General features: G+C 38.8%; 1 protein-coding gene across 6 annotated transcripts; it reads left to right on the top strand.

Annotated features, from left to right (window-relative positions):
* Window positions 1-17,897: 17,897 nt before the first annotated feature.
* On the top strand, window positions 17,898-81,642 carry LOC106828050 (uncharacterized). Of its 6 annotated transcripts, none has more exons than XM_070502613.1 (8): window positions 17,912-18,130; window positions 19,995-20,030; window positions 37,724-37,811; window positions 38,390-38,470; window positions 42,167-42,238; window positions 63,666-65,626; window positions 65,722-73,570; window positions 74,801-81,642. In XM_070502613.1, exons 7-8 carry the CDS (start codon window positions 72,512-72,514, stop codon window positions 74,843-74,845), a joined length of 1,104 nt encoding a protein of 367 aa, XP_070358714.1. In that variant the 5' UTR covers window positions 17,912-18,130; window positions 19,995-20,030; window positions 37,724-37,811; window positions 38,390-38,470; window positions 42,167-42,238; window positions 63,666-65,626; window positions 65,722-72,511; the 3' UTR covers window positions 74,846-81,642. The 6 variants fall into 6 exon arrangements, with proteins under 6 accessions (XP_070358718.1, XP_070358714.1, XP_044619988.2 ...); XM_070502614.1 differs by lacking the exon at window positions 42,167-42,238 and having other exon boundaries at window positions 17,919-18,130; window positions 65,722-67,253; window positions 72,343-73,570; XM_070502617.1 differs by having other exon boundaries at window positions 17,898-18,130; window positions 65,722-81,637.
* Window positions 81,643-127,199: the final 45,557 nt, after the last annotated feature.

Consider the following 127,199-nt stretch of genomic DNA (forward strand, 5'->3'; position numbering starts at 1 on the left):
GGGCTCATTTCCACGTTTCTTGTAAGGCAGGTCTAGTAGTGATGAACTCCCTCAGATTTTGTTTGTCTGGGAAAGCTTTTATTTCTCCTTCTTATCTGAAGGATAATTATGCTGGATAGAGTATTTTTGGCTGATAGCTTTTGTCTTTCAATATTTGAATGCATCATTCCATTGTCTCCTAGCCTGTAGAGTTTCTGCTAAGAAATCCCTTGATAGCCTGATGGCAGTTCCTTTCTAAGTTATTTTCTTCTTTCTGGCCACCCTTAATATTCTTTCTTTGTCATTGACTTTGACAGTTTTAATATAAGTGTGTTGGAGAAGGTCTTTTTGTATTGATATAATTAGGTGTTCTATTAGCTTCATGTACTCCAGTTCCTTCCTCACATTTGGGAAGTTCTCAGCTATTATTTTTTAAAATAAGCCCTCTACTCCTTTCTCTCACTCTTCTCCTTCTGGGATACCCATTATCTTTACATTGCTTTTCCTAATAGAGTTGGATATTTCTCATAGGATTTCTCCATTTTATAAAAAATCTTCCCTCTCCTCTTCTACCTGAATTGTTTTTAGATTTCCATTCTTGAACTCACTAATTCTCTCTTCCATATGGTCTGCTCTATTTCCAATGCTTTCTACTTTTTTTCATCTCATTGTGTTCTTCAGCTCCAGAATTTGTTTGGTTTTTTTTTTTTTTTTTAGAATTTCAATCTCTTTGGTGAAGTACTCCTTCTGTTTTAATTTTATTCCTGAGTTCATTGAACTGTCTTTCTGAGTTTTCTTGTAACTCCTTGAGTTTCTTCATGACAGCTATTTTGAATTCTCTGTCAGGTAGAGTGTAATCTTCCGTGACTTCAAGTTTGGTTTCTGGAGAGTTATAATTTTCTTTCTGTGCAACAGTGTTACTGTAGTTCTTAATGGTGCTTGATGAGTTGTTCCTCTGCCAGTGCATTTGTGGTAGTTAACACCTTTCTTATTTGGGTAAGGCTTTGGTTACTTTGATTCCAAGCTGTTTCTGGTTGTATCTGAGAGCCTGCACTTTTCACCCTCCACTGCCTCTCCCAGGGGCATTTCCAGTGCCCTCCTTGTGTTGCTTGTACCTCTGAGGTTGCTGGTGCATTGCTACTTATGATGTTGCTACAGTCACGGGTGTCACCACTTGGGTCACAGCAGGGTGCTGTGAGCACCTCTGCTGCTTCTGAGTTTGCCTGGGTCTCTTGTTCCCCCACTGGATCTCCATGGGCTCTCCATGGGCTCAGGTGCTGCTGCCAAGTGCATCATCTGTGCTGCTACTCCTGGGTTATCTCGAGGTGCTGGCAACACAGTTGCCAGGGTCTCTAGGTTCCAAGATGTCACTGCCACTGCCAGGGGCCCAGGGTCCTGTATGCAGCCCCACTGCTGGTAGGGCCAGTTCAGGAATGTTGCCACTGGGGGCTGAGTCATGGGTACTGCTGTGGCTCCTGAAGTGTCAAGTCACAGGCACCACCCACCACTGCCGGGGGACAGGTAGGGGCTAAGCTGAAAGTGCCACTGCATTTTCTGAAGCCTCAAGTTGTGGGCAGCATCTGCCACTGCAGGAGGTGGGGTAAGGGCTGAGCCGCAGGTGCTGTTGCTCATCCTGCAGCCTCTGGTGCACTTTCTGAAAACTCTGGTCATGGGCACCATTGCTACTGCCAGGGGTATTCATGTTTTGGATGCAGCCCCTGCTGTTGGAAGGGCTGATGTTGGAGGCTCTGCCACTGATGGGTCAAGGGGCTGGGTCCTAGGTATCTCATGGTTCCTGGAGTCTCCAGTTGCAGACCTGCTGTGATTCCTGGTGTCTCTGGGGGCATGAGCTGCCTGGATTCCTGGGGCCTCTGATCATGGGTATTAGCTCAGTTCCTGGAGCCTCTCTTCTCAGTCAGAGCCAGAGATCCTGGAAACTCCCCTCTCAGGAGCTGCTACCACTTCTCCCCTAGTTCTCTTGCCTCCAAGAGGTCCAGTCCACCCACCTTCATATGTACAGATTTATGGATTTCTTAGGTGTTCTGGTGTGGTGTGCAGAGAGCCCTTTGTTGGTCATTGGATGTCCTACTGTTTGTAACTTAGAGGGGAGAGACAAAGGGAAAACTCACTCTGCCATGATGCTGATATCATTCCTCACACTTATTCTTTTTTTTCTTTATAAAATAGCTTTTCCAAATTTTCACTTTTACTTAATCTCTTTTCAATACTCATCTTCCTTTGTATTTCATAATTAATATTTAGACAAAGTGTTATTGAGTTACTAATGGTTAATGAGTAAAACTAGAGACAAAAAGGGGTGAGAAAAATGTAAGGAAAGATAAAGGTGTAAACAGTAGAGTTTCAGGGGAAAAATATATGCTAATTATCAAAAACGGATGTTAAAAGTTCAATTTTAAAATTATTTTCTTGGGGCTGGCCCCGTGGCCGAGTGGTTAAGTTTGTGCACTCTGCTTGGTTGGCCCAGAGATTTGCCAGTTGGGATCCTGGGCGTGGACATGGCACTGCTCATCAAGCCATGCTGAGGCGGTGTCCCACATGGCACAGCCAGAGGGACGTGCAACTAGAATATACAACCATGTACTGGGGGGCTTTGGGGAGAAGAAGAAAAAAAAGATTGGCAGCAGATGTTAGCTCAAGGCCATTCTTTAAAAAAAAAAACCATAAAATAAGATTGCTTTCCTACTTTCCTCAAAATTTATAGAGAATGTAAAACAGTTTTTAATCTATGCTAGAAATTATATATTTTATATATATACACAAATATATTGAGGTAACATTGTTTCATAGCATTATATAGGTTTCAGGTGTACAACATTATAATTTGACATCTGTATGTACTACAGCATGCTCACCACCAAAAGTCTAGTTCCCATCTGTTACCATATAATTGAAATGGAATACTCCTCAGTCATAAAAAAGATAAAATCCTGCCATTTGTAACAACATGGACAGACTTTGAGGGTATTATACTAAGTGAGGTAAGTTAGACAGAGAAAGACAAATACTGTATGATTTCACTCATATATGGAATATAAAAAAAACAAATAGAAATAGTATTTAAAATATTTTTATAGGGCATGACAGGGGCCATCTACTTCAGTAAATATCCAGTATTTCTTTGTCTCTTGGGCCCTTTAGTCCTCCTTTTGAATGCCTTTCTGTGTATGCCCTGAATTGTGAGAAGTAACCTGTGCATGACTTGGTTAATGTGTCTTAACAGTGCACTTCAATTCCTAAATGTTTTGGCTTATATTGTCTTAAACAAGTAACCTGAAATCTTAGAACTTTTACAAAATCAGGTTTATGTGATAATATATGTTGTATTCTTACTGCTGTTATATGCAGAATAGTTTTATTGCAGGCATGCCTCTAAAATAGGGGTCTTTCATTGGAGTGAATGTTTTCCCTAACATTCCCTGATGTTAGCTCAAGGACGCAAGTGGGCTTGGATCACTTGTAATCCAAACGTGGGTGGGGAAGGTACCCAAAAGCAGGAATAATACCACATCAGTATGTATGTTTATGGGAAATATTTTGTCTAATAAAACAGTTTGTTCACAGAATTCTGTTTTAGATGCTGGAATTTTCCTGCAAAATGGAGCATGCAACCAAATAAGCTGTTTGTCCCTCAGTATAATTTGATGAAAACTGCTCCATTTCTATAGGTGGCTCTGGATGTTAATCTTTATTCGCTTTAACTGCATTCAATCCCATTTAGCATTGCTGTTGAAAATCAAATTATCATTGCTAACTTAGCTTCCATATAAACTTGACTCTGACAAATTAAACATTTAGATCTACCACTTGAAAGAACTTTTCTAATATCTTCTCATTTTCTGTGGACACATCTTTATCCTCTCAGCAATCTTCTTCCACTACTAATAAGGGTAACATTTTGATAAAACCGATTAAGTTGAAGTCTTTCCACAAGCTGTTTGTGACTAGTAGACATATTAATATATATGAATTTGGGAATAAAATTTAACTGGGAACCATCATGTCTTAATCATGTGACCTTTTTACTGTAAAGATGTACAACCATCTCTATAAGTCTCTGAGTCTCCTGTTGGTGTGCGTTAGTGAGAAATAAGGGTAGAAATGGATCTTTAAACCATTATAGTTAGTTCTCAAATTTATATGCCGTTAAGTAAGAAAGGAGTGACTGATAATCCCAAAGAGTGGATCGTCTAACAACTGTTTCTCTTTGATGTGGAAAGGGATAATGAAAAATTCTATTTTTTCCTAACATGCTGACTTTCTTCTATTTGACTTTTGTAATGAAAAGTAATTTTTGACTTAGCTAATTGCATTCCAAGAGCCAGGAGTGGGAGAAGAGGGCGTGCTCTGGAAGCATGCTGATTGGCGGGAAGAATTTGGCCTCTATTAAACATTGTTAAAGATACTCAAGAAACCGGGTAAGCCAAATATGGAAACTATGAGAGATTACTTTAGCTCAGCTCCTTAGTTGGGCACTGAATGATCGGGAGGATATTCTTTCCATTTCAATTTTAGAGAATTACTTTTAAAAACTTTGTTTTGATATTTGTGTACACTAATGAAATACACAAAATTTGCCCATTTGAGTAAATTGAATCCCAAAGTAGATTGAGATAATCCAGATATCTAGCTAACCAAACTAGATAACCCAGAAACAGACATTCCACTTACTTTTTCTCAGTAGCAAGGTTTCTTTTTGTTTTTCATCTCATTTTGTCCACATTTGCATATTTCAAAGTCATCCTAAAATGGCTGCATGAAAAAATAACTACACTTACATAGCAATATGCTCCTTTTTTTCTACTTAATTTTAGAAGAATAAGTTTGTACTTCTTGAAATTCTTCATGATGAGATATATTTGAATGCTGGAGTACGAATCAGAATATGTGGGTTCTGTTCTGAGTTCTACCTCTTCCTGCTAGTAATATGATGATACATCATGGCTCACTTTTTTTTTTTAAGATTTTATTTTCCTTTTTCTCCCCAAAGCCCCCGAGTACATAGTTGTATATTCTACTTGTAGGTCCTTCTGGCTCTGCTATGTGGGATGCTGCCTCAGCATGGCTTGATGAGCAGTGCTAGGTCTGCGCCCAGGATCTGCACTGGTGAAACCCTGGGCCGCCGAAGCGGAGCAGGTGAACTTAACCACTTGGCCACAGGGCTGGCCCCATGGCTCACTTTTTCTAATGGTAATTTCAACTTAATAATACTAGAAAGAGCTTGAGCTTGACCACAAGCTTGTTATGTGCAATCAGTGTGATCCATATTCCAAAAAACTCCTAATACTATCACAGGCTGGGCTGATAAGAATAGGTATCTATAGGAAAAAGAGGGTGATTGTCCTTTTCTGATCTGCACTGTTAAGACTGCAGCTGGAATAGTATGTTCATTTCATGACACTGCCTTTTGGGTAGGTTGCTGAGAAGATGGCCAGCATCTGGAACAGTGGCTTTCAAAACTTTTTTGACCGTGACCCACGATAGGAAATATATTGTACGTCACAACCCAGTATGTGTATTTGTGTGTGTGTTTGTGTGTGTAACAGAATAGTGTCATAAAACATTTAGTACATGTCACGCACTATGATATTTTCTGTTTTACTAAATTGTATGTTCTGATTCAATTTAAACAATTGATATCATGGAGCAACTAAGGAGCACATTCCCACATTTTGGAAAACACTAATCTGAAACATATTTGGCAATAATAATATAATGGTTATTATTATCATCATTAGTTGACTCTAAATAATAGCATCGTTATTATGCAATTGCTTATCTAATGGATAGTATATGCTGTTTGGTATACACTGATATAGTGAAAAAATAGTCATTTCAACTGTCAGAGAGACACAGCTGGCTGTATACATACACAATTAAAATTACTTTAGCAAGACCTGCTCTATGTAGACTAACTGCTTAAAATGAAAAGACATTCTTATGATAATTTTGTTTTAACTTTGTGCATCAGTGACATATTTGTTAATCATGTCGTTATTCCCATAGGGGAATAAAAGAGAAAATCAGATATACCTAGAGGAATCAGAAATAACATTTTAAAGAAATAAAAAAGAACTGAGACTAGATTGCACAGTCTGTGTAAACAAATACAAATTAAACTCCCACTGAATGCCTGGCTCCATTATTTCATCCGCCTCCTGTCCCAAGTCAAAGCACCTCTCTCCTGCATTACAGAGAATCTGAATTCCTGCCTCAGTATGACACTTGCAGTCTATTTGATTGAAAGAAGAGGGCCACACTTTTCTGATTAAATGATGCATTTATTGTCTCAAGTTGTGTAGTACTGTATGAAAGGGGATTACAGGTCAATTTTGGATTGAATTTTAAAAACCCCAATTCCCCATATTCCATGTGATGTATCCTTTAGGTATAGCATATGCTATATCATTATCTCTCTGGGTTCTCATCTCGTGGATAATACTGTCATATTTCATTATACCTGGAATGAAAAAACCCTGAAATTATTGTTGGTATAAATTGAATAAAAGAGCAACAGGTGATATAACTGTATCACTCATTCATTCCTTAAATCTGACATTTTGAGTTGACTGTCCCTAGCTCTACCCTTTACCTTCCCTCACTTTCTGTCCCTTAACTAGTCCGAGTTCATGCCACTAAGAGAGAAGGAGAGTGGCATGGGCTGCGAAAAGGAAGTATAGTAAAGTGTTTAATTTTAATATCTAGATGATTGTGTTCAGTGTACAATTCTTTCAATTTTTCTGTGCATTTGAAAAAATTCATAGTGAAATATTAGGAATAAAAGAAAAGTGGTTTAGGTAAGATAAGGCCCGAGAACTGACCGTGGAATGGCAATGTGTAGGTAATTGGAAACAGTGGTGGAGTGGTAAGGATGCACGCATGGTTGGAATGGATTCAAGAGAAAAAGGAAGGAAAGGAACTGGAGACAGTAAGTTTCAGCAGCTCTTTTGAGGAGCTTTACTGTAAAAAGACAAGTTTACTGTAAATGGGGCAGTAGCTGCAGGGGACTGATGGAAGGAGATCATGGGAGAAATGACAGCATGCTTGTATGCCAGTGGGAATGATCCAGTAGAGAGGTAAAACATAATGATGCAGGAAAGGGAAGGAATTACAGGAAGGATGTCCTTGAGTTGGCGGTGGGGATAGACTTTTGTGCACAGGTGGAGGGGTTGGCCTTAACATGGATAGTTCCTCTACAAGAACAGGAGGGAAGGCAGAGAGTATGCATACAGATGCGTGTAGGAGGGGGATGAGTGGTCGGAGCTTGTGGAAGTCCTCTTTTGACCACTTGTATTTTCTCAGTGAAGGAAGGAAACAAGACCATCACCTGAGTGTGAGGCTGTGGGAAAATATGTTAGGGATTTGAGAGGAGAGGAAAATACATGAGATAGTCTTCTAGGAGAATGGCTGAATAAATGGACCAGGGAAATGGGATAGTGTATTTTTTAGGAAACAAGTCCTAGAAGTTGAATTGCTCATCAAAAATAGTATGTACATTCTTTTCTTGTGATAGATACTGACAATTTTCCTCTATAAAAGTTGGACCCATTTATACTCCTACAAATAATATATGAACTAATCTGTTTGCCCGTTCCTTTGCCAACACGGTATGTTGTCAAACATTTTGATCTCTTTCAACATGATAGCTGAAAACCCATCTTTTGATATACTTTTAATTTGTATATCTCTTATTATATGTGAGGTAAGCATCTTTTCATATGATTAAGAGTTCAAGTTTACAGGAGAAAATTGGATTTTTCCAGGGAACTACTTCTCAATTGTATGAGGCAAACAATTCTACTTTCTGTCTCCATGACTAAACCTACCCTGGGACCTCGAGCCCTGGATCACAGAAGCTTAGGGGTAGAAAACATCTTAGAAGAGGTCTTTGGTTTTGTCTAAGCTCACAAGAAACAAGTTAGTGTTATAAGAAGGACCATAACCCAGGACTTCTGATGCACTGACCAGGACTCAAGTTCTGTGCTTGGTGCTTGGGGAAGACAGAGTTTTTGGAGCAGGCAAGTGATGAAACATTCATACGTGAGCTTGAGGAAGATGAATAAGCCCATGTGTTTGTGATGGACGAGGATGGATGAGAAGCAGCGGCTTGCTTACATAGCAAGCATTTAGTGATTATGCAAAAGAGAAAGAAAAAGGTCACCTTCCAGGATAGGAGAAAGCTGCAAGACACAACCGTGGCCTTTTGGCTCATAGAACTCTGAATCAAGTGGTCTTACATGGTTCCAGGAGAGAAACCCAAGACAGAAGAAAAAATTGCCAGAAGTGCTGCTCATAGGACTGCTGTGTATGATTGTGTAATTTGTGTGCTACACAAAGGTATGTGGTGGGTGAGAGTGGACAGTCAGTCCTGAAAATCAGCCTATGTTCTGTTTGCTACACCATAAACCCAGAGGGCTGTATAAGCCCAGAGAGGGTTCTCATGTTCAATATGTCCAAAATGAGGGGGCGCTTTACTTATTTGTTAACCCAGAGGGGCATCTTTTTCCAGTATATCTGTTCTGAGGGGGCACCTTTCCCTAATTTGCATAAAAGTGCTGTGTAGTCTAGTGGTGGCCACCTTGGCGCCCTCTGTAGTCATGCAGCACAATGTCCCCGGCAATGGCTGTGGGTCCTCAACCCCCTCCCCAGGTCCTCAGCTTCCCATGATGTCCCAAGAATTGTATGGAATGGCTGGAAGTAGAGCTCCCGGTTAGAAGGCTGTGGAAGGACATCAGAGGGAGGCGAGAGATTAGAGATAGGTTTAGGGAATAAGGAAATAACTTGGAATTATACAAGAAGCCTAAAATGCAGCTTTCCTATAGCTAAAATGTTAAACGTTAATAAAATTAATGTAATGTATTCCATGCTATATTTGTAAAATTATGAAGAACTATTCATTCACATCAAATGTTTGTTGTCATTACTATGGAACATTAAGAGTAGATTCATTTGGTTTCTGGTCTGCTTTGTCGTGGTACAGATTAGGAAGCCTCTTCATCAGAAGATAAGAAAGTCAGTGTCAGGGAGAGACCAAGACTAACACCAAGTGTTATTATATTATGTAGATATTATTTACTTTGTAAGAAATTGAATCATCTTTGCCTACCGCATATCTCAAACAAATATTCACTTTCTGACATTACAGATTGGCAGGTATTGATTCCTGTCTTTTGAGATAAACAGAATTCCTTCTAGCATTCAAACAAAAAAAGCGAAGTGAAACAAAAGACAAATAACTTTAAAGAAAGCTATATACTTGCAAATCATCTAAGTTTAGACCAATATTCTCTGCCACCAAAACATGTACATCAAATTACAATTAAGGTCATACAACCATGTTCATATGATCTGGCTAGGAATGAAGTTTTGTGTGTGCCAACCAAAAAAAATGAAAGAAAAAAAAGCAGCAACCCCTAGAGAGAATGTTCAGCTTAAAGACCTGGAAGATTATAGTATTAGATTAGAAGTATAGAGCTTCTGAGCAAATGCTCATCTAATTATTGTATTTTATGGACAGTGCTGATAACCAATACGCAGGCAAAGACGGAATCACATAGTGTACAAAAGAAGCCCTAGCCTATATTTTCTTTAGGAATAACTGTAATCTTACTGAATGGGAATATTGCCCTGATTTACCTGAGTATTTTGATGGATATTCACCATCTTGATGTGCTCCGTCTTTTTCATTTGGTCTGGTTGGTGATCCATTGATTTTTATGGGTGCTGAAAAATATTCGTGACTATTTACTGTCTTGAAAGTTTTTAACAGGGAAATATAATTACTCTAGGATACAATTTTACATCCCCAGGGGTTAATGTTACTTTTTAAGCCTATTAGTTATCCACTCGATTTTCACTCACCGGAATAAGACAAGTGAAAATGAAGTTGACATTCCACCAAAAACACGAAAATAAAAAGATAAAAGAACTTTGGAATTTTGTCCATTATTTAAATATTTTTAGTCCTTTTGTCTTATGGACAAAAGTAAAAGTTTAACTGTAGTCCAGTTATCTACCCTTTATCTTTGAACTAAGATGCTTTGCTCCCTTCAGGATTCTGAAGTGGAGCCACTAATATGAGGTCAGCACACATCATCATAATGGTATTACTTCATAGAATCAAGTCAGCCAATGGGATGACTAACAGAATGAAAGGGCAGGCCTTGAGGGCTGCTTGGGAATCCTGCTGGACCTCTGGATACAGGGGTGAATGAGACTATATCCCCGTCCTTGGGGAGATTGTAGTTCAGTAACAGAAGGCAGACAGATATCAGTGATAATTCAGGATGAGCTCTGTATTAATGACGTTGACAGAGGAGTATATTTTATAATCCCTCTGGAGTTAGAGATAAGGCTTTAGCAAACAATTAGGCTGAGATAAACTAATTAATGCTGTATTAGTGATATATTAAACAGCTCATTTCAGATAATAGTATGTTCAGAATCCTCTAGTCCAGTGATTTCTAAACCTGCCAATATATCCTAATCCCTTAGGGAGCTTTACAAATATAGATTCTCAGGTACCAACCCCCAAGACCTACTAATTCTGTATTAGGGAGATTCTGAATATAAAAAGTATTTTTCTCGGTGATTTTGATGCATAGGCATAGGCAGTTTGGAAAACTGCTGATATGTCCTGGCCCCCTTTTGTGACTGATAAAGAAATTCTTACAATAATCTTTCAACTGATTTGTGTTGCTTATCCATTCTGCCTTTCAGAATGCTTCTCATTTTTGAGAAAGGGTTTCCTTTAGGGTTGATTGTCTGCCATAAGATTAATTATGCAGTTTCCTTTCCTTCACTGTCTCTGGTTGGGCTACAACCTCCCACAAGCAGGCTCAGTCCCACTCCAGAATTGGACCAGGCTGGCCTTCAGAGAGAGTACTAGGAAAGCCTCTTGTACTCACACTCAACATTGCTAGCCTCGTTACACTCCTACTTTTGACAATAAACCCTAGCTATTTTAACTGAGCTCTTACCTTGGTCCTTGTGCTACTTACAAAATCCCTTGCCTTGGTTCACTACTTTCAGCACTAGAGTTCTGCTTTATTCATAAAAGTTATCTTTCTTCAACTAGAGTCCTGTCAATGAACCAAGGTTCATATGGCTGGACCTAGTCACTACATTTTTCTTCTTGGCATTGCTGCCTTCCTGTTTCCTTACCTTCCTGTTCTTTAAGTCTCTGGCTCCCATCCACTTTTTGCCACAGATACCCTTACATCTTCCCTCATCTTTGCCCCTTATGCCATATTGGAAGATAGTACTAATTAATACTTGGGCCTCACTGAATTGCTGTGAGAAAATTATGCATTATAGTTTAGAATTGTTTGGATATTTGCCCAGCTCTCTTAGGTGGTTGATGCTGTTTGACAAACTATGGCTGAACGTGCTGTAGTCCAGTTGCCTCTTTGAAGTCTGGTCAATTTTTCAGCCCGAGTAGGGAAATCATAGATAAGAAGCATGACGGTGCCCTCATGACAGCATGAAGCATGTAGGAAAGGGGAGACAGCATGATCTGGCTAAGATTGAGGCTGGAAATAGAAGACACATATTTTGGTGAAAGAAATCAGTGACGCTAGTACAAGATGAAGGAGCAGATCTGAACAGAAGAGTATCATGTGAAAGGATGTGGAAGTTTGAGTTAACATAGACCTGCTTACCTACCTACAGTAGCAGAGCTACTAAAAATAGTTTAAACAGTTCTAGGCTACATCAATTTTATTTAATCCGCACAACAACTCTGTATGGTACAGACATTAATGGGTATCAACTCCATCTTATAGATGAAGATTCTGCTGTTCAATGAGGTGCATTGACTTGCCCAAGGTTGTACACTCAATCACATGGTATCTTGGACTACTCCTGTGGTTTTAAATACCATTTGTAGGCTGATGACTCCCAGTTTATACCTCTATTCCACACCTCTCCTGTGAAGCTATATCTAGCTTCCTATACAACATCTCCAATAGAGTCTCAAATTCAGTATTTCCAAAACGGAACTCCTGATTCATGCCTTCCTCCCCCAAATCTGTTCCTACTCCCGTGTCTCCATCAATTGCCTAGCACCACCATCCACCCAATTACTCATGTCAATAGTCATTCTAGATTACCTTTTCCCCTTACCTAGATTTTATTTTTCCCTTATTGCAGCAATAATACCCTGTTGACTCTACCTCCAAAATATGTCCTGGATTTGAACCCTTTTCACCACCTACTCTACTTCCATCTGAATCAAGTCATCAACATCTTTTGCCTGAGCTCCTGAAAGATACTCTTCACAGATCTCCCTGCTTCCACAGCTTGCCAAGATTCAGCCTATTCGCAACACAGCAGCCACAATTATAATTTAAAAACATAAATCGTATCATGTAATTTCCCTGCTTACGTCCCTTCACTAGCTTCCCATTGCAATTAGATATCCAAGTTTGTTACCATTTCCAATAGGGCCCTCTGTGATCCGACGCTTGTCCACCTTTTTGCCCTTATCTCCTGCCCTTTTCCGTCTTTTTGTCTCTGGACATGTCAGACTCATTCAGTCTCAGGACGTTTTCAAGAGCTGTCCTGTCAACCCAGGGATCACTTCTACCTACAGTTTCTTGGTTTAATCCTTGTCATTCAGATCTCACCTCAGATGTCACTCTCTGGGTGAGCTTTCCTGATCACCCAAGATGCTCTGTTGTATTACTCTGTTTTACTTTCTTTGTAGTACTCATCACTATCTTACATTCTTATTATTTGTTTGAGTCCTCATATTGGTCTGTCTTCTCTCTTAAGCTTCTATGACCTTGCAAGGCACAGACCTTGTCTGTCTTATTCGCTGTTGTACCACAGCACCTAGTACAATGCTTGGCTTTCCCCTCGACCCCGTGCTTTGCTATATAGTGTCCTGGAGTATTTTTGATCATCAGAAGTAACAATCCTAATCTTCTCTGTGTTCTTCAGCCAAAATCTGGACTATTTTGATGAGTTTGTAGGATTATTCTCTGAAAGACACACTAGGGAATCTCCAGAGGAAGATATTTAGAACAGTGAAAAGTTTTAAAACTTCCATCGGCGAGGAACGGGTCATGAAATTTTGATGTTTAATCTGGAGAAGGGGAGACTAAAGAGCCATCGCAAGTTCATTACTAATTCTCATTACTCTCTGGTTGTGCTTTTTCCTCAGGTTTTAGTCATTAATGTTTCTAGTTGAGTTAAAGATAAGCTCTAATTCTGGGCCTTCTTTTCTCCTTATAATGAAAGCCTTTGAGTTCGGATGCAAATTACGCTTTTGTACAAACTCTCAGCAGAGAGATGAAGCTTCTTAGGTGACTTTCTGTGACTTTATTTATGCTGTACTGACCCTGGTACAATCCCGTGCTAGAGGCTATGTTCTGACAGATGCAAATGGCTGGAAAATTCAATTGACTTTCCTTTCATGCAAAGAAAAGTGGTTAAATGCATTATATTCTCAGATTTCCTAGGCAGCAGGTTGCAAACACCATCATCTTCTCTTTTATCTCCTGATTTAAAAGAAATTAAAGTTATTTATCATAGCAGCATCAGGCATGGGAACATGAACAGCTCAGGATACAATCTTAGTGGAATGTGGTTCCAGTTCTTCCAGTCCTTCTTCCAGAGCCTGGTTCCTATTTTCCCACTGAAATAGGTCCTGAGGATCTTACCTTGCTGTAGGAGTGGCAGGCATGGCTCTGTTGTTGAGTCTGTTAGTGTGCCTGCTGTGGCTCAGCAGTGCTGTTCTCCTCGTTTCAAATGGGGATCCAAGGTGCAGCTCCAAAGTCCCAAGGATCTCACCAAACAGTGCCATTGATGACTTGCCTTAACAGTCCACAGTCCCAGAATACTCTCTTTGAGGAGCCTTCCTAAACAGTTTATTTTATTTGAAATATTTTATTTAAATTGGATTGCATTTTAATCAGCGAAAAATTTAGGTCAGGCATAGAATAGAGTCATTCCTTTGGTATAAATATTATTTCCAGAATTCTCCAATGAAAATATTTATATCTTATTTGGAAACTGTAACACTCCAGAACACAAGTTAGAAGTCTAATTTTCCCTTCTCCTGCTATCCTTTCCCAGAGTTGATATCACAATTATCATAGCATTATAAAAGATATTGGGGAACTTGGGCCTGAATAGTTATTTTTGTTGTTTAAAAAGAAGTTCCTCAGGGCCGACCTGGTGACGTAGTGGTTAAGTTCTGCTTAACCTGCAAAACCCTCTTAAGCTCTGCTTCTGTGGCCCAGCATTCATGGGTTCAGAGCCAGGTCATAGACTTACACACCACTCATCAAGCCATGCTGTGGTGGCATCTCACATGCAAAATAGAGGAAGATTGGCACAGATGTTGGCTCAGGGACAATCTTCCTCGCAAAAAACAACAAAAAACAACTAAAAAGAAGTTCCTCATCAATCATTCACTAAATTGTTTTGGCAGCTATTAAAGATTGTTGTCTAGTTCTGTTCTTTTGTTGAGGGTTGCAAAATGGTGGTTTTTCCAATTCTCTCATTTCATCTGCATTTACTAGCTGGGAATTTCCTAGAAAAAATGAACATCCCCTTATTAGCTATGTTATTATGTTGAAACTCAGCTTGCACAAGAGAGTTAAGATAAATGCTTGAATATTTCCCTGTACTTATCAATTTTCAGATTAAGGGGCTGTTACCCTTGTAGCTACCAATGGTGACCAATGATTTGGTGGGGGAGTTAATTATGATTTTTATATATTTGATGCATTGCAGTCATTGCAGGCATTATTCTTTTTGATGCTCATTAGGGGCCCCTTTATGTTGACTCCTGGGTGGGACTGGAAGTTTCCATTAGGCGACCAAGCAGGCATGTCAAATCAACAGCCACTGCACTGGGATGCCTGAGAGGGAAGAGAGGTGGTTACTGAGGAGCAACTCTACTTAATTGGCCTGAAGCAATGTGTTGAATTCACAATGAAGCCATATATTTTTCTCTTCATGATTTGTTACTGCTTTATTTATGACTAAGTGATTACTTGGGTACCTGTTTAATTTCTTCATATCTATTCTTCATTCCTTTTACCTCTTTGTGTAATTTTACTACACTGGGCACCACCCTCTACCCAACCCTCACCCTGGGACAATGTTGAATAGTTGTTGTAAAAGCAGACATCACTCATCTTGTTTCCCATTTCAAAAAGAAAGCTTTCAATTAGCCAGAATGTATGAAGTTTATGTACTTTCTCTCTCTATGCACACACGCACACACATGCACATATTTGCAGATACTTTTTGCCCAGCAATGACAAAATCCCTAAGCCACAGGAGCTGCTAGGTTTGGCTTGCTACTCTGCCATATAATCAGCTGATCAAGAGTCAATGAGCCAAATAGATGCAGTCTGTTACTTACAAGGACGGAAAAAGCCAAGATCAGAAGACCAGTAAAGTGTCAGCTCCTTACATCCTTAGTCCCATGACAATGAACCAAAAGGACAAGATAACAGATGGGTATGAGCAGTGAGTCACTCTATCATGGAGGAGTTGTTTCCGTATTACATCTAGTTGATTTTGAAGCCTGAAGTTGTCTCCTAAGGAGGAAGCAAGATGCAAAGTCCTATGCCTCACCAGAATGAGGGAGGTGAATGAGAAACTGCCTCCTGGCAGCCCTCCACAAAATAGAGAGGTGGTGAGAAACAGTCCTCACAAGAAGGCTTGTCTTGCCATGTTCCAGGGAGGATTAGAGTGCATTGCACCAAGACTTAGGTCAGCTTGCAGCTGAGGCTTGCCTTTGGCGCCTTTGTCGACTGTGCCAGGTTGTTAGCGCAGCTGAGCAGAGGCATTCCCCTGTAATCAAGAACAATACTGAAAATTAAGGAAACCTTTTAACCATACTGATACACAGTAATAAAAATACTTTTATTTTAATTAATTTATTACAATAAAATTATAGTAATTTTTAATTGGTCAATTGTCTAATTGTGGTATTTAGAAATCCTTCAGTCATGGTAAATCAGGATTTGAGCACTAGATGGCGCATGACAAATGGGTAGTAGTCATCATCCAATTGGTCAGTATGGAAAGGTCTTTAACTGGGGGATTACAAACCTAATTGTCATTAATTCCAAAATGTAAAATTCCAAAATTTTAACTTTAAATATAATTATTGTGCAATAATTATTTTCATCACAGTATTTTATTTTCTGGATTTTAGATTAAAAATAACAGTAAACACAAGCATATACTTGACCCAGATTTACCAATTATTAACATATTGCTATATTTGCTTTACTTATCTCTCTCTGTGATTTTTTCTAAAGCATTTCAGAGTAATTTATAAACATTATGGCACGTCACCTCTCAATACCTCAACATATGTCTCATGAGAAGAAGTCCATCATCCTACATTATCATACCAAACCACTACTACATTGATCTAATATTACCTAATATCTGCTCTATATTCAAATGTCCCAGTTGTTCCCCAAATGTCTTTTATATCTGTTTTATTTTCCATCCAGGATCCAGTCAAATATTACAGATTGCATTTGGTTGTCATATCTCTGTTCTTTTTGGTCATATTTCTTTAACCTGGAGCAGTTTCCCTGTCCCTCCCTTTTAAAATGTGATAATTCTATACAGATATACAAATGCACATATATATATATTTACATATTAAAAAGTTTAATATGTATTTCTTTACTACCTCCACTCACGGGGAGTCTAATATTTTTAGGTAGACGATGTAACAACCCTAGTTATAAATGTTACACAAAATTAATGAAATAAAAAAGGAAGTTAGCAAAATACTTCTGTTTCTAAATGTAGCAAATCTACATGTCATGTATAATAAAAACCCACATAAAAGTTTTGGGGGTAGTTGTTTGTTAGATTATGAACTTTTAGAAGGGGAATGGACTGTGTTTTATTCATTTTTTTTTTCTTTTTGAGGAAGATTAGCCCTGACCCAACATCTGCTGCCAATACTCCTCTTTTTGCTGAGGAAGCCTGGCCCTGAGCTAACATCCGTGCCCATCTTCCTCTACTTTATATGTGGGACGCCTGCCACAGCATGGCGTGCCAAGCGGTGCCATGTCCGCACCCGGGATCCGAACAGCGAACCCTGAGCCGCCGAAGTGGAACGTGCGAACTTAACCGCTGTGCCACTGGGCCGGCGCCACACTCCTGACATTTTGGTGTATATCCTTCCAGATTTCTTTAGTCCATTTATTCCTATCCGCATAAGATAGAAAAGTGAACGTGCTATACATACTGTATAGTAACCTGCCCTTATTTACTTAACATGTAGTCAGTATTTTCCTTGTTAATAATTATAGATAAATGGGTGTTTTGGATCTGGTTCTATTTCGTCCATTGTTTTTATGGCTTATGCCTACAGTAGCCCTGCTAATGGGTGGGGGTTATGGTGACAAGGCTAAGGATTCAGATGAATTCTGTGCATTTTTCTTTTCTCTGAGCACAGGGGGTAACAGCACTGGTTTAGGGCCTGGATTTCTAGTTATGGAGCTATGTGTAATTTGGGGATTGCGGAAGGGGTTAGGCGTCTTTTACTGAGGTCTGTCATTAGGTCAGGGGTCTAGTGACAGTATTGTACCAGAGGAAGGGACAAGAACAATCTCTGTAGCTTGAATGGAACGTCATTTGAATCTGAAGTCTTCCTCTGGAGAGCTTGTTATTGAATGCCTGTCCCTCCTTATTACTTACCTGGGGACAACGCATATTGAACAACAGAATAATTTTGCTCACTCCCAGAGACTAGACCTTGTCAATGTTCTCTGATGCCTAGTAGGACCACTGCAGAAAAAAATATTAATGAGATTGTTGCTAGGAGACGGGAGAGCCAAAAGCCCAGGGTATTGTAGGGGTTCCACTGGAAATCAAGGCAATTTAAATGTGTTTTAGATCAGAAGTTTAGCTATTAAAATTTCTCCTTTGACGAGCATGTAGTTTTTAGCATGTGATGTTTAATGTGATTTTATATTTGGGGAGGAATTTTGAGGATAGTCCCAAGGCATTTCATTTCTTTCCATACAGCTAATCCCCTCTTCAGAGCACAGCTCATTTTCAAGTGGCTACTGCTGCTTTTCCCCCACCCCCTCAGTGCGACAGCCGCAGACCTGGCGAAGAGGCAGAGCGCATGCAGCTGGTAAGTAGCTGAGAAATCTTTTGTAAAATAGATATCCAAAATATGCTTTTTAAAGCAAGTGATATGGAATGAATTTTGATGGAATTGAATAAACAGAACTGTGGAGGAATTTCTGATTCTAATCAGTGGTGTTGGGAAAATGGATTAATTAAATTCTAAATATTCTATGGTCAATTTTCTAGTTTAAAGCTTGTTTCTTAAATGGTGAATGAGTTGCTAGAAGGAAATACAGAAACCTCCCCTTTGTGATTCTGGTAAGATCTTTTCCAAAATAAGACTTGATGAAGATGTTACTGAAATGAGAAATTGCATTCGGAACAGGAGCTCAGCTTTCGATGTTTACATCAGATGTGTTGAAATGAGTTACGATTCAAGGTGTTCTTAGATCTGATTTCCTTTCACAGTGTGGAGAGAACATGAGGAAAATGTTACTTTGCAATGGAGAAAAGGATACTATGCCTAATTTTTTTAATTAAAAAAATCATGTGACTGGATGTCTGTACAGGAGAGAACATGGGAAGGACGGCAGTCTATAATGCTCAGATTAAATGCTTCATGTGTGAGATGAACGTGTGTTGAATGGGAAATATTAAAATTTGGTTTTAGGATCAAAAATCTTGAAAAGAAATAATGAATATTGTGGCTATGCCTTTATTTTGAAAATATTCATTTGTATTTGTGGATATCAATTTGTATAGTAAAGACAGAATATTCTCAGTGCTTTCTTTCTTTGAAAAGGGATGTGACAAGGATAGCAGATTCCTATCCACAAAGCTTTTATGTTTGTTTCTGAAATGTGCCTGAAAAGGTGTAAGCTCTTGCATCCCCTTTTACCTGGAACTTGCTTTTGTAGATCTGTTTCTGCAAGAAAAAAGAAAAGCTGAAGTGGTGGTTTTTTATTTCTTTGAAATTCAGATTGTTCTGACACTTTCAAGAAGAAGAAAGGAGAAAAAAGTTAGAGAGGTAGATTTTTGAGTTAGACGACAAAACAACAATCAGCGAGGGAAAATAAGAATGAAAAGCTTAAAAGAAAGTCCAGAAGATGGGCTGTTTTTCCAAGCTGAAAATGTCTGCTGGTAGCCTGTTTTGCAGGGGAAATGGGGAGAGCATGTTGAAGGCAGAGAGAGTGGGGGGTTGAACAGAGCACTGCGGCAAAGAGAATGACTGACGCATCCAGGGACATGTGACCATTCTCCGGTGTAGTGAAGGAAATTTTCCAGGAGTCCATCTTGTATAAGAAATTCTGTACCTACTAACATGTGAATAATACTGCAATCTTTATGTAGGACATACTGAGTTTGTTTTGCTTGATCCTCTGTTGGTAGACGTGGGTACATTTAGTCTTTGCTTTTTATTGTCTTTATTCCTAGACTTGCTCTTCTGTGCTCCCACTGCTTTTATAGCACTTACTAAAACATCTTGTTAAAAATGCTCTTTTTCTCCTTTATTATAAAAATATCGCATATTCATTGTAGAAAATTTGGAAAAATCTAAAGATGACTATAAAAATTACCCATAGTTCTATAACCTAGGGATAATTACTAGTAACATAATTACTATCAGTCTCTCTTCTCTGAATACATGCAAATAAATGCATAAAATGTATATTTGGTTACAAAATGAAGATCGCATGTACATGTGGTTTTCAACCTGCTTTAATCATTAAATAATATATTGGGAGCAATTCTCCATATTTTTAAATATTCCACAAGAATGTGATGTTTTGTGGATGCTTAATTTTTGATCACATAGGTGTCCCGCTAAATGTTCCATTACTGGATGTTTATATGTGCAATTTTTTCTGTCTAATAAGGAATATCTTTCCATATAAATCTCTGTGTGCTTTTCTGTTTTTTTCCTCTAGGATAAATGCTTAGACGTGGAATTCCTGGATCAAATGGTATGAACCAGTTTAAGGTTTCTCCCCTCACCCCCACCCCATGCATATCACCTAATTTATTTATCATATATGGTAAAAACATTATTTTCCGGTTGTCGTTTGCCTACTGATTTTTTTTTTTTTATCATTTATGGTGGGGTTTTTTTTTAACATGTTGTAGATTTGTATTTTTAGATATCTACAGCTATCAATTTTTGGTTTTGTGACTTGTTTCCTTTGATGAGTATATTTACCTGTATTTTTTTTATTAGTCATTTCTTTGCTTCATTTTTTACAATTAACTCTAACCATCTGGAATTCATTTTGGTATATGGTATGAAGTAGGATCTAATTTTGTTTTTTTTCCAAATAGGTCACCAATTGTTTCAGCATCATTTATTGAATAATCCAACCTTCTTCCACTGATTTGAAATGGCAACAACTGCTCTCCCATTAGATAGGGTGTAGCTTTCCACAGGTCGGCCATTTTCTCTCTACCCAAGATGTTACATTCCACAATACTACTCGTACCTTCTTGCAGCTTCTGGCAGCATTCTAAAGCATCATGTTCGTGCTAATGCCTTTCAAGAATTCTAGGCACATGCAGTTTAGGGCAGTGGTTTTCAAATAAGATTTTAAAATTTTAAATACTTGAAAATTTTATTTTTATCAGATGCCTTTTACAAATTAAGATTGAGGCATCTGAATATATAAAACCTCTGTTCCAGATGGGCTATTCCTCTTGGACACACTTGACATCCTAATTGTGTGTTCGAAACTCACCCCCAGGGTTAGTGTTACTTCTAAGGTTCTTCCTTCAACCTCTTTTTCTATTCCTCAGGTACTCGGAGAATTAAAGCTGTCTGGACTCAGTTCCTGGAATTTTCTAGAATGGTGTAAGAGGGAAAAGTGAGAAATGTATGAGAAGCAGAAATAAATAATGTTTGCTAGCCTGTTGCTGGCAGTAGTCTGATCTAGGGATTTAAAGGAGGTAGGGTGAGTCCCAATCCATGCCACCACTGCCACCATCTGTGGTGGATAGTGACACACCCCAATGGTTCACCTCGTTTCACTGCAGGTAGAAGGCTCAAGCATAAAACATGGAATCTTTTAGTGGGAGATGGGTTAAGTGCTGCTCACAGAAATATTTCACCTACCACCCACTGTTGACACCCGCCCCCCAACACAGCCTTCTTTCTCTATCCACTTCTGACTCTGGCCTCTAGCCATTACTGATTCTGGAAGAAAAAAAGAGGTGTGGGTGGGAGGATGCCTTGCCTGCCCTTATTGCAAGGGGCTCCTTTGGCTCACAGCCACAGCCCCAGTCATTTCTTGACTTGCCGAATTCGGCTGTGATTTGTTTGTGACTGAAAACTGGTTTCCCTGGCAACTGCTGCTCACCAGGGCATGCGCATTCTCTCCTCTGCAGTGGCAGAATGCATCTGTGGAGGCAAGGGAGGGGTCTTGGAGGCCCCAATCGCTGAAGGAGTTATTCTGCAGTGATGATGTCAGCTTTTCTGGGCTAATCGGCCATCGTTATTGTATGTAAAACATTGCATTTTTAAAAATCATTGGAAGGCTTTGAGACACTCCCTTTTTCTTCTTCATCCCCAATTACCTGCTTTCAATATGTTTACCAGTGACCACGAAGTCTTCCCAATGTTTGAGGCCCCTGATGTCCTCAGGGCCCGAAGGGGATTCATAATAGTGTGGGCAGAGGAAACAGACTGCCTGGTTTCAAGCCTCCACCACTTGCTAGTTGCATGACCATAGTACAGTTGCTTAATTTCTCTATGCCTCAGTTTCCTCAGATGTAAAATAGGGATAATAATAGCACCTGTAGAACAGTGTCTGGTACATAGTAGCCATTGTATGCATTGGCTATTATTATTTGTAGATATTAAAGGAGACTTGCCCTGAAACAGACTTGTGCTGCAATGTACAAACTCACCCTCTGATGTCCAATGGTTAAATAACACAAACACACATTTACCCCTACAACACAGAATCTTCCCATGGCACACAGATAAGCGCCATGGCAAAAAGACTTGTCCCATAGCACACAGACATTTCTCATATCACTCAGACTCACCCAGAGGCACACATGTTCTCCCCAAGACAAAAAGTCTCACCCAAGGGACACAGACCTGTCCCAGGTGACTCAGACTCCTTACCATAAAAACTATCTGTGACACACAGACAGTCCCGACATCACAGACTGTCCCCATATCACACAGACCCTTCCTCTGGCACACAGTCTCTCTAGAGTACACAGACTCACCCCACAGAACACAGATTCTCCCAAGAGCACGCACATTCTCAAGGAAAAAAGACTCACTCCACAAGACACAGACACGCCCTACAGCACACAAATACTCCCCACAGCACAAAGCCCTCACCACCGAACATGGACTCTGCCCATGGCACACAGACTCCCCACAGCACACAGATTCTCCCCATGCCACACTGACTAAACCCATGGCTGAAATTCTCCCCACGACACAGGCTCCCTTCACATCACATTAACCTTCACCAGAGTGCACAGACTCATCTCGGCGCAGACTCCCACGGAGCTCGAAGACTCATCTCATGGCACAAAGATACTCCCTGGAGCACACAGATCCTCCTCAGAGCACACAGCCTCACCCCACAGCACACAGATTCTCCCCAGAGAACATACACTCTCCCTATGACACACAGACTCGCTCTAGAGCACACGGACTCTCCAGAGAACACAGACTTCCTCCCAGAGCACAGTTCACAGCACAGCTTGAAGACCCACCCCATGAAACAGAGACTCCCATAACAGACAGACTTGCCCCATGGCACACAGACAAACACCACAGGACACAGACCATACCAAAAGGAGACAGATTTGTCCCACAATACACGGAAACTACCCAGATCATGTAGAGTCACCTCACAAAACAGACTAAACCCATAGCACAGAGAGTCTCCCCACAACCCACAGATTTTCCCCACAGAACACAGTATGTCTCACAAACCACCATGCCACATAGCATACAGACTTTCCCCACAGCACACAGACTCGCCCCACAAACACAAACCGTCTCCACAGGACACAGGACCTTCTCACAGCACACACACCCTCCCCACTTCCCGCAAACTGGCCTCAGGACACACAGCGTCTCCCCAAGACAAGCAGACTTGCCCCACAGCAAAAAGACATGGCCCTAAGAACACACATTTGCCCCACAACTTGAAGACTCACCCCATGGCACAGACTAAATCCACAGCACAGAGACTCTCCCCACAGCACTCAGACAAGTTCACTCCACAGCACAGAGATGCAGCAGTACATCTCACAGCACGTATATGCCCCCATGATGCCCAGCTTTGTGCCATGACACACAAACTTTTCCTACAATGCACCAATTCACTTCAAAGTAAACATGGTTACCACGCAATGCAAATACTTGCCCCACGGTGTGCTCATTTACCCTACAACATGCGGGCCTCCAGCAAACAGACTGAGTTACACAATGCACACCGTGGCCTTCCATCAACAAAACACACCCGAAGTTCCTCAGACACGCTCTGCAATAGATAATAGACACACCTCACACTGCACAGCACCACATCACAGCGTACAAATTGGCCCTACGAGGGACAGACTTGTTCCACAACAGGCACACTCATGCCGTAGCAGCACCCAATCTTCCTCCAAAGCGCCTCAGGGCACAGGCACAGCTGTGATCCACAACACCCTCACTCATCCCACAACACAGATGCAACCCACAACATACAAACACAGCCCACAGCACAACACTCCACCCCCACAAAGCACAGAATTCTGTCACAACACACACTTGCCATACTGATTCACTTCATAAAGACCACACTCCTTATGGTGATTACACGGTGCAAACAAATGCCCCAAGCATGTGCAACCATTTGCTCTATAACTTCCGGATTTACCTCAAAGCACAAAGACTGCTTTCACTGCTCACGCTGCTGCCCTTAAACAAGAAATGCCCAACCACACTCAGAATTCCACCCAAATACACGAGTTCTTCCATCAGTATGCGTAGTTGCTCCACAACACACACAAATACCACTGAACCCTGAGGCTCCCCTTAAATGCACAGACACGCTCTTTGGAGCATAGACTTGCCCCACAACATAATCACACCCACAAAACTTACAATTCACAAACATGCCGGTAAACACATGGATTTCTTCCACAATGCACAGAATTGCATCACAACACAGACTTACTCTAAAATGGAAAACCGACAAAGCATATAAACGTTCCCCAGTGTGTAGACACACAATACGCATATTACTCCTGCAACACGCAAGTTTCCATCATAGTTTACAGACATGCTTTACTACACTACTGAGCTACAACTCTGGCCTACACCAGAGACACAGCTTGTGTAATGTCTAAGAGCAAGGCCTCTGGACCCAGACTACCTGGGTTCAAATCCAGGTTCCGCCCCTTTCTAATTGTATCACCTTGGGTAAGTATATTTTTCTATTCTTTAATTTGCTCATCTGTAAAACAAAGATTGCAACAGTACTTACTCAAAAAGGTTGTTGTGAGTATTAAATGAATTAAGATATGTTATGTGCTTAGTACTATGCCTGGCACATAGGAACTATTACAGTTGCTAATTTATAATACTATCGTCCCCCCAACCACCAGCATTACTACTAAATACCTAGAATCATCTGATAGCACAAAGATTCACAATGTGATACATAGACTAGCCGCAGAACATCTAGAAACAATCTATAGCGTGCAGACATCCCACCACAATGCCCACATACCCTACAGAGAGCACAGACAGAACCCTAAACCAGATGCCGCTCACCACACACTGAACTGCATCACAGTGAAGAAATTTGCTCTACAGTCCGCAGGCTTGCTCCATAATACACAGATTCATCCCGCAATATCCAGACTGAATGCATAATACCAGGCCTCACCCCACAAGGCACAGACCCACAACACAACACACACACCCCATACAGCTCAGTGATATGCCCTATATAACACAAACATACACTACCACACACAGATTTTTGTTCCATAGTGTGTGGATATATCTATTATTCACAAACATGCTCTTAAATCCATGGTCCTAAGTTTACAACTTTTGTGCTATGATACTAAGACTCATCCTGCAACACACAGACTCATTCAACAATTCACAGATGTGCCACAATGCAGACTCACCACAATACAGACTCATCTAGAGACACCTAGATATGCTCTACAGTACATATACTTGCTCTAAAACAGTTTAGCATGCACAGACATACCCTATACAGTGCATGGAATTGCATTATAACACACAGACTAAGCCCACAATGTGAGGCTTTCCCCCATAAACTAGGGCTTGGCTCATGCATACATAGAACATGCCATAATATGTATTACATCTCCCAAGACACGTAGAGGTATTTTAATGTGTACAGAGAAGCTTCACAGTGCTCAGCATTGCATAACACACACCCTCACTCTACAATGCACAAACTTGCCCCCTCAATGCCTACTTGCCTCCAATGCACAAACATGCCCCAAACATGAAGACACTTCCCATGAGCATAGATGGGCCCCAGAATGCTCAGACATAATTCCGCACCAACACACACACACACACACAGCCTGCAACACACAGAGGCATCCTATCACACACAGACACACACCCCCAATGTAGCAATTAGCCTCAGAATATCTAGGGACCCCTACATCATATACAGACTTATCACAGCACACATGGTTCCCCCACAACTCACAGAATTTCATCACAATTTACAAACTTCCCCTGCAAAGCACAGACTTGGCAACAATACCCAGATTCATTCCACAAGGCACGGGGACATGCCATAATCCAGGGACCAGACTCACAACAAGCAAACATTCCTTTCAAAATAGACACTCCCCAAACACACAAAACTCTCTGACAGCTCACAAAACCACATCACAAAACACAAAACAGCTCAGAAAAACACATCTTTCCTATAAAGCAGAGGCTCAACACACAACTTCACAGTTAGTCCATAATCGAAAGCCTTGCCACATACACAGTGCAAATGTTAGCATGTTGACTGTCAAACATGATATAAAACAATGCCCTCTCAACAGGACCCATCCCACAATGCACAGATAAACCCCACTGTTGTTTACTTGGATAAATTTTATAATCCCTAGGTTCTCTGCAACCCAAGACATGCTACAACATCTAGACATGCCCCACAGGCCCAGAGACATGCCACAAAGCACAACATGCCCCAAAACAAAGGGGCAGTATAGATTGTGGTTAAAAGCTTACACTTAGGATTTGGGCTGCCTGGGTTCCAATCCCACATGGATCATTTACTAATTTTGTGACCTTGGAAAGGTTTTTAAACCTCTCTGTGCCTTACTTTTCTCAGGTCTAAATTGAGAATAATAATGGTACTTACTTGTCAGAACTGTTAAGAGGAATAAATGGGTGAATGCCTATAAAGTGTTTAGAACAGTGCCTGGCACAGAATTAGTGTTATTGATGTTAGCTGATCTTGTTGTTGTTATTGTTGTTGTTTCTACACATGGAACTGGACCGTAATGGTAAGATTCAATCTAAAATAATTAGAATTAACCCACAACACATAGAGTATACCCCCACAAAGCACCGAATCACATCACAGCTTACAGTTTCACCATCCTTTCCTTACAATCCTATATAGACTGCACTTAGCCCACAACACCCAGAAGCATTTACCACACGGTCTCTGTGTAACACCTAGACTCATCACACAACACACAGACACACATCACAATGCACAAACATGCCCATGGTACAGAAACTCATCCATGCAAAGTCTCATCCCGTTCGACTAAATGCACCCCATCATATACATACACGCTCTGCAATACACATACTCAACACCAGACACATTGGCCACACAACACAAAGAACTCACTTTAAAATCCCTGGAAACAATCCACAACACACAGACTTCTCCAACACACAGAATTATATCACATCATTCCTATCAAACCCCACAAATATCACCCATACTCCCCAATTTTCCACAGTGCACAGATTCTCCCCATAATGTAGATAATATCTCCACAGGATCCAGCCTTGCTCCACAACACACAGGCTTGTCCCATATCACATAAATTGCCCCATTCCCCATAAACATGATCTTTAATGTACAGAGTCATATAACAAAGCAGACACACCCCACAATGCCTATACTAGACACATAACACACACACCGGCTATCCACAATGAAGACTTAACCAAAAACATCTAGAATCAACCCAGTAAACACCTTCGTTTCACAATACCAAGATTTGTCCTACAGAGTATGGAAAGCCCTCCAACACACAGACCTGATACACAATACCTCAACATGCCCTACAATGTACAGACCCAACTTCACAGTGCAGACTCCTCCCACAAAGTAGAGAATGGCATCACAGCATACCATCTTGCTCCACTGTGCACAGTCTAGCCTCACAATATCTGGATGTACTCTTCAATGCACAGGCATCCCCACAGCCCACAGCCCCCCAGGGAAACAGAATTATATTATAGTGCAAGGGCCCCAAATGCCTTCAGTTGTTCCCACATAGTCTTCCAATTGATATGCAGGACTCATAACACTCAAATACAACCTATAACCACAGACTTATTCCACAATCTGCAGACATACTCCATGATGCATAGACATCGCCCACAATGCAAATGTCTGCCTGCGTTACCTACACTCACATCAGAACATTCAGAGTCAGCTCACTGCTCACAGATTACCCCCCAACCCATAAACATGCCCTCAACATACAGACATGCTTCTCAAAGTATGGATATGACCACAACCCACATGCTTGCCCCATAAAGCACAGAATAATAACACAATGCCAAGATATGCCCCACAAAGCCCAGTGCCACACAATACACACAGTCATCACACAGCACAGTCATGCTCCACAGTGCCAAGCATAAACCCCAACAAAGCACACATAGACTCCAGAATGCATATACCTGCCTGGTGACACAAGGCATGCCATGCAACACATAGACTGTCCTACCTTGCAAAGGTTAGAATCACAATGCACAAACTCACTCTACAAAACTGATTTTTTCTACAATAGATGCAATCACTGCGCAATGAAAACACTAGAACCACAACACCCAACCGCACTGCAAAGCATTCTCCCCGTATTTCCCCACCACATAATGCATCTGTATGCCCCTCAACTCCCAAACTCGCCCAACCACACTTAGACACACCATACAATGCATAGACATACTCCACAATCCAGACAGATACCAGAACACCTCATATGCGACACAAACACGCCTCATAACACACTTAATCTTCCACAATGCACAGACTTATCCCATGAAGCGCAGGTTTGCCCAATTGAGTCTGATTTAATATCACAACTCCTAGACTTGTCCCCAAACACAAAAGCATACACGCAGACATATACCACAACATCCAGAATCACCCCAAGATGCCCAGATTCACTCCACAATACCCAGAAACACCGTGTCATTAATGCGCAGCCAGAAACGCACAGCACACAGACTTATCTCAAAAGTACACAGCTACACAACAGTGCACAGACATGCCCTACAACAGAGATGTGCCCACAATCTACCCTTACTTTGCAGTGCAAACACCTGGCTTACAGGGAAAATAGGAGCAACAAAGCACTTCGATCTGTCCTGCTGCACAAAGACACATCCTGTAATGCCAGTCCGCAACCCGTTACACACACTCATCCCACCAACAGCGAGCCCATCGCACAACATACAGAACTGCAAAAACCCAATACACAGACCCAAATGCACAACTCAGACTCTTCCCCAAAAGCGCAGAATCACACCTCAAAGCACTACTATGCCCCGCAATGCACAGTATGAAGTCACAGTGGAGAGACACACCTCGTGTTACAAGACTCTTCCTACAATGCAGAAACATGCCCCCATGTGCATCTCTTCCCCCATGACACAGCCATCCAGATATTCTTTACAATTCCTAGATACAGTGCCAAGACTCTGCCTACCACTCACAGACCCACACCAAAGCATACAGAACCACCCCAGAGCATACAGATCCCCCACACATTGTATAGGATCAATTCATGACACATAGATGTACCACACAAAACTCAGAGTTGACACAAAACATGCATACACACACTTGCCCCTCAGCACAAAGACTGACCCCAAAACACTTGAGGTCAATGACAACACTCAACCTCCTCTCCCAACAAGACATGGAATAGCATCACAAAACACAGTCCATCCTGCAATATATAGAACCATCCTACAACTAATGTGCTTGCCTCACGGTGCAAAGATTTGTCCAAGCATTACACACACATGCATTATAATGTGTAGAAACATCCTACAACGTAGAGACATGCCCCCAGATAAAGACTTGTCCCATGACACACAGGATTGTACCACAGCACATCAGCTCACTGTTCAAGATCTAGATTAGCCTAACACACAATGCTGCCCCACACCACACTAATTCTACAAATCCCATACTTGCAGCAAAATATACAGATTTGACCCATAAGGTCTCAAACTCACAGTACAACACACAGACTCTAAAAATAGCTGCCAAATCATATTGAAACATAAGAATATTCCCCCATAGAAACACCTTCATCAAGCCCACAGTTGCCCTGCAATGGACAGAAAGGAACAACAACACTCAAACTTGGCTCACAGTTTTCCGGTTGCCCCACAACATATGGAATTGCATCATAATGCATAAGCATGGCCAATAACTCACAGACTTACCCCAGAGAACAAAGAATGGCCCCACCACACACTTACCACACAATTCCAAAATTTACATAAAACACTCACACTCAACCCAAAATACACAAATCCACCTTGCATCAAACACAACATAATACCTAGCTTTACTCTCACTTAGAATCAATTCACAATTCACATTTGTCCCACAATGCCCAGACATAGACTATAATGTACAGACAATGGTCACAACTTAAACATTCCCAAAACAATGCACAGAATCCAGTAACACCACAGAGCTCTCCATACAATCTTCAGACTCACCTCACAGCACCCCAAATTACATAAAAACACGCACTCATTCCAAAATGGACAGCTTCTCCCACAGCTCCTGTATAATCCCACAATACACAAACATGCCTCATAAGATACAGACTCCCCAGAAACACAGTATTGCATAACAACTTACAAATGTATCTCAAAACATACACTCCATAATGAGTGGACTCCTCCAAAACATCTGGTCACATCCTCAAATGCAGAGCCTCACCCCCTCCCCCACCAGCATAGTCTTTCCCAGTAGATCTAAAATATGCCACAGAAAACACACTTGCCCCACAATGTGTAGAAATTTACACAACTTTCAAATTCATCCTATAATGCACAGACTTTTACCCCTACATGCACTGTTACCCCACAATGCAGAGACTCATCCACAAAATGAATAATTAACCCATAGTGCACCACAACCACCATATATGCCCCAAAACACACAGACATGCACCACAACACCAAGAAACACTCCACAACATGCATATGAGCCTCGTAATGCCCAAACTCTCCTATAACTCCCACACTCATCCCTCAACACTTAGACCAACTTATGATGTCATACATGCTCCATGACATAAGACTCCCACCACAGCCCACAGAATCATATCACAATATACAAATTTACCACACACTGTAAAATTCCTCCAAAAAATGCCAAAACTTGCTCCATAAAGCATCCAATATTACTATAACACCTAGATTCACCTCAAAACTCAGTCTTGCACCATAATACTACAGAAATGCCTCACAATACCTACGATGAACAGACTTGCACCACAATGGCCAGACTTACCTCATAACACCAAGACATGCCTTATAACCCACAGGTAAGTTCCACAATGCAAAAATACGATAATACATAGCCTCACTTTACAGTGTAAACTCACCCCACTATGGTAAGAATAGAATGCAAACATCCAGCCACACCCCCAATTCAATCTTGCCACACAACACTAAGACATGTCTTACAAGGCACAAACTAGCTCCACAATAGCTAGATACAGCTAACTTACTATGGACAGATGTAGCCTATGACACAAAGATTTCTCCACAAGCAAATTGCATTCTGATGCACAGATTCATCCTAAAACACACACAATCACTCCATAAGGCAAATACTTACCCCACAAAGAGAACATATGTCCCCAACCCCCAGAATAGCCCTAGAACACACATATTTGCCCCATAGGATGAAGATATACTCCATATTGTGCAATTATGCCCCTCACCAGACGTGCTTTACAACACAGCCTTACCCTACAAACCACACTTGACCCACAAACTAGACACAATCTGCAGTGCACATACTCACCCCCACAACACCTTGGCAAAGCCTCCAATGAAAAGACGCATTCTACAATATACAAAATATCTTGAAAATGTACAGACATCCCCCACAATCCCGGAATGGCAACATCATGCTCAGACTTTCTCCCAAATGCAAATTCATTTCAAAACACCTAGAATCTAATCACAACATACAAACTTAACCCATATCAGATTCCCCCAACAATGCACTGACATGCCCCACAACACTCAGACTCTCCTACACGCACAAAAATCTCATCACAACCTCACATCACCCCACAGAATCTCTATGTGACCCACAATATTAGACAAGTCTCACAATATACAGATTTGCCCCACCCCACTGAGGGACACACCCTATCAGGCATAGATATGCTATACCACACAAACTCACCCCACAAAACAAATCATCACCCAACATAATGATTCCAAACTCAAGACATGCTCAGTTACATACTGGCACACCCCACAACACACAGAATTATGTCATAAGGTATATTTGCCTTATGGCATACAGAGTAGTCCCACGGCACAAACACAAGCTCCCCCACATCCAGATTTTCCCTTAATAATTCACACTCTCTTTACAACACCAGGACACACCCAACACCACATCCAGAATCAACCTATATCATACAGACTTGCCTCACAATGCACAGCATTGGACCACAACATCCAGAAATGCCATACTATGTTCAGACACAACCCCACACCCAAGAGAAGTCCCACCTTTTAACAAAAACCCACATAGATTCTCCACAGGACACAGACACACCCTACAATACAAAGACTGGCCCTGAGACACAACAATTTAGTATAGAATCTCTAGAATCATCCTATGACACATAGTCTCACCCCATTACTCCAAGATCTATTCCGCAATGTACAGACTGCAATGTATAGACCACAAAACCTAGGCATGCCCTACCATGTGAAGACATGTTCTATAGTCCATAGATTTCCCCAACAGTACATTAAGAAAATCACAGTCATAAAAGTCGCAACACTCAGAATCACTCCCGTAAAACAAAGTCACTCCAAACCAGATGCTCAGGCTTCACAGAGCCCATAATTCATAGAGACAACGCACAATCCAGGGCTTCACCTCACAGCCCCTAGCCATGCCTCCCTTAATGCAGAGAACACAGTGCACACATGAATCAGACTAGTCAGACTGGCATCACAAGAAACTCACAGGACCTACAATTTACTAACTCTTCACATAACTCATATACTTGCCTCACAACACCTAGACTCACCTTTCTTCAGAAAGACTCACCCCACAACATAAGACTCATCACCCTAAAACATATAGAATCAACCCCCAAAACAAAGAGACTTCCCCTGTAGCAAAAAGGTTTTCTCCACTTCACTCAGACTCACCTCACCTCACCAGACTCACTCCATAGCACCTAGCCTCACATTATAGCACAGAGACTAGCTATACAACTAGAAACCTAACCTGTAACACACAGACTCACCCCACAATGTCTAGCCTCACACCGCTGCAAAGGCATACCACCTAACTCAGAAACTAGCCCCCAAACACTCAGACTTGCCCCACGGTCCTCATGGAGTCATATCACAACACAGAGAAGAGCCATACACAGAAAAACATAATCCACAACACAGTCACCCCATAACACCCAGACTTGCCCCAAATTTCTGAGACACCCCTAATAATACCCAGAGTTGCTACCCAATACTCAGAAGGCCTCACAACACCAAGAAAAGCAGTACAATATGTATGCTCACTCTGGAACATTCAGATTTACTCTATGACATTTAATCCTTGACAACATGTTGTTTCTCCATAGTGTATAAACAGAGGACCTACATGCTCATACTGAGCTTTGGCAAGTGACTTCATTCCTTTGAGTCTGTATACCCATCTGTAAACATGGACAAAATACTTCCTTTTAGGCCATTTCAAGAATTAAATGAGATAATTGCAGGAAAGAAGCAAGGTTCAGAACACAGTCTTTGGAGGCAGATGTGCCTGCTCCAAGTCCTGGCTCCACCAGTTACTGGGGCTGGCACCTCGGCACATTCGACATTAGAAATAGTCAGTGGTAGAGTTGAAGGAATATGGACATGGTGTCAGTCAGGCCTGGTTTTGGATTCTGCCCCTGCCACTTATTGGTCATATGACCTACACAATGCACTCTAATTCTCTGATCCTCAGTCCTCATTTGTAAACTGGGGATGACACTGGTTCCTGTCTCCTAAGCTGTTGGAAGGATTGAATTACACCAGGTATCTTAGTCAGAACTTCTAGCCAAGGAAAAGAAGTAGAATAGAGAAGAAGGTAGGAGTAACTCTGGAGCCCTTTGTAATAGGCAAGCTTGGGAAAGCAGAAGGTGGGATGGGGCTGTGTGTGGTGTGGGCTTTGAACAGTGAGAAGTCAGCACATGGGCCCTGCCTGGGGCCAGAGGTGAGAAGGAAGAGAGGTACATGCCAGGATCTCCGACAGACATGTCCCCTATGGCAGCGGGATTTGAAGATCTGAGCAGCCACCTGCTTTTTGTCTTCAGATTATAAAAGTCTTTGTCATTAGACCATAGTTAGCATGTTCAATAATCAACATTTTCAAAGGAGGCCATCTTTTAATGTTTATTTTCTTGGCTGCTTCAAGAGTAGGAAGAAAATCTCAAGCTCTTTCTACTGGCTGTGTCATAGAAAAGCAGGTGTGGAAATGACCAGAAAAATCTTTCCAGAAGAAAGTGCTCACATCTGCTCACATGTGTTTATCATAGACAAGTACATACAAACCAGAACACACACACACACGTAGTGCCACAGATGTTCACAATGACACAGGTGTGTCATAATCTCACAGACCATACGTTCTTACAGCCACACCCAAGGACATATGTTTGCACAAATATGAACATAAAACCCAGAGTTCCAACAGGGGTCATCTCATGAATACACAGATATACATATGCATATCTGCAGATACACACAAGTGCCCATAGTCTTCTATGTGGGCACAGAGCAACCTGTAGTCATAATTATGCACTCCACACTCGCGCCCACCCAGAGAAGCATGCAGAGACATATATATATGTCAACCTAGGCATTCAGAAGATGTGTTTACTGATTCATAACCTCATGCAAAACACAGACGCATACACATACACACATACAAAAACACATACATGCTTCTAGAGGCTCACAAGGCACAGATATATTCTCAGACATCCCCAGACATTTATGCAGAAATATAGACAAGCATACAGAAACCCACACAGGCACATATGTGTTTGCATGTGTGCATACATACCCATAGACAGATGCATGGAATTATCCATTAGGAAACACAGGTGTATGTGTTTTTGCTGACATGCAGAGACATGGATACATTTATATAAACACTGAAACGTAGAGATTCATAGGTAAATACATATGTTTTAAACATATACTTACAGTTTCATGATCACAGAGTCACATGCATATACACAGAGACGCATGGTTCTTATTAAAACACACATGCAGAAACATGCTTATGCCTGCACATGCAACATAAGTGCTCACGCTCACCATAAAACATGTAAATGTGCACACACGCACATGCATGACAATGTACGTGGGAGTGCACATGGACATAGCCATGCACATGGGTGCACATATGGAAATATACAAGCATGCAAGTGTGCACATGCACTTGTACATGGAAACATATACATGCACACACAGACAAAACAGAAGATCTGATGGATCCATAGAGATGGAGCCATAAAGACATCTCTGCATGCATATGCACACACAATGTATATACATTTAGAGAGATACGTTTTTATATGCAGAGAGATATGCATTATATATAGATGCAGAGAAACAGATTGATTTAGCAGAGAGAGTTTCATGTGCAGAAGCATAGACCTACACACACAGACACAGGCCAAAAATCCACACAAAGATATACATGGGCAAACACATCTGCATTCACACACAGATTCACCCAGATGCATAAGAGGAGCATGCGAAGTCATGTGCATGTGCAGATACCTAGGTAAATTCACAGAGATGGAGGCATGTGCACAGAGGCAGAGATGTACGTGGACCCACACCCATAAAGACTCACAAGGAGATGGACACAGAAACTTGTAGAGATGCATGCAGAAACACATATACAGATTTATACACATGCAGACATTCCACATGGATATACAGGTACACATGGAGATCCACAAACACATACCTGAACAAACACAGAGGCACACAGATCACACAGAATCATGCATGTCTGTTGACCTGTGCACACAGACATAGAAATGTGTGCACCCACACTGATAGAGTCCAGCATACCTTCACAGCCATACACTTGCACAAACACTTGTGTGTATAGTCATATGTATAGATGCAACATAGGTGAGCATACATACCACCAAGGCATGCACAAATACTGGGACAGACATACATGTTACACACAGGCATGCGAAATATCCATGCATATAGAGTCCTGACATGCACACAGAAACATAAACCTCTGCACATGGACATACAGATGCATTCACCCAGAGTGCCATCCCAAGGAATTCATCCTCATGCAGACTGATTTAGGCAGACACGCACACATATGCCCCCATAGGTATGAAGGTGGTCACGCAGACATACATAAGCAAACAGAGGTGGATGAACAGATGGATGAACACTGAGGCGTGCATGTATGAATATAGAAGCACCTAGACGTGGAGAAAGAGGCTTACAGGCCAGAATGTACAGGTACAGACATATAGACTTACACTCAGACACACACACATACATTTATTATGTGCACACAGACATATAGGCATGCAGAGACCCACATAGATGAATATTCGCAAGCAGTAAACATGAGGACTAAACATGTCCATACAGACATAGATGCTATCTTTTACACATGGACTCATGCAGAGATAGATACACAGGAATACAGGTACAGTCCCAGAGACTTACATATGTACACATAGACATGGATACTGGCCTCCAAAGAAGATAAGATTTCACCTACTCAGATAGTGACACACTCCAAACCCCCTTACAGGCATATGCACACAGAGCTCTATAAATGCACTTGCATACACAGACACATAAATGCACATGCAGATGTACACTCAGGTGCCAGGTGTATTTACCCAGAAATGCACAAGCACACATCCCAAGCACATAAAAGTGAGAGACATACACATATATTGATAGACAATGCAGACCTAAACACACTGAAAAGTATAGATATATCCACAAGGAACACAAATGCACAGATGCGCAGACTCGCACGCTCACATGTCACCGTACACACACACACACACACACACACACACACACACACACACAGTAATCTACAAATGTACTCCTATGCCCATCCAACACTAGATCCTAAATGTACATCAAACATATGAATGGATTTTTCTACATCTGCCAATATAGGCATGTAGATGCATACATGGGTTTAATCATGCTACAGACAGAACTGTAGATTTACACATGCACAGACATAGAGACGTGTATACACATATGAAAACACAGAGACTCAATCACATATAAAAGAACACACAAATAAATGCTTTTTCAAAGCAGGCTATGACTTTTAATGTACCTTTTTCTAGCCTCTTTAAGAGAAAATAAAAATTCTTGAGCTCCCTCTGATAGCTATGCTGTATAAAAGTAGATGTAGAAATTACCAGAAAGATCTCTAAAAGATCTGGAGTGCACATATGTTTGTGTGTGTGCACTCACTTCCACTTGCACAGAATCACAGATATAGAATCACACTAAAGCACAGAAATATAAACCTGCATAACCAAATACAGAAAGATACATAGAAAGACACACATCACACAGTGTAATATTTAAGGGCATGGCTATTGAATTTGAAACCAAACAAACCAAACCAAACCTGAGTTTGCATCCCAGCTCCAGCACTTACTATCTCAGTGATTTGGGGCCATTTTCCTGCTTTCTCGTCTGTAACATAAGGGTATCTATCTCTTAGAGCTATTTGAAGATTCAGTGAAAGGCTTGGCCTTGTGCTTGGACTGTCATAGATGCTACTGCTGTTGTTTCTTAGTTTTGCTAAAGCTGAAGGTCTTATCTGGATAGGGTTTTGGGTTTTGTGGTCAAAGCGCATGGTTCTATCATAGAGATGTATTCATTATCATTATTTGTAAATGGTATTAATAAAGAATAGATTACCTTCACAGAGAGGCCATTTCTGAAATTTTCAGAGATGATAAGGGCTTATTACTGTCCCTGGCAAATGGAAAGACCTTAAATATTTCCTGCTATTGTTGTTTGTTGTGGTTGGGACCATTATTCGTATAGTTTTCCTTCTTTTCCTTTTTGCAGGAGGAGTTGGAAGATTGAGAGAGCCATTAGAAGAGGGAGAAGAGGACTTCCTGCCCAGTGCGCATTTGCCACCTAGTGACCATGCTGAGTAAGTACACTATTTGTGAATTGCTCAAAAACATCCCTAAAATTTCACCCAGTTGCAGGGTTGCATAACCGCTGTGGCAAATAAGCTAGAAATATCAAGTTATAGTGGTTTCTGCTATATTCAGAAATTAAAAATAGTAGTAAAATAAAAAGAAACCTTTCTAAATTTCCTTTCCCCCACTCAGTTTCTCTCTGGGCTTCACTGAGACTGTTCCATAGCAGTGTCTTCAAACTCTCTAATTATAGGCCACCTAAAATAACTATCTACCCCATCATACATCTTGAAGTTAGCACCCGAATTTTTTTATCACATGTGTAATTATTTGTTGAGTTATTTCCAGCATATTATAAATACTTACAGTTTTAAACGAGTGATTTAATCACATTTTTGCATGCATTCAATTAACTATAAATACCATAGTAACTTGATGCTCATCTTGGTTGATTTAAAAGCAAATAAAGAAAAAACCATGAACAGTCATAAATTCTATATGATTTTATTACTTCCTTGAAATCACCATTGCATTCAACTTCCCTCACATTAATTTATCCTAATGTCATATATTTTTATGTTTAAAGGCCTTTTATTGGTCATCCTACTATACATCTCTTCAAAAGGTATATATGGATTGAAATAAATTTTCCTGTAACTCTAAGCCTGTAAGTATTAAATTTTTCTTCATTAAATCATTAGTAGTATACAGTTTATCAGAACAGTATAAAATATTACACATTTTGATGAGTAATTATTAAAAATGAAAACTAGAATTTGTTTGGACGTGCATTCCTTAAGTGAATATGATCATTTATTTTCCCCCAAATTATTCATGACTCTGAGGATGACTGTTACTTACTCTAATGAGACAATGCAGTATCATTTTATTCCTATTTTTTACTTTTATACATATAAGAACTCAGAAAACTTTGTTCCCATAAGTAAGTAGAAGGGAATGGAATGAGTGTCCAAGCCATGGGTCAAAAATCACACAGTGACCTGTCATCAAAAATAATTTTTAATGGTTTCATTTTTCAATTAACATTTTTAATTTTTAACAGATAGCTTTATTAGGCCTATCTTTAATTCTGTGAAAGCAAAGAAACCCAGATTTACAAAAAGGATTTGCTGCTGAATCATTTCTTTCTGAGTTTACAGGAAGTTTACCAAAACACCCTTACTAAGATATAGCAAATGACTATTTTATCCATCATGCTTTCATTTTTAGACATTAGTTTTAATCCATTGTAATTATAAAATATTGGGAAAAATCAAAATAATTAGATCAATATGCCTTTGCCAATACATTAATTTTGATAAAATGCCATTAATTTATTATATCCTTTAAATGTAAAACTTTGAGTCTGCAGATTTGGATTTCTGATATCATAGAAAATATTTCTAAGATAATTTAATTGGCAAAGGCAATATTCATATCAAAATATTAGCCAAATCAGATTTACTTTCAAAAAAAGTGTCTGATTTCATTTTTCAATGAGAAAAATGAATTGATATGAATTCTGAAGAGCATTGTTAAAAGCACAGAGAAATCAATTATGATTTACTTCTTGTTAAATAGTTTACTAACAAAGTAAATAGAAGACTAAAATGATAATGAGATTTTTGTCCACTTCAAAATAGATTAAGAATTTAAATAATAATTCTGCTTCTCATATATAATTTTAAACTAAACGATGTTATATGTAGCTAACATTATAATTCATATATGAAACAAAGAATCCAATGGCAGGCATAGTCTCCTTTGGTAGACACATATGCGTGTGTTTTTAGAAATCTGATGTTGGGTTTCTAGAAATAAATTAAGAATCAGGTATAAAATTTTTAAGATCCTTGAACTTTATTAAACCACAGAATCAAATTTTTTAACTATATTTTATGAAACAGAAAAGTATATATAGCTGAAAATTAATTGATCTGGCAACTACCATATCATTTTACTTTTGATAATAAGAGGTAGAAAATATATAATTATTTAGGAAATGAAATGAGAGTTGACTTAAATTGGAAAAGATATTTCATGATACAATCCGAGAAAACAGGTTTGAACTAGTGTAGTGGAATGATGTACCTTATCTGAAAGAAATCACATAGAATTTCTATGCATGTTTTACCAGTGTAAACATTTTGTAGTGCTGAAAAACATTCTAGTTATATTTAAAAGAATCAGTATCAACAATATATACTGCTATGTTAGGAGGTACTTTTCTTTCCAGTTAATGACACATTTAAGTGATAAGTATTGAGAATAGTTGCAAAAATAATGTTTAATTTTAAGCAAGTGGAAAAAACGTTGTTCTTAGGCAGATCAATTTTAGGTGAGAACACACAGAAGAATCTGAGAGTGGATTCTCCGCAAACTATCCCTGTTCACACACTTCTTGTAAAGAATTCACGTACCAGTAGCCTAGTTTGAAGAGCACTCTTGTGGACCATCTCCAGCAGGATTGCTCCAGAGCAGTATATTCTTGTCATGGTTGGGATAACCAATGTATTGTAGTTCACATTTACAAGAGTGTGGTGGGAGTAGCTGCCACTCTTGAATTTCCGCCAAATGCTTCTATGCCTGATCTTTTTTGAGCAAAATGTTCTGGACAGGATTATTTTGTTTTGCTGATAAATATATGTCTTAACTAGACCTGTATTGTCCAATATGGGAGCTACGAGCCACATGTGGCTATTGAGCATTTGAAATGCGGCTAGTGCGAACTGAGATATGCTGTAAGAGTAAAGTATACACTGGATTTCAAAGACAGGGCAAACATAAAAAAACTATTTTATTAATATTTTTATATTAATTACATATTGAAATGATAATAGTTTGGATATATTGAGTTCAATAACACGTATTTGTTAAAATTAATTTTGCCTGCTTTTTAAACTTTTTTAATTGTTGCAACATGAAAATTAAAATTACATATGTGGCTTACATTATATGTATTATATGATAGTGCGGCTCTAGAGCTTATATCGGAATTCTCTAACTTCCTCTAAAAACATGACCATGGAAAACGTGTCCACTCATTTGGTCCAGTGTATTGGTGTTCTGATATAGCCAGCATTGTTTACTAGTGTTTGGGTTTCGTGGTTGGGGAATTTCGAGTTGTAAGCAGGAAAAAGTAAAAAAAAACAATATTCCATTAAGGATATTTAAAAAGTAGTCTTTTATTAGTACCTAGAAATTTTCCCAATATGAATTTTGGATGGCTTCTCAGTGGGTGCATGTAAATCTTTTCAAACTCTTCAAAAATGTTAGTGGTGGATATTGCATTCTATTGGAGATATGAAGTATTTCATCACATCTGAGATGCCTTTTTATGTAATTATTTTTTTATGTGATGCTAAGAAAGAAAAAAACCCTTCTAAATAAACTATGATGTAATGCTTTCATATCCGTAGAACTTTAATTTTATACTTACTGAAAGAGCTCTTTCTGGCTTAGTTAGACATATATTTTTATTCTATATCATGATTCTACAATAGCCCCGACCAAGTTTGAGTATACACGGGCAACGACCACTCTCTTCCAACTGCTTCCTGGCCGTCAGTGATTGTAAAATGCCATTAGTTATAAGGTGTGTTCTGATTTCAGAGATGTGACAATGTGAAGAAAGTATGTGCCTTAGAATTGGTTAAGCATTGTAAGTCACTTGTCAAGAAAAAGGGCTCATGGGGGGCAGAAAGCCAAACCCCAAGACATCAGCCTAGTGAAAACACCTTTTCTGTGTATTACCCTATTTACAAAAAACAACAGGTGTCTCTCATTTAAAAATTTATCAGAGTACACTTAAATAACATTACACTATACATTTCACCCTTACAGATCGCAAGCACTTCCCTGGGCCTTTCAATCTGATTCTAACAATCAGCCTTATCTAGGGCTAAGGGGGCAGGTGTAATATCACCGATGAGAAAATAGAGACACAGAAGATGCCCCAGCATGGAGTCCGGGCAGCAACCACCTGCCTGGGGGCCTGGGGGCCTGCGTTGGGCTCAGCAGTGAGGCTGTTCTGGCCTGTGACTGCAGAGCAGTGTCCCAGGAGGTCCTAGAGCTGGAAAATCAGTGCCCCTGAAAGCTCAAGAGCCCGACCAGTGCATGAATTTGGAACAAGTTTGCAAAATAACAACCTAGGCTTTTTAATCAGACTCTACTGAATTGCGTCTTGGGATCCTTGGAAGTCACAGCACTTCCTGACTCTAAAGGTGCTTGAAAAAGAGATGCTGAGTTACTGTGATCATGAATGACCGAATTTGTTGCCGCCTACAGTGGTGGTAATATCTTGACGAGGCAGTGGAGAGTTAATAAGAGAAAAGTTCTAGTAAATAATCCTCTGTGTCCACAGTGACCTGAGGATTTACCAATCATCTGCCGAGGATTTCTGATTGAATGTCACTTCCCTGAGTTAAAGATTAAGGTAAAGGTGTCTATGTTATGTCCAAGTTATTTTGGAGTGGCTCTGCCACTTACTAGCTTTGTGATGTTGGGCAAATAACTTCTTTAAGGCCTAATTGTAAAATAGGATTTACAACAATACCTACCTCAAATCCTTGTGAGGATTTAACGAGTTACTCTACATATCCCCAGCGCCTTGCACAGTGACGTGCCCAGAATAGCAGATGAGGAAAGGTTTGTAGAACCAATAGGTGAATGAATTTACAAATATTCATATTGCAGTGAAAGTACAGGCTCACAGCGATGCCCTCTTTTTGGATCAATCTGAAAGTACCATGGTTTATTATGGGAGCTAATTGCTAAAGCCTAACGAGATTCTCTATCAAATATTTAGACTCAGCGTATTTCCACTCCCCTGGCATTTTCATAAAAGAGATGCGAGACATAGATGGAGAGCTAGAGAAAGCATCTTCTACAATTAGCTTTGTGTCTCTCACCGGCCAGAGTACACGTTTTATGTTACAGCATTATTTTAGGGGATCACATTGTTCTCAAATGTGAAAAATGATAAATACAGGTCATTTATAGCCGAATGTAAGTAAATTCTACTAAATAAGGAGGTAATAAAATGGGCAGCATGAGTTAGATTGGTAATTGGTAGTTATATATTTTTGGAACATGCACACTTAAGTACTTGAAGAAAAAAGTAGAATTCTCTGAACAGCTTCTATAACCTCTCCGCCCCAAAAATAGAGCAAATGGGTAACTAGTAGCCCGACTTTTTCTTTTGAAGAACAGCTATAATAGGATGGCGATATTAACTCAATAAAGAGATATCACATAGAGCCATGGTTTAGATTTTTATTTTAAGTAAGGTGAAGTTTGAAAAGATAATATCATGCTTTTTTTTTTTTTTTACTGAGGATAGATTTTCTGAAAGTCCGTCTTCATACTATAGTCATAACCTAAGTCACGTCTGAATGAAACGTTGGAAAGAATAAAATTAGAAACCTTTTGTATTAAGAGAGAGTTGTGGCTACAGAGACTAAAAGTGACATGCTTTGAAGTTAGGTCAAATGTAAAGAGAGTCAACCCTGGCATAATTCAAGGAAATTCCATTTTAAAGCCAGATCACTTCTACGGCTTCATTTTATTATTTTTTTAATCCCATGGATCATTTTCTCTTGACATCTCCATCGTAGGAGCTCTATAGAATGGGGGAAGGGAGCAGAGAATAATAGGACCTCTCACAGGTGCAGGGACAAAGTGAGAAAGAGAGAAAAAGGTGCAACAAGAGTTGGGGGGCTGAATGCATAGCTGTCCCAGCAGGTACTCCAGGGAGGTGGGTCACAGAGTCATCAGAGGCTTCACCCTGGCCCATGTACCTGGGTGAACTGAAAGGAGTATGCATTTACAATGCCATTGGTTTATTTTCAATTTTGTTAGCAGTTTTTGAAATCAACATATTTTATAGAAATTAACTATAATTACGGATCTTAAAAACATTTTTATAATTACATGCCTAATTATTGTCCTTTCATTTTCATTTAATTCTAAAAGAAATTAACTGTGCTGTTTTGACAAGTACTTAGTGATTTCAAAGCTGATTGTGAATACTCTATCACTTAAACTTTTTGTTATATATTTTCACGAACTTTTCCCCAGTCTGAAAATGTCTATAAATGTTTGTAGTAAGTCTCCTGTCTGTATGTTGGTCCCACACTCACTCTCATGCCTATGATTGCTTGGAATGGACTGTCGCCACTGCCAAGGAAAAGTGATCCACACAATTAATTAGTGGCAGACTAGGGCAGAATTGGGCTCCATATTTTCTAATAGTGATTGTTTGGCCACTTGGCAGCAGGCCACCAAATGAGTTATCGATCCATAGGAACTCAGCCCATTTAGATTGCCACGATTGGCTTTCTGTCATCAGGCTACTAAACTGTGTGTTTTGGGGAGATGAAAAAAATTTAAAAACAGTGTAACTTAACAAGTTTAAACTATCTAAAGTAAGATATTTGATAGGCATCGACAACAGGATAGCTGAATGGGAGAAATACTGACCACTTGTTGGACTTAGGTGCATTGAGTAAATCTCTGAAATTTAATTAACTGGGCCACATAGCATCTGGAATGCTGTTTGTGGTGAGGAGGGATAAATTAAACAGTACCGACGAGGAATGCTAATACGTGTTATATTTACAGTGAATTCTCTTTTTTTATTGAAGTCACATTGGTTTATAACATTAAATAAATTTCAAGCGTACATTGTTATATCGGTTTCTGTATAGACTGCATCATGTTCACCACCAAAGTTCTAGTTTCCATCCATCACCATATATATGTGCCCCTTTACCCTTTTCACCCTCCCTCCACCCCTTTGCCCTCTGGAAGCCACCAGTCTGTTATCCGTATACATGTGTTTATTTGTTTATCTTCCACATATGAGTGAAGTCATACGGTAATTGTCTTTCTCCTCTGTCTGACATATTTTCCGTAGCATAATGCCCTCAAGGTCCATCCATGTTGTTGCAACTGGCAAGATTTCTTGTTTTTTATGGCTGAGTAGTAGTTCCATTGTATATATATACACTACATCTTCTTTATCCATTCATCTGTCAATGGGCACTTAGGTTGTTTTCATGTTTTGGCTATTGTGAATAATGCTGCAATGAACATAGGGCTGCGTATAGCTTTATGAATTAGTGTTTTCATGTTCTTTGGATAAGTACCCAGCAGTGGAATAGCTGGGTCATATGATAGTTCTATTTTTAATTTTTTGAGGAATCTCCATAATGTTTTCCATAGTGGCTGCACCAATTTCCAGTGAATTCTTAATAAGAGGAGCATAATAAAAGAGAGGAAACAGAAGAGGTAGGATCAAATTCCAGTTCAGGTGTTTATTAGCTGTGCGACTTCTCATGATTTTCAGAGGGATAAATTAGGTAATGTGGGTAAAAGAATCAAGGACAGTACTTAACACATAGTATGTTCTCAGCAAATGCTCTTTTTCTTTCTTTCCTTAAATCTTAGAGTTGTGTTATTCTATAAAGAGCTCAGTTTTGAAGATTACTTCATTCTGAGAAATTTTAATTTACTTATTTATCAATTGATGGCCTAAGAATGAGCAATTATTAACTTGTAGACCAATATAATTTTTTATGAACTTTTAAAGCTTTTCTACCATTGCATTATAATACAAACTTTATTTGTTTATTTTTTATTGAGGTAACATTGGTTATAGCATTATATAAATTTCAGATGCACATCATTATATTTCAATTTCTGTGTGGATTACATCATGTTCACCACCCAAAGATTAATTACCATCAGTCACTGTACACATGGGCCCTGTCACCCCTATCGCTCTACTCCCTCCCCCTTCCCCTCTGGTAACCACCATCTAATCTCTGTATCTATGTGTTTGTTGTTTTTATCTTCTACTTATGAGTGAAATCGTATGGTATCTGACTTTCTCCATCTGGCTTATGTCACTTAGAATAATACACTCAAGGTCCATCCATTTTGTCACAAATGGCAAGATTTCATCTTTTTTTTTTTATAGCTGGGTAGTATTCCATTGTGTATATATACCACATCTTCTTTATCTATTCATCCATTGATGGGCACCTAGGTTGTTTCCAAGTCTTGGCTGTTGTGAATGCTGGTGCAATGAACATAAATGTTCATATATCTTTACAAATCTGTGTTTTCGTGTTTTTTGGGTAAATACCCAGAAGTGAAATAGCTGGATGATATGGCAGTTCTATTATTAATTTTTTGAGGAATCTCCCTTCTGTTTTCCACAGTGGCTGCACCAGTTTACATTCCCACTACCAGTGTATGAGGGTTCCCTTTTCTTCACATCCTCTCCAACATTTGTTATGTCTTGTCTTGTTAATTATAGCCATTCTGACAGGTGTAAGGTGATATCTCATTGTAGTTTTGATTTGCTTTTCCCTAATAATTAATGATGTTGAACATCTTTTCATGTGCCTGTTGGCCATCTCTATATCTTTTTTGGGAAAACGTTTGTTCATATCATTTGCCCATTTTTAAATTGGGTTGTTTGTTTCTTTCTCATTGACTTGTAAAAGTTCTTTATATATTTCGGATATTAACCCCTTATCAGATATATGGTTTGCAAATATCTTCTCCCAATTGTTAGGTTGTCTTTTTGTTTTGTTGATGGTTTCCTTTGCTGTGGAGAAGCTTTTTAGTTTGATGTAGTCCCATTTATTCATTTTTTCTTTTGTTTCTTTTGCCTGGTGACACATGGTATTCAAAAAAATGCTGCTAAGACTGATGTCAAAGAGCATACTGCCTATGTTTTCTTCTAGAAGTTTTATGGTTTCAGGTCTTACATTCAAGACTTTAATCCATTTTGGGTTAATTTTTGTGTATGATGCAAGATAATGGTCTACTTTCATTCTTTTGCAAGTGGTTGTCCAGTTTTCCCAACACCATTTATTTAAAGAGACTCTCCTTTCTCCATCGTGTGTTCTTGGCTCCCTAGTCGAAAATTAGCTGTCCATAGATGTGTGGGTTAATTTCTGGGCTCTTGATTCTGTTCCATTGCTCTGTGTCTGTTTTTGTGCCAGTACCATGCTGTTTTGATTACTATAGCTTAGTAGTATATTTTTAAATCAGGGAGTGTGATACCTCCAGCTATGTGCTTTTTTTTCTCAGGATTACTTTGGCTGTTTGGGGTGTTTTATTGTTCCATATAAATCTGAAGATTCTTTGTTCTGTTTCTGTGAAAATTTTCATTGGGGCTTTAATAGGGATTGCATTGAATCTGTAGATTGCTTTAGGAAGTATGCATATTTTAACTGTAATAATTCTTCCAATCCACGAGCAGGAAATATCTTTCCATTTCTTTGTGTCTTCTTCAGGTTCTTTTGACAGTGTTTTATAGTTTTCAGTGTACAGTTCTTTCATCTCTTTGGTTAAATTTATTCCTAGGTATTTTATTCGTTTTGTTGCAATTGTAAAAGGGATTGTATTCTTGATTTCTCTTTCTGCTAGTCTGTTGTTAGTGTATAGAAATGTGACTGATTTTTGTATGTTGATTTTGAATCCTGCAACTGTATTCATTCATTATTTCTAATAGTTTTCTTGTGGATTCTTTAGGATTTTGTAAATAGTGACAGTTTTACTTCTTACTTTCCAATTTGCATCCCTTTTATTTCTTTTTCTTGCCTGATTGCTCTTGCTAGGACTTCCAATACTATGTTAAGTAAGAGTGGTGAAAGTGGGCATCCTTGTCTGGTTCCTGTTCTTAAAGGGACAGGTTTCAGTTTTCACCATTGTGTATGATATTAGCTGTGGTTTTGTCATATATTGCCTTTATTATGTTGAGGTACTTTCCTTCTATACCCATTTTATTGAGAGTTTTTGTCATCAATGGATGTTGTATCTTGCCAAATGTGTTCTCTGCATCTATTGAGATGATCATGTGATTTTTATTATTTATTTTGTTGATGTGGTGTATCATGTTGATTGATTTGTGGATGTTGAACCATCCTGGCATCCCTGGAATAAACCCCTCTTGATCAGGGTGTGTGATCTTTTTAATGTGTCGTTGTATTCGATTTGCTAGTATTTTCTTGAGGATAGTTCATCTATGTTCATCCATGGTATTGACCTGTAATTTTTTTTGTGTGTGTTGTTCTTGTCTGGTTTTGGTATCAGGGTAATGTTGGCCTCGTAGAATGAGTTAGAAAGCTTCCTCTCCTCTTTAATTTTTTGGAATAGTCTGAGAAGGGTAGGTATTAAGTCCTCTTTGAATGTTTGGTAGAATTCATCAGGGAAGCTGTCTGGTCCTGAGCTTTTGTTTTTTGGGAGGTTTTTGATTACTGTTTTGATCTCCTTACTGATTACTCATCTTGATTGGTCTTGATTCAAATTCTCTATTTCTTCTTGATTCAGTTTTGGAAGGTTGTATTATCCTAAGAGTTTATCTATTTCTTCTAGGTTATCAAGTTTGTTGGTGTATAGCTTTTCATAGTATTCTCTTCTAATCTTTTGTATTTTCTGATGTCTGTTGTAATTTCTCTTCTTTCTTTTCTGATTTTATTTATTTGAACCTTCTCTCTTTTTTCTGGTGAGTCTAGCTAAAGGTTTGTCAATTTTGTTTATCTTTTCAAAGAACCAGCTCTTGGTTTCATTGATTTTTTTTCTTTTGTTTTTTAGTCTCTATTTCATTTATTTCCACTCTGATTTTTATTATTTTCTTCCTTCTACTGATTTGGAGCTTTGTTTGTTCTTCTTTTTTCTATTTCCTTTAGGTGCACTGTTAGATTTTTGTTTGAGATTTTTCTTGTTTGTTGACATAGGCCTGTATTGCGATAAACCCTCTTAGTACTGCTTTTGCTATATCCCATACATTTTGGCATGTTGTTTTTTCATTTTCATTTGTCTCCAGATATTTTTTGGCTTCTCCATTAACCTAGTAGTTCAGTAGCATTTTGCTTAATCACCCTATATTTGTTGCCTTCCCAGTTTTCTTCTTGTAGTTGATTTCTAGTTTCTTACCGATGTGGTCAGAAAAGATGCTTGGTATTTTTTCAGTCTTCTTACATCTATTGAGACTTGTTTTGTGGCCTAACATGTGATCTATCATGGAGAATGTTCCATGAGCATTTGAAAAGAATGTGTATGCTGTGGTTTTTAGATGGAATGTTCTAGATATATCTAATAAGTCCATCTGGTCTAATGAGTCACTTAAGGCCAACGTTTCGTTACTGATCTTCTGTTTGGATTATCTATCCATTGGTGTAAGTAGAGTTAAAGCCCTCTGCTATTATTGTGTTACTGTCTATTTCTCCTTTATGTCTGTTAATAATTGCTTTATATATTCAGGTGCTTCTATGTTGGGTGCATAGATATTTACAAGGGTTATATCTTCTTGTTGGATTGTTCCCTTTATCATTAAGTAGTGCCCTTCTTTGTCTCTTGTTACAGTTTTTGTTTTAAAGTCTATTTTGTCCATATAAGTATTGCTACGCCAGCTTTCTTTTCATTGCCATTGCGTGGAATATATTTTTCAATCCCTTCACTTTCTGTCTTTGAGTGTCTTTAGGTCTGAACTGTGTCTCTTGTATGCACACGTATATATGGGTCTTATTATTTTATCCATTTAGCCACCTGATGTCTTCTGATTGGAGCATTTAGTCCATTGACATATAGATAGCTATTGATAAGTATGTACTTTTTGCCATTTTGTTACCTTTTTCTGGGTGTTTTAGCAGTTCTTCTCTGTTCCTTTCTTCTCTTCCTCTCTTCCCTTGTGATTTGATGGCTTTCTTTTTTTTTCTTTTGCTGGGAAAGATTAACCCTGAACTATCATCTTTTGCCCATCTTCCTCTTTTTTTTCCCCTTCCTATAGCCCCAGTACATAGTTGTCTGTTATAGTTTTAAGCCCTTCTGGGTTTTCTACATGAGCCACCACCACCACATGGCTACTGACAGATGAGTGGTGTGGTTCTGTGCTCAGGAACCGAACCTGGGCTGCTGAAGTAGAGTGTGCAGAACTTTAACCACTAGACCATCAGGGCTGGCTCTTGATGGCTTATTTAAAATTATGTTTGGGTTCCTTTCTCTTAATTTTTTGTGTATTTATTTTACATTTCTGGCTTGTGATTACCCTGAGATTCCATATATAATAACCTATGTAAATAGCAATCTATATTAAGTTGATTGTCTCTTAAGTTTGACCTCTTACTAAAAGCCCTATACTTTTACACCCCCTCCTCCACATTTTATGTTTTTGATATCATATTTAACCTCTTGTGTGTGTGTGTGTGTGTGTGTATCCCTTATCATGGAAATAGATAATTTTAGTACTTTTGTCTTTTAATCTCATATTAGCTTTATAGATGGTTGATCTGCTACCTTTACTTTCTATTTGCCTTTACCAGTGATTGTTTTTTCTTGGATGGTTTTCTTATTCTTATTTGTGGTCTTTTCTTTTCCACTTAAATAAGTCCCTTTGACATTTCTTGTAAGATTGGTTTATTGGTGATAAACTCCTGTAGATTTTGCTTGTCTGGACAACACTATCTCTCCTTCCATTGAAAATGATAACCTCGCTGGGTAGAGTATTCTTGGCTGTAGGTTTTCTCCTTTCAGCACTTTGAATATATCATGCCACTCCCTTCTAGCCTGTAACGTTTCTGATGAGAAGTGAGCTGATAGCCTTATGGGGTTTCCTTTGTATGTAACTTGTTGTCTTACTCTTGCAGCTTTTAGGATTCTCTTTTTATCTTTAATTCTTGACATTTTATTTATAATGTGTCTTGGTGTGCTTCTTCGGGTTCATCTTGTTTGGTATTCTTTGTGCTTCCTGTACCTGGATGTCTGTTTCCTTCCTTAGGTTAGGAAAGTTTTCAGCTATTATTTATTCAGATAGGTTCTCTGTCTCTTTGTCTGTCTCTACTCCTTTTGGGACACCTATAATATAGATGTTCATGCACTTGATGTTCCACAGGTCCCTTAGACTGTCTTCATTCTTCTTAATTGTTTTTTCTTTTTTCTGTTCAGCTTGGGGGATTTCTTCTAGTCTTTCATCCAGCTCACTGATCTTTTCTTTTTTGTCATCTACTCGGCTGTTGATTCCCTCTGGTGAATTTTTCATTTCCATTATTGTATTCTTCAGTTCTGATTGGTTCTTTTTTATATTTTCATATTCTTTGTTGAATTTCTGACTGTGTTCATCTATTCTTCTCCCAAGATCAGTGAGCATTCTTATGACTATTAGTTTGTCTTCTTTATCAGGTAGATTGTTTATCTCTTTTTCATTTAGTTCTTTTTCTGAGGATCTGTCCTGTTCCCTTGTTTGGAACATATTCCTTTGTCTCCTCATTTTGCCTCTTTCTCTCTGCTTATATCTATGTATTAGGTTGATCAGCTATGTCTCCTCATCTTGGAGATGTTGCCTTATATAAGAAATGCCTTATGGGGCCCAGCAGTGTGCTTCTCTCTTGTCATCAGTTCCAAATATTCCCTGTGTGTGCTACATGTGCCCTTCTGTTGTGGTGGGGTTGCTCTTGCTGTGGGCACACAAGTGGGCTAGGCTGGCCCCCCAGGCCAACTGGTTGTAAGACTCAGCTGCGTGTGGCTGCTACATTCCCTTTAGTCACTTCATTGGGCAGAGCAAGCGCCAGCACAGCTGGCTGCAAGGTGTAATAGCAGGCACCTGTTGCTGTTTTGCTGTTAAGTGAGTCAGGCCCCCAGCATGCCTCGTTGCTAGGCTCAGGGGCTCATAATTGCTGTCGGCCTCTGGCCTATGAGGCTGCTGTCAGCTCTCTCAGGAGCACAGCTGAGTGGTGCAGGCCCTGGTGTGGCAGCACACAATCATTTCAATTGTTATAAGGTGGGGCAGATCCCCTGTATGGCTGTTTGAGATGGCCAGCAACACAAGTTGACTGCAGCTGACATGCCCCACTGCCCACGGGCCCACATACCCCACCAACACAGTCCTACCCCATGCGCACACCCCACCCCACCAAGGCAGACCCATTTGTCCCACTACAGAGGTCCCACACACTCCACCTATGTGGATCCGCAAGTTCCTGAGGGCTTGCTAGTGGGTGGGGCTAGTCCCAAGGGTGGGCTGCCTGCCCTGGCTGATCTGGATTAAATCTGTACTCTAGTAGGTGGGGCAAACTCCTGCACTAACAGGTCAGAGGAAGAATTCCAATGGTGTCTGCCAATGTCTGTGTCAGCACATCTGTACTGGGTCACAATAAATGCTGCTGCCAGTGTCTCAGTCCCAGGGGAGGTGGGCCCAGCCACCTCCTGCTTCTCTGAGATGTGCTCAGAATCTGTTTTACCAAAAGACTAAGCACCTTTATTTCTGGTGACTTTGTGTTGGTTTCTGGAATGGGTGAATCTGTGCATAGGCCTTTAAGAGCTGGCTTTTCTTTCTCTCATGTTCGATAGCTTTTCTGGGAGTATTACCTGTTGATTTTAATAACCAGCAAAGCCAGGTCTTATGGCACTCATCTCCATTGTGCTGAGTTCAAAGGCTGCTTGCTTATGGTGCCATAGATCTCCTGCTCAGATCCCCCACTCCTCCAAGAAAAGCTTCGTTCCATAAGATTGTTCCTGGCTATGAAGTGCTGCAGCTAGAATATGGTGTTTTCCTCAGCAGAAAAGTATTTCTGCCTCTTTCACCTCTGTCAGTGAGTGACAGGTGCCATGGCCCTTCCATCACATACAGCTTACCCTAGCCTGAATGGCTGATTTCTACCCATCTCAGCTTTCTTTCATTTATTCTTGGGGACCGCCAATGAGCCCATAATTAAGGGGCCACATTCATTGTGGTGAATCATTCATTCAGAAAATACTTATTGAGCCCATTTACTGGACCAGGAATTCTGCTAGGTGATGGAACCATGGAGATGCCTAAGGCATAGCTCCAACTTTAAGGTTCTTGAGTCTAACAAGGAGCTAAGACCAGTCTATGGATAACTCTAACACAAGATAAAACCAAAAATGTCTCAAGGAAGAACAAGGAGCTATTGGAGTTTAGAGAAGGGAGTGATTACTTCTAGTTGGGGGAATTCAGGAAAGGCTTCATGCACTGATTCATTCCTTAATTCATTCAACAAGCACATGAACAACAGACTATCCTAGGGTCAGGATACAGAGACAAATAAAACGCTATCTGCCTTCAAGGAGTTTACCTTCTAGGGGAAGACAGATACCCAGACTAATGACAGCAACAACCTGGGGAAAGGTTAAATGTTATAGACAATTATGGTAAGAACAAGTGCTGTGGGAGCCTAGGAGTTAATATCTTTGGGGACGCCACGGAAAGAGTCATGGTTGAAGCAGAGGTTGAGGTGGGTTTTCTTTAGTGAGTTTATAGTCTAGTGTCTTAAGAGAAATTCAGAGGAAAGACTGTAAGGGAGGATTCAGGGGTGAATGTTTACCATCAGCTGGGGCCTCAGGCAAGTATTTACCAAAGAGATCGAATTAGAGCTGGACCTTAAAGGATGAGTAGAAGTTCAACAGGGAAAGGGATGAGGAAGGGGATAATACAGAAGGAACAGCACTAATAGAGGCATGGCTTGTTACTGCTAAGTCCTTTGAAGTGGCTAGAATGGACCAGGCTGGGTGGTAGCACAGTGTTAGGAAAAGAAAGATACTGCTAGATCATGGAAGGTAGTGAACATCAAGCTGGGTCATTGGACTTCATTGAGTAGGCAATGTGTCTTTTGTTCTTCTGGCTGTGCTTTGATATTGAGGCAATATTAATTAAAAGCTAGGGCTCTGGAATCAGACTGCTTGGGTTCAAATATTGCCCCACCATTCATTAGCTGTGTGAACTTGAGCAAGTCTCTTAGCCTCTCTTGGTCTTGGTTTTAACATATGTAAAATGGGGATGGCAATAATACTGTACTCCACAAGTAAAGTCCAGGAGGATTGGTTTAGTTTGTGTATATGAAGCTTCTAGAAGAGTGCCTGGCAAGAGAGAACACTATATGCGTCAGTTGTTGTCATTAGTAGCAGTGGTACTGCTACTATAAGTAGTAGTAACAATAATAGTTGTGACATAAATAGTAGCAACTTTAGGGAATTATTTTGCTGCGAACTTGTAGGGACATACTTAGGATGATCTGACCTGCTTGAGAAAACTAGTAGTGAACCTCAGGGCATATTTAAAAATGATTGGTGATGGATGGTAAATTAGTCTTTGGGTGGTGAACATGATATAGTCTACACAGAAATCGAAATACAATGAGGTACACCTGAAATTTATATAATGTTATGAGCCAATGTTACCTCAATAAAATCTAGGTGGAAAGAAAATGATCAATATTATCCTCTTTGCATAATTGTTGAGGTAGAACTAAGTTGAGCCATGTACTAGCTGCATAAACAGCAAGGCCTCAGCTGCTAGAAATGGCCCAACCAGAATGTTGGCTGGCAAGACAATGGGGGCAACCAATAAAACAGGTCCAGGGTCATGTCCAAGCTAGAGAGTTTCAGAGAGCTCCTCCATCTGTGATACTAATCACATCATCAACAAAGCTTGCAAACAGTAGGGATCACCTGTGGCTAAACTTAAGGCTGTGCTGAAAGTCTAGCAAGAAAAGAATTTAATTCGCATGTCCCAGGTGCTTTGGTTTTCACACCCATGCCTCAAGCTGAAATTTTAATATGAAAGTGTAACTATTTGAAAGTAATACCAAAGTGTTGCCACTGGGGGCATGTTCACAAGAAACAGGCACAGCCTGAGAACCATGATCTGCAAAGCTGTGGGAACTGTTCTTCCTCAAGTCGACACTTGGGGCATTTTTGGACACACTCAACAAGTACAGCTGCGTTCAGCAGGTGGCCCATGATTTAGCGTATTCCCACTGTGTGCCCAACTGTAGATTCAGCAGATGGATGTCATTGTAAATGTGACTCTTTCTGATGGGTTGCTCTAACCTTTAGTTCATTTAATCTGGTTCTTGGTCATCACTAAGGACTCAGGCTGCTGTTACAAGACAGAGGCACCTTAGTAAGTACTAGAAGAGCCCACAAATCTCTCTTCTCAAATGAGCTTTAGCACAGAGGGCTCAATGTTCCCTTTGCAGTTTCACACCAAGCCCCTGGAAGTTCCTGAGACACAGGGCAATTAAAATGGATCTCTTTTTCAGACCTCTGTGTCTTGTACTCTCAAAGCTCTATGCAAGCATAATTTTGTAGGTCTAAAAGTAAGTGAATTGTATTGCACTGGAAAAATTATTACATGTCTCAATCAAAAAGGATTTAAAGGTGGCCAGTTGCAGGTACTCTGCCAGTAATCACGCAGTCCTCCAAGGATTAAGCCTTAAGTGTCTTCTGCCCGATTTATGCACCTTCCATCAGAAAATGGATCTTAACTCATACCCTGTTTTGGAGAAACATTAATTAAACATTTACCTAGAAAAAAATTGTGTTTGTCTCCTTAGAACTTTTTTTCTTGAGAAGGGATGTTTTGGATGGCTCATATTTGTTTAAAAAGACTATCCATGGAAGTTTCCTAAAATAAAAGTTATTGTGGCAAATACTTTCACAATCATTCATAGAGTAGAGCTGGAAATGTAGACACGAGGGAACCTCAGTTCAGAGGGGTGAGGTTCAGTGGACAGAACATGGCGCTTGGGTTTAGGACCTTGAATAAGCCAATGTTCAGACTCAGTTTCTTAATCTGAAAAATAGGGCAAAGGAAATCTGCTTATAGCACAGTGTTGTCCTGAGGGAAGACTAATTAAAATACTAAATGGGGAGAAGCTTTGTAAATGGCAAAGTGCTATTCAAATGTGAGGAATTACTAGTATTATCATCACCGTCCAAGGTCCTACAGCTTACAGCTAGCTACTCAGTTTGTCTAAATACATAAATAAGAAATAATGCACTTATATATTTCCCCACTAGATGGCAGGCGAGCCACTTGATAAAATGCTGACCGGCTTAGCGATCTAAAAACCACAGTAAAACTTTGGTTTGTGAGGCGGTGCAGCAATGGACAAAAGGTGAATTAGAAAGCTCGAAAGCAGAGACAGCCCGTATTGTTAAAACAAATCTCATTCAAATGCCATTGGTTTGCAATTTACCAAAATTCTGTGTCTATGAAAACATAGTCTTTTGACTATGAGAAAAAGGACAGCTAAGCAGCAAATACTTTCCGCAAATAATGAAAATATTTGGCCCACTCAGAGTTATAGTTAACAGACTTAATGATTATTTATAACCCCACTTTATAGGTAATAGTTTCATTTATATCAGGGGTCAACAAACTGCTTCTGTAAAGAGCCAGAGAGTAAATATTTCCGGCTTTGCAGGTTTATCCATCTCTTATGCAATGCCTCATCTTTGCCGTTGTAGGCTGAAAAGAATAAGAAAGGCCGAGAGAATACGAAAATGAGTGGGCATGGCTGGGTTACAATAAAATTTTATTTATGGATACTGAAATTTGAAATTTATATAACTCTCACTTGCCACAAAATATTATTCTTCTTTTGATTAAATGTAAAAACCATTCTTAGCTCAGAAACCATACAAACAATGGCCACAGACCTGATTTACCCCCAGGGAGGAGCTTGCAGATCCTTGGATTAATACCCTTAATAGTCAGATTGACAATCTCCTCAATTAATATAAATACATTTTTAATGCTTTCATAATAAATATTTCAATGTGGCTATCATTTTTTGAGTGTGTGAATTACTAAGAATCCTTGTGACATTTTTTGCCTACTTCTCAATATTGACTATGTCTTGTTTGTTAGACTATAAACAAAAGAGTTCAAGCAGTGGTTGCATTGTTGTTAGAGTTGCCAGAAAAAACAGGACACTCGGTTAAAACTGAATTTCAGTTAAATGAATATGTTAAAAGTATAAGTGTGTCCCATATATTGCATAGAACATACTTCTACTAAAAAATTATTTGTTGTTTATCTGAGATTCAATTTTAACCCTGTGACCTGTGTTTTTATTTGCTAAATTTGGCATTGGTTCTTGTACTTAGGAACTTTGCCCATTACTCATTTACCAAGGCCGTAAAAATAACCAAAGATCTGAAGACAGGACTCCTGAAGCCAGCTATGTCTTTAGAGACTTGGCGGAAATATGTCTCCACTCCGCTGGTTGCTTTCAGTGCACTTTAACACATTCAAATAACTGTGTGGCATAAACAGCCACGTTTCGCATCCACTTTTCGGGATTTTGTTTAGCATTCTGAGCACTTGGACAAGCCGTTTTAATTGCTTTGTAACGAACCCAAAGTAACCTGTGGACAGGCATTTGCAAAGAAGTTCGGCGAAATTTGAGGTCTTACAAAGGGGTTGGGTGAGAACAATAAATCCAGTCCCCTAAGGCTGGTGTTCTCAGGGGCTGGGCTTACCTCAGGCCAGTTCCCACCAGAAAGCCCACCCTTCTCCGAGCACTTTTTCATGCCTTGTAATGGAGACTTCAAGTGTGCACAGGCAGCGATTGGTGGAGTGTGCTTTGGCGGGATTTCTTTGTGTGTGTACTTGTTAGGATGCACTACTGGTACTAAATGTTAATGCATATTTAATTTTCTTGGTGATTTTTCACGAAAGACATCGAATGCTAAATCCCACCCAAATCTAAGGTTCCTTCCAGCTTTAAGATTTTCCGCCTGCCCAAGCCATCAGGCCGATCAGCGACTGTTACCGCTATGGAATAACAAACAGACGCTTGCGAAGTCTCTTAACTCTTTGGCCCTGAGATAGTTAATGGAGAGTGCCTCTCGGCTGCCGCTGCTGGGATGGAGTGGGGCGGGGGCGCAGTGGGGAGGTTGTTGAGCGGTGTAACTGACTAAGTGTCCTGACACACAGTGACCAGGTGGGAAGTGACAGCACACAGTCCTCCCATCCCTGCGGGGGACGGTCCAGCCCGCCCTGCGCGGAGGGAGTGGACCTCCGCTAGCAACGGGTGTGGCGGGCGGACGCTGGAGGGGCCCTTGTGGGGGCAGGTCTTTTCCAAGAGCAGCCGGTTGATAAAGGCTGCCCTGAGAGGCACCCCTTCAGACTGGGCGCGCTGCAAAGACGAGATGCATTGTCCCCAGAGAGGAGCAGATCCTGCCTTGGCAGTCAGAAGAGATTGCGGGTCGGGAGCAGTCAGAACCAGGTAAGCAGATGTCCTTTCCGTATTCCGCTTTAACCGAGCTGACTCCCCTCCGGGGCTGCGCAAATTACCGGAGCGGAACATCGTCGCCTCCCAGCCAGCCAGCCAGCCAGCCCCGAGCACCTCTTCGGCCTCTTCCTCCCAATCCTGCAGCCGCCCATGCTTCGGCTCCTAGGCGCCATCTCCGGGCTGCCTTTTACCCCTTTTCTAGATGCAAAATCATATCCATCACTTACTGCCCTCATTCAAATCCCCAGAGACGGGATAAGGGCAAATCGAGGGAGGCAGTAGCCACGGGCGCACAATTGAAGGGGGCACCAAGACATTCAGTAATTAAAATAAAAATTGTAATGTAATATCTTTAAAATTCAAAGTTAATGCAAAAAGTTCCGTGATAGACAAAATATGAATATTTTAAATAAAGACGTGATCCGACCCTGATTTTGCGCGACTTGGCCACGCTCACCTCACCCTAATCCCAGGCTTTGCAAATCATCTCTGTAGTGATTCCTTCCTCTCTCCATGGTCCCAAGTCCTGGACCTCTGTAGTATCTGTTATTTGCTCTTCATTGTGTATATGCCTCCCTGCCTGTGCCGAAGGGAGGAGGGACTGCTGCTTCCCCATCTTGTGCCTCAAGGAGCGCAGCACGGTGCTTGATAACCTAGGCCGTGCAGACTGTATGGAGTTTGGAGGAGACCGAAGGTGAGAGCTTATGCAAGCGCTCCAGGTTGCAAAGCTCAGCATTGGAACCACAAAAACCCCGCAGAAGTAAGGCACCGGAGGAAGCTGTGGCCCCTTAATTAGGGTTTAGGAACCCATTCAGAATTGGATTGAATATAAAAGTTTTAAAGGAACCACAAGTAGCAGGGAAGGGCTTTTGAAATGATTTTGCAGGAAAAAAGATGTCTCTGTGCTTAGGGACACCTTGTTCCTCTCTAGCCTGCTCTGAGCGTTTCTTGGTATTGCAGTTCAGTCCGAATTTGCAATGATACAAGCACCTTGTAATGAGGCTCACACCCCATAATTTACAGCGCATTTCCCTCTATCATACCTCATTTAACTCTGCCAGCAGGTGACCAGACACTATGCTGGGCACTGGCTAATGGCTTTCAATTGTCATTATCCCCTGAAACTATTTTATGCTGATCGTGTATTGTTTGCGGCCCTTATGGTTAAGGGAGGGGACCAATGTCACATCTAGCCCAGGCTTAAGAGATAGCACGGTTATATTTCAGGTTGGGACATGGCAAGCCACTAGGTCTGTGATTGCAGGATTTCTTAAAGTGCTTCTTTTTCTCTTACACAGGCCAGTGAAAATGAGGTAAAGAGGAAGAGCAAATGGAGGAGGAGATCAGGAAACTATTGTTCAAATTTATGTGCCTTTTCTTAAAGGAAAAAAATCTTTAGAAGCTTTGGGTGTGGCCAGCCCCCCTAAAAGATGAGGAGAAAAAGGGAATTTGTCCGAGCACTTGACCAATTCCTGACCTGCTAAGACGAGTTTGCTTACCTTGAGGAGCTAGTGAATCAACATTCTGCTTAACATGAAAAGGGAAGAAATTGAGGAAGCGTGGACATTGCGGGCCTTGTCAGGCCGGACTCACCACGGACCGCCTTGGCTTTTGCGTTCCTTCTCGGCCCGGGTTTAGCTGTTCCACGCTGTAGCCAGCGGAGGGCACTGTTGCTACATAGAATCCATTTTGACTTCTTGGGGGGGAGAATTTTCAGAGCTTTAAAAAATACTCGGATCCAGTAAGAAATATGCAAGATTTTCCATGAAATTTTAATATGAAAAATAGATTATTATTAAGAACTTATGGATGTCTAGTTAATTAATGACCCATCGAACCATAGAAGGAAAGTGAAGATGTTTCATAACTGTTTTTGTTGTCAAAGATTAAAATAGCAAGAACAAATAGCAATGTGATAATAAACATCAGCATGATATCCCTAAATTATTTAGGACACAAGTAGTTAGGACTTTTCTCCTAGGAATGTATGTGCCGAGACCTAGTAACAAGGAAGAATAGGTCTGATTTATCCTAAACGTCTGCTTTTTTATTCATTGCAAACATAAACCCTTTCATTAATATTAAGACGGTTAAACGTAACTCCCTCTCACCAAAGAAATCTGGCATCTGAGGACCTCCATGATTTACCTCAAAAGACTTTTCCAATCTTGTTTTTTACTCTCCTCTTCAGCCACGCTGTGTTTCAGCCTCATCTAATCGAATCTCCCCATTACCCAGGATTGTCCTGCCTTGGCCTTTGCCACCTCTCACCCCCTACTTGCTCTCCGCCTTCTCACACACTGCAAATCCTACCCGTTCTTCATGGTCCGATTCAAATGCTGACCCTTTTGTGAGTCTTGCATGCCCTTCTTACTCTCTTTACCATAAGCATTTGTGCAATAAAATGAGGACCTATTTTGTTCCAGATACCGTCAAGGCTATCATAAATGCTTAAAACACAGGGAAACAGATGGCACTGCAGTGAAATATCATAAATGCTGTAATCAGAGTAAGAATGGGAGGGAGACTCTGAGAGCTCGGATCAGTGCTTCAGAGCCAGCTCGTGCTTCGAAGCCAGCCAGAGGGAGCAAGAAAAGCTTCCTGGAAGAGGTGGTACTTGAACTAGTGTTGAAGGTTAAGGAATCTGGATGTTTGAAATAGCTCCTTACCTGGCCGACATGTAGATTACAGAGGAGGAAAAGAAGAGGTATTTAAGGATAAGACTGGGGAAATAGGCAGGTGCCTTCATACAGAAGGAAGTTGGACTTTATTCAGTAAGCCATGGGGTCTCACGGGAGTGATTGAGATCAGAGGAAGTAAGGGATTAGACCCCAATATTAGAAAGGTTGCTCTGGAGGCAGAGTGGTAGGCAGATGACTCAGCACATTCTTCAGATGAGGAATGAGAAGGGCCTGAAGCAGTCAGAGTAGATAAAGTAGGGATGGACAGAGGGGCAGATTAGGCCCCCATAACACGTTTGCGACTCTTATGGAATATGTGGCTTTCTATCTTATATTGTGTGATATTTATCTTCCTTGAAGACTAAGTTTCTTGAGATCAAGGTTTTTTCTTAGTTTGTTTCTTTATTCCTCATATCACATGGCCTTGTACATGGTAAGCTCTTTGTCAGCATGCGTTGATTGAGGAGAATGAATAAATGTCTGAAATCTTTGATCATGAAGATTTACTTTTGAGATGCTCTATTATTGCTCTTTGCTCTCAAAGGTCAGCTGAATGACATCTTTGTTTATCTTATTAGTAAATGTGTTGTGGGTAGTTTATAAATTTTGAAAAAATAAGATTTCTCACGGAAACCTCACCATTGCTTACCATTTACGGTTATTGTACTTTAAAACGTTAAATGATTCTGATGGTCTGTACTCTTTGAGCTCACCACATGAGTGTGTGTGTTTTAAGATTTTTGGAGGAGGAAAATGATAGCTCTGCACAGCTTGCATAACAGCAAACCTCTTAAGACCAAATGTCCTCTCATAACAGAAGCTGCAATGAGCTCAATCTTGTTTGTCTGTACAAATCCTCACAGGGTGTTGCATTTTTAAAAATTTCTTGTTCTTCTCCATCGAAATGCTGACAGAACAAACATCCTGAGATCCTCCTGCCTTTTGGGCACCTGAGCAGTGTGAACTCCACCAGGACTACCAAGCTCAATCAGCTAGGCTTTATTTCTCCTTACAGAGGATGCCAGGCATTCTTGGACCCACAAGCACTAGAAGAACGATGTTACACTCTCAAGCCTGTAGATAAATATACTTTGGAAAAATACCTTGAGGAGAGATTCACTTGATTATACTAGTATTTCTTAGTGCTCTAACAGCTTCAGGTCTTTATATAGTTTGCAGAACTGAAAGGTCACACAGGAAGTTTCTTTCAGAGGCTTTATTCTTCATATTAACTTGGCTCAAGCATCTTACACAAGGGACATATCCTTAGCAAGATCAGAGAACACAGGGTGAAACTGACCCAAAATGAATTTTATGGGTAGAAGTATATTCTATCATTTGAATGTTGGTTGAATGAAGTTTCACCCAGTGATTTACTTAAACATATAGTAGTCATTCTCCCTACCCAGGGTTATCCTTTTTTATGCTCTTGCTTGTTCCTTATTTCCTTTCATAAATCTCCATCTCTTGTGTGGTATAGAAAACAGTTGCTATTAGTATTATGAAGTTGAACTGTCCCTAGGTTCAAATAATCTAGTTTTAGGTAAAATTGCTATAAATCTTCTGTTCAGATTTGGTAGAGAAAAAGGAACACTTGGAAATTGAGTCTCTTACCTTTAAATTGATATCAGGGTTCAGGCTTCTTAATGCCTTAGTATTTAATGTATTGACTTAAGAGTGTGGAAAATATTTCATTTAAAGTGATTTCCCTCCAATGATCAGTTGTTCTTTAGTTGTAACTCTTCATCTTGTATGTAAGCCAAAAAGCTACTGACACATATGTGATAGTGCCTAAAATGTAGCTGTGAAACATGAGATTACTTCATACACACATGTGCACACATACACACATTTTATTATGAGAATGTTCAAACCTACAGAGAAGTAGAAAGAATAGTGCAATAAAGGCCCACCTACCAGCCACCTGGATTTAACAACTGTTAACCTTTTTCCCTCAGATAAATTACTGATTATGTAACATGTATTTTCTTCGGTTCTCCCCTCAAAAAGTGAATATTTGCCTATATTACCATAGTTCCATTATTATACCTAATAGAATCAATAGTAATCACCTAATCTCATCTAAAAGCCAACTCATATTCAAATTTCTCCTGTTGTGCCAAAACTGAGTCACTATTTATTAATTATTAGTGAAGCCATTATGAGAAGATCAGAGATCTAAGAACTTGGTACTGTCACTCAGTTGATATAAGTCAGGAGTATAGATTGGCAGCAGAACAGAACTTAGGCCAGCAAATGTATAGTAATTATTTATTCATTTGGACACTCCTTTCCCCAAGCTATATTGACCTCCGGAGAAATTGAGTGATCAACTGGACTCAACCTGAGCCCTCAACTTGGTCATCAGGTGGCTCTAACTCTACCAGAACCCCTGTGACTCTAGCACAGATGGGAAATACATTGTGAGAGGTCTGCAGACACTCTTGTAGATGGATAGTCAATTATTCCAACACCATTTACTGAGTAGTTTATCTTTTCCTCAATACCTTGAAAGAATGCTACAGAACTATAAAAATTCTGAAAGAAAATATGTCAATGTATTTTTATCATCTTAGGGAGGGGAAGGCATTTCAAAGAAAGGCATGAAACATTTGACTACATAAATATTTTAAACATCTTTATGGCAAAAGACAAAGTAAATAAAATTAAGAAGTGAATGATAGGCTTGGAGAAAATGTTTTCAAAATAGAATAAAAAATAAGAGTTCCCTAATATGCTAATAATGCCTACAAATCATTAAGGAAAAAATTTAAAAGGGTGCAGAGGATATGAACAGACAGTTTAAAGATGAAAAGATGAAGAAATAAAAACAGCTTACCATGTGGAAAGATGATTAAAGAATTGAAAATTAAAACTAAAATGAGATACCTTGTTATTCACCTTCTGCTTGGCACAAATTACGAAGGTTGATAATATTTTGTGTTGGAGAACATATGGGGGGAAGAACTCTCATCCACTGTCAGTGAGCATGCAAATTGGTACAGCCTTTGTAAGTCAATCTGGCGTATATTACAATTATTCCAAATTTCTGCTCTCCTCACTACTTAATGCAGACTGCCTCCATTCCTGACTTCATTACCGATTTTTTTTGTCTGCTTTCTCCTAGATGGTGATAATTATGCTTCTCGCCTCATCCTGGTAGCCTGACCTTGACTCCTGACTTCCATGATCCCTTCACAACTGCAAGTCATTCTCATACAAAATTTGAGTTTACCTAGTCTGCACCTTTGAGAGTTTTGGAACAATATGCAAGTTCAAGTCACCATCGTGTTGTCTTGCTGACTATCTCATGTGACGAGACCGACATTTGGGTTGCTTGCTTCTACTCTTATTCTTCTGCCTGTTGTTCCCTCTGCAGCCATCGATCACACACACATATAATCATACAAACAGTGTTTTGCCCTTTTTATTTGTCGTGTGAATGTTGTCATTTGCTTCTTATATATTACAAATTAGTGTTGTGTACCGCTCGCTCAGTGATATAAAAATGTCAATAATTGCAAATTTGTGTAAGTTTGGGTAAGAATGGCATCCAAGCAAAAAAGCAAGAAGGTGGAATGATAGAATTGCAAGAAGAGTGAAGAGGACAAGAAAGGTGTTGTCTATAGCAAACAAAATGAGAGTTCTTGAAATGCTTGATAATGGTGAAACCAAGACCTCTGTAGGGTGTTTTTTTGGTTTTAATGAATCTACAATTGATACAGTAGAGAAAAATGAGAGAGCTATTAGGGCCAGTGCATCAAGGGGCACACCAGAATCATTGAGAAAATCATACATAACTTGAAATGCCAAATAGAGAAATTGGAAAAACATTTGCATGTGTGGCTTCTAAAACAGAGAAGGCTGAATAGCCTCTCTCTGTATGTATAATCCACCAGCGAGCATCACAAAAATGCAAGTTTAAATTTCAATCTGGATGAAAAGTTATAATGTTCATTGCAAGTAATAGGTGGTTGGATAGGTTTAAAAAGTGCTGTGGTCTGTATGAAAAGGAGTGGCTGGCAGAGGAAGCAGATTGTGAAGCTGCTGCAGAGTATCCTGAATACCTGAAGAAACTGATGGAGGGAAATGGCCACCTGCCTGAAGAGGTCTTTAAGGCTGATGAAACAGTCCTGTTCTGGAAGCACATGCCTACTTGCACATCTCTTGCAAAGGATGAGAAAAAGACCAGAGGCTTCAAGCCTGGAAAAGACAAGCTCAAAATTCTACTTTGTTCCAATGTTTCTGGTGACTTTCTGATTAAATCCATGTTGCTTCACAGATTCCAAAATTCTTGCCCTCTTAAAAGAGAATGCCAGAAACACTTTTCTGTTTATATGAAGGGAAACCATAAAATATGGATCACTGAGAAACACTTTTTGGACTGGTTTTTAAAGTGTTTTATTTCTGAGGTTAAACAATATTTAAACCAAAAAAATCTTCAATTCAAAGTGTTGCAGATTCTGAATACTACTCTCACTGACAAAAGTGTGATAGTAAACGCCAATCCTTGTGTTAAGGTCATCTCCATTCCCCCCAGTACAAATCCTCTCCTTCAACCCATGCATCTGAGAGTTCAAAAATGTTCATGATGTACTATACTCGGAGTATTTTTGACTACCTTGCAGATTTTATGAAGGAGACACCAGAAATTATGGTGAAAGTAGCTTGGCAAAATTTCTCCATTTGTAACACTTTAACGATAGTAGAAGAATCACTGAGAGAAATAAAACAATCAACCCTTAATGGAGGCTGGCAGAAACTTTGGAATGAGGTTGTAACTAATTCTAGAAGTTTCCTTCCAGTAGTAGAAGAAATTGAAAATGTTGTAGCATCCGCAAAATGTTTGAGTGGTGAAGGATTTGAAGACATTGAATTAAATGACATTGCTGAACTGTTAGATTCTCACCCTCAGCAGATAGTTGAGAAATACTTCAGAGATGTCATCACAGCAAAAGTTGATAAAAGAGGTCAGCAGAGGTTAACATCCAGAACTCGAAGAATGTTGAAGCACTCACTCTGCAAATCAAATTGCCGTGATGATTCAGAGGAAAGAGATCCTTTGGTGGAATATTTATTGACCTTCAGGCAAGGCTTAAATGATTACCTCCAACTCTATAAAGCAGTAAGAAGAATCCTTCAAACAAGGCCAATAAGTCTTTTCTCTCTGCTTGCTTCAACAGGGGAAAAGAGGCTGGACCATCGGGCCGTGTGTTGTTCAAACCCATTTCGCACAAGCAGGCAGAAAGGCTGCATACAGATAGTTGAACCTTGGGATTCAGAGTTCGACAGCTCTGATGATGTGGTGATCCATATGCTGGAGGATGAAAGTGGAGCAGAAGACTGACCTTACTTGTCTCCAGACAAAATCCAACTTTCTCAATTCTTTCTCTATCACTGTAGTGATGACGAACATTTTCATTGATGCATGATTGTCCTCACCTTGAGATCAGAGAGAAAGAGAAATCAATTGCCCAGTAATCACTATTGCTAATGTAATGCTAGTAAAATGCCATCAAGATTCACATTGCTTAGTGTTTTATTTCAGTGAACAAACCAGTTGTCTGGGCTTTCACAATAGTCCCTTCCCTGCTCCAGTTTTCCCCCAAAGCTAACAAATTCCTCCAACACAAATTCCCCTAAGATGAGGGTTTCAGGAACTCAACTCTAGTGCCTAGGGAGGGGCAGCTCTACTTGGTTGGACAGTTTGATTTTGTATTCTTGATCCTGAACTTTACTTTAAATCTTGTTAAGCCTAATTTGCTATCTCAACAGAAAGGATCTAACCCCTCTCCTTTTAACTAGTTTGGTATCAGTTAATTTGTTTTGCAGCAATTGTATAATGCACCTATTGGTTGATTCTGAAAGGCAGTACATTTACAATGGATTCCTGGATTTACTTTGGTACCTAATCAAGGAGAAGCTGCTAGAGTTCATTTCCATAGATCTTTGTTCTCATATCTCTTCTTCCCAGTGATGAACAGTTGACTATCCTCCAGAAAAGGGATACTGATACTTCCTCTTCCATAAAGGTGGTGGAAATCCAGTAATTTTGCCCCAAGCCTGGAGGTCTGAATGATAGGCTACCTATATCTGAGTTTGAGGTGATCAGAGAAAAGGAAAAAATAATACAAAAGTTAAAAGGCCTTGCTTGCATAGTTACACTTGAGATGATAGACATTCCTTGGCAAATTCAAAAGAGGCAGATGAAAGCGGAAAATCCACTATAGGGTGCTGTGGATCTAGTGCCTCGCCATGGTGCCAGAGGAGATCACGTTCTTGATCTAAGCCACAGTGATTTTCAACACCGACTGCACATCAAAATCATGCTGGAGAGTCTTGAAATGGAGATTTCTGGGACCTGCCCCTAGACATGTTGAACCAGGGATGGGCCAGCATCTGTATATTTTGAAAGCTTGCCAAGTCATTTTCATACAACCATGGTTGTAAACCACTGTTCCAAGTCTATAACAGAATTATAATAGAAAATATAATACAAACGGCAGTGGGCCCAGGAACTAGGAAACCTTGATTCCAAGTTTCTGTTCTGCCACTAGTTCAATGGATGGTCTTATTCAAATCACCCTACTCTTTCCTTATCTGTCAAATGAGAGGATAGGACCACTTGGTCTCTAAGCTGCTTTTATCTCTGATATTGTTATCTTGAGAGAAAGGGGCATCAATCTCATTGGTTGATTTGGAGAGTCCCTCCAAGGTGAGTAGTAGTATTACTCTATTGTGTTCATGTTATTTTAAAAATTATGTTTGTGGTTCAGGCTTTTACCATGTTTTAGTCCCTCCCGGAAAAGAGAGTTAGGCATAGATGCCATAGAAAAAAAGGGAAACAAACAGCACCAGCTTCCTGAAAAGAAAAATCAAGCATACCTTCTGTGAGTTTCTTTTGATGTGATAACTGCTGTTTTTCTTCTGAGTTAGAGGGTTTGGGGAAAATAATAACGCATCAATGTTGTAAAACATTTTAACATTTTGTATCTGTTGTTTCCATAAACCAAACCAGAGGACTCTGTATGGTTACTCTTACAAGGTTCCATGGATAATTGGCATATATTTAATCATGTCTAGAGGTAAATATTTTTAAGTCAATGATTGTTTGACGAGTATAATCAGTGGTTCCATATGCCTTTAAAGGAAGTGCCTTCCTGATAATTTAACCATTCACTAAGGTTAATGCCTTGGCAATTTTTTCTCTTAATTTGAGCAGGATTAGAGAAATCAAAGTTTAAATTGAATAGCATCAACCAGGAACTATTACTATTAAATAATACAATGGGAAACTGTCTAGTGTATGACTTTAGTTGTCATAGGAATGCCTAAGCCATTTGAAATAAAATATTGGTATAAATCTAATTCTTGTTTAAGGCAATATCCAGTTAAAATAATCTAAGAAGTATCATTGATGAAGGTAAAAGATAGAACATTTTAATATGGTTGAGTTTAACAAGTCAGCAGAACTTATAGGAGGACGCGAAAGTTGGTATAGGCTAAGTGGTAGAAATAGAAGTTAATGACAACACTGCCATGTAAATGGGTGTTTCTTTTTTCTTTTTTAAGTTAAGAATAGTCCCCAAAGATGAAAATCTTGAAATTTAGTATATTTTATGCAGTTTGAGGGGAAAGAATCTTTCTGTTGTCAAATGGTCCAGGTAAATTCTTGTGTTCGTTATTATGAAGTGCATGGAAATTTCCTTCTTTACAGATGTATTTAATCACTGGCAAAAAGAAAAAGAGGGTGAGGAGAAAGGGCAGCCCAGGTTGCTGAAATTTGTAGAAAATATTAGAAAACTGGCATTACATTTAAAAAGAGCCTTTTATTTGTTTAAAATCTTTTAAGTTCAAAATGCAGAGAAGGCTCTTTTAAACTACACATTTGGATTACATAGCTGCCACCACCTGAATGCTAATAAAGGGCTTCTACAGCATGTATAGTCTAAAAGAGTGTGTGAACCATGTTTGTGCTGTGAAATACATTGATCTTTGAACTTTACATAGTATTATCTTTTAATGGTGGTGTGTTATGGTTGTTTATCTAAGAATTCGGAAATAAATATGATGTGCTATGAACAGAGTGTATATGTTCCTGGGAACCATGAAATCAAATAGAAAATAAATGAAAGGATAAATAGTACTTTCATTAACATGGATAACAAATATTGAGAAATTAAATATGAATCTAGTATGCTTGAGACACTGCACTTCATCTCTCTTGCATTACTACACAAAGCCAAAGATATAGGTAACCCATCATTGCAAAAACCTAGAGTTGGCTCTTGATTAATTGGCAGTAGTATGATGAGTACCATAATGAGAAGATGAGACTTAGAATGAAGGCTTCGTCACTGGTTTCTCATCTGCCCTGGGCTTGGGACTGCCTCTCCTTGGGTGTGTGGTGCTTTAGTGTCCTGGCAGGTTAACCCTTGGGCTATTGGGGTGTGCGAAGTCAGCACGAGGACCGATTTTCAATCCAGTCCCTGCCAATTTCCAGCTATGTGACTGTGGGCATGTTTTTAGCCGTTTCGGACTTGGGTTTCTAATCTGTAAAACGGGGTCAAAAATACCTGCACTATAGGATTGCTATGAGATTATATGAAATGCTTAGTACAGTGCCTGGCACATAGTAAGCGCTCAATAAATTGTTGCTATTATTATTATTATAATATGAATAAGCATTATAGAACTAGAATATGATAATTTACTCCTGTCTTTGCAAAATTTTAATATTTTGATATTTTACCTAATTTCCCTCGAAATAAGGTATGCATGATGGTTTTAAGAAGAGAGAAGGAATAAAATTGCTTTTTAATATTTTTCTTTGCTTGTGAGAGATACCTAAAACAATAATTCCTATGTCCCTATGTTACTCCTTGACCTGCAGTGATTCTATATGCTATATTTATAGTCTGGTTATCTTTGCATATTTATTTATATAATGATGAGATGTAATGATTTTTTTCACATGGATGTATTTATTCTCTAGAAAATAATCCATCCATGTGGTTCCACTTTTAAGATAATTAAGTCACTCTGTGTTAATAGGAGCTAAAGATAAAGCTATATAGGACCTACTTTGCTTAACCCACCAAGTTATTAGCTCAGCTGCCTTTGAGAGTATTGGACGTCTAAGTAATCTTACTAAGTGAGGACAGTTCCTCATAGCTAACTTCTGATCTTCTTTGTATTTGATGTATTCTGTGATGGCATTCAAGAAGTTTAAAGCAGTGGTATTCAGAATGCTGAGTATTCATCATAAGTCTAATGTTGTGTCTGCTGAGCAACAAACTGCCACTTCCTTAATTCAAGCCCCTACTACCACTTAACCTGAATGATTGTAGTGGCCTCATAACTCACATCCCAACCCCTTAAGTGTTTTCACCTGGAGTCTTTGGCGTTCTAGTATATATATCTAGTAGTCTTTGGTATTTAGGACCTTGCTGCTTGACTAACATTCCTTGTGCACAATTCTGATTCTGGTAGTTCCTTATTCAAAACTCTTTAGTGACTGCCCATTGTCTATATATTCCACTACTTAACCTTTAAATCATGGCCCAGGCCCAGTGTAGCTCAATCAGCTTTGTCTGCATGTTCTCCTTCATGCAGTGTATGTGATAGTCCTTGTCTTCCTCAGCCCTGCGTGACTAAGTACTAAGGACCTTCAGCTTACAGCTCGACCTTGCTCTCTTAAGCTTGTCACTTAAGCTCTGGTGGGTAAGATCAGAAATTAGACTTATTACCTGAAGCCAGAGTCCCTGAGATGAGCCCACCAAACGATAGTTTCCTTCCTGTTCTGCTCCATCATTGCAGACACCTAGAATTAGCTCTTGATTAGTTAGCACTGGTATGATGACTGCCATAATGATAAGAACATGGGACTTAGAGTGAGGGTTTTGCCATTGACTTCTTGTCTGTCCTGGGCTGGGGATTCTCTCTCTCTTTGGTTGAGTGGTGCTTAGTCCTGGCAGGAAAACCTCAGTCTGTAAGGGTGAGTTTCTTCTTTAATTTTCTTCTTAAGCTTCCAGCCTACTAAATTAGGGCATTCTCACTAAACCCTAGCCCCCTTGGCTGGGGCCCTGAATACTGTCCACTTAATTTTTGCTCTGAATACAGATCTTCTTGTTTGGGCCCCTGAAACAATTAAGTAGAGATATAAACTCCATTCTTAGGTTCTTATCATCCTCAACTCCTGTATCACCACATACATAATATCTTTATTTGCCACTGGGCTTCAAATTGTTCTATCCATTCTCTTGCATATGAATGCTAGCCTGGAATGTACTTAAGTTTACCATACCCCAGATTTGGCATGTAGAGCTGGGCCTGGCAATATAAGGCCCTTGGGCTAAATCTAGCCCAACTATTTTTTAAAAAAATAAAGTTTTACTGCAACATGGCCATGCCCACTCATTTACGTATTGTCTGTGGCAGTATTGTCAATGGCAGAGTTGAGTAGTTGTCACAGAAACTGTATGGCCGGCAAAATCTTAAATATTTACTGTCTGATTCTTTACAGAAAACCTTTGCTGACCTCTGATCTAAAGCCAAGTAGTTCCCCTAGCTTTGTATATTGCTTATTCTTTGATAATTCCTCATTCCCATCCTGTCAACCAATACAGACCCCAAAGGCCAGTTCATTAAGACTACGAAGATAAGTTCCAACCCATTCAAACTTCTTGCTTTTACTTGAATTTCCCTGCTTCCTCTTTGTTATCTTCCTAAGATGTCCTTTCCCTGTGTTTTGCTTCTTAGCGAAAGAGATGCTGTAGAGTAGCCTTATGATATGTCTTTTAATGTCATATCATGTCGTAATATGAAAGTCTTTCAACATTGCCAATATCTTTCAACACAACCTTCCAATAGTTCCAAGATTAGGCTTTTCAGTTCTTTACTGTCTCTAACATCAGGTATTCTGAGCTCCATAGCGTCCAACACCTCCAGTTGCCAGATCTTCTAAATATTACAACATCCATGGCTTCCACTCTCTGGCCTATAGCATCTCCAATGCCAGTGTTTTCTAATCTCCTCAATATTGGGGTCATTAAAAGTTTAGCTCTTCTAATATCTTCAATAATCATTTTTTAAGTTGTAGGTCTTGTCTTTCAGGGTTCAGAGTTCTAACTTCCAATTATTCTATGTTCCCAATCCTCCAATGTCTCCTATATATAGGTCTTCTAGAGTCCATGTGTTTCATTATGTCTAAGTCTAGCTCCAATATCTTCTAGCACTTACATCATTCGGTTCCTACAACTTTTAGTGTCTCCTAGAGCCTGATTTTACAATGTCTTCTTATCACCAGTTCCTCCAATGTCCAAGTCAATATCTTTAAGAACCTGGTCTTTCAACATTCAGGTGTTCTAACATCCCCAATGTCTGAATGACTAGGTCTCTTAATGTCCTGATCTCTTAGTGTCCAGGTCTAAAGTCCGGGGCTGCCAACAGCCTTGACTTTCAGCATCATGAAAATTACATCTTCCAAATTCTATGCATTTTAACATGAATATGTCAATATCCAGGTTTTCTAATGTCTCCCAATACCCAAGGCATCTGATTTTAGGATTTCTAAATACCTAGATCTTCTATTGTCCATATCTTCCAATGTTTAGGGATTCCAAGTTACAGGACTTGCAATGTCTTTAGTGTTCAGTGTTTCCAGTATCTATGGCTTCCAATATCCATGAATTCTAACATTCAGGGCCTCCAATGTCTCCAATGTCCAGAATAACCAATGTCATCAAAATTCAAGGCTTCCAATGTCTCCAACATCCTGTGCTTCCAATGTCTCCAATGTCCAGGGTTTCGACTGGTGCCAGTGTCAAGGTCTTCCTACAACACCAGGTCTTCCAGAAACTCCAAGTCTTCCAACTAATTTCAAGCCTTCCAACAACATCAAGGTCTTCCAGCTAATCCCAGTCTTCCAGAAGATCTACGTCTTCCAGACAATTCACGTCTTCCAGACAATCCATGGCTTCCAGTAAATCCAGTCTTCCAGCAATTATGGGTCTTCCACAAAATCCATATCTTCCAGGAAAATCCATGTCTTCCAGAAAAATCCATGTCTTCCAATGGTTTCAAGGTCTTCCGGCTAATCCGCATCTTCCAGAAAAATCTGTCTTCCGCCAAATCCAAGTCTTCCAGTCAATCCAGGTCTTCCAGCTAACTTATGTCTTCCAGAAAGAAATCCAGGTCTTCCACTCAGTCTGTGTCTTCCAGGAACATCTAGGTCTTCCACCAAATCCAGATCTTCTACCAAATCCAGTCTTCCAGCCAATCCACGTCTTCCAGAGAAAATCTATGTCTTCCACTAAGTCCAGGTCTTCCGATAATGCCACGTCTTCCAGAAAATTCGTGTCTTCCACTAAATCCAAGTCTTCCAGCAAATATATGTCTTCCGGAAAATCCATGTCTTCCAGTAACCTCCAGGTCTTCCAGCAAATCTACGTCTTCCAAACAACCCAGGTCTTCCGGACAATTCGAGTCTTCCTGAAAATCCACGTCTTCCATAAAACCCATGTCTTCCAACGACCTCCAGGTCTTCCAGCCTATCCAAGTCTTCCAGAAAATTCATGTCTTCCAGAAAATTCATGGCTTCCAGAAAATCCACGTCTTCCAGGAAATCTATGTCTTCCAGCAAACCCTTGTCTTCCAACAAAGCTGTGTCTTCCATCAAATTCATGTCTTCCAGCCTACCCAGGTCTTCCAACGAAATTACGTCTTCCTGAAAATCCATGTCTTCCAACAAAGCCACGTCTTCCAGAAAATCCACGTCTTCTAGCTAAGCCACGTCTTCCAGAAAATCCATGTCTTCCTACACCTCCAGGTCTTCCAGCATCTCCAGGGCTTCCAGCATCTGCTCGTCTTCCAGCATCTCCACGTCTTCCAGCATCTCTGCGTCTTCCAGCATCTCCATGTCTTCCGACAGCTACCCAGTCTTCCAAGAGCGGGCTCAATACCCACGTCTTCCAATGTCTCCAGTGTACCGGTCTTCTAACATTCAGATCTTCCAGTGTCTACGATATCCAGGTATTCTAATATGTTCTACAGTCCAGGTCTTCTGACCTTTCCCCAGATCCAGACTCTTTCAAAATTAGTCTTCCCAGGTCCGAGCCTATCCATGTTCAGATCTTTAAACAGACAGGTCTTCCAACTCAAATATTCCTGCTTCTAGTAGAAATAGCTTCAAAAAATTTAATAGAGTATTCCTTCTTATAGACCACATCTTATGGATCAACTGTACTGCAGCCTAATAGTATTTTTTTGCTATTAGGAAATGTGTAGTTATTCTTTACAGCTTTTTAAGATAGCGTTCATAAAACATCTGGTATAGAGTAAACACAAAGATGGGATTGCTGTGATAAATTTTGGTACTTTGCTAATACTTATAGTTTTTATACAGTCAAGTATGTTTAGGTGCCAGTGAAATTCTTATTTTAATGAGAAAAATTTCTGTTTAGAGACTTTATTATTTTAGATAAAGTTTATTATCCATAAACATACAGTGTATTTTTCCATTTTTTATAACATCAATTTTTGTTTGGTCTTATGTGACTAAATAATAATAATAATAATAATAATAATAATAATAATAATGACACTTAACATAGCATTTGCTACGTCCAGGCACTGTTCTAAGGTCCTTACATGCGTCAACTCATTTAATATTCACAACAACCCACTGAGGTAGGTACTATCATCCCCGTTTTACAGATGAGGAAACTGGCACACAGAGGTGAAGTCACTTGTCCAAAGGACACAACAAATAAATGATTGAGCTGGGATTTGAACCCAGCTAGCCTGTTTCCAGAGTCCATGGTCCTAACCACTGTGCTATAACATCTGCTGTTGAAGATCAAGATGAGAATTATGGGATCCAAAGCTTGATTGCTCCCATTTTATGAATAGACTATTATGAGATCTTATGTACAAATGTTCTCACTTTATACTGTCACTATCAGAACCTATTTGTATTCACAGATCTTATTCTTCAACTAGTTACTATCACTCCCTTGCTCATGTACATGGAACTAGGCACAAACACTTCCTGACACCATTTTCAGTTTGGGCAGAAATAATAAAGGGGAGCACTGAATTCAAGTACCCTTTGCTTTAGAACCATATTCATAGCTCCACGCTTTGAGTACTGGCGCTTGGAATTTAACTCTCCTATCTACTTTAATTCTTTATCACTGACCGTTCTCTAGTTTGCACCTTATTATCTAGACCACTTACCATTAGTTTGTTTCTGACCTCCAGGATCCACCTGCTTCTTCAAATATCACTGACTTCCTGGATTCCTGACCACTGCCTTGTGTCCGACTAATGGTAACTACAACTCCTTAACTCCCAGCATGCTGACCTAGAGAACTACTTGGTTCTCCAAGTCTCAGCTTCTATCAGGTGCTTCCAGCAACATTGCTACCCGTGCCTCTGGCTGGCATGACAAGCATTACAGCTACATAATGAAATTATGGTTAGGCAAGGAATCTCTGAAGATTTAGAATCATCTACATGGTAATATGAATTAATAATAATAATAGAAATACCTTCCAAATGTCAAATTATTTAGTTTACAAAGTACTGTCACTTCATTCATTCATTCATTCAACAAATATTTATTGAGTGCCAACTGTGCGCCAGGTATATTTAATGGAGATTAAAATCATCTGGGGGAAACAGACAATGTACAAATAATTGAACAATTATTTATCAGTTGTTGTAAGGCTATGAAGGAAAAGTAAGTATAGGATGCTATGAGAATCTGGAAAGTTAAGGAAAGAATTCCTGAGGAGGTAACATTTATGGTGACTGAAGGATCTATTTTCTCATTTGATTAGTACAATAACCTTGTGACTTAGATAAGACATATGTTTTTATATCAATTTTACCTAATCAGAGGTTAAACAGAAAGTACTAAAGATAGGCACGGGATCCACATATTTTGACTTCATTTTTTTCTTCTACTCTATGCTGCCTTAAAATATAAATATATAGTAAGTACAGTTTTCACAATATATATCAAGGGTTATAAAAATGTTGGTACTCTGACTGTATTTCACTTCAATGAATCTACTCAAGGAAATTATCTAAAGTGTGGATAGTTCCTGCACAAAGATGTTCTTCACATAGTTATTTCGTATAGTGAAAAACAGAAAAACCTCAAGGATTTAACTCTAAGGGCATGATTAAGTAAATGTGCTATTTCCATGTGATGGAATATTCTGCCATTAAAATATTTATCGTGTGTTCATATTATATAATGTTAAGCGAAAGATCAGCATACAAGATTATATAAAGTGTGTTTGCAATTATTTTAAATATATTTAATCAGAGACAAATGACTAGAAATAAATACATTGGAGATTGTGAACTACTTACCTTTAGGTGGGTAAGATCATATGTGATTTTTGTTTACTTCTTTATGTTCTTTTCCAAAGTTCTTACAGTGTGAGAGTATTTTATATTCAGGAAAAATATTTAAACAATTGTGCATAAAAATTCATTATTTATTTATCTTTTTATTTTACATGTAATCAAGTTTACTGTTGAAATGCTTCAAAATATAAGTATGCAAGGTGAAAAAATTAAAATCTCAAATAAACTCAATACTCAGATAATGCTGTAATGTTTTTGGTGTATGTTCTTCCATACTCTTCATAGGTATGCTTATTTTCTTTTACAAAATGGAATCATACTGCCATTTAACCTATCTTTTCCACTTAACAATAAATTGTAAGTATCATCCCATGTCATTGACAGTGCATCTATAGTATAATTTTAATACATTACGTATTTACTTTATCTCCTACTGGTAGGCATTGAGCTCTTTCCAATTTTTTTTTCTATTATAAAAACTGCTGTGATGAGCACATACATTACGCAAGTTGTGCAGAACACAAACTGCATCGTCCTTTGCGGTGGCCCTGTACATGATGGTGTGAAAATTTGTTGAAATACTACTTAGGATAAATTCTTAAAAGGAGGGTTGCTGAGCCAAAGCATATGTACACCATAATGCTTATCGCACCAAAAAATCTAAGCAATCCAGATGTCCAACAACTGGGGTAGTTTAATAAAATTATATTGTAAGTTTATGGTGGAATACTATGCAGCTATTTAAGTTTACACCACAGAAGAATATTTTATGAAATGGACATATGTTCACAAGATTTCATTAGTGAGAAGAACATATCACATGAAAGTACATATAATATTCAAATTTTGTAGAAAGGAAACTATGTAATTGTCCTCAGAAAAATAGCTATAAGAATATATACTAAAATATTAGTAGTAAAACTCCCAAAATGAAAATGGATAAATTGTGGCATATTTACACAATAGAATGTTATACAGCAATGAAATGAAGGCACTACAGCTAAAGATAATAACATGGGTACATTTTACTTCTATTATTTCAAATTAAGATAAGCCCCAGAAGACTACATGTGGTAGAATATTCTTTTTATATTATTCAAAAACAAGTAAAACTAAACATTATATTATTTAGGCATACAAATATATTTAGGATTGAAAATATTTTATTAAAAAACAAATAAATATCAACCAAAAATTCAGGAAAATGGTCATAGGAGCTGAAGAAAGGGGGTTGGAATCAAAGAGAATCATAGAAGTGGGCTGAAGTTATTGTCAGTATTCTGGTGCTCAGGTTGAGTGGGTGGGTGGGTGAGTGGGTATTAATTATGTAATTAAGAGCATATCATTGACTATTTAATTGTGTTATTATTATGAAAATTAAATAAAAGAAGACGGTAGTGGATAAAAATTGCAAAGGGCCATGTATGGACCAATGAGACAGTGTGCATGGTCTATGACAGTGTGCATGGGTTACTTATAATCCAATTCTGTGTACTCGAATTTCATATTCTTTTAAGCAGCTATGTCTGGGTGGTGGGAATGTATGTACTTTTTATTCTCTTGTGGCTCTTTATTCTCTAAATCTTCTATAGGGAAAACACATCATATTGATTGAAAAATGGGCCCAAAACAAGCCTTCTTACTTCAAGTAAGATCTCAAATATATTAAAAATGCATAACAGGGACTAAAAAGAAGGGTTGATATGTTAATAATAATTGCCTCTGTGTAGTGAGATTTCATATTGCTTTTCTTGTGTTTTCTTATATTTTTTTCACCCAAATGTCATAAAGTAAGCTTATGTTAGTTTTTTCTGTTAAAAAAGTAATACATGCTTATAATAAAAGCAAGAAGTGCAGAGCTGGCCTGGTGACGTAGTGGTTAAGTTCACACACTCTGCTTCAGTGGCCTGGGATTCACAGGTTTGGATCCTGGGCACAGACCTACACACTTCTCATGGAGCCATGCTGTGGCAGCATCCCACATACAAAAAATAGATGAAGATTGGCATAGATGTTAGCTCAGCGACAATCCTTCCTCAAGCAAAAAGAAGCAGACTGGCAACAGATGTTAGCTCAGGGCCAATCTTCCTCAGTGAAAAAACCAAAACCAAAACCAAAAATAACCCCCTGCAGTAGTATATATAAAGTAACAAATGAAAATATTCTTCTCCCAGTCACACTGCCCAGAGACAGCCATGATTATTTGTTTGCTTTGTATCTTCCAAGTACTTTTCCCATTTAGGTGCATGCATTCTTGTGTGTTTTACAAAAGGAAATCATCCTATACATATTGTAGAACTTGGTCCCCCACCCATCCTCAATAGAAAGTCATTGTTGTAACAGCTAGTAGAATTCCATAGTAGGGTGTACTATATAATTTATTCAACTCATTCTATGTAATAGATCTTTGGTTGTTCATAGTTTTTTACTATTACAGACAATGCTATAAAAAGCATTCTTTTGCATCTATTTTTTGCAGGTTTAGAAGTATTTTTATAGGCTAGTATCTTAGAAGTATAACTGCTAGATCAAAAGGCTTGAGCTAAATTGTCCTCCCAGCAGGGCAGACACTATCATTCTTTTTAATTTTGGTCAACATTTTGGATGAAAAATCCAATCTCATTCCTTTAAGTTATTTTTCCCTAATCATTAATAAAGTTAAGCACCTTTTAATATATTTATTAGCTATTTGTATTTCTTCTGTTGGAAACTGCTTGTTCATATCCTTTGCCTATGTTTTTGTTGAGTCACTTATCTTTTTTCCTTGTTGATTTGATTTCCTTATAGGAGGTTTCTGGATATTAGAGCTGATATTTTTTTTGTCTGCTATATATTGAACGTATCTGCCATTTGTCTTTTTAAAGTTTATTTATGGTGGTATGTGACATAAAGATTTGATTATGTAAATAGGCAGAGATTTTCATCTTGCTTTTATAGTTTTTTGGTTTTGTCTCAGTCCTATGTAGGCTTCAGTATCCCAAGATTATAAAAAATATTCTTCTATATTTTCTTCTAATATTTTATGTATTATTATTGCTTAGTGCTTTAATCCATATGGGATTGATTTTGTGTATGTGTGTATGGTGGAAAGTAGGGACCTCCGTTTAGTTTTGCAGAAGAGGTAGCTTGTTTTTCTTGTGTTGAATTATATCTGTACTGATTTGGAATTCTCTTTTTAACCTCAACTATATGGATATGCTTACGTTTCTTTTCTGTTCAATTTTGGTCTGTTACTGAGCTAGTACCTTACTGCTTTAATCACTGTAGTATTATAATATGTTTTAAAATCTGATGGGGCTGCCCACCCTTCATTATTCTTTTTTTCAGACTTTACTTGACTATTCTTGTATATTTTCTTTTTCTAGATGAATTTTAGGCACAGATGTTCACTCAGGGCCAGTCTTCCTCAGCAAAAAAAAAAAAAAAAAGGAGGATTGGCAGTGGATATTAGCTCAGGACCAGTCTTCCTCAAAAAGAGGAACTTGTCAACTTCTTTTAAAAAAAATCCCTGGAAGTGCCTCATACCTTTTGAGTAATGTGTCAAGAATTGACACCTTTACAATATAGAGTTTTGCATTTATCTTCTATCCAAGCATCATGTTAAACTCCGTTCTTAGCGCTGGGTTTTTTTCCAGTTAATTATCTTGAATTCCTAGTTACACAATCATGTCAGTTGTAAATAATGAAATGTTTGTTTTCTCTTCTTAGTGTGTGTATCTAATTTTTTTTCTTTTAGCACATTGGTAAAGATCTTATGACTTCCAGAACCATGCAGACTTACAGATTAAAAAAGAGCAAGTGTCCTTCTCTTGATTTTGACTTTAATAGAAATTCCTCATTGTTTCTCTCTAAAATATGATGATCACCATTGTTTCTGATAGATACCCTTTTTCAAGTTATAGAAATGCCCTTCTATTCCCGATTCCTGATTAACTTATAGTTTTGTAAGGAACAGATACAGAATGTTATCAGATACCTTTTCTGGCATCTGCCAAGATGATAATATGGTTATTCTCATTAATCCATTAATGTAGTTAATTACACTAATAGATTTCCTAATGTTGAGCTATTCTTGCATTCTTGGAATAAAACTGACTTGGTAGTGGTGTTTGGCTATGTAGATATTTCATTTAGGATATAAAACTTTATATTAACAAGTGTCTAGAGCAGTGCCTCGTTACGATTTTCACATGGGGTAAATGGACAAGATTGCTCAGGGCAGAGGCAACTGGCTTCCCAGGCTCTGCCTGGCTGCCCCCAAAGCCTTAGGAATAAATATCACATTACACATACAGCCCATCCATAAGACACCAATGTGCCAAGGCACACTTATTGGAAAACTCTCGTTTATTGTTTTCCTTTGTGTGATGTCCTTTCCTGATTTAATATCACAATTGTGTTACCCTTGGGAATGAACTTGATTTTTTTTTTCTTATTTTACAGTGTGAGTAACTCAGACATAAGCTGTTCCCTTGAACAGCTGCAACACTCACCCATAAAACCATTTTGTCCTGATGCTTGTTTGGGGAAGGGGAGGGTAGAAATGTAAACCCTCTTTCAGTTTCTTTGATGATTAGTCTATCTGAGATTTCCAACTCTACTTGGGTGGAAATTTTGTCAATTTGTCTGTAAAACTCTTCCATTTTATTTGGATTTTCAAATGTATTGATTGAAAGTTGTACATAATAGTTTGTAATGTGTCTTAATTTGCCTATATGTAGCTAAACCCCTTTTTTATTCTTTTCCTTAACAGCACTGTCCATAGGTTTGTATATTTTATTTTTAGTTAACTATTAGAAAAAACAAGTGGTTTTTTAAATATCACTTTCTGCTTCTGTTAATTCTTTCTTTCTACGTTCTTTGCTCCTGTTTGATCGGTGTCAACATTATTTAGGTGAATGCTTAGTTTATTTTTTAGTTTTTCTTTTTTTTATTTAATGCATTTAAATTATAAATTGTCCTCTGAATATGTTTGGCTGTATCCCTTAGTTGTCACATGCAGTGTTATCAAAGTCCTTCGTTTGTCACCTCATTTGTAGTTAGTTTTGTTTTCCTTTTTAATCTGACTTATTTAGAAATGTATTTATATATTTCAACACGGTTAGGTTTTGGTTGATGTTTTGTTTTTCTATCCTTTTTTTTCCTTTTTACTACTTATACTGTCTCATGGATGGGGAATGCTTCCTGCATTAACTTTACATTTTGGAAAATTTTCTGTGTCCTAATGTAATAAAATTTTATAAATATTAAATGGGCAATTGAAGCAACTGTGTATTTTCTTTTTGTTTGGGTAATATTATATCATATTTCTACATATTGAATCAAACTTGTTGTTATTCAGATTTTCCCTTTTTATCTGCTTGATCTAAATTTTCTGGTAAAAGTATGTAAAATCTTCCACTGTTGTTTTATCACAGTTTCTTATTTCTAACCTTTTTTCCTTTACATATTTGTAATTTTTCTTCAGTGCATTACATTTCATGATTATCTTATTGGATTGTGTTAATTCCTGATTCCTTTTTTGATTCATTTAATGCTTTTTGCCTTGACATTTCTTTGCCACCTCTATGTGATTTTTGTTAGCATTGTGTCTGGTGTATCTTTATTCATTCTAATATTTTCAACTTTTCTGTGTTGTTTTGTTTTAGGTATATCTTTTCAAAACATCACGTGATGAGATTTTTTTTTACTCTGAGAATGTCTGCCTTTTGTTTCATAATTAAACCTTTCACATTTATTACAGTTCTGTAATATTAATAATTCCTTTTATTATTTTTATTTTTTCTTTCTTTGCTACATTTGTCAAAGTGCATGTCCTCCTCCTTTTTCCTATGGTGGTTTAGGAGTTTGAAATATCACTTCTAATAGTGGTTGCACTGATATATATATAGATAGATAGATAGATATAATATATATATTATAATATATATATATTTTTACTTTATATACTTTTTCTTGTTAAAACTTTAAAGTGAGCATATAATACCTTTGTGATAAAAAAATATAGAAAAAGCATTTGCTTTTAAATGTGTCCAGTATTTGTTCATTCATTTCCAGTCTCACTCCGCTTATTCCGGTTCTCATCATCTAGATTTTATATGCTTCCACAAACTTCTCAATCCCTTACTACCCCTGTCTATCCTGTTTGTTGCTACCAGATTATCTCCTTAAAATATATTTTTCTTCATATAACTGAATTCCTACTTAAATCTAAACTTCTACACAGACATTCAAGTCCTCCATGATCTTCCCTACATAACCATTCTTGTTCTCTACTTGCCATGAAACGTCTACTCTAGTCAGACCGGTTTCCTCACTCCCTCATAGATCAGCATTTGTTCTTTCCTTTCCTTTCATTTATTTTGTTCTCTACTTTTTTCCTATAATTTCACAGAGTCCTACCCAACCACAAAGAGTCTAGATATCTGTATTAGAAGATAAGTTATTCTTCTGTGCTAATAGTTTTCCATTAGTGAAGACCTGCATCTTCAGGGAGCAGAAACATTCTGGTCACAAAACTGTGAGGACAGACTTCATTTTTTACCATAAAACCTTAAAGCACTTGATGTTTATTGAAAAGGGACATTTTTTTTTTTAAGATTTTATTTTTTTCCTTTTTCTCCCCAAAGCCCCCCTGTACATGGTTGTATATTCTTCGCTGCGGGTCCTTCTAGTTGTGGCATGTGGGACGCTGCCTCAGCGTGGTTTGATGAGCAGTGGCATGTCCGCACACAGGATTCGAACCAATGAAACACTGGGCCGCCTGCAGCGGAGCGCGCAAACTTAACCACTCGGCCACGGGGCCAGCCCCTGAAAAGGGACATTTTGACTGTGTCCTAAAATGATTTATCTTTGAGATTGATATTAACTCCTCATCCAAAACCAAAAGTTTCTTTACACTTCTTCCTTAATAACAGTGCTGGTCGACATTACCTCAGTTTAAATCTTTTCCCAGTTTCTGAATCCTCTGTAGTAGAGGATAGTTGATCTCCAATTTCCTTGAGAGTTGTTTGGGGCATAGCAACATTTAGTCCATGACCTTGAGCTCCTCTGGAAGTTTCTATCAGCTGCTCTATGCCTGATTTCTCAACAGAGCCTTTGCTTCCATTTCAGTCAGGGTGGCCTTTCCTACCTTAGAATGGAGCTAGGAATGGGGCCCACGAACTCTAGGCACTGAGGAAACATATTTTCTTACCAATGCCAAGAAATAATCCGTTATTTACAGTGCTCTCACCCCAACAAGACAAGGTCTTGAGCATAATTTATACTTTTATTTCCCCTACCATCTCCTCCAGATCACTCTTCCCCCAGAGTGCCTAGAAGGGAGTACAGCTGCAAGCAATGCTGTCCTCATAAGGTGGATTTCCACCTGGTAAACAAAGCAGAATTCTTGATGAACCACTGCCCCTTTTCTAGATTTCAAAATATTTTTGGTTGCTTACACTAGGCCATTTCTATTTTAGGACTTTAACTTAATAGTTTACTTAATTTAATAACCATATTACCAGTAATCATTGAGACAATATGTTATCCTGGCTACCATTGTTAGCACCAAGTCTTCTCTCTTTTTGCATGTGTTTCTCATTTTTAGTGAATAAGACACATATTTTTTTCCTAAAGTGTGGTACAAAGTCTCTGTTTTTGCATAGCTCAGCAAGCTTCTCTTGGGTGCCTAGGATCCCTGGGAACATGTAGCTGCAAAAGTCCACACAGGATGTGGTCCTGATACATCTTAACTCACTGCACCACCAGCTTTTAATATGTGGGTCTTATGTCATTTAGGAAGAACTCACCAAAATATGTGCCTCCATTTTGAACTAAGCTCAACATCACAAAGGTCCCATCCTCATTGGCAATGTAAAAAGCAAGGATGAGCACAGGTGCTGATGCCACATCTGCCCGCAAGATCCTAGTAGGTGAGAAAACCCACAGATCTGAGCTAATATCCAGACTCAGGTGGTCCTGAAACAGACTTTGTCTGAGGATTTCAATCATATATGCATTTTATACAACTTATTTCTTGCTCCATTTGTGTTGCCCCTTTTGAGCATCATCATGGACATTTGGCCTTTCACAGATTCCACCAGGTCCAGGGGACCATAATCACTTTTTTAATGTTTAAATTTTCATAGACCAGGGGGGGCGATTTCACCCTGACACCTCTGTCACGACTCAGACATCTTTGAAAGTGTCCTTGCTTCCTCTCAAGAACAGGATATTCCAGGCTGATTTTAAAGTATGCTACTCTCTAAGGACCCCAGTTTCTTTTTAGTGAAAAATTGAAAGAGCAAACTCAGGATGCCAGGAGTGGAAATTATTTCACGAGTGCTTGGGGTAGAACAGGGTAACATGGTGGCTACTATCCACTTTCATGATGAATCAAAAAAATTACTTTTTTCAAAAATACACCAGAAGTTAGCATTATTCTTTTAAGTCACTGTTTCTTTTTACCTGGTTTAATGCAGGTTTATTAACCCAATTTTTCATTTGTGTTTCTGTGCTACCAAATTTTTCTCCTTTTCTATTGACTTTAGTATACCATGCTATGTATTATGAAGCCATAACATAGTGTTCAAATTACAGCATTGCCAGCCTCACTCCCAATTTAGCAGCCATCATGTTTTCTTTATTAGTTTATATTTCGTTAAAATGGCCACAAATTGTATAGCTCCAGGCAATGTCCATCAGTATCCCTCAAACCCCAGTTATCCTCAGTGAAAAATCTCCACCCTGCTCGTGGGAATTCAAAAGTGTAGGCTATCAGTAGCTCAAATAGAATATCAGGCTGTTGTCTAAAAGTTATTAATGCTTTGTTTTTATGGGAACTAGAGTTTTTTCTCTTGTTGTCGCAGGCAGCTTTAATGTTGAACTCCAGTTTCTTAAAGGCTTTTAGATAAACACAGGTATTATCTCAGTACTATATCAGTTCATCTTTGCAAGTAGCAATCAAGAATATCAGAAGATGTAGCTAATGTCAACAATCATCCAATTTTTATCCAGGAAGTTCAGGTGGGCTTATTTCTCTACATCTGTATAATTCACAATTTTGTTTGTTTACCATAAGCACCAGCAAATAAAACACCAGGAAATTAAGATAGCAAATTTCAATTGAAATTTTATGCTCGTCACATTTACTTACCCTCCTTTTTCTCACCCTCCCTCCACTCCCACTAATCTCCAGGTAGTGACATTCTTTACATAGTTTCTTATAAAAACAAGGACAAAGCAGCTCTTTAAAGTTTTAGTGCAAAGATCAACATAGATTAAGATGTCCCATCTCTATAAGCCCAATTTTGAGTTCAGTGGTAATTTAGTGATTGTCACAGAAAAGATATACAAAGTCACTTTCTTCCAGGTTATTTTGTTGATAGGGCCTGTATTGCTTACCAATTGTGGTATAACAAACCACTTCAAAATTCAGTGGCTTGAATCAATAACCCTTTATTATTATAAGCCTATGAGGTAGCTGGGCATTTCTTCTCATTTTTGCTATACTCACTTATGTGTCTGCAGTCAGCTATGGGTAAGTTAGGACGCTCTGTTGATCTTCGTTGGGCTCTCTTACGTATTTGGGGGTTTGCTGGGATAACCAGGCTCCCGTTCACGTGGTCTTTCATCCGCTATTAGACTAGCCCAAGCATGTTCTCATAGCATGGCAGAGTTCCAAGAGGGAGAGTAGAAGCGTGCAAGGCTTCTTGAGGCTGACAGAACTGTCACACTAACACTTCTGCCACATTCAGTTGGCCAAAGTAAGTCACAAGGGATCCCAGATTCAAGATGTGGGCAAATAAACTCCACCCTTTAATGGGAAGAACTGCGAAGTCACATTGCAACAGTTATGGATATAGGGAGTCCATTAATGGTGGCCATCAGCTGTAGATCAGGTACATAGCTGTGCTGCTCTTGACTGTGCTCTCTCACATATTTGGGAGTCCCTAGCACTATGCTGCCCTAGGATGGCCTTAGCTGGAACAACTGGGGTCTGTTCCACCTGTTTCCTTGTTCTCCAGCAAGCTTGTTCTCATGACATGGCAGGGATCCAAGAAAGGATTTAGAAGGGACCAAGACTCTGGAAGCCTACAGAAGGAACTGGCACATCATTACCTCTACCATAGTGTATTGGCCAAAGCAAGTTACAGGGTGCTATAGACTGAATGCTTGTGTCCCCCCAAAGTTCATATGTTGAAACCTAATTCCCAATGTGAGAGTATTTGGAGGTAAGGCCTTTGGTAAATGATGAGGTCATGAGGCTGGAGCCTTTATGAATAAATATTTCCATTTCTGAGAATATTTTCAGATAGAATTCCTGAATTATTGAAAATTGTCTCTGCCCTGATATCAGCAAGATAGCGAACTAGGAGGTTCTAAAGCTAGTCCCTCCCACAAAAACAACAAAACCATAAACAAACAACTACATGCCAGTAAGAATAGCTCTAGGAGAGCTCCAGAGAACAATAAAGAAGTACAATAAAGAAGCTGAAAGAGAGGAACAAAACAACTGCAAGACAAACAGAAAACAACAAAGTAAGTTCTCACTTATCAATAATTATCTTAAATGTAAATAGATTAAATTTACCAATTGAAAGGCATAGAATGGCCAAATGGATGAATAGACATGATCTAGTGATATGCTGTCTACAGGAGACTCACTTCAGAATTAAATGCACACATAGGCTGAGAGTGAAGGGATGGAAAAAGATATTTCATGCAAATGGTAACCATAAGAAAGCAGAGGTGGCTATATTTATATAAGACAGAATAGGCTTTAAGTCTAAAACTGTCTCCAGAGACAAAGGTCATTATATAATGATAAAAGAGTCAATTCAACAGGAAGATGTAACAATTATAAATATCTATGTACCCAACATCAGAACACCTAAATATATAAAGCAAATATTGACAGATTTGAAGGCAGAAATTGACAGCAATAAATAATAGTATGGGACTTCAATACCCACACTTACAATAAATGGATAGAAAATCCAGACAGGAAAACCAATAAAGAAACAGCTTACTTGAACAACACTATAGACAAAATGGACCTAACTGACATACATAGAACTTTCCGTCAACAGCAGAAGAATACATATTTTTATCTTGCACTATATAAAAAAATCAACTCCAAATGGATTACAGGTTTAAATATAAGACCTTAAATCATAAAAACTCCTAGAAGAAAATATAGGGAAAAAACTCCTAGACTTTGGTCTGGAAAATGACATTTTGGACATGAAACCAAAGGCACTGGCAACAAAAGCAAGAATAAATAAATGGGATTAAACTAAAGAGCTTCTGCACAGCAAAGAAAACAATCAACAGAGTTAAAAGGCAACCTATGGAATGGGAGAAAATATTTGCAAATCATATATCTGATAAGGGATTAATATCCAGAATGTATGAGGAACTCATACAACTCAATAGCAAAAATAAAACAACAACAAATAATGAAAAAATGGGCAAAGGCATGAATAAACATTTCTCAAAAGAAGACATACGAATGGCCCACAGGTAGGTGAAAACGTTCTCAATACCACTAATCATCAGGAAGATGCAAATCAAAACTACAATCAGATATCACCTCACACCTTTTAGAATGGTTAATGTCTGAAAGATGAAAGATGACAAGTGTTGTTGAGGACGTGGAGAAAAGGAAATCCTTGTACATTGCTGGTGGGAAGGTAATTGGTACAGCCCCTATGGAAAAAAGTATGGAGTTTCCTCAAAAAATTAAAAATAGAAGTACCATATAATCCAGCTATCCCACTTCTGGGTATATAGTAAAAAGAAAAGGAATCAGGATCTCAAAGGGATAGCTACACTCCCATGTTCATCTCAGCATCATTCACAATAGCCAAGATAGGGAAACAACCTAAGTGTCCACCAACGAACAAGTGGATAAAGAAAATGTGATATGTATCTATATATACACACACATACATACAATGGAATTCATCCTTAAAAAAGAAGGAAATCCTGCCATTTGTGACAACTTGGAAGAACCTAGAAGACATTATGCTAAGTGAAATAAGCCAAATGCAAAAAGACAAATACTGCATGATCTCACTTATATGTGTCATCTAAAATAGTTGAACTCATAGAAGCAGTGAGTAAAATGGTGGCTACCAGGGGGTGGAGAGAGGGAGAAATGGGCAGACTTTGGTCAAGGTGTGCAAAGTTTCAGTTATGCAAGGTGATTGAGTTCTGGAGATCTAATATAAAACAATGTGACTATGATTAACAATACTTTATTGTATACTTGGAATTTTCCTAGCAGGTAGATCTTAAGTGTTCTCACCACACATACATATACAAAAATAAGAAAAGACAAAGGAAAGTGGTAACTCTCTGAGGTGATGGAAATGTTAATTAGCTTTTTGTAGTGATTATTTCACAATGTACATTAAATAATTAAAGTGGTATACCTTAAATATATACAATTTTGAATTGTCAAATATACCTCAATAAGAAAAAAAGAAAATTGTCTGTGCCCTAGGTGACAGTTTTCTGGTATCCTAAAAAAGCCTATTTCTTTGCAATGGTATTTTAGGTTCAAAATCCTTTCCCTTCGGAAGTCTATGAACATCACAATGTCTAATAATATTCCATATTGCGGATGAAGAATTCAATGCTAGTTAGTACAGCTAAGCTTTTATTCTCTCTCTCTGAAATCTTACATGATCTTCACTTTACCCTTAAAGCATGTGCGTCAGTTAACTTTTGTTTTAGAACAAAACACTTCAACATTTTGTGGCTTAAATTAATTATATATTGAGCTCACAGTTGTATGTTTTGGCAATTTGGGCTGGGCTCAGCTGGGTGGCTTTTCTGCTGATCTTGGCTGGGATCACTCATACATCTGCAGCTGTAGTGAATGGCCTCACATGTCTGGGTGTTGCATAGGTGTCGGCTTGGATGATAAGAGTGACCAGGTCTCATAAACCAGCACAATAGCCTGGAGTTACACAGCAGTCATGGGTTTCAGGAACAGAAAGAGAGCAAAATTTGATTTGCTTTTCAAGCCGCTGCTTATATTATATTTGCTAATATTCCATTGGCCAAAGCAAGCCACACGGCCAACCCAGATGCAAGCAGTGGAGATAGAGTCCATTTCTTGATGGGAGGATCCGTGATATCACATTGCAAGGGCAAGCATGCAGAAAGGGAAATAATGTGTGTCCATTTTTACATTTACCACCCTCCTCCTCTCATTTCATCTCCTACTCCTTCCTCCATCACTTACTCCACTCCAGCCAAACCCACTTCCATGCTTTGCCTCAGAAATGGCAGGCATGCTTTTACCTCAGGACCTTTCCACATACCCATCCCTTTGCCTGAAATGCTCTTCCATCAGATACCCACAAAGCTAGTTCCTTGGCCTCCTTCAGGTCTGTGGGTTGGCAATTTGGCTTGAGCTCAGCTGGGCAATTCTTCTGATCTCAGCTGGGATCACTCATGTGTCTGTGATAATCTAGTAGGTCAGCTGGGTGTTAGGATAGCTTCAGCTGTAAGAGCTTATGTCTGCTCCACGTTACTTCTCACCTCAGCACACTAGCCTGGGCATGTTCAAATGGTAGTTAGAGGGTTGGTTCCAAGCACATGTAGAAGCACGCAAGGCCTCTTGAGACAAAGCTTGGAACTAACACAGTGTTACTTCCACCACATTCTATTGGCCAAAGCATGTCACGAAGCCAAGTTAGATACAAGGGGTGGGGAAATAGATTCCACCCCTCAATGGAAGGAGCTTCAAAGTCACATTGCAAAGGGGCATGGATACAGGGAGGGGAATAATTGTGACTATTCTTGCAAGCAACATACCATAGTGCACCATTTTTCAGTATTTTGCTTCAAAACATTAGTCTTCAGCTCAACAAAGTGTATCTTCTGTTGCTTCCTAAATTCTGTTTTACCATCTCTCCTTTCTCTTCTTCACCATTTGGAACTCCTATTAGGCAGACATTGACTCACCTATAGCTATTCCCCATACTTCACAACTTTCCTTTCTTGACTTTCCTCTATCTCCTTTCAATCTCCCCAATACATTCTAAAAGCATACTTTAATGTGATCTTCCAGACATCTAATTTGATTTCTGCTGTGTTCCTTCTGCTATTTAGGCCTTCTTTTGAGTGAGCATTTTCTTTTTTAATCCAGCAGTTATAATGTTTACAAACCATTTCCTTTACAATTATACCCTTTCTCACAGTAGCTTGTTCAATTCTTTCATGGATACGGTATCCTCTTGAATCTCTCTGAGGAGTTTTTTGTAGAGTTTTCTTCTGTTTCCTGCATTAATCCTTTGGAGTTAGTTCGTCTATTCAGCTTTGCATCACTTTTTTTATGCTGTTCATTATCTTCAGGTAATGGGCAATTATTTTTCAGCTGGCCTCTTCTGAATTGCTCAATTATCAATGATCATAATATGAATACTACCCCTGTTGTTACTCTGTATCACATAACATCGTTATCTATTTGAGAAACAATTCAATAGAAAATCAGTGCTTGTATTTGGAGTATTGTGATTTGGAGTATCTGTGCTTGTGACCTGTAAAAATGAGCTTCTGTTTAGGCACAGTGTTAAAAAACCTGTTTGATTTTTGTCTCCTTGGCATCTTAAGGTATATAAGGGGTTTCCTGAGTAGCAGTCATAAAGCCCTCCTGCTGAACCTCTGCTATAGTTGCTTTGAAGCATTCTTTTGTGAAGATTTGCCTACTGACCCCCAAAGCGAAGCTCATGTATTTCAAATCGCCTGTATTTTGAGTGAGACTGTTCTACAACATACCCTGCAAATTTGGTGAAAATTCATCCAACCATTTTCATGTGATAGTGATATGTATTAATAAAAATATCCTATTGCAGGATTGTTTATAACTTGAAATAATTGAAAACCTATTTGAAACTCTTTTGGCATATTATATAGCAGATATAGCATACACTCTCATATATGTGCAGTGGAAGGATGCACCATTATACTGTTTGAATTTTCTAAGCACGTGTGTAGCTTTTTTTAAAATGTCATCTGGGCTTAACTTGTAGTAGAGTTATGTGGAATTTTTGTTTCCTTCCTCATACGTTTTGAATTAAGAGAAAAAAATGTTATTTAAAAAGAAAATTATGCAATATTAGCTCAACAGTATAAAAGTGCATAGAAAAAAACGGGAGAAAAGATGCCAAAATGTCAACGGTGGTTATCTCAGGATTATGGATGGTTTTTAAAACATTTTCTGTATTCTTCAAACTTCTTTAATGAGTATATATTTCCTGAGCAGAAAATAATAAACAGTTGAATGAAAATAAGTTTCACATGATGGACAAAAACATAGGATTTATGTATTGTGCGTATACAGTGTAAGTTATGAGTTTATCATTACAATGTTAGTACCTAAAATCATTTAAATAAGGGATGGTCGATGCATTTCTGGATTAGTTAGTAAAGACAACTATGGCTTTGCTAAAACACAGTGGGGATTAAATGGAGAAGATATATAGGTTGTATCCACAATCTGACACCAGGTCAAAGTGGTCTGTCTCTCCTCTGAACTTTCCGAGAGCTTATTGTGCATATTACTCATTAAGCACATGTGCTTTACTCCAGTATTCCCAACTAAGTGATTTCATGGGGAAGGGTACCATGTCTTAAAAGTTATATTGTCTATAACGCCTAGTGCAAAAGAGTCATTAAATAAATATGTGATAGTTGATGAAAAAAGTGGCATAGCTCATTTTGTGACACTGAGTGAAGTGGTTATTTGACACAGTAAACTTGCTCTTTTACTGTCATGGAGGTTTAGAGAATAATAGATGACAATGAAGAAATCAAGGCACAGAAAAGTTATGTACCTTGCCCAAGATCACACATGTCATAAGTGAGAAGGCTGGGATTTGTATTCAGGTTGTCTCGCTCTGGAGCTTGGGGTGTTTACCAATACACACTATGTCAAACAACCTGACAGATTCAGACAATGTATTAGCATTTACATTAGCCCAGATAGATTCAGACAATGTATTACTTACACAGATAGCAAAAGCAAGATCCTTATAGTGTCAGCTCCCCATATCCCTTGTCCCACAGGAGGACACTGAACAAAAGGGGCCAAATGGCAGGCGATATGAGTAACGGGGTACCTTGTTGCTGAGGAGCCAATTCCACACCATAGCTAAGGAGTTTTATACCCTTAGGGGAGTTGGCATGGAGCAGTCCTCTGAACTTTACCATCTAGATAAAGTCTGGCAAGTGGGCAAATGTCAGCTCGTTTGAGTAAGTAGGAGATGTGAGCTAAGAATCAGCAATAAGCTGCAGGTGTGGTTGATAAGGTTAGGAGGCATGATGCCCTGCTGATGTGGGTGAGGAGCTTTTTCTTGGTTTACTGAGCATCATGTAAAGTTCCAAGGAAGGTTTATAGAAGACTGAGGTATCCTTTAAGGAAAGCATTGTGTCAAAATAGCTGTTGAAATTCAATCAGAGAAAAAGTTTAAATGGTTATTATATCATTATATTATCTGCTCTTGAGAGCTCAGAAGGATATATTGTGGCGATGGGCTTCTATGAAGTCACTAAAAAGACCCATGCCCCTGTCATTGCTGTTCAATTCCATTTTCAAGATGATATTTCTGTTTACCCAATTTCTTAGTTTGCCTAAAATAAAGTAGCCAGTATAATCGTCTTTAGAAAACCACAGGAATGATTCTATAGCTAATTTCTTAGTATATAGCATTTTAATATAAATCTAAGAAGCCACATGTGTAAAATTATGTTTATAGATAATGGAAAATGCCTGTAATGCGGAAGTTCTCCCAGATTATAGTTATTTTTCTTCCAAATATGAATATGTCATGGCTGAAGAGCTAACATGAGTTAATATCCATAAATGTTAATATTCATAAATGGGAAATTATTGCAATGAAACCTGGTTAGATTATAATATGCTCCAGGGAAAAAATTTGGAATTAACCAAATTAATATGGACCCCAAAACAGGAATATGTTTACTGAAGTACACACAGACAAACACACAAAAATTCCCAAACTTGGAAGAGTACTGAACTCTTCCAGAAGACTCCTCACTCCAAGACTAACTCACTGATCCAAACCACCATTTCCTTGCCTTTGTGGGGGTTTAACTGCACAATCTCTAAGAGATCTTCCAGTTCTGACATACTGAATCTAAGATTTTCATAATGTACCATGGTTCATTAACCTGATTTTTTCTAGTAATTCTTTAGAATAGTAACATATCTATTACATAATGTCCTATTGATATCTCATTGTTGAACTGTAATTATCACTCTAGTAGTGTCAAATATTGAGGTTAACAAAACTCATAGGAGGAAACAGCTGATTCGTGCAATTCACACGCTTTGATAAATCTCAATCACTGCTTCCTGGGAGGCAATAATGCTTGTGATAAACTAATAGAACTTTAGTCCAAACAGATAATCACGGTCTGTAAAGAAATTGTAAAAAGACTCCAAGTGATTTTGCCATCGGACGTTTCATGTTTACAAATGTTAGCTCACTGGGTTTTTATCGGTGATAAATATAAAAGCAAATGCAAATTTGCAAAGTGGTAGGATTTCATTTTAGGAGGTACCTCCAAATCCCTGCTTTGCTTTTCAGCAAATGAGTCTTGCAAGGGCCCCCTTGGTATTAGAAATACAGCATATGGATTCACAATACTGACTTCACAAATGTCTTTTTAAAAACTGTAAGACCGAGCTCTTCACTTATTTTTATTTTTTTTAATTGACAAAGGAATTAAGAAGCAATTTCTGGTTTTATACTTCATTGCCTCTGAGCTGGCTTTCATGTTTAATTCTTGTGCTGGATACACTCTTAATAATTTAATATTTGAAGTATAATAAAGCTAAAAAGATGCAGACATCCCGATACGGGAAATCAAAATTGCAATTAACTATCGTCTGAGTCACTCATTAGGGAGAGATCTTTTGAAGTGTTAGTGTAAGGAATAAAATTGCCTTAGGGGTTTTCTTTCAACAAGTATAGTTTATTTGACTACAAAGGCATAATTTTTTAATGTGTAATTGCTACTGACTGAATATTTGTGTACCCCCAACATTCATGTATTGAAACCTAACCCCCAATGTGATGACATTGGGAGGTGGGACCTTTGGGAAGTGATTAGGTCATGAGAAGTGGAGCCCTCATGAATGGCATTAGTGCTCTTATAAAAGAGGCCCGAGATAGCTCCCTCACCCCTTATACCACGTGAGGACACCTCAAAAAGACTGCAGTCTATGAACTGGGAGGTGAGTGTTCACTAGACACGGAATCTGCTGGTGCCATGATCTTGGACTTCCCAGCGTCCAGAACTATGAGAAATAAATATCTGTTGTTTATAAGCCACCTAGTCTATGGTATTTTGTTATAGCAGCCCTAATAGACTAAGACAGTAATAGAAGGAAATATTAATCTTGTGACTTAATTTAGTTACACTAGAGAGAGAACCGCATTGGTAAAAGGTTTGTGAAATTAGCACTATCAATGACACTGTGAACCAGGATCTCACACATAACACATGATTCTAGTGCAGCAAGCACACAATTTACTTTGATTGTTAATGTAAATACCATCTTTATTAGTATGATTTTTTTCAAGATCATATATAATAAGTTTCTCACAAGATGTATTTGAAGCTCAACCTAAGGAAGACAGAGAGGCAGCTGGTAGACAGAGCAGTGATTGGCTTCTGTTTCTAACTCTGCCACATTTTAACAATTGTTACCTTGGTGAAGTCTCACCCCTGCCATGGTTCTCAGTTTTCTCGTTTGTGACATGAATAGGTTAGACTAGGGGCCATTAAGAGATTCTCAAAATATGTTTCCAAGCCCACGGCTGGGCAGTATGTTTTTACCTGATGGGTTATAAATTAATCTAAAAGTATGAGTCCTTTCCTTGGTTATTGCAGGCAAATGACACATTATTCCAGAGACTATTATTTTATGCAGAGCTAGAAGAACGTACTTTTTTGTTTAACAAACACTCGTATAGAGCTTACTATATGCTGGCACTGCCTTAAGCAATTTATAAATACTGATTAAATGTGTTTAACCCTCATAATAACACTGTAGATAGATGATACTTTTACTCTCCCCGTTTTATAGATGGAAAACTGAAGTACAGAGAAGTTAGGTAATTTGCCCAAGGACACACAGCTAGTAAGTGGCAGAGTTGCGATTCAAATCCAGGCAATCTGACTCCAGAGCCCATGTTCTTGACGATTATCCTATACTATTAACTTACTAAGAGAGTGATTAAAGGTTTCCAAAGCCTGATATTCACAAGCTAAAATCAGCACATTGCTTAAATTTACTGAAAACTCAAATTCAGGATTGTAAGGCTCCTGTGGTGCATGTTCACACACAGCTCGCTGCTGGTGTTCCCCTGGTTTTCAGGAAGGCTATTTTAACAGCAGCCCAATTTCAAAGTTATCTTGAGTGGTTTCTGACTCACCATGGCCATTTCCTCGCATTTTAATTTTAAATTGCTGTTGGTGAGTTCTGGTGAATATCTTCATCGATAGCGCGCCTTCCTCCATTCTCAGCGTTCATGTCACTCCTCTTTAGGTTTACCAACAGTAAGAAAGAGGCCCCCTGCTGAGCTGCATAGGTCTTGATGACTTCTCTTAGCTATCAAACTGTTATAGCTTTGAGATTACCTCTTTCTTGAAGGGCTCAGTTTAGTGCTCTCATTCCCTTCACGTCCTATATTGGCAGAGTGAGGAGAATGGGGGAGGTATTTATTCTTCCGGTTTCAACTCATTCCTCCAGTTACTCACAAGCAATTTTAGGAACATCTAACACAGTGGAAGGTGGGCTGAGGGAGCAAATTATTTTATGGTGCCATATTTTTACTGCTCAAAAGCAACACAGGTTGCTATTCGAAAATTCAGGTTCCGATTTTAATGATAGAAAAAGAAATATATTTCAGTTTATGCTTTTTCTTTTTCTAACCATTACAAAGGTATAGACCAAATCTGTTACCTTTTACAACAAAATTTGTAGTTCCTATGAAGCCGCGTGTCTTAAATTTAGGGAGATGTGGCAGCTACAGAAATGAAATATTGGTGTATCCAGTAAGTCTCAAATTAGAACAATTTCCATGACAACTCATTCAGTAGTCTTTAATAAAACATTTGCACAGTTCATATACGGAATCAACATTCTGTTGTTTGGCTCCCAGTATATTATTTTGTGTATGAGATGTTTTATGTTTCAATTCTGGTACAACATGCTGATATTTTTAGATATATAAAAATAATGCTATTACTTGACTGTAAAATAACTGTTGTGTGCCAGTCTCAGCCTATCAATAACCAATGTTGTGGCTGGACCAGCTCTTGTGGTTCTTGTTATGAATGCAAAACACCCTTAGCAATAACCATCATGAAACTTTGAAAAAAAAGGTTTATTACTTACAAGTCCTGGAAATTACGTGGCAGCACACCTGGAGCCACACAGCAAGGTGGCGGTGAGCGAGAGAGAAAAAAAGAGAAAGAAAAGGGGAGAGAGAGTGCAAGCTCATGTGCAGGCCTGCACGGGCCTAGGGTTCTGCTTTCATTGGGATCAAAGGTGGGGGCCTAGGGTTTTATGGACTCACTCCTTATTGGTGAATTTAAAACATAAGAGTGGGAATTTAAAGCTTAGGAAGAAAAAACAAGAAGCCCAAATGGTCAGTTTATGAAATCAACCAAGATATCTAAAACAAAGGAGCTTGGGAAAGTGGAGGTGAAGGCAGCCTGGCTCTTTATCCAATCATCTAGCTGGCAATGTTTATTCCCGATAACCATCCTTGAAGCGGATGCCTCGGAAATCAAACCTTAAGTCAGGCCCTTGTATTACAAAAAAGAAAAAAAAAAACAACTGTCAGAGCTTACACTACAATACTGTAATTCAGGAGGAAATTAGGTCATTGGTCTTATCATTAACAAATATATATCTATGTAGATAGATTAATTTTCTTATAGTATGTCCACTGCTATCATCATCAAAAACAATAAATATAGATTAAGCCCCTACACTAGGCAGTCATACAATGAGGTATGCCATATGGGCCTTTGAGGGCCAAGGAAGTGCCATCCAGCTGGGAAAAGAAGATATGTATATGAAGCAAGACACAGAAATACCAGGGAGCCAAAGCAGTAATGCAAGCATTAAGTGACAGGGGAGTTCAGAGAAGTGAATAGTTGTTGTGGATGGGGTGCTTGAGAATGGCTAAAAAGAGGAGGTAACCCTTGAACTAGGTGCTGAACTTTTCCTGCTTGTCCTATCTAAATCTATGGAAAGTGCTGCATTAGGGTAGAAGTTCTCATAGTAGGGTCCCAGGACCAGCATTGGGTCATAAGGATCCTTCAGATAGAATCTGAGTGAATTCTCATTGCAAATCCCCCTTTAATTGCTGTAGACAAATGACATCAAATTCCAGAACTTTCATTGTACGTATAACCAGAGCCTACCTATGCTAACTTCCTAAGTGAGATATTAAAGATTACAAAGCTTGGGGCAGGCCTGGTCGCGCAGCGGTTAAGTGCGCACATTCCGCTTTGGCGGCCCGGGGTTCGCCGGTTCGGATCCCGGGTGTGGACATGGCACCGCTTGACAAGCCATGCTGTGGTAGGCGTCCCACATATAAAGTAGAGGAAGGTGGGCATGGATGTTAGCTCAGGGCCAGCCTTCCTCAGCAAAAAGAGGAGGATTGGTGACAGTTAGCTCAGGGCTAATCTTCCTAAAAAAAAAAAAAAAAAAAAGATTACAAAGCTTGGTATTCATAAACTAAAATGAGCACAATGCAGATGTGTCCTGAGGACTTAAAACTGGGATTCTACTGAGAAGCTGGCTAGAGGTTTAGCAACATTGTAAAGCTCCCACGGGGCATACTCACACATAGATGTTGGAGTCCCCATGGTTTTCAGGAAGAACACTTGCTCAGCAGTCCATCTGCATTTCCCTTATTGTCCTGAGTTGACTGTAGTTTTCTTGCTTTTGAATTTTAAAATGCTATTGGTTTAGCCTCACTATTATTAACTTAATTTGCCGTGTGTGTTTTTGTTAATCTTTGAAGGGTGTTAATGATACATGGTTACATTGATATTGTTTGTCCCAACTTTTCACAATAACTGGGGTTTAAGATATGCATGTGATACAATCCAAATCTGAATAATCATACCCTTAGTGTTATGGTAGGTGTGTACATAACTTCCTCCCAAATGTGTTCATATAATAAAGCTTCATTGTTCAAATATTTAATCTTTCATTCTACAATATTTATTGAAGCCCTACTACTGATCCCCTCACCACCAATATACCCCAAGAAGCCTTTCCCATCTCAGAAAACGACACCACTATCTACTCAACTGCTCAGGCTAAAAACTTAAGAATCATCTTTGATTCCTCTCTTCTCCTTATATGCCACATTAAATCCATCAGTAAGTCTTATGACCTCTATCTGCAAAATATATTCTAAATTCGCTCATCTCATCATCTCCACTATTACTCCCATAGTCCAAGCCATCATCGTCTCTTGCCTGAATTATTGCAATAGCCTCAAAATTGGTGTCTCTCTCTCCTCACATGACCTTCCCTCCCATGAACTTCATCCTACACATAGCCAAAGTGAATGTCCTAAAACATAAATCAGACCCACTACTCTACAGCTTAAAATCTTCAAAGCACTTCCTATTCACAACCAGAGGAGCATCCATTCTCCTCTTTATGGCCTATACGGCTTTCCATGATCTGGCCTCTGTCTAACTTGCTAACCTCGTCTCCTCCTCTTCCCTACATTTACTCTGCTCCAGCCACACTGGCTTTCTCCTTCACTGTCGAACATGCCAATATCATTCCCACCTCAGGGCCTTTTAACTTACTGTTCTTTATACTTGGCATGTTCTTTCTTCATTTTTCAAATGGATGATTCCTTCTCATCATTCAGGTCTCAAGTCAAGCATCTCCTCCTCCTTAGAGAAGCCATCCCTGACCACTCAACCTAAAGCAGCCCTTCCAGTCACTTTCTCTACATTACCCGATTTTGCCTTCTTCAGGGCATGCATCAGCACCTAAAATTGTCTAATCTATTTATGTATACATGTGTATTCCTGTCTCTCCTCACTGGCAGTAATTGTCCTTTTCACTGCTATATCCCTTCAAGCTGGCTTAACCCACAAGGAGATTTATTATTGCATATTATACAAAGTCCAGAGGGCAAGTGGTTACAGTGTTGGTTAAATCAGTGACTTAGCAATACTATCAAGGGCCCAGGTTTTTTCACCTATCCATTCAGCCATCTTCAGCCTCAGACTTAGCCTCTCATCGTGGAAAGGTGGCTTCGGTGTCTCCAAGAATAGGAGCCTCACAAGGCACCACCCAAAAGCCTGAGGAAAGAACTCTCCTTTTTTAAATCTCTTCCCCAGACACCTCCCAGCAACCTTTCCCTCACATTTCACTGGCTAATAAATTTTATTGAATAACCTACTATATTAGACACATACAGTAGTAAAGATGAGCAAAATCCTTGGTCTTATGTAGTGATGTTTACTGGGATCTCTAAGGAGACACCCCCTTCCCCACCAGGTTTGGAACAATTTGAGAAAGCAAAGAAGTGGCACATGGAGTCACAATGTCAATTTTATAGCCTTTAGAGGTCAGCTCAGAGGATGTGGCCTTAGGTCTGTTAGCTAACTGGGCTTGCTAATACAGAACCCAGGAAATATGCAGGTTTACCAATGCATTCATAGCAGCACTAGGCTGGAAAAGTCACAAGGGTTAAAGCTGGGATGAAAAGGACCACTTAGGACTCTGAATAAAAGACAGGTTGTGAAGCAGATCAGAACAGAGACTGTGGATAAACGTAAGGATGCCCCTACCTTTTGGGTGGAGGTGGAGGTAGCCTGACTCCACACGGTGGACGTGATTCGTCAAAGGAACTTTGCAGGGCTAGATATCAGCTGTATTCAGCAACGCTCTATGAAATCTTGGGAAGGAGTGGATCATCCTTTCACACTCCTTTGGATTGCCTATTTAAGCTGGGCATATGTATAGTTGCGTAGGAAGTGGATTGCTTAAATGTTATGCTAGTTACAGCAAGCTTCTAAGCAGCTTTCCCAACCACCTTGGAAGCTATTAGACAGCTATGTTGCCTCGGAGGTTTCCAGGTTAGCACTGTTAGCACCTTCCTCAGAATGGGCTCTAGAATTGTGTGAAAAGGTGTGAGAAGATCCGAGGGCCTGAAATAAGGCTCACATTATTTTACAGTCAGTACATATCACATCAAAAAAGCCACTTAGGTGAGTTTGCAAGGAGCGACTGTCACTTCTACCCCAGTGAGTTTCGGTTAAAATTGTTCACTTGGCTTTATGTGCAACTACCTCCAGGAGTGTTCGGGTTTCCCACTCCCTCCAAATTTTTCTGTTGAAATATCCAGTAAGAATTACCTTTCAGAAATGTCAAGAAATGAGTCTTTGATTAAGATTGTGATTTTCTTTAAGAATGGTGCAATAAAATAAATTTGTTATTTAGAGCTAGCCTTCCAAAGGGATATCTTGTTCAAAAGTTTAATATCAGAATTGAGGGAGTTAAGTGGTTGAGACCTACATGTGTTTCACTTTCTGCAAATTTTATTTTTTTTATTTTCATTGATGAAAAATTAGACAAAATGATGGGAGTGCAGAATTTTAATTTTAATTCCTTTTAAAATAAATAATACATTAGCTATCCTGCCCCACAGGGAAGAATATAATTGAAATACTGAATTCATTTCTTCGAGTCAGAAATAGTACGAGGTAATGGCATATTCTGACATCTTAGCTGCTTTTTGGGATCCCTGGGAGACTGGATGGGTTGATGTAACTGTCACATTTTTGTTAGAAATGAACATCTCCCTCTTGTTATATCTTTGTCAAAACTATTCATTTCCACTGTATTTCATGTTTCAGAAGTTTCTGTATCTAGCTAATGTGAGAGCATCTTTGAGGTCTCTTAGGAAGCTTTGTATACATAATAGAGACTTAAAAGTAATGTTATACTTTGCTTTGTAAAACAATGCAGTCCTCTAATGAAACATAACACTTCAAGAGTCCAGGAGTGGTTCATCTAGGGGTAATTTAGGACAGGAATGGGTAGACACAAAATAGGACAGTCACGGCTATAAGTTGGTGATGTCAATGGTGTATCTACAACATGGCCCCACTAGTTCTTTATTAAACATAGTAGTGATAACTGCTATTACAGGGCCATTAGATCATATATTACACTATTCTGTAATTATTTATGTGTCTACTTTCCTCTCTGCAGTGTGAGTTTTTCAAGAGCATGGTCCACGTCTCATGCATTTCTCTATTCCCTGCCGTGTTAAACTCAGTGCCAGGCCCATCATAGGTGCTTGCTGTTTGCTTTGTAGAGGAAAATAGAATTATTGATTTCTCTTATTATGATATCAGAATTTTCAAACCCCAAGCCCCACACTGCCAGAGGTATTAAAAATCGGTCCCCTCTTCATTCGCCTATGCCTATTTTCTTTTCCTAGTAGATGCACACACTTAACTTCAGCTATGGGTTCCATCCTATTCTAAACTATACGCACTTAGGGGAAAAGTGCATGATTGTACATACTTTTATGTTGTAACTTCTCTGTATATTGGGCTGATACTTGAAGGCAATAATAAGATGGGTGATGTTTAGACCTTCTAGATCCCTCATGGCAAAGAAGAGTGAAATCAACTAATTCTCTCTGCTCCTTCTGGTCCTCTGAACCAGAGACTGCTGGCTTGTGATGGGGGTGGGAATGAAAGGATATTTTATGTATTCCAATAGCATAAGTATAATAGGTTCCCGAATGTCTGTTTTTGGCAATTTTATAACTAACATAGGCTGCCTGATATAGAGTCTGGTGTGAAGCTCTTTGCCTCAAATACTTTCTTTGCTATTCTTCTTCTGGCATCATTGCCAGTGCACAGCACCAGGGGATCACCTCCCATCTCCAGAGCCTTCCTAGTTATCTATCGAATAGTAGTGCAATTGACAATTCAGGATAGATGATGCCTGGAGAACAAACATACCAGAACTTAGACATCCATATGAGAATATTCATCTCATGCTAAAGATCCTGCCATTGTTCACAATATGTTCAGAATTCTTCTTGCTTTTAGAGGCAGTTATCCAGCCAAACAATCACATTTTTCTTATAACTTTACTTTAAAATGTACATTGGACTGAGAACATTATTACCTACCTGATTCAGTAGGTTTGGTTGGGTCACTTTTAAGTATGTCTACAAATTAAAAATGGGCTCATATAATGAAGACTTGTGACCACTGAAGAGAATCAAATGAACCAACAAACAAACCCCTCTGAAGGTTTATCCAAATGAGTGACAAACACACTTGGAGTTCTGGCAGCATCACTGGAATCACTACATGGCTTCCTATGGAGACGGATTTGAAGGTAACAGCAATCATCTTCAAAACTGAACGCTAGGGAAGAATGAACTTCAGAAAACAGGAAAACTGTGGTGTGACCTATGTAACTAGTTTATTGACCAGGCTGGACTCATGAAATGAGTGGGGTGAAATCATGAAATTACTTTAATTTGTCACAATAGTGACTTTCAAGCCCATTCCAATAAGATCTCCCTTCTTGCTCGTGAACAGAATCGCAGGCAAATTCCATAGCTTTTTCAGTCATGTATAGCTTTTAACGAACAATGTCAATCTTGAGTATTAAAAAACCTAGTCAGGTAAAAAGTAGAACTTGAGTCTCTTTTAATTGAAAGCTGCTGTCCTCCCTTACAACTCTTGGCCTAACCTGGACTCAGAAGCATCTAACAGGAAAGGTACAGCTGTTGCAGGCTGTGTCCCTGGGAAGCAGACTCTGAGATGGATATTAAAGCAGGCGGTTTGTTACAGAGAGCTCTTGGAATCAACACTTGTGAATAGAAAGGGAGAGGAAAGAAGCAGGACTGGGGAGGGGAGGAAGTTGTGCTGCAATGCATTTCAGTGGAGGTCTCCGTCAACTCTCTGGGGAACTCTGAAGCTGAGATGACACTTTGGAGTCGTCCCGAGTTGGGTGAGGGGGCCAGGACTTTATGCCCTGCATTGAACAGTCACTGCATGAGGGCCATTCCTTAGGTAAGGTGGCTTTTTTTAGCTGAGGCAATCTCCATAAGGGGCTGAGAGCTGAGGGCTGTCAAGGGCAGCACTCTGGGGGATTGGGGAGTAAGTGCTTCATTTCTGAATGAGGAACTGGGCAGCACATTAAGGAGTCCACCAAAGGGCATAGTCTGTCTTTTTTCCATTCCTCTCAGACTAGAAGTCTCTTCCCCTCCTCCTCTTCCACTCATTACGCTATTTCAGGATTCACTTGGGTCCTCCAGATAGGATGGATGAAAGGAAATGGGCAAAGCCTTATTTGACCAATGCAGTGTTAATCTTGCATTGGCATGCTCTGGGTGTGGTACATGCCCCAATGCTGACTTTTTCTCTTGTGAAGCACTTCTAAGGGTTCTCTGGAGTCACTCCCACCATGGGGACATTTCACTGCACCATCTCTACCATGAGTGATACATCCTCTGAACTACGTTGGACTCCTCCCAACCCTCTCCTGCTCTGGCAGCACACCTGATACACATTTTCTTTGGAGCTATCCCTGCCCTTTTAGGCAGATCTCTTGGGCTGGGCCCTGTCAGTATGACTGATGCCCATTGACCTTCCTCAGTGCTTATTGTTGCCCATGGAGAACACTTTTTCCCATAAAACTCTGGCCATGCCAGCTGCTCTCCCTATAGCTCACCCTAGCCTGTCTTTTATCTTTAAACTTCCAGGTGACAGCAGGCACCAGTTTATATGTTCTCCAGGGGATATATGCCAAGCTTTCCAGATGGTTTTCTTGAAGTCTCCCTACCTCTCTTGAGACCACCACCTCCCTGGTTCTTGTCACTGTGCTTAGAGTAATATAGGGTGAGACAGTGTTTCCTTTTGAATAGTCAATGCATTGAATCCTAATGAGCTGTCAATTTGATGAAATCCCTGAGTTTTGAGGGAAAACGTAATCTCTAGTGCATTTCTTAAATAATTGGGCACCCTAGAGGCACCCTTTTATGCAGGCCAGGGATGTATAAGCTGCATTTGTAGAAATGGGGATAAGGGTGCAACCTTAGCATGTCACTAACAGGGGACTTGTACTACTCTGCCATCCTTTTCCAATAGCAAGTCTAGGCTGGCCTGACTTTGTATGTATATTCAGTAGGTGATGCCTGAACTGTGCGATCTCACTGCCTCTGAAAGGCACCTGTAGGGAATTGGAATGGCCACAGTTCATCAGTACGTGATCAGCAGTGTCTTGAGTTGGAGGGGACAAGTGGTAGTTACACCTTAGGAGGGTATGTCCTAATTGCGGCAGATCAAAAAGTTTGAGAAACTCTGATATAGACAAATGAGCATGCTTTGTAGTGTCAGAAGATTTGTGTTTGAGCTCTAATGTTGTGCTTTGGGCTAAATCACATGACTTCCCTGAAATCCACTTTCTTCATCTATAAAACTGAATTAATAATAGCAACTGTATTAACTTCACAGGAATGTTTTTTAGGACAAAATATTTGTAAAAGTAATACAATAGGAAAATAAAAATATCATTAGATATTTAAATTTAAAGTGTTTAAAGTTTAAAGTGTTTGAACTTGCACTAAGGATGAGAAAGAAGCCTCTTATCTATTATGTTACACTTTTTTGATGTTATTTTGGCTAAAATGTCAAAATTTGAATGGTTACATAGTTATACAGACTGATCACATTGAAAAAAATTCTTTAAATAGGGTAATTTTTCAGGAAGGTGTAGAAGCTGCAAGTGGCAACCAATGGCAAATTTATGACTAATAAGACCCTGAATTATCTTGAAAAGTTACTTATTTGGAACAGTGCTCCAGGAAATCTAATTTGAGATCATTTAAATGTCAGTAAATTAAGGGGCCCAGATGATTAAAGATAGTGTACAGATATTAAAAGCTGCAGGGATGAAGGGCAAGAACATTTTTCTCATTCTGATTAAGAATTGCTACACATAATTCTTTTTCTAGTGTAGTAGATATTAAAAGCCATACCTTCTGTTATACATTTCTGAAAACTCAAGAGTGGATTAGAAATGTGGAGAGAAGGGAGAATGATGCATTTTGATATCCTTAAGACCTTTGAGCACTTTCTCTTGTCTTTAAAGTAAAATTCACTGAAAACTAAAGTTGTAGAAGATGTTGTAGAATTCTTGAGATTTGCAGCTATGGCTTCCGTTCCAATATCCCCTTGTGGCCACATTAAATTAATGTTTAAAACTTTTATTGAATAATTACTATATCCTGGGCAACAGATATGGAGGAAGAATCCACAGACGAATGAGGCATGATTCTTTTGGGGGGTGTCTCAGTCTAGGGCAAATGTTCTGGAACTTTAGTAAGCCTAAGTATCACCTGGAGAGCTTGTGAATATGCAGATTTTCAACACCCATCTGCAGACCTTCTGATTCCATAGGGTTGGGGTGGAGCCCTGGAGCCTGAACTGCCACAAAGAACTCCAGGTAATTCTGATCCACACTCTAAAAAACACTGCTCTGGAGGGAGCAGCAGATATACACAAAGAATTGTGGTAAAAGTAGAGTTACAGAGCCCAGTGGGAGTATAGGGGATGGGGAGATGACTTGTGACTGGTGAAATCTAGGGAACTCTGCAAAAGGAAGTGTGGTTTGAGCTAGGCAATGAGGAATGGGCAGGACAGCCACAGGTGGACGTGGTGAGGTGGGGACTGGGAGAATTAAAGAGGAGGTGGGAGGATGCATTCCAAGTTGGGGGTTAGCAAGCAAAAAGGTATGTGTGTGGAAACACTTGGGGAATGGCAGATAATATGATATGGCTGGATAGTAAAATGCCTGTAGGATTGTAGTGGGAGATACCATAAAGAAAAGAGGGCCAAGTATAGACTGTGGAGTTCTTCGAAGGATTCTGACTTCACTTTAAAGGCAACAGGAGCCTTTGAGGTCTTTTAAGGGGGAGCATGGTATCATTACCTTTGCTTTCACTAGTAATTCATTAATTCCTCACAACAACCCTTTAAGATAGGTAGTATTATCTCTATTTTACAGCTGAAGAATCTGAAGTTCAGAGAGAAGTCCCTTGCTTAAGGTCTTGTAGACAGTATCTGGCAGAGTCAGAATTTAACCTCAAGTTCCTAACAAGTCAGTAGGCGGTTCTTGTAGCAGAGGTAACAGGCAATTTGGGTGCTGCTTCTGCATATGATTGGAATGTCCCTTTTACAATAGTCACCAGATTGCTTTGCTGGCACAGCAAGTTGGTGAACACAGCAGGTCGGTGTTCACAAGGTGAGCGCAGCAGGTCAGCAATCAATCCTTAGTTTAGGGAGAGATGCTTATCCTTAAGGAAATGCCAATGTTGGGGAAGTTACATACTTATCTTTAAGGGCATTGTTTTTATCTTTGGGACATAGTAAATACTTAAAGCAGATGTACAATGCATGCTCAAAGGTCACATCAGGCCCTTTTGGAAATAACAAGCTCAGGCCGAATTAGTTTTACACCAAATGGCTTCCTCACATACTCCAATGTATCCTAGTGCTTGTCATTTATCATTATACATTAAGTTGCAAATGTGGAAAACAGGGTTTATTTTTCTTTCGGCCCCCTAAACCTACACCTCTATTCTCTCAAATAGTTATATTATAATTTTAAAATCACTATTATTTGTACAAACATTATTTTGATTGTGTAAATATTGTACATAGCTGAGCTGGATAGTGTACTGTGACTATTAAAAACTGTACAACTTTACTTTCCATAGAGTTAAAAAGTCCCTTGTTTTGTGTTTCTTTATATACTGCTCCCTAAATTTTCCCTAGACTTTACTAGACAGCTAAAACCCCTTGTTACAATCAGCCATATCAGGCGTTCTTTCAGCCCCTCCTCTCTCTTCCTCCACTCCTCTCCCCACCTTTTCATGTCCTGCATCCCCCACCTTCCTCACTCCAATCTGGACTGGTTTCTCTCAAGCCAGTTCCACAACTGCCATCCTGAGGCCTTTCCTTCACCATTGTATGGGGGAATTTTCTACACTTCTTTCTTGTGTTGATCCGCAGTTTCCTGGAGCCCACCTCTTATTCATTCCTTGTTTACTTCTTTGTTTTGGGGCAGCCCCTCTTCAAATAGCTTGCTAAGAAGGTGTGATATTGTAACTTAAAAAATATACATTTGGTATACATCCCAGTTATTTGGCACAGAGCTCCTAAAACCCTTGGAACTGCATAAGCAATGAGAGCAACAAAGGTGTCTTTTGTTATGTTAATAAGGTTACTTTTGGAAACCCCTGGGTAACTTAAGGATGGGAACTGGTTGCCAAGGGAACTAACTCTGTGATTAGAGGGTTGGAACTTTCAGTCCCACCTCCAGAGACCTCCAAGGAGGGGAGAGGGGCTGAAGATTGAGTTCAATCACCAAAGGCTAATGATTTAATCAATCATGCCTGTGTCGTTAAGCCTCCATAAAAACCCAAAAGGATATAGTTTGGGGAGCTTCCAGGTTGAAGAACCAGAATGCGTCCACGTGCCACTGTGCTGGGCCCCAAACTCCTCAGGGACAGAAGCTCCTTCTTTTGGGACCTCACCCTATATATCCATCCGGCTGTTGATTTGTATCCTCTAATATCCTTTATACTAAACCAGTAATCTAGCAAGTAAAATGTTTCTCTGAGCTCTGTGAACCACTTTAGCAAATTAATCAAATCCAAGGAGGGGGGCATTGGAACCTCCAATCTATAGCTGGGCAGTCAGAAGCACAGGTGACAATCTGGACTTGTCATTGGCATCTGAAGGGAGGGCAGTCTTGTAGGACTGAGCCCTTAACCTTTGGAATCTGACTCTATCTCTGGGTAGATAGTGTCAGAATTGAGTTGAATTGCAGAACACCCAGCTGCTGTCTGAGAATTTCTTGTTGGTGTGGGGAAAGCTCACGTGTTTGCTGTCAGAAGTTTTGTGAGTGTGGTAGTAATGTGAGAGTAAAGGAGAAACACTGGAGGGAAAAGACAGTTTTTCCAATTTAGGAAGATTTATGGGGCATAACTGCTTTCTATACTTTACATCTCTGAAAAAGTCTTTATTCTAATTTAACACTTGATATGGTAGTTTGTGCTGGGCACTCAGTGCATCGTTATATGGAAACACATTCTTCTGTTCTGGGAAGTCTTCTTGTATCATTTCTTTGATTTCCTGCCCCTTCGTTTTCTTTGTTCTCTATTTTTGAAACTTTTATTACTTGGGGTGTGAGTTCCTCTCAACTGATTCTTTAATTCTTTTTACATTTAGTCACTTTATTCTATCTCTATGTCTTTGGCCCTACTTTTGGGAAATATTCTCAACTTTATCTTCCACCACCTCTAATGGATTTTAAAATTTGGGTAGTACGTTTTAAATTTCCAAGAGTGCTTTCTCATTCTCTAATCATTGTTGCTTTTCTTTTTAAAATAATCTGGATTTAGGGGCCAGCCTGGTGGCGCAGCAGTTAAGTGCGCACATTTTGCTTCGCTGGCCGGGGGTTCACCGGTTCGGATCCCGGGTGCGGACACAGCACCGCTTGACAAGCCGTGCTGTGGTAGGCGTCCCACATATAAAGTAGAGGAAGATGGGTGCAGATGTTAGCTCAGGCCCAGCCTTCCTGAGGAAAAGGAGGAGGATTGGTGGCAGATATTTGCTCAGGGCTAATCTTCCTCAAAAAAAAGAAATCTGGATTCAATATTTTCATAGATTCAATATTTATTTCCAACCTCTCAGGCTATCAATTAAAAATATTTTGAAGCTTTTTTGACTTTATGGATTGTCTAGTTCCACTGAGTTGTTTGTTTATTTTGGTCTTTTCTTTCATGTTGGAGGCTTTCTTCAGATTTGCTCCTCATTGTATTTGATGGCTATGCACAAAAAACTAATAAGCTCTTTGTTTATGAGTGGTGTTTTTGACTGGTAGTCTTCATTGTAGGGCAATTATTAAGGGACCAGTTGTCAGTATCTGTCACTCCAGAGAAATGCTCCATTCTTCCTGGGTGATAGAAACTTAGCTAACAGCATTCTGGGAGCCAAGCAGGGAAAGGGGACTGTTGGGGCTCCTTGCCATTCAGTATTTAGATTTTTATTTAAGTCCTTTGTTTTCAGCCTGGTGTCTCTAAGTTGCTTAATTTCTCCAGAGCATAAATATAAACTTCCCTTCTATCCATAAAGGGAGAGAGAGCCTGGATTTGTAAGGAGGAAAAGGAGATCTGTGACTGTATGTGCTTCTTATGCAGGTTTTCAGCCCCACAGTTCACCTGAAAAAGACAGAACAGATCTGTCTTTGCCTACCTCTGCCTTTCTTTTCCTTCCAGAAATATTTATTGAGTGGCTAATATGTTACAAGCTCTACTACCACCTATAATAAAATTATGAATAAAGACAAATGTAGTCTTTGCCCTTGTGGATCTTACAGAGAAAGAGACCCTAATTAATGACAAGATGTAATGTAAAATTATAACTGAGACAAGTGCTAAGAAGGAAAAGTAAGAGGTAAAAATAAAAACAGTAACAACAGTGATAATAGCCGTAACAGCTAATAGCCTCTTATTCCTATACTTTAGGAGTATATAATGAGAGATTTGACGTAGTTGGGGAGTTCTGAAGCTTTAGCTGAGCTCTGAGAGGAGGGAAGGAGTTAATTAGGGCAGAGTGGGGTGTGAGCATACCCCTCAGGAGAAAACAACTTGTGGCAAATACCCACAGTGGGAAGCACTCCAGTCAGTGACAGTGCTGCCACATATAGCTGTGATCACATTAATATTCGCTAACTAAAGCTCTAAATGTAAAATCAAGTTTTTCTTTAAGCCTTTACGTTTAACATAAAACCTTGTTATTCTATTTACAAATCTAGTATTTTTGTACAAAAATTAAAAAATCACTTCCTTTTGTTCTTTGAATAACTCAATTTCCCTTAAAATTTTACTGTAAATAACATTTGCAAATTTAATAAATTTGATTCCTGTAAACATTTCTAATGCTTAACAGGGTAATCTTACATACCTAACAGGCAAAATGTTTCTAAGCTCTTTAGTAATGCTTACAAATTTAATTAACCAAAATTATAATGGTAATGAATGACATTCTGAGAAGCATTTAAACTTAGTTTTCTTATGTGTATATACAATCTCACCTCTTTCTATAGTTTAATAATAATTATACATTTCAGATTAAAGATATAATTTTAGAATCTCTAATAGGTCAATTTCTATTAAATGTTTCAAATACCTTAAATTACAAACACATGCACAGATTACCATGATAATAACAAAATGTATTCCTAAAATGAAAAGTTATCTACTGAGAGTTTGATTTGCTTTGCTATTTATATACTTATTTCTATAGCTTACTGACTATTCAGGTTGCCAGATTTAGCTATTAATGTATAAGATACCTAGTTAAGTCTGAATTTCAAATGAACAACAAATAACTTTTTGAAAACTGAAATTTAATTTAACTGAGCATCCTGTATTTTGTCTGGCAACTCTACTTGGTTTGCAAAATCACTTACCCAACTAGGAAAGCAGAATTACCATCTCTGACGCACTGCATTTACTTGGTCAAGGATTTGTGGCCATAATATGGTTACAGATTAGAGATCTTAGTCAGAAATTAGAGACCTGGGTGCTACTTCATTGAATGATTCTACCCAAATCACAGCTTAACATGCTGAGCTATTTCAAATAACCTGAATTTGACCTGCTCTGTTAATGATGACCCGAAGCCCATGCATTTTACCTGGGATGTAGTTTTGTAGCCTTGGACATCATAGATTCTTTCGATGCCTTCTAGGTTTCATCATTACCTAATTTTTATTGTAACTGGTTTAAACTTTTTATATCATTTGAGTTGATAGGATTGTATGATTAGAAGTGATGGAATTCTGTACTACCCAGCCACCCCGTGTCAAATCTTACCATGCAAGACCTTAGAGGCCACTGGAATAATTTGGCTATTTTTCCCCTAAGAGCAATGGGGAGCCATCAAAGAGTTTAAGCAAAAGCATGACATGACCAGATTTTTGATTTTTGAAAAACAGTCACACTGCTGCATGGAAAATAAATAGGAGGGGTTTTAAATGAGTGACAGAGACAACTTAGGAGGCTTCTGCAGTAGAGGAATTGAGAGATGATAATGAATTTTGTTGATGCTGATGGAGAAATAGGACAAATTTGAGCTATGTGTTTTGCAGACAGACACAACAGGAGATGGTGATGGATTGAATATAGGCAGTAAGAGCGAGGGAGGTATCAAGCATGACTCCCAAGTAACTGGTGTGAGTAACTGGATAAATATTGACACCATTCACCCAGATAAGAAATAGAGGAGGAGAAGAGCAGTTTGTTTTAAATTTTTGCTTGTTTGCTTTTGGAAAGGGAGGGGAGAAACAATGAGTCCAGTCTGGGCATCGAAGATATATATGGGGCACACAAGTGGAGATGGTCAGCAAACATCTGGAAATACATTTCTAGATCATCCTTTGGTTTCCAACTATGGCTACAGAATCCAGACCTTTCCAGAGCAAGTTAATTACAATTTGTGTTTTCAGAAGCTTTCTACTGTGGCCATGTTTCACAAAAGAAACCTGTAATGTGCAATGTGTCCAAAATATATTTCAGCATTAGCGCTGCTGTTCTGACCTTGGACATTGTGCTCTCTTGTTGGTTGGTGATGGTATTTTAAAAATGTCACTTCATTGATAGATTCAGGATTGTACCCCTATTTTGGGAATGATGTGAATTTATTTGAACCAATATCCAGAAGAACACTGTTTACATGACTTAATTTAGTCTTGAATTTTGTGCCTTGTTACTCTGTTTAATGATGCTCAGCTATTTAGAAGAAATTGTAAATAATAAATCTTTAAGCTTGGATGGCCTGTTTACAGTCAATTGACTTCTACCTTCAGGAGATGGTAAATTAATGAACTCTATGCTTTCTGTGACAACAGATTTTACTCAATTCAAGTTGTTCTGAAGAATTCTTGTACCTTTTTCAATTAGCCATGGCATCATGATGATGTTTTTAACTTAGGGAATCCCTGCTCTTCAAGACATGGGTTTGTGGTTTGTGTGCTTTGCCAGTACACTTGATGTACACAGTGGCTTGAGCAACAATTTGGTCTATTTCTCATTTTGTTTTTTCATGCCCAAGCATCTTTCATTTTTATTCAGAATAAGTAATTTGAGTTGTTCATGGCAGCTTTCATTCTTTCTTCTTGGTGAGGAAGATTGGCCCTGAACTAACATCTGTTTCCCATCTTCCTCTTTTTCTTTCCCTCCCCAAAGCCCCAGTACTTAGTTGTGTATCCTAGTTGTAAGTCATTCTAGTTCTTCTATGTGGGATGCCGCCACAGCATGGCTTGGTGAGCAGTGTGTAGGGCTGCACCCAGCATCTGAACCAGTGAACCCTGGGCCACCGAAGCAGAGTGCAGGAACTTAACTGCTATGCCACTGGGCCGGCCCTCATTCTTCTTTTATTTATTTATTTTGTGTATGTTATCTTAGGATGTTTGCAAAGATAGAGGCCTAAAAATAGCTTATCTCCAAAGTGAACTTTTATACTATGCTAATTATTTTGATTTTTATTCAGCTGTAGGAAACCATTTATCTATTCTATGCAAACTAGTTTTCTGATTACTGAAAATGAGAATATAATTATTATTAATTAGCTACCACCAGTACTTTTTCTGGGATACAAAGGATTGCTATTTCTATACAACTTTTGACTAATTAATTAGAATGTATACCCATATTATCAAGGATGTTTTATCTCTATATTTAGAAAGAGGACAAGGACACTTTTAGACTTCTTAACATGTAAATTCTTTGCTCCATTGCTAGTCTGAGCCTTAACAAATCATCTTGGGAGTAAATTGCTCACTGATAGTAGATAATGAATAACTAAGTAGTCAGTCTCTAGTAACCTGAAATCATTTCTTCCCAAATGATGAGTGGTTAGCAAAAATAAAAGATAAACCATGATGTCATTAAACAGTTAATCAAATTAGTTGTGATGTAATTTTCAGGAACCAGGAGAGTACAGCAAGGAGCCTTTCCAACCTTGTGGTTAGTTTTTTTTTTTTTAAATTATTTTGCTGAAGTCTCATTGGTTTATAACTGTGTAAGTTTAAGGTGTACGTTATTATTTATCAGTTTCTGTATAGACTGCATCATGCTCACCACCAACAGTCTAGTTTTTATCCGTCACCATACATATGTGCCCCTTTACCACTTTCACTCTCTCCCCGACCCCCTTCCCCTCTGGTAATCACCAGTCTGTTATCCTTATCTAGGTGTTTGCTTATCTTCCACATATGAGTGAAATCATATGGTATTTCTCTTTCTCTGTCTGACTTATTTTGCTTAGCATAATACCCTCAACGTCTATCCATGTTCTTGAAAATGGCATGATTTTGTCTGTTTTATGGCTAAGTAGTATTCCATTGTATATATATATATATATATCACATCTTCTTTATCCATTCATCCGTTGATGGGCACTTGGGTTGCTTCCATGTCTTAGCTATGTGAATAATGCTGCAATGAACATAGAGATGCATAAATCTCTTTGAATTGTTGATTTCATGTTCTTTGGATAAGTACCCAGTAGTGAGATAGCTGCATCATACGGTATTGCTATTTTTACTTTTTTGTGAAATCTCCATACTGTTTTCCATGGTGGCTGTACCAGTTTGCATTTCCACCAGCAGTGTATGAGGATTTTCTTTTCTCCACATCCTCTCCAACACTTGTTATCTTTTGTCTTGGTAATTATAGCCATTCTGACAGGTATGAAGTGATATCTCATTGTGGTTTGGATTTGCATTTCCCTAATAATTAGTAATGTTTAATGTGTTTTCATGTGCCTGTTGGCCATCTGTATATCTTCTTTGTAAAAATGTCTGTTCATACCCTCTGTCTATTTTTTGATCACATCATTCTTTCTTTGTTGTTGAATTGTATGAGTTCTTAATATATTTTGAAAATTAACCCCTTGTCAGATATATGATTTGCAAATATTTTCTCCCAGTTGGTGTGTTGTCTTTTCGTTTTGCTGATGGTTTCCTTTGCTGTGCAGAAGTTGTGGTTAGTTTTTTGAGTGTGTTATTGGCTAGAGCAGCATCAGAGGTACAATGAATCCAATCACATTTCAATGACACAATGACTCAAGCCAGAAAGAGGTGTGAGTCTGGATCAGAGACAGAAAATAACAAAAGCAGGTCTTGAAAACAGCAATCCAGAAGCTAAATTCCACAGAGAAGGCAACATGTGAGATACAGGTAATACCAGAGAGGACTCAGACATAGGGGGAGTAGGTCCAAGTCAGGCTGTGATACTGTAATAGACCACTTTGACTGGAACCAGCATCTAGAAATCTATAACCTAGGCTTAAATTTTCCTTTACTCACCTGGTCATAGGAAAATCCCCAAGAGATCATAGGTGCAGGTTGAGGAAAATATAGCAGTATGATAGGAGGCAGATCAAGACAGTTACCACTCTGCTCATGCAACTTCCTTGTGCCTTCAGTGGCTGGAAGTTAAGTTTGACACCTGGACATTTGGGGCCCATTAGGCAACCAGGCAAAAAAATAGGCTATGTTTTTTTCTGGGTGACTGACATCATATAAGAGAATAAGGCTGCTGCAACATGGTGGTGCAGAGAAGAATATGAAAGGAGCTTGGGGGAATCTCCTGGGTTGTCTTGTTCTACAATGTCCAGAGGTAAAACATAACGGTCCATTACTGAAACTATCCACGAAGGGCAAATGAAAGCTGAGATCCCTTAGAAATGAAATTTGGATCATACTACCCAGGTAAACATCCTAAATAGCAAATAGCTGCCTACTAGGGTATTGATAGGTACCAGAAAAAATGGTGCTTATAAAGTCTTATGAATTATAGATTTTATACATATTTAATGCAAACAATATTGAGCATGAAGTATTTAAATAGTAATATCTCAAACTAGTTTACCTTGCTTGGAGGTGGACTATAAATCATTGTGTTATCCAGGAAGTATCAGAGCACTTGACAAAAGAAAACCTTTTAAATTTGGATTCCAAGTAGGAAGAGACTTGTAGCCAAAGTGGATATAAACTCCTGTCTCCTCCCTGCCCTTGTCAGTATGTTCAGAACCATGTGGTGTGTTGGGGAAGGCATACAGTCATCCAAAAGTCCATGAGCGCAGCATGCTCAGGTTAAGGAAATACAGTCATTCTCACCCCTTAATCCCCACTCTCTATCCCTTTCCTGAGGTCTTTTGTTCTTGTTTCCTTGGCCTATACTAAGGTTAACATGTGTCTTGAACTTCTCTTATCATATGCTGATGGTAGACATCACTGATCAATGCTTTCCCATTGAGCTAGACTGGCTACACACTCCTCAACTCAACACAGTGCTCCAGATAGCTACTATAAATTGTTTGGGTTGGAACTTAAGCCAAAACCTATTTAATGTCTTAGGTCTATAGTATCAGGAAAAAGAATCAGAAACAACTATAGGAAGGCCTGATCACCTGCTCATTCATTTCTTAGTATGCTGTCAGCAAAAGTATAAGGGCAGACAGTTGTGTCTATATCTTCCAGTGCTAGGAGAAAAAAAATACATGCAGAGTGAGGGTAGTAGAACAGAGAACAAAATAAGCCACTAGTGTTTATTCTAATTCACCTAGTACAAAGAAGGACTGCTTAATAAGCACTCATAGTGTTATATCAATAAGTTATTACCCCATTTGATAACAGTGACCAATTAAGAAGTACTAAGAAGTGCAACTATGTGTCCACTCATCACCTAGAGAAAAGGTAAGGGTGATTACAGGCATAAAATAAAACATACTACAGCATGCTTAGAAAATATTTCAATTACACTATGGGATTATAGTACAAATAATTAATAATAAAAATACAAGAAGCTAAAAAAAAGACAAATTCAACAATTTCCTTTAATATTAACCCTAAATAAACTTTATTTTCCCATTATTGAGCTACAGCAACCATGCCACTAACCGTCAGAATCAATGGAATCAAGACTCTTGAAACCCAGCTGTCTTTTCCAGCTCCAGCTCAATAGCCCCGCACTTTCTGAAAGCACACTAAGGAGAAAGCTTTCTATACTGTTCACATCTGATAGGATCAAGAGCTGAATTTTGCTGGACTATCTAAATTCAGTGGACGCTTTTATCTCAGCGATGTTGCAAAGGACGACATGGTGCTTAAAAAAAAATCAGAACTCTTAACTTTGAATCTGTTCCATTAGAAAACCACATACTGATTTAAAATATGGAGCAGGCAAATGAAATGTTTTTGGAACTCCTTCCTGGGAACTGTTTCATAGCATGTCTATGAGCCAAAGAATTAAACATAGTCTTGTAATATCATAATTTATTTTTTAACCTAAAATGATAATATCCAGTTTTTTCACTTTCTCTTTTGACTATCCTTGGTTCCGAGAGACTTTTGGTGGTTTCCAAAAGGTAAATTGATCCTTAAAAACCACAGAGGGTAAAACTATGTCCCTAGTATCTGAAGACAATCCTAATGAAGATCCTCCCAAATACTTTGTGCAGTGGTTGCTTCCCTGAAATGTGTATAGCTTCCCCATGTAAGAAATGTGTAATATTTATGCATTTATTCATCCACTTAGTCATTTGACAAATGTATACTGATACCTACTTTCCAGGTAGATTCCATCTAGATGCTGAGGATGCAGGAGTAAACCAGACATGACAAAGTTTTCTGCCTTCATGTAACTCATAGCCAAGTGAGGGGATACAGACAATAGGAACAGACATAATTAATAAATAACATATAGTATGTCAGAAGGTGATAAGTGCTACAAACGAAATAAAAGGTAAAGCAGGGCCAGGGGAATGGGAGCTATGGAGGCTGGGCGTGGGAAAGTTGTGGTAATGAAAACATGACATTTGAGCTAAGATTTAAAGTAGTGAGAGAGTATGCCTTCTGGATATCTGTATAAGTGCTATAGGCAGCGGGGAAAAAAAGTAGAGAACATGCCTGATATCATGGAGGAACAACCAAATCAATGAGGATGAAAGGGAATGAATATAGGGGAGAGTAGAAAGAGATGAAGGCAGAGTAGTAACACGGAGGGCCAGATTATGTAGAGATATGCAGGTCACTTGGCTTTTATTCTGAGTAAATTTGGGAGCCATTGCAGGGTTTTGAGCAGAGGTGCCACAAGACCTGATTTTTACCTAAAACAATCACCTTGGGAGTTACACTTCTGGAGTGTCTGAGTAGTTCCTACTGGACCCGGTCCTCCATAACAACTATAAACTCTGGAAAGAATTGATGGCGAACAGAAAAGCAAACAAAAGCAGTGGAGAGGGGGATGTGGAGTGGTCGACATTTCGAAGAAGCAATGGCATGGGGTGAGATTCCCATTTTCACGTTTCAGCCCAAGGCTGAAGGCAGCACCATAAAGTGGCTAAAACTCTGATTGAAAACTTGCAGTCTTTCCAGCCTAAAGAATTAGAATACAGAGTCTGGGGCAATCACAGCCTATGCATCTCTGACTGACCACTGAATCACACATGTGCAGGGCAGACTCAAAGCAGCTCAGCTAAAGGCTAAAAAAAAAGAAAGAAAAGAAATTAAACGAGACTTGAACTGTAGCCCAAGAAACAGACTTGTTGGTGAATCAAGGGGAATATCTACTTATGCAGGAGAAGAAAGTCCTTACTAAAGAGGTAACATTAATGCTGAAATCTAAAGGATGAGAAGGAGCAAGCCATATGAAGGCTAGAGGAGACGGGGAGGGAGAAACAGAATTCCAGGCCTTGGGAACACCATGGCCAGAAACTCAAAGACAGGAAAGAGCCTGATGTTTTCCAGGAAATGAAAGGAGGACAACTGTGGAATATATTAATGGAGGAAAGGGCAAATTTATAGTAGAACAATGAAAGCTCTAAATATTTATTATATACTATCTCTACAAAGAGATAAAGAAAAAGCATTAAAGTGATCTCTACCCAATATAATCATATTGGGGAGACAAATCAGCCAATGTAAATGAAACAACTGAACTTCAATGCTAGACAGCATGTAGTTGGTCAATGCTTTGAGTTCCCAAATCACATCTGTAAGAATCATCTTATTTGATCCTCACAATAGCCATATGAAACAGGTAGAATTATTGTTATTATGCTTATTTAACCTGGTTATTCTCTCATGTAGAAATTGAGAACATGCTCTGATAATGTGACTGTGCCTTGTCTTGTATTTCACTGGGCAGGCCAAGAAGATGTGTTCTGTGATCCTCTCCTCATTTGTACAATTTTGTGTTAGTGGACCTGTATAGGCCTAAAATAAAATGGTAAGTGAAAATCTATAACTTCTCTAATAAATGATATATGTCTAAGAAGTTCAAATCCATACCAGATCTGACAGGAAGAGCTGTATTCTGAGATCGGCCCCCAAACCTGTTCTGTACTACATATGGAATACATCTACAGCTTTCAATGTGCTCAAACGTGGTACATTTGAGTGAGCATATTGTATTTAATATAGTTTAACAAAGAATTTAGAGTGCTTTTCTAGAACTAAATTCGATCCAAATATTTGTGTCCTTGAAGCACTTCAAAGCAGCCCAAGAGTTTTGCAGAACTCAGCTTGTAATCCAGGCCCTACAGCACTATGCTTCACCCTAAGCTACCTCAAATTTAGGTAGGCTGACTTTGTGCTGGGGAAGTCAGGTATGGTCTGGCAAGCCCTAGCAATGAGGCATTATGGGACTTTTTCTGTAGTGTTCAAGACATGGATGTACATTTTGCCAACCATCTCAGGCACAGCCTCTAGAAACAAAGCAATAACCTTTTGCTCTCCAGTTGAAATGTAATTGCTCAGTTTATCAACATTTAGTTGGGGAACTGAAGGAATATTTGAATTTTTATAGTGTTATTAAATATTCTGTCCCTTTCCAGTTAGCTTATCATCAATCTGTAAAGAGAGATTCTGGAATTTCGAGAGTTGAAGGGTATGTGACCAAATTAGCTCATTTGCTTTCATTAACTTAATACTGCATAAATAATTTCTCAAAAAGATCTGTCACTGATGCTTATTAGTCTTTATATTAACATTTTTTCAAGGAAATAAAGCTGTGTTTACTCTTATAAAATGTCTAAGTTCAGGTTTACAAGAAAAGGGAGTGAAATCTATTTTGTGGAGCAGGGTAAATATGTGTAAGACAAACAGTGGAGTTGGACCATGGTTAGGCAGTTTGCCTTTTCCTGCCTTAACAGACCTGAGGTAGAATACTCCTCTTAGTAATGGCGGTTCATAACGCAATGATTTCTCAGAGCCAGTGTGGGAATGGTGTCATAAAATTCTAAAGCGCCTTGTGTGTGTAGCTTATAAAGCATGCCCCTCGGGGAATTTTAATATGAATTTAATATGAATGTGCTCTTGGAGTTTCCCAGCATACTGAAATCCTACCTAGCTTTCTGGAGTGCGTCCGGAAGGACTTCTCTGACCTTTCTTATTCTTGTTCCTCAACCATTCATCCCTCCTCTGAACCTCTACAGAAGTTATAGAGCCCATACCACTTAACCTAGCTTAACGAGTACACTGAATGGTATGACTAAAGAAAGTGTCCTTTATTAGGAGTTAGAGGACATAGATTTTGGTTGGTGCCCATGTGCCCCCACTGGGCAAGTAATTCACTTATTCTGATTCTCATCTGTTAAATGAACATAGTAGTAATAATTCTACCTGGCTCATCGCGCTATTGTGGGGGTCAAATGAGATGATTCTTGGAAATGCGATTTAAAAACTCAAAGCACTGACCAACTACATGCTGTCTAGTGTTGAAGGTTAGTTGTTTCATTGACATTAGCAATTCTGTCTCCCCAGTTTGGTTATAAGCACCTTGAGGACAGAGATCAACTTTAATGTTTTTTTCTTTATCTCCTTATAGTGCTGCATACATAATAAATATTTAGAGCATTTATTGTTTTTACAATAGTCATTTACGTTTACATAGAGCTTCATAGTTGCCAAAGAATTTTCACATATATTATATCCATGGTATACTTCTATTTTTATATGCCAGAAGACTGGGATTTCAGGAGGCACAGTGACTTTCCCAAGGCCACACAGTTAGTGGAATGTGTGGAACTATCACACAGGTCTACAGAGTTGCAGTCTACGGCTCTTTTCACTGTGTGATTAGACCTTTTGTAATCTGGGTAGTACCAAAGAGGTGCTTTATGATAAGGAGTTCATGCAGTTCTGGTTATAGAAGGAATTTGACTTTGTAAACCACGTAAGTCCTCTGGGAGTGACATTATTGATTTTCTACTTTACAGCTGGCTGCACCTGCACCTTTGACAGCTTTATTTTCTCTTTCATTCTAACAGCAAGGGTAGTTAGTGGATGGCATATGCCCAGAGTGATGCATGGTTTGGAGCTTCTCCATTTCAATGCAGCCAGTTCTTAATTTTTGAGATTGTGTATTTTCCAAGGTCTCTGGGCTGTTCCTTTCCTTTTCTGCTGCTGCCCACTTTTTGTACATGCCATTGTGAGCTGGAATTCTGATCAGAAGGTAACCAAGCAAGGGTGAGAGAGGGTGAACAATTTCAGTCCTAAAATCTAATACTTTTTCACTACCCTTCACAAAATGCTTTAGAGAAGAGGGTGAAGTTATTGGACAAGAACGCGTTTTTAAATTATCTGGGTATTTTTCCCCTCTACATTCTCCTGGTCCTAATTTAGTACTGACCGTGCTGTCCAAATTAAACTCAAACAAAAGTGACCAATGAAAAACATTCTATCCTAATTATTATAATTACAATCTGAATTTAGGTCAAAACATTTTCCTAAATCACCCTAGAGTTTGACTAGGAATGAGGGTAGTGGTGATGCAGTGGGCTACTGACAAGTCCTTCGTCCAATTGTCATCAATTTCTATAATGATTGTGACATTCCATCAAAGCTCAGGAGGAAATTGAGCAATTATTTATTTGACTTTAAAAATCACAGGGTGTCAGAATGTACTCAAATGACTACAAGTGAAATGCTCTGAAAGAGAAGAACTGCAGTGGGTGCACCACAACTGAAATTAGAGCAAGTGTCAATATGTCAGCTGCAAAGTGACAGTTCTTACACAAGGTGCTTAAGGTTAATGAGAGACATTTCATTTGGCCAGAGTGACCAGAAAACTTTAAAGATACAAGCTCTTCTTAGAAAAGAGCTAGTTAAAACAAGAGTCCATAGAAAGCTAATATAGTTGAAAAAGCAGCAAAATTATATCACAATGGTGTTAGTATACACCAAATAAATGATAGTTGCTTTATTATTACTATCATCAGGCACTGTGCACTAAAGCATGTACCTGTAATATCTCATTTGCCCTCCGCTCAACCTTATGAGCTCGTTCCATTTGCTACTGAGCAAACAAAGGCTCAGGGAGTGAAAAGCTGGCATTTGAACCCACATCGATCACATTCCAGAGCCCAGTTTTCTAAACCTTCACCTACTACATGGGTCTTGTGTCAGATCTAACATTTACAGCTATGTGACCCTGGAGAAGATACTTTCCCCATCTGGAAATTTCTCCATCTGTAAAATGAGGGCATTTGACTGAGTTTTCCTATCTTTAAAGTCTTTTAAGAAAGAATGAATACATAGATTATTTGGATGGGGTAAAGTGTTGTAGACAAGTGGGGGTCGCTGGTGTGAAAGGGTGTGCAGCCTAAACAGGAAGTTTGAGCTTGGATGGGCACACTTGCTCTGTGATGTGAGTGCCTCCTCCACTTTTGGCCAGTTTGTACTATTCTCACCAGACTTTGTTATTTGGGGCTTCAGAAAGCCCTAGACAGAGGGAGAAGAGAATGTATGTGGACAGGAAGAGAGAAGGCTCTCCTTTGGCTTTTCCTCATATTAGCACACTACCCTCTGGAGGTGAGCATCCAAATGGTCTGTATCTAAAGGAATGAAGAGAAGGAGAAAGCCCTACACTGAGAGTTAAGAGGCTGGCAGTTGAGAAGTGCTGATGTAGAGGCAAAGAAAATATTTTCTTTCATCCTTTTTCTCAAACCACTAACAAATTTTCAGTATAACTTAAATGTAATATTTAATTTTTTAATATTCAATTTTGTAGAAAAATTAGATTATATATGTAAAAACCAAAAATTTAAGGCATCCAAAATTCCAGTGCTTAGAGAACAACTCAATATTTTCATGTATATCGTTCCTGAGTCTTTCAGTGTCCAGATAAAAAAAATCTAACTAGGCTATCACTAGAGCATTTCATAATCTGCTTTTCCCATTTGAGGAAACCTTTATGATCATCTTCATAACTGTATTCTAGGGCCTTGAATGCCACAGGAATACACACAACACCTATGTCCTTGATATTACAGTCTGGAATACTTGTTACCTACACAAATAACAAATTCTACTACAGGAGATTCCTATGGTAGGTCACAAAGAAATGTATGTGACATATTCTGAGGCATTTTCCTTTCTCATTCAAATATTTCCAGAATGCTTCTCTATTTCTCAGTACCTTTGGGCAGTAGTTGGGTAGGGGTGGGGAAACCAATCCTATTATTCAGATTGCTCTTTTATATGGTGACTGTTTGATTTTAGTCATCTAGACTGAAAATGAGAAAGATAATATGGATAACTCCATATTATGTCTCTGACCTATGACTGGCAGCTCATTGTTTACTCACCAATCGTCTTTGCTGACAATACTTTTGACTCAGGGAACGATTATGTAGTTTTATTTCTCTTCACATCTATGAAAAAAACTTTCAAGAAGCTAGTCCAAATTATACTTTTTTTTTCTTTATTTCAATTTGCCTTCTATCCTGAGAGATTTTTAAAAGTGTAATTGGTGAGATTTTGTGTAGCCATTGTTCTCTAAGGTGGGTCTCTTTAATTTTGAAAAATGCCTTTGGTTTTCTCAAGGTCAGGCCAATTTTAAAATACGACTTTCCAGAATATTATATTTTAGTGTTCTGAGAAAGGCAGGATCCACACTCCTGAGGGGCAAAGATTTCTGAAAATCTTCTTGATGGAAACTATGGTTCACAATGATCAAAGTCTCCTCCCAATCTGTTACTTTCTTTGAAAAGCTTAAAAGCACTTTGTTCCTCCCCTAAGTGTATTCCCTAGAGAAATTCTTGCACATCTGCACAGAAGACATGTACCAGAATGTTCATTTTAGCATTATTAGTGATAGCAAAAAATTATAAGTATCTTAAATGTTCTGTCAATGGGAAAACAGATAAATAAATTACATATATTCATATATGGAATGAACTATAGCTATACCCATCAGCATGGGTGAATCTCAAAACTGTCAAGCAAAAAATTGCTAAATTATAAACAGGATACAATTTACATGAAGTTTAAAATCATGCAAAATGTGTCTGTTTGGATAAGCTAGGTTATGCTGCTCTAACAAACACTCCCAAGTCTCAGTGGCTTAAAGCCATGATACGTCTAGTACAGATTATCTAGGGGGCCTCTGTTCATAGATAACTCCGGGTTTCAGGATGATATAAGCTTTATTTTATCACATGCTTTACTGATCATTTCACTAACGGGAAGCAGATAAAGTGACTTGAAAGACAGTTCTTAAAGCTTCAGCCTGGAATTGACACATTTCATTTTCACTCATATTTCATTGTCCAAACCAAGTCACATAGCCACACTGAACTTTAAGGGAACTGGGAAGTGTAATCGTACTTTGTGCTTTGAGGAGAAAATCACCCCAAATATTTGGCGACTACCTCGAATAACTACCAGACTAAATAATTTTCTATAGTGCATATAGATATATACAAGTATAGTAAAAGTATACAGATTTGAATGGAAATATTGAATACCAAATTCAGATTAGTGATATCTCTGTGGAGGGAAGGAAGAGGGGAAGTGGGATGGGACGAGGAAGCTGGATAACTGGTGTCGGCCACTTCAGTTAACTCTCAACCCTTCCCAACTCTGCTCTCTGCCTGAGGAGGTTGAACCGTATAGACTGCATCAATGGGTTCTCCATGTTCTCTGGCTTCAGGTTGGGTTTAGATAATGGGGAAGCCGGTAGGAGATCAGAGAGAGGGAGGAGAGTATTCTCCTCACTCCCTCTATGTGAGGTCACCTCGAACTGACAATGTCCCTTGACCGGAGGTTTCTACTACTCTTAAAGTGGCCAATTCTTCATGATTATTCTTTGGATTCCAGCTACCTTTCCCTTTCTTATCCCTTTGAGTCTAGGGGTGGTAACAGCTTAGTTGCAACTAGCCCCAAGTTTCAGCATTATCCATTGTGGCTCTCTTAACACCCAAACCTTTGTAAATAGTCCCCTTTCCATCAAACTGTCCTGGAATGATCCTATACTCAGTGGGTCACCATGTTTCTTGTTGGGACCCAGATGGATACATAAAGATAAAGAAGAGGTCTCATTTATATTTATAATGTTTATTTCATATGCTGAGGTATTGGCACATAGGTGTTCATTATAATAGTCTCTATGCTTTTTGTATGTATGAAATATTTCATAATTAAAGAACAAACTGCAAAAATTGTCAAAACACGCTGTAAACATCACAATCCCCTCCCCCTAAAACACCTTTAAAATGCCATTTTTTAAACCTATTCTATTGACAGTTTCTGCAGTGTGGTGATTCAAGTTGGTTTTCTTCCTTTTTACTTTGTGATTTTTCTCAGTTTCTTGAAAAAAAATATATAGTAGCAGTTCTGTTAGGTGACCTCTGAGTGGTTTCGGGTTCCTCTATGAAGCATGTAATACTCACAGCACATGTAAAGCTGATGACTGGTAGGCATCTCCCTGCGTGCCTCTGTGGCCCTTTTCCCACTGGGTGAGTTGTGTGTTTACCTAGAATCATTTGTATGTGTTCACAAATCTTTTTGTATGCTAATTAAGTTTGATATCATAATTATTTAATTAAATGTCATGGAAACCAATTAGATATAACTGTAAAAAGAAAGTTTTTCTTATAGGAATGCTCTCATAAAAGCTTTGGAAAGGCATCATAAAGGTGAACCTCTAAAATAAATCTGTATTGGGGTGAGCAAGCAAAAATATTTGGAAAAAAACTGAAAATCAGAAGGCTTCTCTCAGATTATTTGGCAAGCGCTTTTTTTTTAAGTTACTGCTCCAATTGAAAAAACATGGAACTTGAAATTATAGTGTATTCACTATGAGTATGCATTTCATAAGAAAGATGAATGGAACTCAGATCACTAGACACATCTCAAGGAGAAGACCTTCGCTTGACATCAAAGAACTGGTAAAAGAATGTATACTTTCATATTTTATGTTAAAAAGACGGAGAAAACTACAAAACTCAAATGCAAGAAATCAAATAAGATCTAAATAAATGGAGCTATTCCATGTACATGGATAGGAAGACTCAATATTGTCAAGATTTCAGTTCTTTCCAACTTGATCTATAGATTCATTGCAGTCCGAATCAGAATCCCTGGAGGTTATTTTGTGGACAGCAACAAACTGATTATAAAGTTTATATGGAAAGACAAAAACCCAGAATAGCTAACACAATACTGAAGGAGAAGAACAAAGTTGGAGGACTGACACTACCCGACTTCAAGACTTACTATAGTCACAGTAACTAAGACAGGGTGGTATTGGTTAAATAATAGAAAATTTATCAATGGAACAGAATAGAGAGCCCAGAAATTAAATATAGTCAACTGATTTTTGTTGACATATAGTCAACAAATGAGCAAGGGTAATACAATGGAGAAAAAATAGTCTTTTCAACAAAAAGTAATGGAACAACTGGACATCCACATGTAAAAAAATCTAGGCACAGATCTTTCACAAAAATTAACTCAAAATGGATTACAGACCTAAATGTACAATGCGAAACTATAAAATTTATAGAAGATAACATAGGAGAAAACCTAGATGACCTTGGATATGGCAATGACATTTTAGATACAACACCAAAGGCATGATCTATGAAAGAAATAATTGATAACGTGGGGTACATTCAAATTATAAACTCCACTCTGCAAAAGATGACGTCAAGAGAATGAGAAGACCAACCACAGACTGGCAGAAAAATATTTGCAAAAGATATATCTAATAAAGGACTGTAATCCAAAATATACAAAGAACTCTTAAAACTCAACAATAAGAAAACAAGAAAAACAACAACCCAATTATAAAATGGGCAAAGGATCTGAAAGATACCTCATGAAAGAAGATACACAGATGGCAAATAACCATATAAAAAGATGCTCAACACCATATACCATTAGGGAATTACAAATTAAAACAACAATGAGATACTACTATACAAGTATTAGAATGGCCCAAATCCCAAATACTCACAACACCAAATACTGACGAGGATGTGAAACAACAGGAAGTCTCATTCATTGCTGGTGGGAATTCAAAACGGTGCAGCCACTTTGGAAGACTCTTGGGCACTTTCTTACAAAACTAAACATACTCGTACCATATGATCCAGGAATTATGCTCCTTGGTATTTACCCAAAAGAGTTGAAAACTTATGTGCACATAAAAACCTGCACATAGATGTTTATAGCTGCTCTATTCATAATTGCCAAAACTTGGAATCAACCAAGTTGTCATTCAGTAAATGAATGGAGAAATAAATTGTGGTACTTCCAGACAATGGAATATTATTTAGAGCTAAAAAGAAATGAGCTATCAAGCCATGAAAAGACATGGAGGAATCTTGTAAAAGAAGCCAATCTGAAAAGTCTACATACTATATGCTCCAAAAAATAAAGTCTATTAAAAATATTTAGAATAATTTTTGATTCCTGCTTTAACTGATATTTTGGACTGCTTACATGAAATAAGAGGTCTTCTATGTTAGAAAAAAAGACGGAGAAGAAATATATCAATATTTTAAAGACTGTTATTCCTGGGTGGTATATTACAGGTGAATTTTTATTTTCTTTACAACTTTCAAAATTTTTCTTATTTCCTATAATAAACACGTATAATTTGAAGAGTTATCCTAAAAATATTGAAAATAGCATGGAAGAGTAAAAGTAGCCTAGACTACAGGATAATTCTTTAGTATTTACCTCAAGAATCTATTATTCTGACAGTTGTAACATTTAAACTACATTTGAAATTAATATCCTGTCCTGGTATAACAACTTTGATATCCCAGCAGATTTTTAGTTTGTTGTTTTGTC

Source organism: Equus asinus, chromosome X (assembly GCF_041296235.1).
Source record: "Equus asinus isolate D_3611 breed Donkey chromosome X, EquAss-T2T_v2, whole genome shotgun sequence".
NCBI classification, from domain to species: Eukaryota; Metazoa; Chordata; class Mammalia; order Perissodactyla; family Equidae; genus Equus; species Equus asinus.

Coding starts and splice junctions, on each gene's coding strand:
- LOC106828050 (XM_070502613.1), top strand. CDS start 72,512: ATGGCTTCCAGTAAATCCAGTCTTCCAGCAATTATGGGTCTTCCACAA. Junction 73,571..74,800: donor CCAGTGTCTACGATATCCAG/GTATTCTAATAT, acceptor TCTGACCTCCAG/GATCCACCTGCTTCTTCAAA.